This window comes from Heterodontus francisci, chromosome 31 (assembly GCF_036365525.1).
Source record: "Heterodontus francisci isolate sHetFra1 chromosome 31, sHetFra1.hap1, whole genome shotgun sequence".
Classification (NCBI taxonomy): Eukaryota; Metazoa; Chordata; class Chondrichthyes; order Heterodontiformes; family Heterodontidae; genus Heterodontus; species Heterodontus francisci.
Genome location: NC_090401.1, coordinates 8,709,424 through 8,853,602, shown reverse-complemented (window position 1 = coordinate 8,853,602; position 144,179 = coordinate 8,709,424). Strand labels below are relative to the sequence as shown.

The 144,179-nt window shown below is 44.7% G+C and overlaps 1 protein-coding gene across 1 annotated transcript; it reads left to right on the top strand.

The window, feature by feature from the left end:
* The first annotated feature begins 69,812 nt into the window (after positions 1-69,812).
* On the top strand, positions 69,813-119,544 carry mrps15 (mitochondrial ribosomal protein S15). The gene is made up of 8 exons (XM_068011090.1): positions 69,813-70,042; positions 82,788-82,844; positions 83,539-83,614; positions 97,767-97,815; positions 100,111-100,195; positions 111,431-111,489; positions 114,411-114,602; positions 119,324-119,544. The coding sequence occupies exons 1-8, from the start codon at positions 69,826-69,828 to the stop codon at positions 119,435-119,437; spliced, it is 849 nt and encodes a 282-aa protein (XP_067867191.1). The 5' UTR covers positions 69,813-69,825; the 3' UTR covers positions 119,438-119,544.
* Positions 119,545-144,179: the final 24,635 nt, after the last annotated feature.

Here is a 144,179-nt window from a genome sequence, read left to right as displayed (position 1 = left end):
AACATTAGGGGAAGAAAATCCTTCACAAACACTGAATATTAGGGGAAGAGATTCAATCACAAACACTGAATATTAGGGGAAGAATATCATTCACAAACACTGAATATTAGGGGAGAAAATCCTTCACAAACACTGAATATTAGGGGAAGAAAATCCTTCACACACTGAATATTAGGGTAAGAAAATCCTTCATAAACACTGAATATTAGGGGAAGAAAATCCTTCACACACACACTGAACATTAGGGGAAGAAAATCCATCAGACACTGAATATTAGGTGAAGAAAATCCTTCACACGCACTGAATATTTGAGGAAGTTAATCCTTCACAAAAACTGAATATTAGGGGAAGAAAATCCTTCACACATTGAATATTAGGGGAAGAAAATCCTTCACACACACACTGAACATTAGGGAAGAAAATCCTTCACACACACACTGAACATTAGGAGAAGAAAATCCTTCACAAACTGAATATTAGGGGAAGAAAATCCATCACAAACACTGAATATTAGGGGAAGGAAATCCATCACACACTGAATATTAGGGGAAGGAAATCCATCACACACTGAACATCAGGGGAAGGAAATCCATCAGACACTGAATATTAGGGGTAGAAAATCCTTCACACACACTGAATATTTGAGGAAGTTAATCCTTCACAAAAACTGGATATTAGGGGAAGAAAATTCTTCACACACAGTCAATATTGGGGGAAGAAAATCCTTCACAAACACTGAATATTAGGCGAAGAAAATCCTTCACACACACACGGAACATTAGGGGAAGAAAATCCTTCACACACACACTGAACATTAGGGCAAGAAAATCCTTCACACACACACTGAACATTAGGGGAAGAAAATCCTTCACACACACAATATTAGGGGAAGAAAATCCATCACACACACAATATTAGGGGAAGAAAATCCTTCACAAACACTGAATATTAGGGGAAGAAAATCCTTCACACACACACTGAACATTAGGGGAAGAAAATCCATCAGACACTGAATATTAGGTGAAGAAAATCCTTCACACACACTGAATATTTGAGGAAGTTAATCCTTCACAAAAACTGAATATTAGGGGAAGAAAATCCTTCACACATTGAATATTAGGGGAAGAAAATCCTTCACACACACACTGAACATTAGGGGAAGAAAATCCTTCACACACACACTGAACATTAGGAGAAGAAAATCCTTCACAAACTGAATATTAGGCGAAGAAAATCCATCACAAACACTGAATATTAGGGGAAGGAAATCCATCACACACTGAATATTAGGGGAAGGAAATCCATCACACACTGAATATCAGGGGAAGGAAATCCATCAGACACTGAATATTAGGGGTAGAAAATCCTTCACACACACTGAATATTTGAGGAAGTTAATCCTTCACAAAAACTAAATATTAGGGGAAGAAAATTCTTCACACACAGTCAATATTGGGGGAAGAAAATCCTTCACAAACACTGAATATTAGGCGAGGAAAATCCTTCACACACACACTGAACATTAGGGGAAGAAAATCCTTCACACACACACTGAACATTAGGGCAAGAAAATCCTTCACACACACACTGAACATTAGGGGAAGAAAATCCTTCACACACACAATATTAGGGGAAGAAAATCCATCACACACACAATATTAGGGGAAGAAAATCCATCACACACTGAATATTAGGGGAAGAAAATCCTTCAGACACACACTGAACATTAGGGGAAGAAAATCCTTCACAAACACTGAATATTAGGGGAAGGAAAACCATGAGACACAGAATATCAGGGGAAGGAAATCCATCAGACACTGAATATCAGTGGATGAAAATCCTTCACACACTGAATATTAGGGGAAGAAAATCCATCACACACTGAACATTAGCGGAAGAAAACCTTCACAAACACTGAATATTAGGGGAAGAAAATCCATCACACACCGAATATTAGGCGAGGAATATCCATCACAAACATTGAATATCAGGGGAAGGAAATCCATCACACACTGAACATTAGGGGAAGGAAATCCTTCAGACACTGAATATTAGGGGAAGAAAATCCATCTGACGCTGAATATTAGGGGAAGAAAATGCTTCACAACTGAATATCAGGGGAGCAAAATCCTTCACACACTGAATATTAGAGGAAGAAATTCCATCACAAAAACTGAATATTAGGGGAAGAAAATCCTTCTCACACACTGAATATTAGGGAAAGAGATTCCATCACAAACACTGAATATTAGGGGAAGAAAATCCTTCACACACTGAATATTAGGGTAAGAAAATCCTTCATAAACACTGAATATTAGGGGAGAAAATCCTTCACAAACACTGAATATTAGGGGAAGAAAATCCTTCACACACTGAATATTAGGGTAAGAAAATCCTTCATAAACACTGAATATTAGGGGAAGAAAATCCATCACAAACACTGAATATTTGAGGAAGTTAATCCTTCACAAAAACTGAATATCAGGGGAAGAAAATCCTTCACACACACACTGAACATTAGGGCAAGAAAATCCTTCACACACACACTGAACATTAGGGGAAGAAAATCCTTCACACACACAATATTAGGGGAAGAAAATCCATCACACACACAATATTAGGGGAAGAAAATCCATCACACACTGAATATTAGGGGAAGAAAATCCTTCAGACACACACTGAACATTAGGGGAAGAAAATCCTTCACAAACACTGAATATTAGGGGAAGGAAAACCATGAGACACAGAATATCAGGGGAAGGAAATCCATCAGACACTGAATATCAGTGGATGAAAATCCTTCACACACTGAATATTAGGGGAAGAAAATCCATCACACACTGAACATTAGCGGAAGAAAACCTTCACAAACACTGAATATTAGGGGAAGAAAATCCATCACACACCGAATATTAGGCGAGGAATATCCATCACAAACATTGAATATCAGGGGAAGGAAATCCATCACACACTGAACATTAGGGGAAGGAAATCCTTCAGACACTGAATATTAGGGGAAGAAAATCCATCTGACGCTGAATATTAGGGGAAGAAAATGCTTCACAACTGAATATCAGGGGAGCAAAATCCTTCACACACTGAATATTAGAGGAAGAAATTCCATCACAAAAACTGAATATTAGGGGAAGAAAATCCTTCTCACACACTGAATATTAGGGAAAGAGATTCCATCACAAACACTGAATATTAGGGGAAGAAAATCCTTCACACACTGAATATTAGGGTAAGAAAATCCTTCATAAACACTGAATATTAGGGGAGAAAATCCTTCACACACTGAATATTAGGGTAAGAAAATCCTTCATAAACACTGAATATTAGGGGAAGAAAATCCATCACAAACACTGAATATTTGAGGAAGTTAATCCTTCACAAAAACTGAATATCAGGGGAAGAAAATCCTTCACAAACACTGAATATTAGGGGAAGAAAATCCATCACAAACACTGAATATTTGAGGAAGTTAATCCTTCACAAAAACTGAATATTAGGGGACGAAAATACTTCACACACTCAACATTAGGGGAAGAAAATCCTTCAGACACACCGAATTTTAGGGGAAGAAAATCCATCACACACACTGAACATTAGGGGAAGAAAATCCATCACACAATGAATATTAGGGGAAGATAATCCTTCACAAACACTGAATTTCAGGGGTGCAAAATCCTTCACACACTGAATATTAGGGGAAGAAATTACATCACAAACACTGAATATTAGGGGAAGAAAATCCTTCACAAACACTGAATATTAGGGGAAGAAAATCCATCACACACTGAATATTAGGGGAAAAAAGTCCTTCACACACACACTGAACATTAAGGGAAGAAAATCTATAACAAACACTGATTATTAGGGGAAGATAATCCATCACACACTGAATATCAGGGGAAGGAAATCCATCAGACACTGAATATTAGGGGACGAAAATCCATCTCACACTGAATATTAGGGGACGAAAATCCATCTCACACTGAATATTAGGGGAAGAAAATGCTTCACACACTGAAAATTAGGGGAAGAGATTCCATCACAAACACTGAATATTAGGGGAAGAATATCATCCACAAACACTGAATATTAGGGGAGAAAATCCTTCACAAACACTGAATATTAGGGGAAGAAAATCCTTCACACACTGAATATTAGGGTAAGAAAATCCTTCATAAACACTGAATATTAGGGGAGGAAAATCCTTCACAAACACTGAATATTAGGGGAAGAAAATCCTTCACAAACACTGAATATTAGGGGAAGAAAATCCTTCACACACTGAATATTAGGAGAAGAAAATCCAACTGACGCTGAATATCAGGGGAGCAAAATCCTTCACACACTGAATATTAGAGGAAGAAATTCCATCACAAACACTGAATATTAGGGGAAGAAAATCCTTCACACACTGAATATTAGGGGAAGATAATCCTTCACAAACACTGAATATCAGGGGAAGAAAATCCTTCACACACTGAATATTAGATGAAGAAATTCCATCACAAACACTGAATATTAGGGGAAGAAAATCCTTCACACACTGAATATTAGGGGAAGATAATCCTTCACAAACACTGAATATCAGGGGAGCAAAATCCTTCACACACTGAATATTAGGGGAAGAAAATCCATCACACACTGAACATTCGGGGAAGAAAATCCTTCACATACTGAATATTAGGGGAAGAAAATCCATCACACACTGAACATTAGGGAAAGAAAATCCTTCACACACACACACACTGAACATTAGGGGAAGAAAATCCTTCACACACACTGAACATTCGGGGAAGAAAATCCTTCACACACACACTGAACATTAGGGGAAGAAAAACCTTCACACACTGAATATTCGGGTCAGAAAATCCATCACACACTGAACATTAGGGGAAGAAAATCCTTCACACACACTCTGAACATTAGGGGAAGAAAATCCTTCACTAACACTGAATATTTGAGGAAGTTAATCCTTCACAAAAACTGAATATTAGGGGAAGAAAATTCTTCACACACACTCAATATTAGGGGAAGAAAATCCTTCACAAACACTGAATATTAGGGGAAGAAAATCCTTCACACACACACTGAACATTAGGGGAAGAAAATCCTTCACACACACACTGAACATTAGGGGAAGAAAATCCTTCACACACTGAATATTAGGGGAAGAAAATCCTGCAGACACTGAATATTAAGGGAAGAAAATCCATCACGCACTGAATATCAGGGGAAGGAAATCCATCAGACACTGAATATTATGGAAAGAAAATCCATCTCACGCTGAATATTAGGGGAAGAAAATCCTTCACACGCTGAATATGAGGGGAGCAAAATCCTTCACACACTGAATATTAGAGGAAGAAATTCCATCACAAACACTGAATATTAGGGGAAGAAAATCCTTCACAAACACTGAATATTAGGGGAAGAAAACCCTTCACAACTGAATATTAGGGAAAGAAAATCGTTCAAACACTGAATATTAGGGGAAGAAAATCCTTCACACACTGAATATTAGGGAAAGAAAATGCTTCACAAACACTGAATATTAGGGAAAGAAAATCCATCTCACGCTGAATATTAGGGGAAGAAAATCCTTCACACGCTGAATATCAGTGGAGCAAAATCCTTCACACACTGAATATTAGAGGAAGAAATTCCATCACAAACACTGAATATTAGGGGAAGAAAATCCTTCACAAACACTGAATATTAGGGGAAGAAAACCCTTCACAACTGAATATTAGGGAAAGAAAATCGTTCAAACACTGAATATTAGGGGAAGAAAATCCTTCACACACTGAATATTAGGGAAAGAAAATGCTTCACAAACACTGAATATTAGGGAAAGAAAATGCTTCACAAACACTGAATATTAGGGGAAGAAAATCCATCACACACTGAATATTAGGGATAGAAAATCCTTCACACACACACACACTGAACATTAGGGGAAGAAAATCCTTCACACACACACTGAACATTAGGGGAAGAAAATCCTTCACACACACACTGAACATTAGGGGAAGAAAATCCTTCACACACACACTGAACATTAGGGGAAGAACTTCCTTCACACACACTCTCAACATTAGGGGAAGAAAATCCTTCACTAACACTGAATATTTGAGGAAGTTAATCCTTCACAAAAACTGAATATTAGGGGAAGAAAATCCTTCACAAAAACTGAATATTAGGGGAAGAAAATCCTTCACACACACACTGAACATTAGGGGAAGAAAATCCTTCACACACACACTGAACATTAGGGGAAGAAAATCCTTCACACACACACTGAACATTAGGGGAAGAAAATCCTTCACACACTGAATATTAGGGGAAGAAAATCCTTCACACACTGAATATTAGGGGAAGAAAATCCTGCAGACACTGAATATTAAGGGAAGAAAATCCATCACGCACTGAATATCAGGGGAAGGAAATCCATCAGACACTGAATATTAGGGAAAGAAAATCCATCTCACGCTGATTATTAGGGGAAGAAAATCCTTCACACGCTGAATATGAGGGGAGCAAAATCCTTCACACACTGAATATTAGAGGAAGAAATTCCATCACAAACACTGAATATTAGGGGAAGAAAATCCTTCACAAACACTGAATATTAGGGGAAGAAAACCCTTCACAACTGAATATTAGGGAAAGAAAATCGTTCAAACACTGAATATTAGGGGAAGAAAATCCTTCACACACTGAATATTAGGGAAAGAAAATGCTTCACAAACACTGAATATTAGGGAAAGAAAATCCATCTCACGCTGAATATTAGGGGAAGAAAATCCTTCACACGCTGAATATCAGGGGAGCAAAATCCTTCACACACTGAATATTAGAGGAAGAAATTCCATCACAAACACTGAATATTAGGGGAAGAAAATCCTTCACAAACACTGAATATTAGGGGAAGAAAACCCTTCACAACTGAATATTAGGGAAAGAAAATCGTTCAAACACTGAATATTAGGGGAAGAAAATCCTTCACACACTGAATATTAGGGAAAGAAAATGCTTCACAAACACTGAATATTAGGGAAAGAAAATGCTTCACAAACACTGAATATTAGGGAAAGAAAATGCTTCACAAACACTGAATATTAGGGGAAGAAAATCCTCCACACACACACTGAACATTAGGGGAAGAAAATCCTTCACACACACACTGAACATTCGGGGAAGAAAATCCTTCACACACTGAATATTAGGGGAAGAAAATCCATCACACACTGAACATTAGGGAAAGAAAATCCTTCACACACACACACACTGAACATTAGGGGAAGAAAATCCTTCACACACACACTGAACATTAGGGGAAGAAAATCCTTCACACACTGAATATTCGGGGAAGAAAATCCATCACACACTGAACATTAGGGGAAGAAAATCCTTCACACACTGAACATTAGGGGAAGAAAATCCTTCACACACACTCTGAACATTAGGGGAAGAAATTCCTTCACTCACACTGAATATTTGAGGAAGTTAATCCTTCACAAAAACTGAATATTAGGGGAAGAAAATTCTTCACACACACACTGAACATTAGGGGAAGAAAATCCTTCACACACACACTGAACATGAGGGGAAGAAAATCCTTCACACACACACTGAACATTAGAGGAAGAAAATCCTTCACACACTGAATATTAGGGGAAGAAAATCCTTCACACACTGAATATTAGGGGAAGAAAATCCTGCAGACACTGAATATTAAGGGAAGAAAATCCATCACACACTGAATATCAGGGGAAGGAAATCCATCAGACACTGAATATTAGGGAAAGAAAATCCATCTCACGCTGAATATTAGGGGAAGAAAATCCTTCACACGCTGAATATCAGGGGAAGAAAATCCTTCAGACACACACACTGAACATTCGGGGAAGAAAATCCTTCACACACTGAACATTAGGGGAAGAAAATCCTTCACACACACACACTGAACATTAGGGGAAGAAAATCCTTCACACACACACACTGAACATTAGGGGAAGAAAATCCTTCACAAACACTGAATATTAGGGGAAGAGATTCCATCACAAACACTGAATATTAGGGGAAGAAAATCCTTCACAAACACTGAATATTAGGGGAAGAAAATCCTTCACACACTGAATATTAGTTAAGAAAATCCTTCATCAACACTGAATATTAGGGGAAGAAAATCCTTCACAAACACTGAATATTAGGGGAAGAAAATCCTTCACACACACACTGAACATTAGGGGAAGAAAATCCATCAGACACTGAATATTAGGGTAAGAAAATCCTTCACACACTGAATATTAGGGTAAGAAAATCCTTCATCAACACTGAATATTAGGCAAAGAAAATCCTTCACAAACACTGAACATTAGGGGAAGAAAATCCTTCACACACACTGAATATTAGGGGAAGAAAATCCTTCACAAACACTGAACATTAGGGGAAGAAAATCCTTCACACACACTGAATATTTGAGGAAGTTAATCCTTCACAAAAACTGAAAATTAGGGGAAGGAAATCCATCACACACTGAATATTAGGGGAAGAAAATCCTTCACAAACACTGAATATTAGGGGAAGAAAATCCTTCACAAACACTGAACATTAGGGGAAGAAAATCCTTCACAAACACTGAATATTAGGGTAAGAAAATCCTTCATCAACACTGAATATTAGGGGAAGAAAATCCTTCACACACACTGAATATTAGGGGAAGAAAATCCTTCACAAACACTGAATATTAGGGTAAGAAAATCCTTCATCAACACTGAATATTAGGGGAAGAGATTCCATCACAAACACTGAATATTAGGGGAAGAATATCATTCACCAACACTGAATATTAGGGGAGAAAATCCTTCACAAACACTGAATATTAGGGGAAGAAAATCCTTCACAAACACTGAACATTAGGGGAAGAAAATCCTTCACAAACACTGAATATTAGGGTAAGAAAATCCTTCATCAACACTGAATATTAGGGGAAGAAAATCCTTCACACACACTGAATATTAGGGGAAGAAAATCCTTCACAAACACTGAATATTTGAGGAAGTTAATCCTTCACAAAAACTGAAAATTAGGGGAAGGAAATCCATCACACACTGAATATTAGGGGAAGAGATTCCATCACAAACACTGAATATTAGGGGAAGAATATCATTCACCAACACTGAATATTAGGGGAAGAAAATCCTTCACACACTGAATATTAGGGTAAGAAAATCCTTCATAAACACTGAATATTAGGGGAAGAAAATCCTTCACACATTGAATATTAGGGGAAGAAAATCCTTCACACACACACTGAACATTAGGGGAAGAAAATCCTTCACACACACACTGAACATTAGGAGAAGAAAATCCTTCACACACTGAATATTAGGTGAAGAAAATCCATCACAAACACTGAAAATTAGGGGAAGGAAATCCATCACACACTGAATATTAGGGGAAGGAAATCCATCACACACTGAATATTAGGGGAAGGAAATCCATCACACACTTTATATCAGGGGAAGGAAATCCATCAGACACTGAATATTAGGGGTAGAAAATCCTTCACACACACTGAATATTTGAGGAAGTTAATCCTTCACAAAAACTGAATATTAGAGGAAGAAAATTCTTCACAAACACTGAATATTCGGCGAAGAAAATCCTTCACACACACACTGAACATTAGGGCAAGAAAATCCTTCACACACACACTGAACATTAGGGGAAGAAAATCCTTCACACACACAATATTAGGGGAAGAAAATTCATCACACACTGAATATTAGGGGAAGCAAATCCTTCAGACACACACTGAACATTAGGGGAAGAAAATCCTTCACAAACACTGAATATTAGGGGAAGGAAATCCATGAGACACAGAATATCAGTGGATGAAAATCCTTCACACACTGAATATTAGGGGAAGGAAATCCATCACACACTGAACATTAGCGGAAGAAAACCTTCACAAACACTGAATATTAGGGGAAGAAAATCCATCACACACCGAATATTAGGCGAGGAATATCCATCACAAACACTGAATATTAGGGGAAGAAAATCCTTCACACACACACTGAACATTCGGGGAAGCAAATCCTTCACACACACACTGAACATTCGGGGAAGAAAATCCTTCACACACACACTAAACATTCGGGGAAGAAAATCCTTCACACACACACTAAACATTCGGGGAAGAAAATCCTTCACACACACACTGAACATTAGGGGAAGAAAATCCTTCACACACTGAATATTAGGGGAAGAAAATCCATCACACACTGAATATCAGGGGAAGGAAATCCTTCAGACACTGAATATTAGAGGAAGAAAATCCATCTGACGCTGAATATTAGGGGAAGAAAATGCTTCACACACTGAATATCAGGGGAAGGAAATCCTTCAGACACTGAATATTAGAGGAAGAAAATCCATCTGACGCTGAATATTAGGGGAGCAAAATCCTTCACACACTGAATATTAGGGGAAGAAAATCCTTCACAAACACTGAATATTAGGGGAAGAAAATCCTTCTCACACACTGAATATTAGGGGAAGAAAATCCTTCACAAACACTGAATATTAGGGGAAGAAAATCCTTCACAAACACTGAATATTAGGGGAAGAAAATCCTTCACAAACACTGAATATTAGGGGAAGAAAATCCCTCTCACACACTGAATATTAGGGGAAGAAAATCCTTCACAAAAACTGAATATTAGGGGAAGAAAATCCTTCACAAACACTGAATATTAGGGGAAGAAAATCCTTCACAAACACTGAACATTAGGGGAAGAAAATCCTTCTCACACACTGAATATTAGGGGAAGAAAATCCTTCACAAACACTGAATATTAGGTGAAGAAAATCCATCACAAACACTGAATATTAGGGGAAGAAAATCCATCACAAACAGTGAATATTAGGGGAAGAAAATCCTTCAGACACACCGAATTTTAGGGGAAGAAAATCCATCACACACACTGAACATTAGGGGAAGAAAATCCATCACACAATGAATATTAGGGGAAGATAATCCTTCACAAACACTGAATTTCAGGGGTGCAAAATCCTTCACACACTGAATATTCGGGGAAGAAAATCCTTCACAAACACTGAATATTAGGGGAAGAAAATCCTTCACAAAAACTGAATATTAGGGGAAGAAAATCCTTCACAAACACTGAATATCAGGGGAAGGAAATCCATCAGACACTGAATATTAGGGGACGAAAATCCATCTCACACTGAATATTAGGGGACGAAAATCCATCTCACACTGAATATTAGGGGAAGAAAATGCTTCACACACTGAATATTAGGGGAAGAGATTCCATCACAAACACTGAATATTAGGGGAAGAAAATCCTTCACACACTGAATATTAGAGGAAGAAATTCCATCACAAACACTGAATATTAGGGGAAGAAAATCCTTCACACACTGAATATCAGGGGAGCAAAATCCTTCACACACTGAATATTAGAGGAAGAAATTCCATCACAAACACTGAATATTAGGGGAAGAAAGTCCTTCACACACTGAATATTAGGGGAAGAAAGTCCTTCACACACACACTGAACATTAGGGGAAGGAACTCCGTCACACACTGAATATTAGGCGAAGGAAATCCTTCACACGCTGAATATTAGGGTAAGAAAATCCTTCACACGCTGAATATTAGGGGAAGAAAATCCTTCACAAACACTGAATATTCGGGTAAGAAAATCCTTCACACACTGAATATTAGGGGAAGAAAATCCTTCACACACTGAATATTAGGGTAAGAAAATCCTTCACACACTGAATATTAGGGTAAGAAAATCCATCACACACTGAATATTAGGGGAAGAAAATCCACCACACACGGAATATTAGAACAGAACATCCATCACACACTGAATATTAGATCAGAAAATCCTTCACACACTGAATATTCGGGGAAGAAAATCTTTCACACACTGAATATTAGGGGAAGAAAATCCTTCACACGCTGAATATTAGGGGAAGAAAATCCTTCACACACTGAATATTAGGGTAAGAAAATCCATCACACACTGAATATTAGGGGAAGAAAATCCACCACACACGGAATATTAGAACAGAACATCCATCACACACTGAATATTAGATCAGAAAATCCTTCACACACTGAATATTCGGGGAAGAAAATCCATCACACACTGAATATTAGGGGAAGAAAATCCACCACACACGGAATATTAGAACAGAACATCCATCACACACTGAATATTAGATCAGAAAATCCTTCACACACTGAATATTCGGGGAAGAAAATCTTTCACACACTGAATATTAGGGGAAGAAAATCCTTCACACGCTGAATATTAGGGGAAGAAAATCCTTCACACACTGAATATTAGGGTAAGAAAATCCATCACACACTGAATATTAGGGGAAGAAAATCCACCACACACGGAATATTAGAACAGAACATCCATCACACACTGAATATTAGATCAGAAAATCCTTCACACACTGAATATTCGGGGAAGAAAATCCATCACACACTGAATATTAGGGGAAGAAAATCCACCACACACGGAATATTAGAACAGAACATCCATCACACACTGAATATTAGATCAGAAAATCCTTCACACACTGAATATTCGGGGAAGAAAATCTTTCACACACTGAATATTAGGGGAAGAAAATCCTTCACACACTGAATATTAGGCGAAGGAAATCCTTCACACGCTGAATATTCGGGGAAGCAATCCTTCAGACACTGAATATTAGGGAAGGAAAATCCTTCACAAACACTGAATATTAGGGAAGGAAAATCCCTCACAAACACTGAATATTAGGGGGAGGAAAATCCTTCACACACTGAATATTAGGGGAAGAAAATCCTTCAGACACTGAATATTAGGGAAGGAAAATCCTTCACAAACACTGAATATTAGGGAAGGAAAATCCCTCACAAACACTGAATATTAGGGGGAGGAAAATCCTTCACACACTGAATATTAGGGGAAGAAAATCCTTCACAAACACTGAATATTAGGGTAAGAAAATCCTTCACACACTGAATATTAGGCGAAGGAAATCCTTCACACGCTGAATATTAGGGGAAGAAAATCCTTCACAAACACTGAATATTAGGGTAAGAAAATCCTTCACACACTGAATATTAGAGGAAGAAATTCCATCACAAACACTGAATATTAGGGGAAGAAAATCCTTCACAAACACTGAATATTAGGGTAAGAAAATCCTTCACACACTGAATATTAGAAGAAGAAATTCCATCACAAACACTGAATATTAGGGTAAGAAAATCCTTCACACGCTGAATATTAGGGGAAGAAAATCCTTCACAAACACTGAATATTAGGGTAAGAAAATCCTTCACACACTGAATATTAGAGGAAGAAATTCCATCACAAACACTGAATATTAGGGGAAGAAAATCCTTCACACACTGAATATCAGGGGAGCAAAATCCTTCACACACTGAATATTAGAGGAAGAAATTCCATCACAAACACTGAATATTAGGGGAAGAAAATCCTTCACACACTGAATATTAGAGGAAGAAATTCCATCACAAACACTGAATATTAGGGGAAGAAAATCCTTCACACACTGAATATCAGGGGAGCAAAATCCTTCACACACTGAATATTAGAGGAAGAAATTCCATCACAAACACTGAATATTAGGGGAAGAAAGTCCTTCACACACTGAATATTAGGGGAAGAAAGTCCTTCACACACACACTGAACATTAGGGGAAGGAACTCCGTCACACACTGAATATTAGGCGAAGGAAATCCTTCACACGCTGAATATTAGGGTAAGAAAATCCTTCACACGCTGAATATTAGGGGAAGAAAATCCTTCACAAACACTGAATATTCGGGTAAGAAAATCCTTCACACACTGAATATTAGGGGAAGAAAATCCTTCACACACTGAATATTAGGGTAAGAAAATCCTTCACACACTGAATATTAGGGTAAGAAAATCCATCACACACTGAATATTAGGGGAAGAAAATCCACCACACACGGAATATTAGAACAGAACATCCATCACACACTGAATATTAGATCAGAAAATCCTTCACACACTGAATATTCGGGGAAGAAAATCTTTCACACACTGAATATTAGGGGAAGAAAATCCTTCACACGCTGAATATTAGGGGAAGAAAATCCTTCACACACTGAATATTAGGGTAAGAAAATCCATCACACACTGAATATTAGGGGAAGAAAATCCACCACACACGGAATATTAGAACAGAACATCCATCACACACTGAATATTAGATCAGAAAATCCTTCACACACTGAATATTCGGGGAAGAAAATCCATCACACACTGAATATTAGGGGAAGAAAATCCACCACACACGGAATATTAGAACAGAACATCCATCACACACTGAATATTAGATCAGAAAATCCTTCACACACTGAATATTCGGGGAAGAAAATCTTTCACACACTGAATATTAGGGGAAGAAAATCCTTCACACGCTGAATATTAGGGGAAGAAAATCCTTCACACACTGAATATTAGGGTAAGAAAATCCATCACACACTGAATATTAGGGGAAGAAAATCCACCACACACGGAATATTAGAACAGAACATCCATCACACACTGAATATTAGATCAGAAAATCCTTCACACACTGAATATTCGGGGAAGAAAATCCATCACACACTGAATATTAGGGGAAGAAAATCCACCACACACGGAATATTAGAACAGAACATCCATCACACACTGAATATTAGATCAGAAAATCCTTCACACACTGAATATTCGGGGAAGAAAATCTTTCACACACTGAATATTAGGGGAAGAAAATCCTTCACACACTGAATATTAGGCGAAGGAAATCCTTCACACGCTGAATATTCGGGGAAGCAATCCTTCAGACACTGAATATTAGGGAAGGAAAATCCTTCACAAACACTGAATATTAGGGAAGGAAAATCCCTCACAAACACTGAATATTAGGGGGAGGAAAATCCTTCACACACTGAATATTAGGGGAAGAAAATCCTTCAGACACTGAATATTAGGGAAGGAAAATCCTTCACAAACACTGAATATTAGGGAAGGAAAATCCCTCACAAACACTGAATATTAGGGGGAGGAAAATCCTTCACACACTGAATATTAGGGGAAGAAAATCCTTCAGACACTGAATATTAGGGAAGGAAAATCCTTCACAAACACTGAATATTAGGGAAGGAAAATCCCTCACAAACACTGAATATTAGGGGGAGGAAAATCCTTCACACACTGAATATTAGGGGAAGAAAATCCTTCACACACACTGAATATTAGGGGGAGGAAAATCCTTCACAAACACTGAATATTAGGGGAAGAAAATCCTTCACACACACTGAATATTGGGGAAGGAGAACCCTTCACAAACACTGAATATTAGGGGAAGAAAATCCCTCACAAACACTGAATATTAGGGAAGGAGAACCCTTCACAAACACTGAATATTAGGGGAAGAAAATCCCTCACAAACACTGAATATTAGGGGAAGAAAATCCCTCACAATCACTGAATATTAGGGAAGGAAAACCCTTCACAAACACTGAATATTAGGGGAAGAATATCCCTCACAAACACTGAATATTAGGGGAAGAAAATCCCTCACAAACACTGAATATTAGGGAAGGAAAATCCCTCACAAACACTGAATATTAGGGGAAGCAAATCCCTCACAAACACTGAATATTAGGGAAGGAAAATCCCTCACAAACACTGAATATTCGGGCGAGGAAAATCCCTTCTCAGACATTGATTAACAGGCGGAGGAAAATCCTTCTGTTGTGACCACTTGATTTTACTTGGGTCTTTTCCATCTTCAGTCTGCTCCTCACTGCAGGAAGTGTACTTGTATTCCGATTTTAGCCTCTTTGTTTTTATTTTGTTAAATAAACTGACCGCAACAGGTTTTTGTGTAGGTTTTTAAAACCCGAAAAATGAAGTGTTTATTGATCAATATGCCTTATCCCAAAAGTGTTGCAACCGTATTCACTCATGCACTCATGTGCATGACCACACACACACACATAAAACCGATAGAGGAGGAGAAGGTGTAGGTGGGTTTCAGCAGTGGGGGAGGAGATGAACGGTTACGATAAACCTGTTGAATTTTCATGAGACTCACGTTATAGAGGGTTGCAAGCCTGTGATTGTAGGCTTCTCTCCTGATTGAAGGTTCTGTTGTAGATGATGGGTCACTTCTCGCTCTCTCTCTGCTCTATGACGTAGATGTTGGATTTTTTTCCAGCAGGACATGTACTTTCTCGCTTTCTGGACTGCCAGCAGTTACAAGTAGCTTCACATTCTGGGTCAGTCTCCTCTCTCTCTCACTTTCTGACTGTTGTTAAAGGTAAATCTGTCTCTTCATGCCACCTGTCATTCTGGTTTCTTTCCCATGGTGATCGCTCAATAGCCCAGGACCTGGCTACTTCACACCTCCTTTGTTTTTGAAGTAATTCAATTCTGGAATGTTCTATGATAGGTGTGAGATGGGTTCCATTCTCACCTTTTGGCTTTGAAGATTTGTCCATTGTCTTTGTCAGACTATTTGAATATACAATAGGTTACTCCCCTTCCCTTCAGCAGCCATTCTGGACTTTTGTTTACTTTTAAAAAAAAAGGTTCATTTTTTAAAGAGAAAGTCTGTTTTTCATAACTCATCAGAGTTATTCTGTAAATGTTGTATCATCGCACCTCCAATGTGTGTGACACCTTCACACACTCTGACTATCAAATAGAAGAATGTCCTTCACACACATTGAATGGCTGGAATTTCACAGTGAGGCGTTGACCGCACCATCAATGAAAGGTGGGGGAGAGCCTGCCTCTGCTGGGATTGCAATCCATGCTGCTATTTTGTGTGTCTCAGGTCTTTAATTGGCTTCAGTTGGGGTTTCTGCCCTACTGAGTCAGGAAGTCCCGCCTCCAAGAGCTGCCAGCCAATAAGAAGGCCAGCAGTTCATCAGTCCCAGCAGCGCCACTGGGAGTGGTGGCCAGTGCTGGGACTGCATCTAGCAAGAGAAGCCACAATGGATGCGGGCCTGGGAACATGGAAGTGGGGTCGGGCCTCATCGGGGCTAATCGGTCAGGGCCTGTCGAGGGATGTGGGTGTCAGAGAACAGGACAGGGAGGTTGTTTTAATGGGGACCCCTTGTTGCTGGTGGTGGCCTCCATGGGGCAAAGGGTGCCTGATCAGAAGGCTACCCCCTGCCTACAAGGAAGCCACCAGGTATTACTGGGTGGCCTCCTCGTATGCTGAAGTGCCTATCTGCTGCTGGCAAAATACCAGCAATGGTGGCAAGAGGCCCTTAAGTGGCTATTAACAGGCCACTTAAGGGCCTCAATTGACCTAAGGGTAGGTGGGCTATTTGCCACCTCCCCCACTGCTGATAAAGTAGCAGCGGAGTTGGCTAGGCATTGGGCATGCCTCCACCTGCCTCCTAGCCAGCTCCTGGGGGGGACACTTAATTCTGGGCAATATCAGGGGGAGGAATGCCCTTCACACACACCCACACTGAATATCAGGCAGAGGAATATGGCTCACATAGACTAAATATCAGGGGTAGGGGAATGTCCTTCATACGCACTGAGTATCAGACAGAGGAATGTTCTTCACACAATCTAAATATCGGGGCAGTGTAATGTGTAATGATGACCTCACCTTTAAGAATCTGTACCTTTAAGAGACCAGGCCACTGATGTATCTGATGACATCATCATACATATATAAGGAGATACTATCTTGACAGACACACTCAACACATGGCTTGCAGAGAGCACACATACACCAGCAAGGAAAACACCTGGACCTGAGACCATACAGATAAGTGAGGCAATAAATAGTGTTTCTGTTTATTTATTTAGAGATACAGCACTGAAACAGGCCCTTCAGCCCACAGAGTCTGTGTCAACCAGCAACCACCCATTTATACTAATCCTACATTAATCCCATATTCCTACCACATCCCCACCTTCCCTCAATTCACCTACCTCCTACCTATACTAGGGGCAATTTATAATGGCCAATTTACCTATCAACCTGCAAGTCTTTGGCTGTGGGAGGAAACCAGAGCAACCGGCAAGAACCCACACGGTTCACAGGGAGAACTTGCAAACTCCGCACAGGCAGTACCCAGAATTGAACCCGGGTCGCTGGAGCTGTGAGGATGTGGTGCTAACCACTGTGCTGCCCACTGAATCTGACTATAAAGCCTGCAGTTATCATTTAATGACAACCTCAGAACACATCATACTACATTTTTCTGGTGATCGGGAGAAAAAAAGAAAACAAAAAGAAGCACATAAGGTTCCAAGGTTAAGGAATACAAGGAAAAAAGTCAAAAGAAAACCAGAACTGGATCAGAGAGAAAATGTGGACTGGAACAGAGAGAAAACCTGAACTATACAGAGAGAAATGTTTTTTGGAGGTACACAGAAATAAAGAAAACACATGCGATGAGGCCATAAATTAATTATTAAAAGAGGTGCAAAGCTGAACATGCTAGCCATTTTTTTTAAAAAAGGGTTTAAAAGAAGGCAAACCACACAGACAACCCAGGAACATACAGAAGACTTGCATTGATGATTCCAGATTTAAACAAAAGCAATCACCATGTTTGCGTAACAATTGCCCGTCTTCCCAGCCTTTGCAGAGACGGACAGCAACCCAGGGCTATATTGGAGCAAATGGCTAGTAAGATTCAAATGCCTAATGGTGGCACTCGCTATCAAAACACCCCAAAAAAAGAGAACATTACTCCTACACTACCAAAAGTCGATGATATTTTCGATACACTCACAGACACTGGAACCAATGATGATTGTGACGCAGTGAAGAATGTTCTAAGAAGATATTTTCAACCAAGGCAAATCCTCATGATGAAATTTATGTCTTCAGATGAGCAAAACAAGATAAGTGTGAGACCCTTGACCACTACATGATGAGACTCTGAAGTCTGAGCCAGAATTGCAACTTCAAAGACATGGACAAAGAAATCATCTCCCAGATCATTATGACCTGACAATCACCAAAACTAAGAAGGCGAGCTCTTGGGGCCAATCATTAAACTTGCAAAGATTAGATTAGAGATACAGCACTGAAACAGGCCCTTTGGCCCACCGAGTCTGTGCCGAACATCAACCACCCATTTATACTAATCCCATATTCCTACCAAACATCCCCACCTGTCCCTATATTTCCCTACCACCTACCTATACTAGTGACAATTTATAATGGCCAATTTACCTGTCAATCTGCAAGTCTTTTGGCTTGTGGGAGGAAACCGGAGCACCCGGAGAAAAACCCACGCAGACACAGGGAGAACTTGCAAACTCCACACAGGCAGTACCCAGAATCGAACCCGGGTCCCTGGAGCTGTGAGGCTGCAGTGCTAACTGCAGCGCCACTGTGCCGCAATAAGGTTACTCATTATTGGCAGAATGCTGGAAGCCAGCAAAAGACAAGCTGAAGTCTTCGAAGAGAAAGAGGCAAATAACACAGTGGTGCAGTGGTTAGCACTGCAGCCTCACAGCTCCAGTGACCTGGGTTCAATTCTGGGTACTGTCTGTGCGGAGTTTGCAAGTTCTCCCTGTGTCTGCGTGGGTTTTCGCCTGGTGCTCCAGTTTCTTCCCACAGCCAAAGACTTGCAAGTTGATAGGTAAATTGGCTGTTATAAATTGCCCCTAGTGTAGGTAGGGGCAGGTGGGGATGTGGTCGGGATATGGGATTAGTGTAGGATTAATATAAATGGGTGATTGATGGCTGGCACAGACTCAAGGGCCTGTTTCAGTGCTGTATCAATAAATAAATAAACATGAAATGAGAATCCCCTGAAGCCAGATCAGGATTGTCAGCAGAATCTGTGAATGCCACAAGAGGAAGGTCTCACAAGGAAACCCAGGGAAATGTCCAAGACATGTCAAGGAAGACCAAGACAGAGATTACAATCATATCATGTTTGAACATGCAATCATTGTGATGTTGCATTTCCAACGACAGAACTTCACAAGTCATAGTGAAAACAGAAACTGCAATTGAGTAAGCTGTTATCGAAAATCTTCTCCTATGGATCAGATACCCCTCTATTGACCCTAGGAATGATCCAATGTACTCTCAAATCCCCCCCATGGATCCACATATCAGACTGAGTTCCATGTTACAGCAAGAGAAATCTGCTTCGTTTTGAAACCACCAGTGAATTGAATCTGATATGATCAACACTGTCAGAAGACAAAGTGCAAATTGCCACAATTCACACCTACTCAATACTACACAAATTCAAAAGACAGCTTGAGGGATAAAGACAAGAATCAAATACGATAAAGACACATGCAGACTGATGGATGCATGCAAAAATATAGCGAGATAAAAGAAGGAGACAAAGTCCTGGTTTGGCAAGAGAAAATATCAAAAATTACCTCACATTTGACTCAAGACTGCTTATGGCAGATTAGAAAAAAGGAATATGATCATAGCGAAGACAGGAAACTACTTTGTGAAGAGAAAGACTCTTCAAAAGAGTCAATACTAAAACAATTCCAGAGGAAGCAACGAAGGTGACTTCAATGACTTCACGCCTGTGACAACTCAACAAGCAGCTCAACAAGCACAGCCGAGATCGATAGTGCAGGATCCACAGAGAAGATCATTGAGATCTCATCAATTAGCTGTCTGATTTAAAGATTATGTCATGCATCGATGAAGGGAGCCAGGCAGGTAAAACATCTGATATTGACAGTGATGTGCCTGAAATCTCTCCCCTCCAAGTTTTCAAACTTCAGTCCAACCGAGTTGTGTTCAATACAATTTTGCATGATTAAGTAGGTAGAGAGTAATTGTTAATTTTTGAATAAAAGGGGGAGACTTTAAATTTAAAAGAAGGGGATAATGTAATGGTGACCTCACCTTTAAGAAACCATACCTTTAAGAGACCAGGCCACTGATGCAACTGATAACATCATACATGTAAAAGGAGAAACACACTCAACACAAGACTTACACACATACACACCACCCCTCCTCCCATCGAGGAAAAGACCTGCACCTGAGATCTTCATCAAGAAAATCCTCTTCAATTGCTGTGGATTTCAAGCTACGGACGTTTTCTGCCTGCAGGATTTCCCCAGCAGTGGATACTTCGACGTGATGTTCCAGAACGTGGCGGGATGCATCAAGTTCCTGAAGGCTTTCAAGGAGAAAGGGGACCGGGCGCCACTGTCGATCCTCACAGCGGAGCCGCTCTTCACGCTTCCGTCACAACGGGACTGGGTGGTGACGATTCACAACTACAACCCCCATGTTCCAATGGTGGATGTACTCACCTTTCTCGCCAGGTACGTCGAGGTGGCCGGCAGCAGCACTGATGTCAAGGACCCCTTTGGGATTTGGACCAGCAAGCGGCAGGTCAAGGTGACCTTGAAGGTAGATCCCAGTGGAGCCATCATCCACCCTCCCTCCAGCTTCGCTATCGGGGGAAGTCGAGGCTTCTTGGTCTACGCTGGGCAGCCCAGAGATTGCCGCACCTGTGGCAAATCTGGTCATGTGGCAGCAAACTGCAGCACAGTTGTTTGCAAGAACTGCAAGGAGGAAGGCCATCAGACCAAGGACTGTAAGCAGACTAAGTGTTGCAACTTGTGCGGTGCGGCAGGCCATCTCTACAAAACCTGCCCCAAACGCTGCCTCAGTTATGCTCAGGCGGCAAGGTCCAAGGAAAGGCCGGGAGAAGGTTCGACGAAGGCGTCCGGTGTTCGAAAGGAGACGAGCAACCTTCTCCGCAGTGAGGAACTTCAACCTGAGAAGGAGAAGGAAGGGGAGGCAGCTGAAACCAGCGACCCAGCACCTACCCTGCGCCCGGAAACCCCTCCTCCACAGACAGAATCAATGGAGGAGGAGGCAGCAGATGGACAAACAGGTCAGTGGCAAGTGGTCCAGAGGAAAACCACAAAGACAAAACATCCAAAAGCGGGACAGGCCACCACCCAAACCAGTGTCAAGAGGAGGCTATCTTCTGAATCAGACTGCAACAGCTCCTCTTCACTGGACGGGGGAATGCTGGAACAACAGCCCCTTCAAAAGAGGCGGCAGAACTCCAAGGAGATGGAAGATAAAGCATCCCAGCCACCGGGCACTGGAAGCTGTGATGGGCCCGGTGTGCCCCAACCCCAAAGCGCCACACGTAACGACGTGGCCAACGCATCCCAGCTCCGGGACACCGAGAGCAGTGATGTTTTTGAGGAGGAACAGAGGGAAGCAGCAGAGGACAACCCAATCTTTGCTGCCTACAAGACCCCCCCGATGTCACCCCAGCGGAACAAACCCTGCATGAAAAACCAGGAGGGGTTTCTGAGCCCAACTATTGTGAAACTGCTTGCGCACACGATGGGTATGCAGGAACATCCCGAAGGACTGGGACTAGCAAGGACAAACGGTATGGGAAGCAACAACCAACTTTAAAAAAAATGGGTGCAAGGATTGCTTCCATTAATGTGCGTAGCATTAAATCCACTACACGATGTGTTTCAACCCTGGATTACCTCGCCAAGGTCAAAGCCGACCTACTGTTTCTGCAGGAGTGTGGAATACCACACCTCAGCACCTACAGGCAGTAGTCGCGATGGTGGTCCCACGGGCCATCGATCTGGTCGGGGGGTAATGATTGCTGTTCCTCCGGCCTGGGTATTCTGCTGCGGGGAGGTAACTTCACCATCTCCGAAGTTAAGGAGGTGGTGGGTGGTTGCCTCCTCGTAGCAGACGTCATGTACAACAATGCTCCGCTCCAGTTGATCAACGTCTACGCCCCGGTACAACGCAGCGAGCGGCTGACCGTCTTGCAGCAGCTCCCACTGCTGCTGGCGACGTCCAGGCCGGTCATCCTAGGCGGTGACTTCAACTGCATCATCGATGCAGCTGGACGATCCGGCAGTGACGACGGCAAACTGGACGCTACGTCCAGATTCCTAATAGAAACAGTTAAGGATGCCAAACTGCACAACGTCTTCAGCAAACCTGCAGACGGAGCGCAGCGCAGATACACATGGTCAAGATCGGACGGGTCTGCCCGTTCCAGGATTGACTTCCTGTTTGTGTCCCGTGCTGTCACGGTCGGATCCACCGACGTCAAGCCGGTCGGTGTTCTTCTCCGACCACTGCCTCTTACTGGCCGACTGTCACTTGCAGGACGACCAGCGGGTTGGCAGAGGGACATGGAAGCTCAATGCTACACTGCTGACCCCAGAGAACGTTGAGGAACTCAAAAGGGATTACAAAGGCGGCACAGTGGCGCAGTGGTTAGCACCGCAGCCTCACTGCTGCAGCGACCCGGGTTCAATTCTGGGTACTGCCTGTGTGGAGTTTGCAAGTTCTCCCTGTGTCTGCATGGGTTTTCTCCGGGTGCTCCGGTTTCCTCCCACAAGCCAAAAGACTTGCAGGTTGGTAGGTAAATTGGCCATTATAAATTGTCCCTAGTATAGGTAGGTGGTAGGGAAATATAGGGTCGGTGGGGATGTGGTAGGAATATGGGATTGGTGTAGGATTAGTATAAATGGGTGGTTGATGATCGGCACAGACTCGGTGGGCCGAAGGGCCTGTTTCAGTGCTGTATCTCTAAAAAACTAAAAAAAAACTAAAGGTTGGAGGACCGTGAAACCCCTCTTTGAGTCTCCAGTTCACTGGTGGGAAGCGATCAAGGAGAACATCAAGAGGTTCTTCATTCACAAAGGTGTTCAGAGGGCGAGAGAGAGACAGAGGGAAATGTCCCGACTCCAGAAAAGTATGCAAAATCTGCTCTGGTTGCAGTCAATGGGGGTCGAGGTCAAGGAGGACCTCCAAGAGGTGAAGAGCCAGCAGGCCTCGCTCTTTGCCACGGAGGCCTCCAAGATCATCTTCCGGTCCAGAGTCCGCTCCATCGAGCAGGATGAGACGTGCTCGCGTTACTTCTTCCAAAAGGTACACAGAGAGAGCTCTGTTATCAGCAGCCTGAAGGAAGATGATGGCTCGGTAACGTCTTCGCAGTCTGACATACTAAGGATCAGCAAATCCTTTTATGCTGGGCTGTATGACGCGAAGCCCACAGACAGCAGAACCTCCCAGTCCTTCCTGTCATCTATCACAGAGGTCTCAGATGAAAGCAGAAGGGAGAGACTGGACAAGCCACTAACTCTGGACGAGCTGACAAAGGCCGTCGAGTCCTTCGAGACGAGTAAAACTCCCGGAAGCGACGGCTTACCGGTCGAGTTGTACTCGGCCCTGTGGGACTGGGTCGGCCCGGACCTGCTGGAAGTATACGAGAGTATGCTCCTGGCCGGCAGCATGTCAGAATCCATGAGGAAAGGCATCATCACCCTCATTTACAAGCGGAAGGGGGAGAGGGCAGAAATCAGAAATTGGCGGCCCATCTCACTGCTTAATGTTGACTACAAGATTCTGTCCAAAGTCATAGCCAGTCGAGTCAAGTCTGCTCTGGAGTTGGTGATTCACCCTGATCAGACCTGCACTGTACCCAGCAGAAAGATCTCTGATAGTCTCGCGCTACTCAGGGATACGATCGCTTATGTACAGGACAGGAGGGCGGACACCTGCCTCATCAGCCTGGACCAGGAGAAGGCTTTTGACAGGATATCGCACACCTACATGATGGAGGTGCTTTCCAAAATGGGGTTTGGGGAGGGAATCTGCAATTGGATCAAACTGCTCTACACAAGCATCAGTAGCACAGTCTCAATCAATGGGTGGGAATCGGAAAGTTTCCCGATCCAATCTGGAGTCAGACAGGGCTGTCCTCTCTCCCCGGTCTTGTTTGTTTGCTGTATTGAACCCTTTGCTGAGTCTATTAGGAAGGATGCGAGCATAAGAGGGGTGACAATCCCAGGCAGCGGAGGCACTCAGGTGAAAACCTCCCTGTACATGGATGACTTCGCCGTCTTCTGCTCGGATCCGCTGTCCATGCTCAGACTGATGAGCATCTGCGACCAGTTCGAACTGGCCTCGGGAGCCAAAGTTAACCACGGCAAGAGTGAGGCCATGTTCTTTGGGAACTGGGCTGACTGATCCTTTGTCCCCTTCACCGTCAGGTCAGACTACCTGAAGGTGCTGGGGATATGGTTCGGAAGGGCCGGGGCGTGCACCAAAACCTGGGAGGAGCGAGTAGCCAAGGTACAACAAACGTTGAGCATGTGGGGGCAGCGATCTCTCTCCATTCTAGGTAAGAACCTGGTCATCAGGTGCGAGGCGCTCACGTTGTTGCTCTACGTGGCGCAGGTCTGGCCCATACCCCACTCCTGCGCCGTGGCAGTCACCCGAGACATTTTCCGCTTCATCTGGGGATCTAAAATGGACCGGGTCCGGAGGGACACAATGTTCAAGTCTCTGGATAAGGGCGGTAAAAACGTACCCAACGTGGCCCTCATCCTGATGACCACCTTCATGTGTGGCTGCATCAAGCTGTGTGTAGACCTCCAGTACGCAAACTCCAAGTGTCACTATGTGCTGAGGTTCTATCTGTCCCCGGTGTTGTGAAGGATGGGCCTGGTCACATTGCCGCGGAACGCTCCATGCAGTTGGACCGTGCCGTACCACCTATCCTTCGTGGAGCAGTTTCTGCGGGAAAACACCTTTGACCACCAATCCATCAGGCAGTGGTCTGCACGGAATGTCCTCAAGGCCCTACGAGAAAAGGAGACGGGGGATCCTGTCGGATGGTTCCCTGAGCAGACCGCCAAAGCCATTTGGCAGAATGCCTCATCAGAACTTTCAAACAAGCACCAAGATATAGCTTGGCTGGTGGTGAGAAGGGACCTCCCGTCAGATCCTTCCTGCATGCCCGAAGTCTCGTCCCCTCCGCGCAATGCCCCCACGGTGGCTGTGGTGGGGAAGAGACGGTTGCCCACCTCCTCCTGGAATGTGTCTTTGCAAAGCAGGTGTGGAAAGAGATGCAGTGGTTTTTGTCGAGGTTCATCCCAAGCAGCTCTGTAACACAGGAGTCTGTGCTCTATGGACTGTTCCCAGGGACGCACACCGAGACAAACATCAACTGCTGCTGGAGGACTATCAATTCGGTGAAAGACGCCCTTTGGTCTGCCCGAAACTTGCTGGTCTTCCAGCACAAAGAGTTGTCCACCACCGAATGTTGCAGACTGGCACATTCCAAGGTCCAGGACTACGTGCTGAGGGACACACGAAAACTTGGGGCAGCCGCAGCAAAAGCTCAATGGGGAAAGACCACTGTGTAAGGTCCCCCCACCAAGCTGTACTGAGGGGCTGGACCCATGGAAAATCCCTCGAACTGTATCGGGAAAATTTTCATTTGTTGTAAATGTAAAAATGTAATTGGCATGACAAATGTGAAATAGAAGGGTTGTGAAGCAACTCATGATTGTATTGAAGGAAACTGATCTGCCTTGCAATGTTTGTATTTTTTGACTTGATGCTGTTTTAAACTGTTTGGGAATGTATTTTTTACAGATTTTTATGAATAAAGTATATTTAGGAAATAAAAAAAAAATGTAGATACATAAGACAATAAATATGTTCATGTTGAATATGAATATAAAGCCTGTGGTTATCATTTAATGAAGCCTCAAGAACACAGCACAACACTACAGGGAGGAACGTCCTTCACACACACTGAAAATCAGGCAGAGGAATGTGATCCACACACAGCAGGCTGAATTTTACAGACCACCCCCGATGGCGGGGATCATGGCGGAGGGGGGGTTGGCCAGAAAATGCCTCCAGAAGAGGCCCGCCAAGGACCTCAACGTCGCTCGGCGATGAGAACACAATTTAAATATATAAATTGCAGTAAATAAATTAATTAATTACTGTTAGGCTCCCACCATGGGTCCTGGTGCAATCCACTCCGGTGGCCGACACTCCTGCACCTTCGGATCTCGTGCAGGGAACCAAGGTAGAACACTGGTGGGGAGGGGGCAGCAGGTAAGTTTCTCAGTGTGGGGGGAGTGGGGTCGAAGTAGTATCATTGGTGTAGGGGATGGTGGGAAGGGCTATAGTTTAAAGCTTATATGCTTTGAGGGGGAAGGTCAAGTGGACAAGGTAAGTGTTTTGGGGGGGAGGGGGAAGTTATTAATTACATGGTTATTGGTAGGGTGGGAGAGTGGTGAAATAAATGTTTTTAATTTTTTTCTTTCAATCTCTCTTTAAACATTTAAATTGAAATGTAACGTTCGAAGCCTTTTAAAAATGGTGTCAGCAGCTGCGCAAAGGCAGCTGATGCCATTGCCAGGGACGGACAACCGTCCCTTCCACATCATAGGGGTGGGCGGTCAACCCCAGCTATTTAAATGAGCCGGTGCGCTTAATATCGAGGCCATTCCATGACATGTGGCCTGTGCAGACGGGCTGCCATCAACACTGGGACCATGAGTTCCAGCCCAGTGTGTATCGGGCAGAGGAGTGTGATTCACACACAGTGGGCTGAATTTTGACGGCGGTGCCCGCATTTAGCGGCAGCCGCAGAGCCCCCATATTATGTGCAGGGGTCATTAGCATCACAGCGCCGAGCCTCCCGCCCGATCTTATGTGGGGAGAGGTGGCACATTCGGCGCAGTGAGAGAATCTTTGACAGTTGTGCAGCAGGTGCTGGGCCCTATTTTAAGGGCCCCAGCACCGATCTCCTGTTCAATGGTGACTCATGTAGCTCAGTGGCTGGTGTTGTATCTCTCCTCTGCAGCAGTGGTGGAGTCTCTCACCGGTGTCGGGAGCCATGTCTGCAAAGGATAGCCCTTATCTCCAAGAAGCCACCCCTCCATCTGAGCCAGTTCAGTGAACAGCGGTGGCAGCCGGGACTGGCACAAGACCCGGGTGTCATGGCAGCTGCCTGAGAAGCGGTCACACATTCACTGCAAGCATCTGCGGTGTTCACATACCAGCTTCACCTAGATTGAGAGGGCTCCTTTAATGGTGACGCCTGAGGGTGGTAGCCTGGCAGTGGGCCTGATGGCCACATGAGTGCAGTCGATGAACATTACAACCTATGGTTCTCCGGCAATGGTGCCAGAACCAATGGCCCTCTGGGCCTGGCTGTGAGAGTCCGTCCTGAAGTGGACATACTCACTGGCCCTCCGGTGCAGGGCATTGGTGACCTCCCTGATGCAGCGGTGCACTACTGACTGTGTGACCCCACAAAGGTCTCTGGTGGGCCCCTCAAAGGCTGCAGAGGCGTCAGGCTTGAGAACCGCTTCCACTATGAGGAACAAAGGCATGGGATATCCACCGGAGCCCATGGGCTACAGGTCATCCTTGAGCAGGGAACAGAGACGTGTCACCACCCTCTCCATATGCGCAATCTCCTCTGACATTGGTGCTCTGACATCCGATGGCGTGTCATATGGGGCCTGTAGATGCCCGGCAACCGTAATGACGGTTTCCCCTTCGGGGCTGTTACTCACGACCGGGGGCCTGTACTTGGATCGCACCTGCCTGTTGGTATTGCCTCTGGAGCATTTGGATCCTCACGTGCAGAGGATCACACAATGGAGGATGAGCCATACCTATTTCCATGTGATAAATAAAGTGAATGAATTCGAAGGTTCCTAACAGGGCATGGATTGGTGTTAACAGGTACATCAGCTGCTTTCCTGGATCAACTATGTGGCATGCCATGGCATTGCCCATCTTGGCCAACACTCAGAGTGGCACAGCATGACCACATCAAGATCATACCAGCTGAATCGATTGCCGCCGTCATCCATAACACCTTAATGCTCCTGCCCTTTCTGGCACCCTCCTCACACACAGGGTGCCTAATGTGCCATTGCCCCCTCACAAACACAGAGTGTACACTGTTAATGGAGGGATTATACACGGTACCTCCCTTCATGCTAGCACAGCTTTCCCTCCAGTAATCCAGACCCCCTCCCCATCAGAATTCAGAGTTAGACCCCTACATATGCACCCCCTCCCTTCCATAATGCAGAGTGAGAACCCGCCAGCTTTTCAGATAGTGAACGGGACGGCACATGACGGCCACCTGTTCAACGGAAAATCCGGCAGTGTCAGTGGAGAGCCGGCAGGCTGCACAATCAGCATAGGTAAGTGATCATTACTATATGTTGATTATGGTGCCGCTGCCATGTGGCGGTGAGGGCTGCACTGAGGTCCCGCCGCTGCCGGTAAAATGCAGCGGGCCAGTCTCGATGTCGCAGGTCGAGGCGGGCCTCTACCTGCAGCATTTCATTGACCCAGTGCCACAATCTGCAGCGTCGAGGGGCCGGTAAAATTCAGCCCAGTGATTATTGGGCAGAGGAATGTGGTTCACACACAGTGTATGTCGGACACAGGAATGTGGTTCACACACAGTGTATATCGGGCAGGGGAATGTGGTTCACACACAGTGTATATCGGGCAGGGGAATGTGGTTCACACACAGTGTATATCGGGCAGGGGAACGTGGTTCACACACAGTGTATATCGGGCAGGGGAATGTGGTTCACACACAGTGTATATCGGGCAGAGGAATGTGGTTCACACACACTGTATATCGGGCAGAGGAACGTGGTTCACACACAGTGTATATCGGACACAGGAATGTGGTTCACACACAGTGTATATCGGGCAGAGGAATGTGGTTCACACACACTGTATATCGGGCAGAGGAATGTGGTTCACACACAGTGTATATCGGGCAGGGGAATGTGGTTCACACACAGTGTATATCGGGCAGAGGAACGTGGTTCACACACAGTGTATATCGGGCAGAGGAACGTGGTTCACACACAGTGTATATCGGGCAGGGGAACGTGGTTCACACACAGTGTATATCGGACACAGGAATGTGGTTCACACACAGTGTATATCGGGCAGAGGAACGTGGTTCACACACAGTGTATATCGGGCAGAGGAACGTGGTTCACACACAGTGTATATCGGACACAGGAATGTGGTTCACACACAGTGTATATCGGGCAGAGGAATGTGGTTCACACACAGTGTATATCGGGCAGAGGAATGTGGTTCACACACAGTGTATATCGGGCAGAGGAATGTGGTTCACACACAGTGTATATCGGACACAGGAATGTGGTTCACACACAGTGTATATCGGGCAGAGGAACGTGGTTCACACACAGTGTATATCGGGCAGAGGAACGTGGTTCACACACAGTGTATGTCGGACACAGGAATGTGGTTCACACACAGTGTATGTCGGACACAGGAACGTGGTTCACACACAGTGTATATCGGGCAGAGGAATGTGGTTCACACACTGTATATCGGACACAGGAATGTGGTTCACACACAGTGTATATCGGGCAGGGGAACGTGGTTCACACACAGTGTATGTCGGACACAGGAACGTGGTTCACACACAGTGTATATCGGGCAGAGGAATGTGGTTCACACACTGTATATCGGACACAGGAATGTGGTTCACACACAGTGTATATCGGGCAGGGGAACGTGGTTCACACACAGTGTATATCGGGCAGAGGAACGTGGTTCACACACAGTGTATATCGGGCAGAGGAATGTGGTTCACACACTGTATATCGGACACAGGAATGTGGTTCACACACAGTGTATATCGGGCAGGGGAACGTGGTTCACACACAGTGTATATCGGGCAGAGGAACGTGGTTCACACACAGTGTATATCAGGCAGAGGAACGTGGTTCACACACAGTGTATATCGGACACAGGAATGTGGTTCACACACAGTGTATATCGGGCAGAGGAATGTGGTTCACACACAGTGTATATCGGGCAGAGGAACGTGGTTCACACACAGTGTATATCGGGCAGAGGAACGTGGTTCACACACAGTGTATATCGGGCAGAGGAACGTGGTTCACACACAGTGTATATCGGACACAGGAATGTGGTTCACACACAGTGTATATCGGGCAGAGGAACGTGGTTCACACACAGTGTATATCGGGCAGAGGAACGTGGTTCACACACAGTGTATATTGGGCAGAGGAACGTGGTTCACACACAGTGTATATCGGACACAGGAATGTGGTTCACACACAGTGTATATCGGGCAGGGGAACGTGGTTCACACACAGTGTATATCGGGCAGAGGAACGTGGTTCACACACAGTGTATATCGGGCAGAGGAATGTGGTTCACACACAGTGTATGTCGGACACAGGAATGTGGTTCACACACAGTGTATATCGGGCAGGGGAATGTGGTTCACACACAGTGTATATCGGGCAGAGGAATGTGGTTCACACACAGTGTATATCGGACACAGGAATGTGGTTCACACACAGTGTATATCGGGCAGAGGAACGTGGTTCACACACAGTGTATATCGGGCAGAGGAACGTGGTTCACACACAGTGTATATCGGGCAGAGGAATGTGGTTCACACACAGTGTATGTCGGACACAGGAATGTGGTTCACACACAGTGTATATCGGGCAGAGGAATGTGGTTCACACACAGTGTATATCGGGCAGAGGAATGTGGTTCACACACAGTGTATATCGGGCAGAGGAACGTGGTTCACACACAGTGTATATCGGGCAGAGGAATGTGGTTCACACACAGTGTATATCGGGCAGAGGAATGTGGTTCACACACAGTGTATATCGGGCAGAGGAATGTGGTTCACACACAGTGTATATCGGGCAGAGGAACGTCGTTCACAGACAGTGTATATCGGGCAGAGGAACGTCGTTCACACACAGTGTATATCGGGCAGGGGAATGTGGTTCACACACAGTGTATATCGGGCAGAGGAACGTCGTTCACACACAGTGTATATCGGGCAGAGGAACGTGGTTCACACACAGTGTATATCGGGCAGAGGAACGTCGTTCACACACAGTGTATATCGGGCAGGGGAATGTGGTTCACACACAGTGTATATCGGGCAGAGGAACGTCGTTCACACACAGTGGTGTAATTTTTGTCTACCAGGGGTCAGGGGTCGGAACCAAGTCTGGAATTCAAGCACCTTGACATTTGACTTATACCTTGGTTTCAGGTCACAGAAAACAGTAGTGTGACCAAATTCCCATCTGGGTGATTCCTTCTATCTACATTCATGTGGAATGAATTTTGGGGAATTCCAGACTCACTGCAATGCCTGAGATCCCAACTCTATACTGGGCTGTTTTATCATGGAATCCCCGATTCCTGCTCCCCGGGAGCAATGTTCACCACAGGCTAGGGGTTCATGGGCATGTGGATCAACACATATGTCATACCCCGGGCTGTAACTTCTAACACCTCCACTTCAATATGCACCCTGCACTTGGTAACATGATTTTGTATTACAAATTGTGATTTTTAAAAGTTTAAGATAGTATCTGGAAAGCAGATGACCTCAAATCCACGATGCTGAAGGCCAAGACAATTTAAAGACGTTTTTGAACAAAAGAGACTGCAGAACAATGGGTTTTGCCCTCCCTGACATTTGGGTCGTAAAACAAGAAGTCAGTAGTTCTGAAGATGCAAATACGCCAAGCAGCTGCAAATGCCTGGAAACCAGACTTCTGGACTCTGCATATTGGATCAGGTCAATAAGCTATTGATTTTTGAGTCCAGATAAATTTAACAGAGTTTTTTTTAGATAAATAATGGGCAGCTGCCAACTGTTGCTTGCAATTCCTGCACCATGTGGGAACTCCAGGGTGCTTCAGGTGTCTTGGGGAACCACATGTCATAGAGTCATAGAGTTGTACAGCTTAGAAACAGGCCCTTCGGCCCACCGCGTCCATGCCGACCATAATGCCTATCTATACTAATCCCATCTGCCTGCATTAATTCCATATCCCTCTATGCCTTGCTCATTCAAGTCCCTGTCCAGATGCCCCTTAAATGTCGCTACTGTTCCTGCCTCCACCACCTCCTCAGGCAGCTCATTCCAGATACCCACTATTCTTTGTGTGAAAAATTTACCCCTTTGATCCCCTTTAAACCTCCTCCCTCTCACCTTAAATCTATGCCCTCTAGTTTTATTCACCCCTACCATGGGAAACAGACACAGGCTATCTACCCTACCTATGCCTCTCATAATTTTATACACCTCTATCATGTCCCCTTTCAGCCTCCTTCACTCCAGGGAAAACAGACCCAGCCTATCCAATCTCTCTTTATAACTCAAGCCCTCCAAACCGGGCAACATCCTTGTGAATCTTTTCTGCACCCTCTCTAGCTTAATCACATCTTTCCTGTAGTGCGGCGACCAGAACTGCACACAGTACTCCAAGTGCGGCCTAACCAACGTTATGTACAACTGTAACATGACGTCCCAACTCTTGTACTCAATGCCTCAGCCAATGAAGGCAAGCATGCCATATGCCTTCTTCACCACCCTGTCTACCTGTGTTGCCACTTTCAGGGAACTATGTACTTGAACCCCAAGGTCTCTCTGCTCAACAAGGCTCTCCAGGGCCCTGCCATTCACTGTTTATGTCCTGCCCTGGTTTAACTTCCCAAAATGCATCACTTCACACTTGTCTGCGTTAAATTCCATTTGCCAATCCCTTGCCCACTTTCCCAGTTGATCTATATCCTGTTGTAACCTTAGACAACCTTCTTCACTGTCCACTATACCACCAATTTTGGTGTCATCTGCAAACTTACTAATCATGCCCCTTACATTCACATCCAAGTTATTAATATATATGACAAACAACAGAGGACCCAGCACTGATCCCTGCGGCACACCACTGGTCACCGGCCTCCAATCTGAAAAACAACCCTCCACTACCACCCTCTGCCTCCTATCACCAAGCCAATTTTGTATCCAATTGGCAAGCTCACCCTCGATCCCATGTTTTCGAACCTTCTGGACCAGCCTACCAAGCGGGACCTTGTCAAAGGCCTTGCTAAAGTCCATGTAGACAACGTCTAGGAACTGTCTCTCCTTCAACTCGAGCTCAGGATTTCTGAGCTTGAGGGGCAGATGGAGACACTGCAGAACAGAGCTGTCGAGTTTTCTGGATCGTACTTTCCAGGAAGTGGTCACCTCACAGGCAGTTAAGAGTTCAGGATAGTAGGTGGGTGGCCATCAGGAAGAGTAGGAAGAGGCAGGAAGTGCAGGAGTCTTCAGGGTGTGTGCTGCTCTCAAACCACTAATCAGCTTTGGCGACTACGTGGAGTGACAATACCCTGAAAGAGTGCAATCCAGTCTATAGCATCAATGGGCAATGGAATGTACGGGAGAAAGTAGCAAAGTGTAGAAATGCAGTTGTTTTGAGAGATTCCATAGTCGGGGACAAACAGGAATTTCTGTAATTGTCATTGTGAGTCCCACATGGTGTGTTGCCTCCCTGGTGCCAGAGTAAAGAACAACACGGAGAGGGTGCAGAATATTCTGCAGGGGGAAATATTAGATACAAAACGCATAATGAGAGAGGAAGTACTAGAAGGGTCTGACATCCTTGAAAGTGGATAAATCATCAGGGTCGGATGGATTGTACCCCAGGCTTAAAGGAAGCCAGATTAGAAATAGCAGATGCTGTGAGGATTATCTTCAAACCTTCACAAGATACAGGCGAGGTACCAGAATATTGGAGGTCTGCAAACGTTGTACTATTGTTTAAAAAGGGTGCGAGGGATAGGCCAAAAATAATAGGCCGGTCAGTCTGACCTCGATGGTCGGCAAATTATGAGAATCGTTCTGAAAGATAGGAAAAACTGTCACTTAAAAAGGCATGGATTAATCAGGGATAATCAGCATAGATTTGTTCAGGGAAGGTCGTGCCTTACTAACTTGATTGGATTTTTTGAGGAAATAACAAGGAGGATTGATGAGGGTAGTGCAGTGGATGTTGTCTACATGGATTTTAGTAAGGCATTTGACAAGGTCCCACATGGCAGACTGGTCAGAAAAGTAAAAGCCCATGGGATAGAGGGGAGTGTGGCAGTTGGATCCAAAGTTGGCTCAGTGACAGGAAGCAAAGGGTAATGGTCAGTGGATGTTTTTGCAATTGGAAAGCAGTTTCCAATGGCGTTCTACAGGGCTCAGTGTTGGCTCCCTTGCTGTTTGTCGTATATATTAATGATTTGGATTTAAATGTGGGAGGCGTGATTGGGAAATTTGCAGATGACACAAAAATTGGCCATGCAGTTGATAATGAAGAGGACAGCTGTAGACTCCAGAATAATATCAATGATTTGGTTGAGGGGGCAGAAAAGTGGTAAATGGAATTCAATCCAGAGAAGTGCGAGGTAATGCATTTGGGGAGGACAAACAAAACAAGGGAATACACAATAAACGGGAGGATATTGAGACAAGTAGAAGAAGTGACAGACCTTGGAGTGCATGTCCCTGAAGATGGCAGGAGTATAGGAACATAGGAGCAGGAGTGGGCCATTCAGCCTATTGAGCCTGCCCTGCCATTTAATATGATCATGGCTGATCATCCACTTCAATGCCTGTTTCCCAACTATCCCCATATCCCTTTACGTCATTGGCATTTAGAAACCTGTCAATCTCTGCTTTAAACATACTCAATAACTAAGCTTCCACAGCCCTCTGGGGTAGAGAATTCCAAGGATTCACAACCCTCTGAGTAAAGAAATTTCTCCTCATCTCTGTCCTAAGTGGCTTCCCCTTTATTTTGAAATTGAGCCCCTAGTTCTAGACTCACCAACCAGGGGAAACATCTTACCTGCATCTACCCTGTCTATCCCTTCAAGTATTTTGTAGGTTTCAATGAGATCAGATCTCATTCTTCGAAACTCTAGAGAATACAGGCCCAGTTTCCCCAATCTCTTTTCATAGGACAGTCCCGCCATCCCGGGAACAAGTCTGGTGAATCTTTGTCGCACTCCCTCTCTGGTAATAATATCTTTCCTAAGGTAGGGGGACCAAAACTGCACACAGTACTCCAGGTGCAGTCTAACCAGGTTTCTATACAATTGAAGCAAGACGTCACTACTCCTGTACTCAAATCCTTTTGCAATAAAGGCTAACATACTATTTGCCTTCCTAATTGCTTGCTGCAACTGCATGTTAACTTTCAGTGACTTATTGACAAGGACACCCCCAGATCCCTTTGTATATCTATACTTTCTAATCTCTTACCATTTAAGAAATACTCTGCACAGCTATTCCTCCTACCAAAGTGGATAACCTCACATTTTGCACTATCTGCCACGTTCTTGCCCACTCACGAAGTCTCTCCAAATCCCCTTGAAGCCACTTTGCATCTTCCTCACAACACACATTCCCACCTCGTTTTGTGTCATCCGCGAACTTGGAAATATTACATTTGGTCCCCACATCCAAATCATTGACATATATTGTGAACAGCTGGGGCCCAAGCACTGATCCCTGTGGTACCCCACTAGTCACAGCCTGCCAATGCGTGAATGACCTGCTTATTCCTATTCTCTGCTTTCTGCCTGTTAACCAATCCTTAATCCATGCCAGTATATTACCTCCTATCCCATGTGCTTTAATTTTGCTAACAAATCTCCTGTGGGGGACTTTATCAAAAGGCTTCTGAAAATCCAAGTATACCACACCCACCAACTCCCCTTTATCAATTCTGTTCGTAACATCCTCAAAAAACTCCAGCAGGTTTGTCAAACATGATTTCCCATTCCTAAATCCATGTTGACCATGCCCAATCAGATCATTATTATCCAAATGTCCATTTATCACATCCTTTAGAATAGATTCTAGCATTATCCCAATGATTGATGTAAGGCTAACAGGTCTGTAATTCTGTTTTCTCTCTCCCTCCCTTCTTAGATAGCAGGGTGACATTTGCGACCTTACAATCTGCAGGAATCTATAGAATTTTGGAAGATGATCACCAATGCATCCACTATCTCCATAGCTACCTCTTTCAATACTCTTGGATGTAGAATATCATGTCCTGGGGACTTATCAAACTTCAGCCCTATTAATTTCTCCAATACAACCTTCTTACTAATACTAATTTCCTTCAATTCCTCATTTCCCCCTAATCCCTTGGATCTCTAATTCTGGTAGATTTCTTGTATCTTCCCAAGTGAAGACAGACACAAAGTAATCATTGAGCTTCTCTGCCATTTCTCTATTGTCCATTATAAATTCTCCTGACTCTGCCTGTAATGGACCCACATTTGTCTTAGTCAAACGTTTCCTTTTTACATACCTATAGAAGCTTTTACAGTCCGTTTTTATATTTTTTGCTAGTTTACATTCATTTTCTATTCTCCCTTTCTTTATCACTTTCTCCATCCTCCTTTGCTGTATTCTAAAATCCTCCCAATCCTCAGGTTTACTACTATTTCTGGCAACTTTATAGGCCTTTTCTTTTAATCTTATAAATCCTTAACTTCCTTTGTTATCCACGGTTGACTGCCTTTACTTTTGGGGTTTTTGTGCCTTGAAGAAATGTATAATTGCTGTAAACTATGTAATATTTCTTCAAAGAGTATCCATTGCCTATGTATTGTCATACTTTTTAATGTATTTTCCCAATCCACCTCAGCCAATTTGCCCCCCATAACTTCATAATTTCCTTTATTCAAATTCAACACCCTGGCTTCAGATTGAACGACCTCACTTTCAAACATAATGTAAAATGTTATCATATCATGGTCACTCATCCCTAAAAGTTCTTTTAAAACAAGATTATGAATTAGCCCTTTCTCATTACATAATACTAGATCTAAAATAGCCTGTTCTCTAGTCGGTTCCTCAACATACTGCTCTAGAAAACCATCCCTAACACACTCCAGAAACGCATTCTCCACAGCATTAGTGCTCATTAGGTTTACCCAGTCTGTATGCAGATTGAAGTCACCCATGATTACTGTATTATCCATGCCACATGCTTCTCTAATCTCCTGAGTAATACCATGCCACACACTACCACTACTGTTTGGTGGCCTATAAACAACTCCTAGCAATGTTTGCTGCCCCTTGCTGTTTCTTAGCTTCACCCAAACAGATTCCACATTTTGTTCTTGCGATCTGAGATCCTCCCTTACTAATGTACTGATCCTATTCCTTATTATCAGTGCAACACCATCTTCTTTTCCTTTTTGCCTGTCCTTCCTAATGTCAAATATCCTTGAATATTCAGTTCCCAATCTTGGTCAGAAGATTTGGATCTTGGATAATCAGAAGCTTTTTCCCTGGCTGGAAGAGTCAATTACTAGGGGACATAAGTTTAAGGTGAGAGGGGCAAAGTTTAGAGGGGATGTGCGAGGCAAGTTCTTTACACAGAGGGTGGTGAGTGCCTGGAACTTGCTGCTGGGGGAGGTGGTGGAAGCAGGTACGATAGCGATGTTTAAGAGGCATCTTGACAAATACATGAATAGGATGGGAATAGAGGGATACGGTCCCCGGAAGTGCAGAAGGTTTTAGTATAGGCAGGCATCATGATCGGCGCAGGCTTGGAGGGCCGAATGGTCTGTTCCTGTGCTGTACTGTTCTTTGTTCTTTGTCACCCTGTACCCACGTTTCTGTTATGACGATTAGATCATACCTGCTTACCTCTATTTGGGCCTTTAAATCATCTACTTTGTTGCGAATGCTGCATGCATTCAGGTAGAGTGCCCTCAACCTTGTCTTCTTGACATTCTGCATTCTAAGCCCAGTTGATGCTCACCTTTGTTTCACCTGCCTTCTAATTTCACTTGCTACTTTTCTACCTCCTGTTACCAGCTTTACTTCCTTCCAATTTGAGTTACCCCTCAGGTTCCCATCCCCCTGACAAGCTAGTTTAAAGCATGTTCTGATGAAAGGTCACTGACCTGAAATGTTAACTCTGCTTCTCTCTCCACAGATGCTGCCAAACCTGCTGAGTATTTCCAGCATTTCTTGTTTTTGTTTAAGCTCGTTTAAACCCTTCCAACAGCACGAGCAAATCTCCCTGTACAGGTCTCACCTGTCCTTGAACCGGTCCCAATGCCTCAGAAATCTGATGACCTCCCTCCTACACCAATTCTCCAGCCATGTGTTTAATCAATCAGTTCTTCTATTCCTATGCTCACTAGCACGTGGGACTGGGAGTAATCCTGAGATTACTACTTTGGAGGTCCTGCTTTTTAATTTCCTTCTTAACTCCCTAAAATCTGCTTTCAGGATCTCATCCCTCTTCCTACCTATGTCATTGGTACCAATGTGGACCACGAGCTCTGGCTGTTCACTCTCCCCCAGAAGGACGTCCTGCAGCTGTTCCATGACTCCCTTGCCCCTGGCACCAGGGAGGCAACACACCATCCTGGAGTCACATTTACTACCGCAGAAATGCCTGTCTGATCCCCTGACTATCGAATCCCTGGTTAACTGAAAAAGTTAAAAATAGTATCAAACTTAAAGAAAAAGCATATAATTGTGCAAAGATGGGTGGCAGATCAGAAGATTGGACAGAATAAAAAAAGCAGCAAAGAATGACTAAAAGATTAATAAGGAGGTAAAAATTAGAGTCTGAGAGAAAGCTGGCTAGAAATATAAAAACAGTTAGTCAGAGTTTCTAGAGTCATAGAATCATTGAGTTATGCAGAACAGAAACAGGCCCTTCAGCCCATCGTGTCTGTGCCAGCCATCAAGCATCTATCTATTTGTTTTTGGCGGAGACCAGGGAGCTGCTGGGTAAGTAAAACCCTATATATTTGGGCCGTTTAAAATAACTTGCCTTTCATTGCAGCAGCTTATTCGGGAGCAGAGAGTGCGAACGAGTGATCAGCTGGGAAGGTCAGTTTCAAAGTAAACTTAATTTCCTTTTGTTTTCGGCGGAGACCAGGGGGCTGCTGGGTAAGTAAAACCCGATATATTTGGGCCGTTTCTGAACCTGAGACACTACACGGGTAGTGTCTCCCACCCGCCCTCCTCCTCTAACCAAAAAAAAAGGACTCGGTGGTGTGAAGTTAAGGTAAGGCTTTTTCTATTTCTCTTTTTTATTTTATCGCGTGATTGGTAAAAACTTTTCGTTCCTTTTTCATTTAACTAAGTTAAGCTTAAGATTAAAAATGGCAGGAGATCTCAGACCCGTGTCATGCTCCTCTTGCTCAATGTGGGAGCTCAGGGACACGGCTGATGTCCCTGACTCCTTCACGTGCAGGAAGTGTGTCCAGCTGCAGCTCTTGTGAGACCGCATGACGGCTCTGGAGCTGCGGATGGACTCACTTTGGAGCATGCGCGATGCTGAGGAGGTTGTGGATAGCACGTTTAGCGAATTGGTCACACCGCAGATTAGGATTGCTGAGGGAGAAAGGGAATGGGTGACCAAAAGGCAGAGAAAGAGCAGGAAGGCAGCGCAGGAGTCCCCTGCAGTCATCTCCCTCCAAAACAAGTATACCATTTTGGATACTGTTGAGGGAGATGGCTCACCAGGGGAAGGCAGCAGTAGCCAGGTTCATGGCACCGTGGCTGGCTCTGCTGTTCGGAAGGGCGGGAAAAAGAGTGGAAGGGCTATAGTCATCGGGGATTTGATTGTAAGGGGAGTAGATAGGTGGTTCTGTGGTCGAAAACGAGACTCCCGAATGGTATGTTGCCTCCCAGGTGCACGGGTCAGGGATGTCTCAGATCGGCTGCAGAACATTCTGAAGGGGGAGGGTGAACAGCCAGTTGTCATTGTGCACATAGGCACCAATGATATAGGTAAAAAACAGGATGAGGTCCTACAAGCAGAATTTAGGGAGTAAGGAGCCAAGTTAAACTTAGGACCTCAGAGGTAGTAATCTCAGGATTGCTACCAGTGCCACGTGATAGTCAGAGTAGAAATGAAAGAATAGTCAGGATGAATGCGTGGCTTGAGAGATGGTGCAGGAAGGAGGGGTTCAGATTTTTGGGACATTGGGACCGGTTCTGGGGGAGGTGGGACTATTACAAATTGGACGGTCTACACCTGGGCCGGACTGGAACCAATGTCCTTGGGAGTGCTTTTGCTAACGCTGTTGGGGAGGGTTTAAACTAATGTGGCAGGGTGATGGGAACCAAATGAGGTCAGTGGACAGTAAGGAGGTAGTAACGAAAGCCTGTAAGGAACTAGATAATGAAGTCAGCGTAACTAAGGGGAAGAGTAGGCAGGGAGCAGATGATGAACGCAAAGGGAGTGGTGGTCTGAGGTGCATTTGTTTTAATGCAAGAAGTGTAGTAGGTAAGGCAGATGAACTTAGGGCTTGGATTAGTACCTGGGAGTATGATGTTATTGCTATTACTGAGACTTGGTTGAGGGAAGGGCATGATTGGCAACTAAATATCCCAGGATATCGATGCTTCAGGCGGGATAGAGAGGGAGGTAAAAGGGGTGGAGGAGTTGCATTACTGATCAAAGAGGATATCACAGCTGTGCTGAGGAGGGCACTATGGAGGACTCGAGCAGTGAGACAATATGGGCAGAACTCAGAAATAGGAAGCGTGCGGTAACAATGTTGGGGCTGTACTACAGGCCTCCCAACAGCGAGCGTGAGATAGAGGTACAAATATGTAAACAGATTATGGAAAGATGTAGGAGCAACAGGGTGGTGGTGATAGGAGATTTTAATTTTCCCAACATTGACTGGGATTCACTTAGTGTTAGAGGTCCAGATGGAGCAGAATTTGTCAGGAGCATCCAGGAGGGTTTTCTAGAGCAGTATGTAAATAGTCCAACTCGGGAAGGGGCCATACTGGACCTGGTGTTGGGGAATGAGCCCGGCCAGATGGTTGAAGTTTCAGTAGGGGGCTACTTTGGGAATAGTGATCACAATTCCGTAAGCTTTAAAATACTCATGGACAAAGACGAGAGTGGTCCTAAAGGAAGAGTGCTAAATTGGGGGAAGGCCAACTATACCAAAATTCGACAGGAGCTGGGGAATGTAGATTGGGAGCAGCTGTTTGAAGGTAAATCCACATGTGATGTGTGGGAGGCTTTTAAAGAGAGGTTGATTAGCGTGCAGGAGAGACATGTTCCTGTGAAAATGAGGGATAGAAATAGCAACATTAGGGAACCATGGATGACAGGTGAAATTGTGAGACTAGCTAAGAGGAAAAAGGAAGCATACATAAGGTCTAGGTGGCTGAAGAAAGACGAAGCTTTGAAAGAATATCGGGAATGTAGGACCAATCTGATACGACGAATTAAGAGGGCTAAAAGGGGTCATGAAATATCTTTAGCAAACAGGGTTAAGGAAAATCCCAAAGCCTTTAATTCATATGTAAGGAGCACGAGGTTAACTAGAGAAAGGATTGGCCCACTCAAGGACAAAGGAGGAAAGTTATGCGTGGAGTCAGAGAAAATGGGTGAGATTCTAAACGAGTACCTTGCATCGGTATTCACCGAGGAGAGGGACATGAAGGATGTTGAGGTTAGGAACAGATGTTTGATTACTCTAGGTCAAGTCGGCATAAGGAGGGAGGAGGTGTTGGGTATTCTAAAAGGCATTAAGGTAGACAAGTCCCCAGGTCCGGATGGGATCTATCCCAGGTTACTGAGGGAAGCGAGAGAGGAAATAGCTGGGGCCTTAACAGATATCTTTGCAGCATCCTTAAACACGGGTGAGGTCCCGGAGGACTGAAGAATTGCTAATGTTGTCCCATTGTTTAAGAAGGGTAGCAGGGATAATCCAGGTAATTATAGACCGGTGAGCCTGATGTCAGTGGTAGGGAAGCTGCTGGAGAAGTTACTGAGGGATAGGATCCATTCCCATTTGGAAGAAAATGGGCTTATCAGTGATAGGCAACATGGTTTTGTGCAGGGAAGGTCATGTCTTACCAACTTAATAGAATTCTTTGAGGAAGTGACAAAGTTGATTGATGAGGGAAGGGCTGTAGATGTCATATACATGGACTTTAGTAAGGCGTTTGATAAGGTTCCCCATGGTAGGCTGATGGAGAAAGTGAAGGCACATGGGGTCCAAGGTGTACTAGCTAGATGGATAAAGAACTGGCTGGGCAACAGGAGACAGAGAGTAGCAGTAGAAGGGAGGTTCTCAAAATGGAGACGTGTGACCAGTGGTGTTCCACAGGGATCCGTGCTGGGACCACTGTTGTTTGTGATATACATAAATGATTTGGAGGAAAGTATAGGTGGTCTGATTAGCAAGTTTGCAGACGACACTAAGATTGGTGGAGTAGCAGATAGTGAAAGGGACTGTCAGAGAATACAGCAGAATATAGATAGATTGGAGAGTTGGGCAGAGAAATGGCAGATGGAGTTCAATCAGGGCAAATGCGAGGTGATGCATTTTGGAAGATCCAATTCAAGAGTGAATTATACAGTAAATGGAAAAGTCCTGGGGAAAATTGATGTACAGAGAGATTTTAGTGTTCAAGTCCATTGTTCCCTGAAGGTGGCAACGCAGGTCAATAGAGTGCTCAAGAAGGCAAACGGCATGCTTTCCTTCATCGGACGGGGTATTGAGTACAAGAGTTGGCAGGTCATCTTACAGTTGTATAGGACATTGGTTCGGCCACATTTGGAATACTGCGTGCAGTTCTGGTCGCCACATTACCAAAAGGATGTGGATGCTTTGGAGAGGGTGCAGAGGAGGTTCACCAGGATGTTGCCTGGTATGGAGGGCGCTAGCTATGAAGAGAGGTTGAGTAGATTAGGATTATTTTCATTAGAAAGGCGGAGGTTGAGGGGGGAACTGATTGAGGTGTACAAAATCATGAGAGGTATAGACAGGTTGGATAGCAAGAAGCTTTTTCCCAGAGTGGGTGATTAAATTACTAGGGGTCATGAGTTCAAAGTGAAAGGGGAAAAGTTTAGGGGGGATATGCGTGGAAAGTTCTTTACGCAGAGGGTGGTGGGAGCCTGGAACGCGTTGCCAGCGGAGGTGGTAGACGCGGGCACGATAGCGTCTTTTAAGATGTATCTAGGCAGATACATGAATGGGCAGGAAGTAAAGAGATACAGACCCTTAGAAAATAGGCGTCATGTTTAGATAGAGGATCTGGATCGGCGCAGGCTTGGAGGGCCGAAGGGCTTGTTCCTGTGCTGTAATTTTCTTTGTTCTTTGTTCTATTCTAATCCCATTTTCCAGCACTTGGCCCATATCCTTGTATGCAATGGCGTTTCAAGTGCTCATCTAAATACTTCTTAAATGTTGTGAGTGTTCCTATCTCTACCACAAGACTTGACAGGGTAGATGGAGAAAGGATGATCCCGATGGTGGGGGAGTCCAGAACCAGGGGTCATAGTCTAAGGATACGGGTAAACCTTTCAGGACTGAGATGAGGAGAAATTTCTTCACACAGAGAGTGGTGAGCCTGTGGAATTCACTACCACAGAAAGCAGTTGAGGCAAAAACATTGTATGTTTTCAAGAAGGAGTTAGATATAGCTTTTGGGTCTAAAGGGATCTAAGGGTATGGGGCAAAAGAGAGAACAGGTTACTGAGTTGGATGATCAGCCATGATCATAATGAATGGCGGAGCAGGCTTGAAGGGCCTATGTTTCTATGTATATTTACCATGCCTTCAGGCATTGCGTACCAGATTCCAACCACCCTCCGGGTGAAAACATTTTTCCTCAAATCCCCTTTAAACCTCTTGCACCTTGTCTTAAATCTATGCCTCCTGGTTATTGACACCACCACTAAGGGAAAATGTTTCTTCCTATCTACCCTACCTGTGCCCCTCATAATTTTGTTTACCTCAATCAGGTCTCCCATCAGCCTCCTCTGCTCTAAGGAAAACAACCCTAGTCTATCCAGTCTGTCTTCATAGCTGAAATGCTCCAGCCCAGGCAACATCCTGGTGAATCTCCTCTGCACCCTCTCCAGTGCAATCACATCTTTCCTATAGTGTGGCGACCAGAACTGTACACAGTACTCCAGCCATGGCCTAACTAGCGTTTTATACAGCTCCATCATAACCTCCCTGCTCTTATATTCAATGCCTCGTTTAATAAAGGCAAGTATCCCATATGCCTTCCTAACCACCTTGTCTACCTGTGCTGCTGCCTTCGGTGATCTATGGACAAGTACACCAAGGTCCCTCTAACCTTCTGTACTTCCTCGGGTCCTACCATCCATTGTATATTCCCTTGCCTTGTTAGTCCTCCCAAAATGCATTACCTCACACTTCTCAGGATTAAATTCCATTTGCCACTGCTCCATCCATCTTACTAGCCAATCTATATCATCCTATAATCTAAGGCTTTCCTCCTCACTATTTACAACACCACCAATTTTTATGTCATCTGCAAACTTACTGATCATACCTCCTATATTCGCATCTAAATCATTAATGTACACTACAAACAGCAAGGGTCCCAGCACCGATCCCTGTGGTACACCACTGGTCACAGGCTTCCATTCGCAAAAACAACCCTCGACCATCACACTCTGCCTCCTGCCACTAAGCCAGTTTTGGATCCAATTTGCCAGTTGCCCTGGATCCCATGGGCTCTGACCTTCTTAACCAATCTTCCATGTGGGACCTTATCAAAAGCCTTACTGATGTGGATTGTGTTTATCTCGTATGCCTGCTAGCATGGTTGTGTCACATAGTTTTAGTAGCTTTAACTGAATTAAAGTTTTATGGTTAATAAACTTACACCTTTCTTGTTTAAATCTGAGAAAACCTGTCTGGTTGATTTCTTTACCATTACAATTAGAGAGCAGTGAGTTAAGGACTCACCGAAGGGAAGCTAAAAACATGGTGTTTTAAAAGTTTAACCCTGTTATGGCCAAACCAGGAAAAGATTGAGAGAGGAGTCCCAGATCCTGCCTCACCTGGTTCATAACAATACCCTCCATTGTGTTGTGTGGCATTACCACTGTGCTAAATGGAATAGATTTCGAACAGATCTAGCAACACAAAACTGGGCATCCGTGAGGCGTTGTGGGCCATCAGCAGCAACAGAATTGTACTCAACCACAATCTGCAACCGCATGGGCCAGTATATCCCTTACTCTACCATTACCATCATGCCAGGAGACCAACTCTGTTTCAATGAACAGTGTACGAGGGCATGCCAGGAGCAGCACCCCAGGCATACCGCAAAATGAGGTGTCAACCAGATGAAGCTACAACCCAGAACTACTTGCGTGCAAATCTGCGTAAGCAGCATGCGACAGACAGAGCTAAGCAATCCCACAATCAACAGATCAGATCTAAGCTCTGCAGTCCTGCCACATCCAGTCGTGAATGGCGGTGGTCAACTACTGGAGGAGGTGGCTCCACAAATATCCCCATCCTTAATGATGGGGGAGCCCAGCACATCAGTGAAAAAGATAAGGCTAGCATTTGCAACAATCTTCAGCTAGAGGTGTCGAATGGATGATCCATCTCGGCCTCCTCCTGAAGGCCCAGCATTACAAATGCCAGTTTTCAGACGAACCGATTCACTCCACGAGATATTAAGAAATGACTGAAGGCACTGGATACTGCAAAGGCCCTGACAATATTCCAGCAATAGTACTGAAGACCTGTGCTCAAGAACTTGCCGTGCCCCTAGCCAAGCTGTTCCAGGACAGCTACAACTGGCATCTACCCTGCAATGTGGAAAATTGACCAGGTATGTCCTGTACGCAAAAAGGACAAGTCCAACCCGGCTAATTACTATCTCATCAGGCTACTCTCAATCATCAGTAGAGAGATGGAAGGTCTCGTCGACAGAGCTATCAAGCTTCACTTGTTTAGCAATAACCTGCTCACTGACACTCAGTTTGGGTTCCATCAGGGCCCCTCAGCTCCAGACCTCATAATAGCCTTGGTCCAAACATGGACAAAAGAGCTGAACTCAAGAAGTATGGTGAGAGTGACTGCCCTTGACATCAAGGCAGCATTTGACTGAGTGTGGCATCAAGGAGCCCTAGCAAAACTGGAGTAGGTGAGATTGTTTGAATAGCAGTAACCAGCTCTATCCTATTATAACTGGGTTTAACAGGCTATTATAATGGGGAATTTGGCATAAGAACAATCCATTGAAGGTAGCAAGAGGTGACAAGAGGCAGATGAGAAACTGATTGCCTGATTTTTGATTTTCCAGCCAATAGTATTCCTGTCCTTGCTTCTCGGTGTGGAATGGGCAAGAGGGGTAGAACGGGCGAGGTGGGAGCAGGCGAGGTGCAGAAGGGCAAGGGCATGCAAGGGGTGATGGCATGGAAGGGGTGAGGGTCCAGAAGGAGTGAGGGTGTAGAAGGGATGTGATATGTAGAATTACAAAGGGTGCAGAATGAGCAAGGATGTACGAGCAGGGGTGTAGAATGGACAGGGGTGTAGAATGGGCAGGTTGTAGAATGGGTGAGTATGTAGAACAGATGAAGTGTAGAAGGAGTTTCTATCATCAAACACCAATTTCAAGTCCATTGAATTTGGTTTCACCTTCTAACATATGGGATCTGAACTCTCCAACCCTCAACTATTGGTCCAACTAACTATTATACCACTACAGTAGGAGACAGTCCTATTCAGCCTTAAATGTTCAGAGGTTGTTTCATCTGCTCCTTTGCTTAAAACAATTTCTTAATGTCATACAAGCTAGGAATGAAATGCGCCTGAACATTTTGCTATGTGCTGGGAGAGTAAAGCAGGGAACTTCAGCCCTGGATCTCATTTCACAAGACCTGGATCACATTAGACCAGCCCCAGACCCCAATTCACCAGCCCTGGACCGTAGTACACAATCCATAGCCCCCAGTTCATGAGCCCTGGACCCAGTACACTATCCCTGGACCCTAGTTCACTATCCTTGGACCCTAGTTCACTAGCCCTGGACCCCAGTTCACCAGCCCTAGACCCCAGTACATGAGCCAGTATTTGCGCAAGGGTGGAGGTGATATCTAGGGAGTAAAGATCCTTACTTGGTTGCAGTAACTTCCAATATTCTCAATCCCATCCCCAAGCACAGCTCACACTCATAACATACAAACACTTCTGTCAGCCTCATCTCCGAACTCTTGGGGAAGTCCTGCACAGATGCTTTTGCATCATCGGCTTTCCGTGCTCCTAGTCAGCAGGAATTATCCTGTTCTTGTTTATATCTGTGGCGTACAGACATAGAGCACACCCTCGTTACATAAACTCCAGCCTTCCTCAGTTCCTCATGTGCTGAGGTCAGATAGCGGTGAAGCCATTCTCTTCAGCCGGCACCAGGCTGCGTTGTTTCCTAATAAACACTTCTCCTCCTGGGATTTCATCCCACAATATCTCAGGAAACAGACTGAAGCAAAGACTTGGTCTGCTCCAGTCTGTTCACTATGATAACGGCTATGATGGATAAAACCTCCGATTCTCCTTCTGTTTGTCTGCATGGAGCAGGAGGAACAGCAGGTGAGCCCCTCAGCCCGTTAATGAGTTACTTCCTCCCGTCCCAGGTTCTAGGGTTTGTTTATCCAAAATAGTATGTGTTTTTGACATTTTGGAAAACACATGTTTAATGATGTATTGTTCACTCTAGCTAATCTAAACAACTCCCGGTCCCCTAGAACAGTGACACTCACTCCAGGGCACTGATTCCTGCAGGCCCCAGTAGTATACCTTCTCCCTTTACCTCGTGCCTGCTCTCAGGGCCTGCCCAGCTTCACCCCGTCCTATGTCCTCTCAGGGCCTGCCTGACTTCTCCCCATCCCTCGCTGTGTTCTCTCAGGGCCTGCCCAGCTTCTCCCCATCCCTCGCTGTGTTCTCTCAGGGCCTGCCTGACTTCTCCCCATCCCTCGCTGTGTTCTCTCAGGGCCTGCCTGACTGTATATTGTGACTGAGCTCAGGTTTAGGCATTCCCTTCTTTCGTTGCACTTGTCATCGACAAGTGAACAGCCCGCAATAATGATATGTGCATCCTCCATTTTCCTCGTCTCCTGGGGAGTGTCCAATCTAACTTGGCCTCAGGTCGCAGCAGCAAGATTGAAATCAGGAGCTCACTGCGTTAGGGAATTACAGACACTGGTCCCAAAACTGGTTTTATTTCTCTCTTTCTGTTTTCTCTCTCTTTGGCTTCTCAGGAGGATGTAAAAGATTCCATGACACTACTGGATGAGAAGGGGAATTATCCCCGGTGTCCTGGTCAATATCTATCTTTCAGCCAATATCAATAAAATAAGATTATCTGGTCATTTGTCTCATTGTTGTTTGTCACAATTTGCTGTGTGCAAAATGGCTACTGCATTTCCTACATAAAAACGGTGAAGGCACTTCAACAACAACTTGTATTTATGTAGCATGTTTAACACAGAAAAATATTCAGATGCATACAGGCAAAATGGGCATTGAGCAACCTAAGGTGACCAGTAGCCCAGTCAGTTTTAAGGAGCATCTTAAAGGAGGAAATTCCAGATCATGGGGCCTAGGCAGTTGAAGACTTGGTATTACGACCGAGCTGGGAGGAGTGCACTGTCTTTTCTAGTTCCACTTCTCCACAGGTCACAACATACATTTTTTATATGTTTATCCAGTTACCGATGCAGTCAATCATAGATTTTACACTTTATCTAAGAATGACATTCATCAACCAGGTTTCTTTAATAAACAACAAAATTATCAGATTATAAAACAAAACGTAACCAGTAACAAAGCAAAACATTAGCTCACAGATTGACATATGAAAGTTCCCTTTTTAAATCCCCCCCACACACACACTCACTGAAAAAAATACAGAAATTCTCTCTGCAGAGATCTGTTACCAAAAAAAATAAATACTTTGGCCAAATACTTGCCAATTTTGAAGAAAAAAGAGAAGATATGGAAAGATGTCCGTTGTCCCGTTTTTGATCTGGCGTAGACGGCTGTTACTGGGATCTTTCTAGAACAGTTCTTTTCAGTTGATGTTGAGGATCAGTTTGGCTTTCCAGGACAAAGGTGGCATCAGGAGTTTCTGGCAGGCTTTTCAGGAGAAATGCAGCATCAGTTTCTCAATTTCTTAAACTTGTTTGTCAGGAAGCTCTCAAAGAGATGGAAGAGGGTGAACTGGTGGTGGCTGCTCTCTTGGCTGGTTTTCTCCAACTGTCTTCAAAACAGTTCACACCCCAACAGACTGTCCAAAGCGAAACCAAAAACAATATCTCAAGAGTCAAGCCACCTGACCCCTATAAATCTTGACCTGTCACTTCTCTGTAAATATCTTCCCTAGGTCACCAAGGTTTCTGTTGTTTATTGCTCAAAGCACATGACTTCCAACAAGGCTGTTTTTTTACAACATCTCAGTGTCTGTTCAATGAACTATCAACAACAAAGCAAAGTCCAGCTTCTATGAAATCTTCAGCCTTCCAATGAATCCATCTTCACAATTTAAATATAAGTCCCCAAAACATATATTTAAAAAATACAGAAGCACTTTTGTAACACCTCCATCCTTGGAGGAATGAAACACCATTTTTTAAGTGTGTTTCATTACAAAGAGTGAAAAAAACACAAGATGACAAATATTGAAACATATTTTACACACTCATTCTCACTCACTCTTTACCTGTAGATAATACAGTTCTCCTTTGTACCATCTTTGTACTCAGATAACTCAAAGCAATGTTAGATTATAGGCAAAGCACCTGCAATTATATTATTTTTCCTGCAATGTGGATAATCTTGAAGTCATAAGGTTGCAATAGTAAACTCCATCAGAATAGTCTGGCATTCTGTTTTTTAAATTTTTCCACAAAGGCTATGATTAGGTAATGATCAGGATATACCAATATCTCTCTGTATTCATGGCAGACACAGAGTTCAAAATGTTTCAGAGTTAATAATAAGTCCAGGGTTTCTTTTTCCACTGTTGAATATCTTTTTGGTGTTGATTTATCTTTTTGGAAAAGTATCCCACTACTTTTCTTTGCCTGATTCATCGTCTTGTAACAAGACTGCACCGACCCCCCCAAGTCACTGGAATCAATTGCTACCTTGAAGGGCTTCGTGAAATTTGGAGCAGTCGACACTGGTTCATTAATCAAAATGGCTTTCAGCCTCTCAAAAGATGCTTGGCACTCCCCGGACCACACTACCTTGTTTTTGTTTTTTTTGTAACAAATCTGTCAGTGGAACAGTGAGAGTACTGAAATTTGGTACAAACTTGTGGTAGAAACCACACATCCCCAAAAACTCTCATGATTTCTCGCTTAGTCGTAGGGGTAGGGAACTCCACCAATGCTTGTACTTATGCTGTTCTTGGCAATACTTGTCCTTGCCCTACTATATGCCCGAGGTAGGTTACCCTTGCTTTTGCAAATTCACTTTTAGCAAGGTTTACCACTAAATCAGCCGATCGTAACTTTCTAAACAGAGCTTCCAGTTGTTTCACGTGGTCTTTCCAAGTGTCACTGTATACCAGCACATCATCAAGTTAAACCACACAGTTAGGAATAAAAGCAAAATACTGCAGATGCTGGAAGTCTGAAATAAAAACAAAAATGCTGGAAAAACTCAGCAGGTCTGGCAGCATCTGTGGAGAGAGAAGCAGAGTTAACTTTTCAGGTCAGTGACCCTTCTTCAGAACTAGCAGATATAAGAAATGTAAACGATTTTAAGCAAGTAAAGCGGGGATGGGGCAAGGGATAACAAAAGAGAAGGTATTTATAGGACAAGGTCACAGAATAGCTGACCAGAGGTCATGGAGCAAAGGCAAACAATATGTTGATGGTGTGCTGAAAGACAAAGCATTAGTACAGATAGGGTGTTAATGGACGGAAAACTGAACAGCCACAAGCACAAATATGAAAAAAAAGTGGGTAGGCACAGTAGAAACAAACAGAACAAACTAAAATAAACACAAAAAATAAAAGAAAAAAGAACAAAAGATAAAAGTAAAATGGGGAGCCCGTCATGCTCTGAAATTATTGAACTCAGTGTTCAGTCCGGCAGGCTGTAGTGCGCCTAATCGGTAAATGAGATGCTGTTCCTCGATCTTGCGTTGATGTTCACTGGAACACTGCAGCAAGCCTAGGACAGAGATGTGAGCATGAGAGCAGGGGGGAGTGTTGAAATGGCCAGCAACCAGAAGCTCGGGGTCATGCTTTCGGACTGAGCAGAGGTGTTCTGCAAAGCGGTCAACCGATCTCCGTTTGGTCTCCACAATGTAGAAGAGACCACATTGTGAGCAGCGAATACAGTATACTACAATGAAAGAAGGACAAGTAAATCGCTGCTTTACCTGAAAGGAGTGTTTGGGGCCTTGGATAGTGAGGAGAGAGGAGATAAATGGGCAGGTATTACACCTCCTGCGCTTGCAGGGGAAGGTGCCATGGGAAGGGGACGAGGTGGTGGGGGTAATGAAGGAGTGAACTAGGGTGGAGGGAACGATCCCTTCGGAATGCTGACAGGGGAAGGGAGGGGAAGTTGCGTTTGGTAGTGGCATCACGCTGCAGGTGGCGGAAATGGAGGAGGATAATCCTTTGGATATGGAGGCTGATGGGGTGGAAAGTGAGGACAGGGGGACCTCTGTCGCGGTTCTGGGAGTGAGAGAAGAGGTGAAGGTAGAAGTGCGGTAAATGGGCCGGACACGGTTGAGGGCCCTGTCAACTACAGTGGGGGGGATTCCTCGGTTGAGGAAAAAGGAGGACATATCAGAAGCGCAGTCATGGAAGTTAGCATCATCAGAGCAGATGTGTCGGAGACGGAGAAACTGGGAGAATGGAATGGAGTCCTTACAGGAGGCAGGGTGTGAAGAAGGTAGCTGTGGGAGTCGGTATGCTTATAATGAATATTAGTAGACAGCCTATCCCCAGAGATGGAGACAAAGAAGTCGAGGAAGGGAAGGGAAGTGTCAGAGATGGACCATGTAAAGGTGAGAGATGGGTGGAAATTAGAAGCAAAGTTGATAAAGTTTTCCAGTTTGGGGCGGGAGCAGGAAACGGCACCGATACAGTCATCAATGTACCAGAAAAAGAGTTTGGGGAGGGGGCCTGAGCAGGACTGGAACAAGGAATGTTCGACATATGCCACAAAAAGACAGGCATAAGTAGGGCCCACGTGGGTACCCATAGCGACACCTTTTACTTGAAGGAAGTGAGTGGAGTTGAAGGAGAAAGTTGCTCAATGTGAGAACAAATTCAGCCAGGCAGAGGAGGGTGGCAGTGGAAGGGGACTGGTTGGGCCTCTGCTCAAGAAAGATGCGGAGAGCCCTCAGATCGTCCTGGTGGGGGGTGGAGGTGTAGAGCGATTGGACATCCATAGTGAAGAGGAGGCAGTTGGGGCCAGGAAACTGGAAATTGTCAAAATGACGTAGGGCGTCAGAAGAGTCACGGATATAGGTGGGAAGAGACTGGACCAGCGGAGAAAAGATAGAGTCAAGATAGGAAGAAATAAGTTCAGTGGGGCAGGAACAGTCTGAAACAATGGGTCTGCTGGGACAGTCCTGTTTGTGGATTTTGGGAAGGAGGTAGAAGTGGGCTGTCTGGGGTTGCGGGACTATGAGGCTGGAAGTTGTAGAGGGAAGATCTCCAGAGGAGATGAGGTCAGTGACAGTCCTGTGGACAGAAGCTTGATGTTCAGTGGTGGGGTCATGGTCCAGGGGGAAGTAGGAAGAAGTGTCTGAGAGTTGTTGCTGAGTGTCGACAAGGTAGAGGTCAGTACGCCATACAACAACAGCACCACCCTTATCTGCAGGCTTGATGACAATGTCGGGGTTAGACCTGAGAGTACGGAATGCGGCAAGTTCAGAGGGGGACAGGTTAGAGTGAGTGAGGGGGGCAGAGAAATTGAGATGACAAATGTCTCGCCAGCAATTTCAATGAAAAGATCAAGAGCGGGCAAGAGGCCAGAGGGAGGGGTCCAGGTAGAGGAGAATGCTGGAGGCGGGTGAATGGGTCTGCTGGTCGGGGGGAGGACTCCTGGTCAAAGAAGTGAGCCTGGAGGCGGAGGCAACGGAAGAAGAATTCAACGTCATGCCGAGCGCAAAATTCATTGAGGTGGGGGTGTAAGGGGATAAAACTGAGTCCTTTGCTGAGTACAGAACGTTCAGCGTCGGAGAGGGGAAGATCAGAGGGTATAGTGAATCTGCGGCAGGTGGTCAGATCAGAAGGGGTGGGGTCAGAGGGAAGTGAAGTGGAAGAAGGATCTGGAGGGGCATTAGTCCCCATCAGCATTCCTTAACACCTGAAAAAAAGTTTTTTGTTAATGCGTCAGATAAGAAGAAGGATGAAATGAAACTGTGGAGCAGAACAGCTTTGAGATAAGGTGAGGCAGTGCTTCTGGAGAGAGAGGTCCAGTGTGTACAAGTGGCGGCGCATAGCACTGAGTGTGGATCTCAGTTAGGAACACTGGCTACCACTTGGTTCCTTAGTCTCTGAAATGTTGCTGGAGCAATTTTTAGCCCGACTGGCATCTCTCGGCATTGGAAAAGATCGCCTGGTGTGACAAAGGCCAATATTTCTTTAGCTCGGGGTGTTAAAGGAACCTGCCAGTATCTCTTTAACAAATCTATTCTTGTAAGAAATGTGGCACTGACCACTCTGTGAATACAGTCTTCCAAGCGAGGAATTGGGTAGGAGTCTGCATTGACCTTTCTGTAGTCGACGCAGAATCTAGTTGAAACGTCAGGTTTAGGCCCCAACACTACTGGGGAACTCCAGCTGCTTTGAGTGGGTTCAATTAGGTGGTTTTCCAACATCTATTGGTTTGATGCTTTTACCTGTGCTGTTCTTCTGGACTTAAGCGATAAGGATGCTGTGTTATCGGAAAGGATTCCCTACATCCACATCATGTGTGGCTAAGGTTCTACATCCAGGCTTGTCCCTACAGACTCTTGTAAATGCAATGAGTCGCCTTGTTAGGTCTGCTCATTGTTCTGCATCTAAACATGATAGCATAGTGTCAAATCCTCCTAACAATTCAATATTAGTTAACTGGATAGTAGGGGGTTCAATTTGAGAATTGTCTAGGCCACCTTCTGCCTCATCCTCACTATTCCTTTCATCCTTCACTATCCCCATTACCTGACATAACTGTGCTTGTTTATTCTCCTCCCATGATAATTGGGGCAGCACAGTGGTTAGCACGGCAGCCTCACAGCTCCAGCGACCCGGGTTCAATTCTGGGTACTGCCTGTGTGGAGTTTGCAAGTTCTCCCTGTGACAGCATGGGTTTTTACCAGGTGCTCCGGTTTCCTCCCACAGCCAAAGACTTGCAGGTCGATAGGTAAATTGGCCATTGTAAATTACCCCTAGTATAGATAGTTAGTAGGGGAATTGAGGGAAGTGGTAGGGGATGTGGTAGGAATATGGGATTAATGTAGGATTAGTAAAAATGGGTGGTTGATGGTCAGCACAGACTCTGTGGGCCGAAAGGCCTGTTTCAGTGCTGTATCTCTAAAATAAAAAAAACATTAAAATTAAAAAAAATATTGATATGACACAGCCAATTCTTTTTCCAGTGATCTGGCGTGTCAATAATTTACTTGACCCATTCTTTTGATCACTTAATATGGACCGCTGACTTCCAGCCACTAGCCAGAATATCGGTGTGGGACGTAAGTTCATTAACATTTTTTTGCATAAGTTTTAGTAAGCCAATGAAGGCCTCACCACTGCCAGTAAAATGCGGCAGGGCCTTCTCTGCATCGGGGGTCATGGCGGGCCTCTCCCGGAAGGATTTTCCAGACACCCCCGCCATGACCCCCGATGCCAGAGGCCTCATAAAATGCAGCCCATTAGGTGAATCCCTAATGGCAAACAAAAGAAATTCTAGCCCTTTATCCCAATCATGGGGATACTCATGGCAGTATGCCCTGATCATCGGTTTGAGGGTCTTATGGTACCTTTCTAAAGCCCCTTGTGTCTGTGGGTGATATGCTGAGGACTTCAACTGTGTTATACTCAAATTACCCATAACTGCCTGAAAAAGTTTCGACATAAAATTGGAACCTCGATCTGACTGAATCTCAATCAGTAATCCATATCTAGTGAAGAACTGGGTTAATTTCTTTACCAATACCTTAGCAGAAATTGTTCTCAAGGGATGGCCTCTGGGAACTGAGTAGCCATATCCATAATAGTGAGTATATATTGGTATCCCGCTTTTGTTTTCGGTAAAGGTCCGACACAGTCTACCAACACCGTACTAAATGATTCCCCAAAAACTGGCATGGAAATTAGAGGTGCCAGTCTTATGGCAGGTTGCGTTTTTTCCACAATCTGGCACGTATGGCACAGTTTACAAAACTGTACCACTTCCTTGGAAAGACCTGGCCAGTAAAAATGTCAACCTATAGTTGATTGGGTCTTCCAGATTCCCACATGTCCCACCATGGGAATTTCATGGGCTATCCATATTTCCCGGCGATACTTGTGCGGTACCACTATCTGGTGAACAACCGTCTATTCTTTGTCCACAGGTCTGTGAGGAGGACTCTACTTCCTTATCGGAATCCCATTTTTAATATAGTAGCCTTCTGGAACTCCCTTTGCCTCAGCTTCAGTGAGAGCTAATTGTGCCACTTTACTTAACTCTAGATCGGCTTGTTGAGCCTTGATCAGAGAAGACTTAATGAACATTTCCTTTGGATTATCCAAATCCCCAAAATAAGTTTCAGATATTCGACTATCTGACGGTGATGCCAATTTTACCTCTGACAATGGAACTTGTTTAACCATTGCTTGGGTCACTACACATGAAGGAAAAATTCCTGGAACCTTTTCCTGCAACTGTTCTGTCTCTTTGGCTTCACTTGGTCTTTCTGTGACTACTGGAGAAGCTACTACCTTCGCTCTAGCCAAATCATTCCCCAGGAGTAGGTCTACTCCATCTACAGGCAAACTACAGACAACTCCTACAGTTTCCGTTCCAGACATTAGGTCACATTCTAGGTGCATCCGATACAAAGGTACAGATATATACTCCCTACCGATACCATTCATTAAAACCTTGGCATTCAGTGCACTCTCTGGTGGAAAAGTCACACCTTTCCCCAGCAAAAGAGTTTGGGTTGCTCCTGTATCCCTACAAAAGAACAAAGAACAGTACAGCACAGGAACAGGCCATTCGGCCCTCCAAGGCTGCGCCAATATTGATGCCTGTCTAAACTAAAACCTTCTGCACTTCCGGGGACCGTATCCCTCTATTCCCATCCTATTCATGTATTTGTCAAGATGCCTCTTAAACGTCGCTATCATACCTGCTTCCACCACCTCCCCCGGCAGCAAGTTCCAGGCACTCACCACCCTCTGTGTAAAGAACTTGCCTCGCACATCCCCTCTAAACTTTGCCCCTCGCACCTTAAACCTATGTCCCCTAGTAACTGACTCTACCACCCTGGGAAAAAGCTTCTGACTATCCATTCTGTCCATGCCGCTCATAACTTTGTAAACCTCTATGATGTCGCCCCTCCATCACCGTCGTTCCATTGAAAACAATCCAAGTTTATCCAGCCTCTCCTCATAGCTAATGCCCTCCAGACCAGGCAACATCCTGGTAAACCTCTTCTGTACCCTCTCCAAAGCCTCCATGTCCTTCTGGTAGTGTGGCGACCAGAATTGCACGCAATATTCTAATATTCCTACATATAACTATAGGTTTACCTGCCTCACCTGAGGGATAAGGAGTTACTTTTCCTTTTGGCAAGAATTCCCTATAACTCTCAGGTATCTTGCTCACCTTCCCCGCACTCACAGCAGTTTTTGTATTTGGCCTTACAGCTGCAGTCAGAGCTACAGCCTGATCTGTCGTACTCTCAGTCAGGGCCCCTTTCTCTACATTGGCCTTGTGTACCCAATAAGGCCCATGGGTTTACCCCGCAACTTCCAGCATTTTGCACAAAGTTGTCCCACCTTGTGACAATGGTAAAAATTAGACTTGTAGACCTCATTTCCACCCTCAACATCTTCCTTTCTGGCCGGAGGAGGAGATCCCGGGACATTCCCAGCTGTCTGTTCTTGTCCCCGGCTATTTGCCTTTCTTTCACGCTCCCACCTTCTCGGGTTTGTGGGGGTGACAGACAAAGGGTTTGGGCTTATCAACAAGCTCATAATAATCAGTGATTTCTGCTGCCTGTCTGGAAACTTTGTAACTTTCTGGTTCAATACATGGGTTCTTACTAACGGAGGGAGTGAATTTTTAAATTCTTCCAGGAGAATTAAGTTCCCTAAGGTGCTCATACATGGCCTCTACCTTTAGTGCCCACATACAAAGATCAAAATTGCAGGAGTAGGCCATTTGGCCCTTCGAGCCGCTCCCTCATTCATTATGATCATGGCTGATCATCCAACTCAGTAGCCTATTCCGGCTTTCGTCCCATACCCTTTGATCCCTTTAGACCCAAGAGCTATATCTAACTCCTTTTTGAAAACATTCAATGTTTTGGCCTCAACTGCTTTCTGTGGTAGTGAATTCCACAGGCTCACCACTCTCTGGGTGAAGAAATTTCACCTCATCTCTGTCCTGAAAGGTTTACCCCATATCCTTAGACTATGACCCCTGGCTCTGGACTCCCCCACCATCAGGAACATCCTTCCTGCATCTACCCTGTCAAGTCCTGTCAGAATTTTATAGGTTTCTATGAGATCCCCCCTCACTCTTCTGAACTCCAGCAAATATAATCCTAACCGACTCAATCTCTCCTCATACGTCAGTCCCACCATCCCAGGAATCAGTCTGGTAAACCTTCGCTGCACTCCCTCCATAGCAAGAACGTCTTTCCTCAGATAAGGAGACCAAAACTGCACACAATATTCCAGGTGTGGCCTCACCAAGGCCCTGTATAATTGCAGCAAGACATCCCTGCTTCTGTCCTCGAATCCTCTCGCTACGAAGGCCAACATACCATTTGCCTTTTTTACCGCCCGTTGGACCTGCATGCTTACTTCAGCGACTGGTGTGCGAGAACACCCAGGTCTCGTTGCATATTCCCCTCTCAGCTTATAGCCATTCAGATAATAATCTGCCTTCCTGTTTTTGCTACCTCACATTTATCCAAATTATACTGCATCTGCCTTGCATTAGCCCACTCACTCAACTTGTCCAAATCACCCTGAAGCCTCTCTGCATCCTCCTCACAACTCACCCTCCCACCCACTTTTGTGTCAGCTGCAAATTTGGAGATTTTACATTTAGTTCCCTCATCTAAATCATTAATGTATATTGTGAATAGCTGGGGTCCTTGCACTGATCCCTGCGGTACCCCACTAGTCACTGCCTGCCATTCGGAAAAAGACCCATTTATCCCTACTCTTCGTTTCCTGTCCGCCAGCCATTGCAATACACTACCCCCAATCCCATGCGCTTTAATTTTACATGCTAATCTCTTATGTGGGACTTTGTTGAAAGCTTTCTGAAAGTCCAAATAAACCACATCCACTGGCTCCCCCACATCAATTCTACTAGTTACATCCTCGAAGAATTCTGGTAGATTTGTCAAGCATGATTTCCCTTTCGTAAACCCATGCTAACTCTGTCCGATTCTACCACTGTTCTCCAAGTGCTCTGCTGTAAAATCTTTGATAATGGACTCTAGAATTTTCCCCACTACCAACGTCAGGCTGACTGGTCTATAATTCCCTGCTTTCTCTCTACCTCCCTTTTTAAATAGTGGGGGTAACATTAGCTACCCTCCAATCTGTAGGAACTGTTCCAGACTCTACAGAATCTTGGAAGATGACCAGCAATGCATCCACTATTTCTAGGGCCACTTCCTTAAGTACTCCGGGATGCGTAGCATCAGGCCCTGGGCATTTATCGGCCTTCAATCCCATCAGTTTCCCCAACACCATTTCTCTACTAATACTGATTTCTTTCAGTTCCTCTCTCTCACTAAGCCCTGTATTCCCCAACATTTCTGGTATGATATTTGTGTCCTCCTTTGTGAAGACAGAACCAAAGTATGCATTTAGTTGGTTCGTCATTTCTTTATTCCCCATAATAAATTCCCCAGTTTCTGACAGTAAGACATTTGTCCACATACCTATAGAAACTTTTACAGTCAGTTCTTATGTTCCCTGCAAGCTTGCTCTCGTACTCAATTATCCCCTTCTTAATCAATCCCTTGGTCCTCCTTTGCTGAATTCTAAACTGCTCCCAATCCTCAGGTCTTGTTTTTCCAGGCAAACTTATATGCCTCTTCCTTGGATCTAATGCTATCTCTAATATTCCTTGTAAGCCATGGTTTAGCTACCTATCCCGCTTTACTTTTGCGCCAGACAGGGATAAACAATTAGATTAGAGATACAGCACTGACACAGGCCCTTCGGCCCACCGAGTTTGTGCCGAACATCAACCACCCATTTATACTAATCCTACACTAATCCCATATTCCTACCAAACATCCCCACCTGTCCCTATATTTCCCTACCACCTACCTATACTAGTGACAATTTTTTATAATGGCCAATTTACCTATCAACCTGCAAGTCTTTTGGCTTGTGGGAGGAAACCGGAGCACCCGGAGAAAACTCACGCAGACACAGGGAGAACTTGCAAACTCCACACAGGCAGTACCCAGAATCGAACCCGGGTCCCTGGAGCTGTGAGGCTGCGGTGCTAACCACTGCGCCACTGTGCCGCCCATGTGTGGAGTTTGCAAGTTCTCCCTGTGTTTGCGTGGGTTTCCTCCGGGTGCTCCGGTTTCCTCCCACAAGCCAAATGACTTGCAGGTTGATAGGTAAATTGGTCATTATAAATTGCCCCTAGTATAGGTAGGTGATAGGGGAATATAGGAACAGGTGAGGATGTGGTAGGAATATGGGATTAGTGTAGGATTAGAATTGTTGCAGTTCATCCATGCACTCTTTAAATGTTTGCCATTGCCTATCCACCGTTATCCCTTTAAGTAATGTTTCCCAATCCGTCATGGCCAACTCGTGCCTCGTACCTTCGTAGTTTCCTTTACTAAGATTCAGGACCCTTGTCTGAGCATCAACTATGTCATTCTCCATCTTGAGGAAGAATTCTATCATATTATGGTCGCTCGTTTCCAAGGGGTCTCGCACAACTAGATTGTCAATTATTCCTCTCTCATTACACAATACCCAGTCTAGGATGGCCTGTTCTCTAGTTGGTTCCTCAACGTATTGGTCCAGAACACCATCCCGTATACACTCCAAGAATTCCTCCTCTACGGTATTGTGACTAATTTGATTTGCCCAATCTATATGCAGATTAAAACCACCCATAATTACAGATGTTCCTTTATCGCATGCATCTCTAATTTCCTGTTTAATCCCATTCCCAACATCACCACTACAGTTTGGAGGTCTATATACAACCCCCAATAATGTTTTTTGCCCCTTCGTGTTTTTCAGTTCTACCCATACAGATTCCACATCGTCAGAGCTAATATCTTTCCTCACTATTGCGTTAATTTCCTCTTTAACCAGCAATGCAACTCCACCGTCTTTTGCTTTTTGTCTGCCCTTCCTAAATACTCAATATTCCTGGATGCTCATTTCCCATCCCTGGTCACCTTGCAGCCATGTCTCCATAATCCTGACTATATCATACCCGTTTACATCTATTTTCACAATTAATTTATTCACTTTATTGCGAATGCTCCTCGCGTTAAGGCACAAAGCCTGAAGACTTGTCTTTTTAACAGTCCCCGGAGGTTCTGAATTTTCTGCCTGTATGCTTCAGGGACCAACTCATATGCAGCAAGAATAGCCTTTTTTGCCATCTTATAATCTGCAGAAGCCTCCTCAGAAAGCGTGGCAATAAACTTCATGAGCTCTGCCCATCAACCTGCTTTGCATAAGCAGTGTCCAACTTTCCTTCGGCCACTTCATCTATTTGGCTATCTTTTCAAACGAAATGAAAAATGCCTCTATGTCCCTTACCTCAAACTTCGGGAGGGCTTGTCCAAATTTAAACAGTTCTTCAGTGGGTCCTGGGCTGGAGTCAGATCGTTCCTCACCAGAATTTTCCTTGGAGTCAAGAAACCCCTTTATCTTAGCTCCATCTTTTTAAATTCAATTTCCCTTTCTTCTCTTTCACTTTCTCCTTGAAATTCTAATTCAAGTTTTTTCATTGTCAATTCTCTTTCCTGTTCAAGCTTAAGTTTTTCCAATTCTATTTCTTTTTCTTTGTCAAGTTCAAGCTGCTTCATCTGCAACTGGATTTTAGCTAATTGAACTGAACTACCATCTGGTTCGCCTTTTTTCTTCCAATTTCAAATGGTATGCTATTATTGCAATTATGTCTGCTTTCTTAGCTCCTGGTTTTAACTCTAATAGAAACAATTCTGCAAAATCCTTTAGCCTAGCTATGGTTACGTTTCTCACATCACTCAGGGATACATCCTCCTTCCCCAGAAAGGTTGTAGCAACTGACAAAGACATTCTGGTAGTGTAAACTTTACTTGAATGCACAAGAAACCTGTTTTTTTTTTTACTTTTCCTCTTTTCAATTATGATTCCCGTCCTTACATTTGCACTTGGTCGGTGTTCGGTTACCCCAGACGAGCCCCCAATTATAACCGAGGCGGGAGGAGTGCACTGTCTTCTCCAGTTCCACTTCTCCACAGATCACAACATACATTTTTAAAAATGTTTACCCAGTTACTGATGCAGTCAATCATATACTTTACTCTTTATCCAAGAATAAAATACACCAGCTAGGTTTCTTTAATAAACAACACAATTATCAGTTTATAATAAAGCAAAATTTAACCAGTAATAAAGCAAAGCATTAACACACAGATTGAAATATGAAAGTTCCCTTTTTAAATTCTCCACACACATATACTGAAATGAATACAGAAATTCTCTCCTGTTACAAAAAAAATCCCAAAAAAGAATTCTTTGGCCAAATACTTGCTAATTCTTGAAAAAAGAGAGAAGATATGGAAAGATGTCAGTTGTCCCTTTTTTGACCTGGAGTCCCAAATACGCATAGACGGCTGTCGCTGGGATCTTTCTAGAGCAGTTCTTTTCAGGCGACATTGAGGATCAGCTTGGCACTTGATTGTCAGGAAGTTCTCTAAGAGATGGAAGAGGGTGGGCTGATGGTGGCTGTTCTCCTGGCTGGTTTTCTCCCACTGTCTTCAAAACAATTCACACCCCAACACCCCAAAGCGAAGCCAAAAACAATATCTCAAGAGTCAAGCCTCCTGACCCCTTTAAATCTTGACCTGTCACTTCTTGGTAAACATTTTCCCCAGGTCACCAAGGTTTCTGTTGTTTATTGCTTAAAATACATGACTTCCAGCAAGGCTATTTGTAAACAACATCTGTGTGCTTTCAATGAACTGTCAAAAACAAAGCAAAGTCCCGCTTCTATGAAATCTTCAGCCTTCCAATGAATCTGTCTTCACAATTTAAATACAAGTCCTCAAAACATATGCACCACCAAAAATAGAGAAGCACTTTTGTAACAATGGGCAGTAATGGTAGGATGAAGAAAGTGAGGGGGGAGATTGTAGGACTTCATGAGGTTACAGAGCTAGACAAAGGAAAGACCATGGAGAAATTTAAATGTAGGGCTGAAAATTCTATATCTGAAGTTTTGAAGGACTAGGAGCCAATGTAGGTCAGCGAACACAAGGGTAATGGGTGAATGGAATCTGGTGCAAGTTAGGTACAGGCAACACATTTTTGGATGAGCTCAAGTTTACACAGGGTGCAAGTTGGGAGGTTGGGCACTGCAGCACTGAAATAGTCAAGTCTGAAGGTAACAAAATTATGTGTAAAGTTTCTGATCCCCTGTCTGTGCTGATCGTTTCCTGGGTTAATGGCTCAGTCCCTGGTCTGTGTTGATTCCCCAATGGGTTACAGGGCAAAGGCCACGATTCCTAGTCTGTTCTGACTCGCCGATGGTTAACTGGGTAAAGACCCTGATACCTTATCATTACAGATTCCCTGATAGTTTACTGGTTAAAAGCCCTGATCTGTGCTGATACCTTAGCGGGTTACTAGTTAAAAGCCCCGATCCCTGGTCATTGCTGATTCCCCAATGGATAACTGGTCAAATGCCTCAATCCCAGGTCATTGCAGATTCCCCAAGGGCTTACTGGGTAAATGCCCCAACCACCAGTCAGTTCTGATTCTCTGTTAATTAACTGGGTAAAAACTCAGTCTCATTTAGGGGTGGAAATTTATGAGAGCAAGTCACAGTAAACAGATTACAAGATATTGATTGAGAAATGACATCTCACCTCAGTTGATTCTTCTAGACTGATCCTAACATCCCCCTATTGCAGCATCCAAATGTTTATTAAACAATTCCAGGGATTCTACCTCCACTCCTTTCTGTGGGAGTTTATTCAACACGTTGGATCACTCTCCGTGTGAAGGAGAATTTCCTGATATCAGTCCTAGAATTCCCCTTCTCTAGTTTGAACCTGTATCCCTGGTTGGATTCTCACACTTCAATTTAAAGTGAATTCCCAGATTAACCTTTTCTGTACCATTTACAATCTTCTATCCCTGTATAAGGTCAGATGCCCCATCTCGAAGCTGAAAAGTTCAAATCTCTTCAGTGCCTCTACATAACCCAGACTCCTGACACTGGAAGCAGTCTCATGGCTCCTCCTTGCACTGCTCCCAATGCTTGAGTGTCTCTTGTTTTTTGATGATACGAACTGGACCCAGTGCTCCCAGGTGTGATCTGATCTGACCAGAGCCCTGTACAGTTTGAACAACACCTCACCCTCCTGTTCTGGCTGCTGTCAGTCAATATCTTGTTGGTTTTATTGATTGGTGCTCTACGTTAGTTGGACATCTTGACTGTTGAGGCTACTCACACTGCCTGGATCTCTTTTAGCTTTATCCCTAACAAGTTCAACATCATTCATGAAGTACAGGCATTGCCCCTTGTGCAGCACCTTACAATTGTCTGTTAAATTCCATCAGCTATTGTGTGGCCTAGATTCTGTCCTCTACGCTGACGATGCTGCGTTAGTCAATCATACGGAAACTCAGCTACAAAGTCTCAGGACTGTCTCTCCTGTGTCTGTAACTTGTTCTCCTTGACTATAAGTTTCAAGAAAACCGTGGTTATAGGACAAGATGTCGCATCTATGCCCCTGATCACACAAAATAACACCTCACTGGAAGTGGTTAGCAAATTCTGCTACCTGTCCACAGTGACAGGCAATCTGTCTCTTGATGCAGAGCTCGATACATGCATAGTGAAAGCAGCTACCACCTTTGGCCAACTTGAAAAATATGCCTGGAATAACACCAAGCTGACCCTTAAGACCAAGTTGATGGTTTATAAGGCCTGTGTTCTCAGCACCTTGCTGCATGGCTGTGAAACATGGGCGACCCTCCAGCAACCAGGGAAAGCAGCTCAATAATTTCTATCTTCGCTGTCTGTGGTGCATTATGGGTATATCCTGGCAGGACTAAATCACAAATGTGGCAGTCCTCTCAAAGGCAGAGCTCCCAAGTGTGTTGGCACTAATCAAACAGAGGCGGCTTCGCATACCCAAGGACCTTCTGTATGGTGAGGTAGCCGGGGCCAGATGACCAGTGGGGTGCCCAAAGCTCCACTTCAAGGATGCTTGCAAGCGTGACACGAAGGCCCTAAATGTTGACTATCGCATTTGGGAGTCTCTAGCTGGTGAAAGAGGGAAATGGCAACACATCCTGTGGACTGGTGTGCACTACCTTGATGACTGGTTGCTACAGCAGCTTGGCAACAGGCACCAACATCAAAAACAACAACTCACCATGTTACTTGGCAGCTTCACATCCAGCACTTGTGGCAGAACCTGCCTCTCAAGGACTGGCCTGCACAGCCATCAACAAAGGTGCACCAACAGATGACAACTCACCTAAATGAATTGTTTGCTGCGTGTCCATCATCTTTCATAGATGGAAAGGTGCCAACCCATGTGGCCCTCTTCTTCTTCTCCTTTGGCCTCCTTGTCTCGAGAGACAATGGGTAAGCGCCTGGAGGTGGTCAGTGGTTTGTGAAGCAGCGCCTGGAGTGGCTATAAAGCCCAATTCTAGAGTGACAGACTCTTCCACAGGCGCTGCAGATAAAATTGGTTGTCGGGGCTGTTACACAGTTGGCTCTCCCCTTGCGCTTCTGTCTTTTTTCCTGCCAACAGCTAAGTCTCTTCCACTCGCCACTCTTTAGCCCCGCCTTTATGGCTGTCCGCCAGCTCAGGTAATCACTGGCAACTGACTCCCACGATTTGTGGTCAATGTCACAGGACTTCATGTCGCGTTTGCAGACGTCTTTAAAACGGAGATATGGGCAGCCAGTGGGTGACGAGCTCACTGTACAATGTGTCCTTGGGGATCCTGCCATCTTCCATGCGGCTCACATGGCCAAGCCATCTCAAGCGCCGCTGGCTCAGTAGGGTGTATATGCTGGGGATGTTGGCCGCCTCGAGGACTTCTGCGTTGGAGATACGGTCCTGCCATCTAATGTCAAGGATTCTCCGGAGGCAGCAAAGATGGAATGAATTGAGACGTCACTCTTGGCTGACATACATAGAGCAAGGTATTGAGGACACAGGCTTGATACACTTGGACTTTTGTGGTCCGTGTCAGTGCGCCATTTTCCCACACCCTCTTGGCCAGTCTGGACATAGCAGTGGAAGCCTTTCCCATGCACTTGTTGATTTCTGCATCTAGAGACAGGTTACTGGTGATAGTTGAGCCTAGGTAGGTGAACTCTTGAACCACTTCCAGAGTGTGGTCGCCGATATGGTCGTCATGTGGCCCAATTACACACAAATCAGGGAATTCCAATATTATCATTCAAACTATTGGCAGGACAAACTTCACCCTCTCCCTATCTGCAACTGTATAGATGCAAACTGCCCGCCTGTGTGTTGGTTTTGAAAATTTATGTATGAAATGGACAAACTCAGCCAGTTATTAGCATCAAACTATAACCCAGGTCCAAAGTGTCATCTCCTGGCAGAAGCTGCTCATTACACCAATAAACAATATCTGGGACAAGAGACTAACATTTTGGAAGTTTGCAGCCTGTTCATCAGTATCTAAACAGGGATAAGGAAAGCTAATATTTCTATGCAGCCCTCTGTCAGAACGGGAAAGTGAGAGGTAAACAAACAAATTGGTAGGGCTGGATAAAAGAAAGCTGGAAGCTCCAATCACAAAGTGGGAGTTAATAGGTTTAATTAACTGTAAACTGCTTAATAGAAAACTGTTGAATGACATAAAATTAGAACTAGGCCATTTAGGAGCAAAATCAGGAAGCACTTTTTCACACAAAGGGTAGTAGAAATCTTGAACTCTCTCCCCTCACAGCCTGTGAATGCTGAGGGTTAATTGGAGATTTCAAAACTGCAATCAATAAATTTGCTAAGCGTGCCAAGGCTGCAAACTTCGAAAGGGATGTGGAATCAAGGGGAATAAAAAGAATTAGGATACAGATCAGCCATAATCTAATGGAATGGCGGAGCAGGCGTAAGGGACTAAATGGACTCTTGTTCCATGGGCATTATACTTCACAATGCAGTCATTTTCAAGTCTACACATCCACTAAAGTCACCAGTGAGGAGACATTTGCAATCTTTGAGCAACAATTCCACTGCCAAAATAAGTCTTGTGGTGTCCTCCAACACAGACCGGAGAGGGGGAGGGGGATGGGTTAATGTGCATTCACTTTGGGTTATTATGCGGTGTATGGGAGTGGGGATATTATGGCGTATGTGGGGGCTGGGTTATTGTGAGGTATGTGGGAGTTGGGATATTGTCGGGTGTGTGGGAATGGGGTTATTATGGGGTGTATGAAGGAGTGGGGCTATTATGGGGTGTGGGGGGGGCTAGTTATTATGGGATTTGTAAATTGGTTGGGATATTATGGTTGCCAACTGTGATTGGAGACATTCCTGAAGATTTGATCACGTGATATTCTGACATGACATTTGATCAAGAGATTTGTTCATATAACCTCTACAACTCTTATTGCATTTACCTTAGAAAGGCTGGGTTTCATGTAGTTGAGTATTTTTGCTTGAGGCAGCTGTTGTGTGACAAGTTCCAAGAACCAGGAGGCCAACTGTGAACAGGGAAACCTGAGGGTGCGGAAGAGGGGAAACTCGAGTAATTCTCCCATTTCATTATGGGAAGCTCAAGGAACAACACCTCATCTGTCAATTCAGCATTTTACAGCCTTCTGGACTCAACATTGAGTTCAACAATTTTGATCATAACCACCGCCCCCATTTTTTTGGGATGGCAGGTGTTGATGGTGATTCTGCTATCTCCAATTACACCTTCTCTAAACCCATCTTTTGCTTCTTTACTTGTCCCATTACCATCCCCTTCCTCCGTGATCCCTTTTATCATTTAATCTCTCCTGCTTTCCACCCTATCACAGACGTTCCCTTTTGTTACAAAAGCAGATACTGGAAATAGTCAGCAGGTCTGGCAGCATCTGTGGAGAGAGAAACACAGAGAGAAAGGTCGATGACCTTTCATCAGAATGGGAAATGTTAGAAAAGTAATAGGTTTTAAGCAAGTGAAACAGGGGAGGGTGGAAAAAGAACAAAAGGGAAGGTCTCTGATAGGGTGTAAGACCAAAGAGATTAAATGCAAAAGATGGCAGAATGATAACAGTTGCCATCCGAAAGATGTTGCAGGCCTCCATGACGCACCACAGCGGTACCCGCGCTGTTGCCGTCTTTTTGCATCACACACTAGTCGTCTGGGGTCTTGGATGGTGAGAATGGAAGAGGTAAAAGGGCAGGTGTTGCATCACCTGCACTTGCCATGGAAAGGTGCTGTGTGAAGGGGAGGGGATGTTGGGCTGATTGAGGAGTGGACGCTGAAAGTGGAGGGGAAGATGTATTTGGTGGTGGCATTATGCTGGAGGTGGCAGAAATGGCAGAGGATGATCCATTGAATACAGCGGCTAGTGGGGTGGAAGGTGAGGACAAGGGGAACCCTATCATGGCTCTGGGAGAGAGGGGAAGGGGTGGGAACAGAAGCAGGTGTGCGGGGTATCCTCAGTTTAGGAAAAAGGAAGAAATATCAGAAGTGCCAGTATGGAATGTTGCATTATCAGAACAGATGCGACAGAGACAGAGAAACTGGGAGAACGGAATGGAGTCCTTGGGCTTAATAGTCAAAATTTGTTGATAATCTAACCCCAGAAATGGAAACTGAGAAGTCAAGAAAGGGAAAAGTCAGAGATGGACCATGTGAAGGTGAGAAAGGTTGGAAATTGGAAGCAAAGTCGAAGTTTTCCAGTTCAGGGCAAGAGAAGGAAATGGTCATCAATTTACCAGAAAAAGAGGTGAGGGAGGAGGCACACATCCCACAAAAAGGCAGGCATAGCTCAGATGCATGTGGGCGCCTGTAGCAACACCTGTTATTTGGATGGAGTGAAGTTAAAGGAGGAGTTGTTCAATGTGAGAATACGTGTAGCCAGGCGGAGGAGGGTGGTAGTTGATGGAGATGGAGACTGTTTGGGCTTCTGTTCAAGGAAGAAGCAGAGAGCCCTTAGACATCCTGGTGGGGGATTGGGGTGGAGAGAGGTTGGATATCCATGGTGAAGAAGAGATTGTTAGGGCCAGGAAATTGGAAACAAGTGATCGAGGACATGGAAGAGTCACAGATAGTCATGGGAAGAGACTAGACATGGGGAGAAAAGATGAGTTGAAATTGGAAGCAATCAGTTCAGTGGCGCAGGTAGGTCTACGAGGACTGTCCTGTTTGTGGATGTTGGGAAGGAAGTAGAAGCAGGCTAGGGGACTATGAGGTTGGAAGCTGTGGAGGGAAGATCTCTAGAAGACGTATCAGTCACAGTTCTGGAAACAATGACTTGATGTTCAGTAGTTCATGGTCCAAGGGAATGTAGGAGGAAGTGTCGGAGACTTGACCCTCAGCCTCTGCTAGGTAGAGGTTAGTTTGCTGGACAACAACAGCATCCTTGTCAGCAGGTTTGATGACAACATTAGGATTGGACCCTGCCTCCCCCCTCTCCCTGCCTCGCAACCCCTTTTTCTCCCTCGTCCCTCTCTTTCTGCCCATCTGCGCCCCCCCCCCCCCCCCCTCATTCTCCCACCCTAGCCACCATTATGCCTCCTCTAACCCCCCCACCCTACACCATCATCCCCATCCCATTATGGAATGTTTCTGTTGCTCTGGATCTGTCGGCCTCTTCTGGTCGCGTTGTGATGACGTATTAGTCGCGTGCTTGATGATGAGGATGCTGTCGAGGGTGATATGTGCGTTACTGTGGCCCGGGGATCGGGGCCTACTCCCGTGTGGGAGCCTGGTCGCTCGGTGCCTGCACTGCTGGGCGCCGGAAGCAGCAACCCAGGTTTCTGGGCCTCGGCCAGGTGAGCAACAGGCGGCAGCGGGCCGAACTCAGGCCCATCAACCGTTTCACATCTGGGGTCCCGGGGAAAGAGAGGAAGCCGGGCCCTCACCACCGGTGGAGGAGAGAGGGAACCCGGCACCCCGGGGGAGGAGAGAGGGAACCCGGCTCCCCGGGGGAGGAGAGAGGGAACCCGGCACCTCGGGGGAGGAGAGAGGGAACCCGGCACCTCGGGGGAGGAGAGAGGGAACCCGGCTCCCCGCTCCCCGGGGGAGGAGAGAGGGAACCCGGCTCCCCGCTCCCCGGGGGAGGAGAGAGGGAACCCGGCTCCCCGGGGGAGGAGAGAGGGAACCCGGCTCCCCGCTCCCCGGGGGAGGAGAGAGGGAACCCGGCTCCCCGGGGGAGGAGAGAGGGAACCCGGCACCCCGCTCCCCGGGGGAGGAGAGAGGGAACCCGGCACCTCGGGGGAGGAGAGAGGGAACCCGGCTCCCCGCTCCCCGGGGGAGGAGAGAGGGAACCCGGCTCCCCGGGGGAGGAGAGAGGGAACCCGGCTCCCCGCTCCCCGGGGGAGGAGAGAGGGAACCCGGCTCCCCGCTCCCCGGGGGAGGAGAGAGGGAACCCGGCACCTCGGGGGAGGAGAGAGGGAACCCGGCTCCCCGCTCCCCGGGGGAGGAGAGAGGGAACCCGGCTCCCCGCTCCCCGGGGGAGGAGAGAGGGAACCCGGCTCCCCGGGGGAGGAGAGAGGGAACCCGGCTCCCCGCTCCCCGGGGGAGGAGAGAGGGAACCCGGCTCCCCGGGGGAGGAGAGAGGGAACCCGGCTCCCCGGGGGAGGAGAGAGGGAACCCGGCACCCCGCTCCCCGGGGGAGGAGAGAGGGAACCCGGCACCCCGCTCCCCGGGGGAGGAGAGAGGGAACCCGGCACCCCGCTCCCCGGGGGAGGAGAGAGGGAACCCGGCACCCCGCTCCCCGGGGGAGGAGAGAGGGAACCCGGCTCCCCGCTCCCCGGGGGAGGAGAGAGTGTTCGCTGTCTCTCAGGGTGCTTCATGAGGAGATGATGTTGCCACATGGCTGCAGGTTGCTGAGGTGGGCGGGTGGAGGATGACTGAATATTCCTGAATGAGATTGTTGTGTTCCCGCCAAATAATGTCCTGCTGCTCGAATACCTTAACTTGTGGTGGAAGTGGCGAATGAGGTGTAGCACAGATTATGGTGGAAATTGCCTTGCATAAAGATGTCTACTCAATGTGTCATAGAGTAATCGAGAGATACAGCACTGAAACAGGCCCTTCGGCCCACCAACTCTGTGCCAACCAACAACCACCCATTTATACTAATCCTACACTAATTACATATTCCCTACCACATCCCCACAATTCTCCTACCACCTACCTACCAACACTAGGGGCAATTTACAGTGGCCAATTTTACCTAGCATGTCTTTGGCTGTGAGAGGAAACCTGAGCATCCGGCAGAAACCCACACGGTCACAGGGAGAACTTGCAAGCTCCGCACAGGCAGTACCCAGAACTGAACCCGGGTCGCTGGAGCTGTCAGGCTGTGGTGCAAACCACTGTGCCACCCCCCCCCCCCCCCAATCATGTCAATAACACTAAATGAGGAATATCCTGAACGTGTGTATTAATAGCTATAACATAGATGGTACAGCACTGTTGCAGTTGCCATAGCTATGCTGCTGATTGGTTTCTGATGTAGGACACATGAGATTTGGTGTAAATGAAAATGACATTGTCAAAGAAGTGTCATTGATGCTCAGAATATGATTTACCAGAATGGCTTCAGCAACAGGGCATTTTAGCTACAAGATTAGGTTGAAGAAGCTGGCATTAGTCTCCTTGAAGCAAAGGAGGTTGAGGGGAGACTTCATAGAGATGTACAAATTATGATAGGTTTAGATAAGGTCGACAAAGAAAGTTGTTCCATTACCTGGTGGTACAAGGACTAGGTAGCACCGATTAAAGGTTTTGGGATGCAGGGGCATTTGAGGAAGAACTTTTTTTAATGCAGTGAGTGGTAATGACCTGGACCCCACTGCCCACGAGGGTGGTGGAGATGATCAATGATCTCAAAAGTTGAGGGAAATGAACTTGCAGGGCTACATAAGAAACAGGAGCAGGAATAGGCCATTCGGCCCCTCGAGCCTGCTCCACCATTCAATAAGATCATGGCTGATCTGACTGTGGGCTCAACTCCTTTTCTATTGGCCCCTCATAACCCTTGACTCCCTTGTAGATCAAACGTTTGTCTTACTCAGCCTTGAACATGTTCAATGACCCAGCGTCTACTGCTCTCTGAGGTAGAGAATTCCAAAGAATAATGACCCTCTGAGTGAAGAAATACATCCTCATCTCCATCTTAAATGGGAAACCACTTATTTTGAAACTTCCCCCTTGTTCTAGATTCCCCCACAGGGGAAACATTCAGCATCTATCTTGTCAAGCCCCCTCAGAATCGTATAGGTTTCAATAAGATCACCTCTCATTCTTCTAAAATCCAATGAGTATAGGCTCAACCTTTCCTCATCATGCAACCCCTTCATTCCAGTAATCAACCTTCTCTGAACTGTCTTCAATCTCTCTCCTGAAATAAGGAGACCAAAACTCAAGATGTGGTCTCATCAACGCCCAGTACAGATGTAGCAAGACTTCAGTACTTTTGTACTCTTAAACTCCATCCCCCTTGCATTAAGGCCAATATTCTGTTTGCCTTCCTAATTACTTGCTGTACCCGCATGTTCACTTTTTGTGATTCATGTACGAGGAAACCCAGATCCCTCTCTACTGCAGCATTCTGCTGTTTCGCTCCATTTTAATATTGTGCTTTTCTATTCTTCGCACCAAAGTGAACAACCTCACATTTTCACATAGAAGCAGAGTAGGCCATTCAGCCTGTCGAGCCTGCTCCACCATTCACTTAGATCATGGCTGATCATCTACCTCAAAGCCACTTTCCTGCGCTATCGCCATATCCTTTGATGTCATCAGTATCCAGATATCCATCGATATCTGTCTTGAACATGCTCAATAATTGAGCTTCCACAGTCCTCTGGGGTAGAGAATTCAAAGATTCAACACTTCTGAGTCTTAAAAGGCCTACCCCTTGTTCTAGGCTCACCAGCCAGGGGAGGTATCCTATCTACATCTACCCTGTCACACCCCGTTAGAATTTTGTACGTTTCAGTGAGATCACCTCTCATTCTTTGAAACTCCATGAGAATACAGGCCGAGTTTACTCAATCTCACAAGACAGTCCTGCCATCCCAGAGATGAGTCTGGGGAACGTCCATTGCACTCCCTCTATGACAAGTATATCCATCCTTAGACGAGGAGACCAAAGCTGGGCGGTACGGTGGCGCAGTGGTTAGCACCGCAGCCTCACAGCTCCAGCGACCCGGGTTCAGTTCTGGGTACTGCCTGTGCGGAGTTTGCAAGTTCTCCCTGTGTCTGCGTGGGTTTCTGCCGGGTGCTCCGGTTTCCTCCCACAGTCAAAGACTTGCTGGTTGATAGGTAAATTGGCCATTGTAAATTGCCCCTAGTGTAGGTAGGTGGGAGGAGAATGGTGGGGATGTGGTAGAGAATATGGGGTTAATGTAGGATTAGTATAAATTGTTGGTTGGCATAGACTCGGTGGGCCGAAGGGCCTGTTTCAGTGCTATATCTAAATAATCTAAAAACAATGCTCCAGGTACGGTCTCACCAAGGCTCTATACAACTGCAGCAAGACTTCTTTACTCCTGTACTCAAAATCCTTGTGATAAAAGCCAACATATCATTTGCCTTCCTAATTTCTTGCTGCACCTGCATGCTAGCTTTGAGTGACTCATGAACAAGGACATCCACGTCCTTTTGGATATCAACACTTCCCAACCTCTCACCATTTAAGAAGTTCTCTGTCTTTATGTTCTGTTTCTACCAAAGTGGATAACTTCACACTTATTCATATATTCCATCTACCATGTTTTTGTTCATCCACGTAGCCTGTCCAAGTCCACTTGAAGCTTCCTTGCATCCTCCTCACATCTTACATTCCCACCTAGTTTTGTGTCATCAAATTTGGAAATATTACATTTGGTCCCCACATCCAAATCATTGATATAGAATGTGAACAGCTGTGGCCCCAGCACTGATCCTTGCTGTACCCCACTAGTAACAGCCTACCGTCCTGAGAATGACCAGTTCATTCCAATCCATACCAGTATATTACCTCCAATCCCAGTTTTGTTTACTAACCTGTGTGGGACCTTATCAAAAGCCATCAGAAAATCCAAATATATCACATCCACTGGTTCTCCTTTATGCTACAAGTAACATCCTTAAAAAAACTCCCAACAGGTTTGTCAAACATGATTTTCCTTTGATAAATTCATGTTGACTCTGCCCAGTCATATCAGTATTTTCTAAGTGTCCAGTTATCACATCCTTTGTAATAGATTCGAACATTTTCCCTACTACTGACGTCAAATTAACAGGTCTGTAGTTTCCCATTTTCTCTCCCTTCGTTTTAAATAGTGGGGTTACTTTTGCTCCATATTATGCTCCATCCACCAAATTTTTGTGCACTCTCTTTACTTATCTATATCCCTTTGTAGACTCTCTGTCTACCTTCCTGTGCTACAACAGTGACTACACTTCAAAAAGTACTTCATTGGCCGTAAAGAACTTTGAGGCGTCTGGTGTTTGTGAGCAGCACTATATAAATCTAAGTCTGTCTTCATTTCTCCTCACAACTTGTTTTCCCACCTATCTTTGTATTGTTGGCAAAGTTGGCTACAATACACTCGGTCCCTTCATCCAAGTCATTAATCTAATGTAAATAGTTCAGGCCCCAGCACTGATGTCTGTAGCACCTTACTAATTACAGTTTACCAACCTGAAAATGACCCATTTATCTCAACTCTCTTTCCAGTTAAACAATCGTCTCTCCATGCTAATACATTACCCCATCACTATGAGCTCTTAACTTATGCAATAACCTTATCTGGCACCTTATTGAATGCCTTTTGGAAATCCAAATACACTTCATCTATTGGTTCTCCTTTACCAACCCTGCTTGTTAGATCCTCAAAGAACTCTAATAAATTTGTCAAACATGATTTTCCTTTCGCAAAACCATGTTGACTCTGCTTGATTGTATTATGATTTTCTAAATGATGTGCTACTGCTTCCTTAATAATGGATTCCAGCATTTTCCCAATGACAGATGTTAGACTAACTGGCCTGTAGTTTCCTACTTTCTGTCTGAGCTGTCTACAGCAATAGAGAGGGTAATGGAACTGAATGGATTGCTGTACAGAGAGCCAGCATAAACATGATGGGCCAAAGGGCCTCCTTCTGTGCCATAATGGCTCTGTGGCTTTTAACAACCAGCTTCAAAAGAACTTGCCATTATATGACCAACTGCAAAATATATATTATGTTCAATATGCCAGTCAGTAGTTTCCATTTCGAGTGGAGGCAGGACATCTTGCTTTCCAGGAGAGGAGCGGACCTGCGGGAAGAACACGTAGCAGAGAACGGATAAATACAGCCCGAGGATCACGGCCGAGAGCACTTAGCTTCCAGGAGAGGAGTGGACCTGAGGGAAGAACACGGAGCGGGGAGTGGATAAATACAGCCCGAGGATCGTGGCCTGCAGCATTTACCTTTCAGGAGAGGAGTTTGAAAACAAAGTGAACAGTGCCATCACAGGAAAGCTGCAAGGTGATTGGTTGGTGAGTAACTGCTGTGAGGGAATAACTCTAAATAGCTGGGTTAGTGCACTACTGTTAAACAGCTTAATAATAAGGAACAAGTGAGTAGTTGGATTTTTTTTTGAGTAAGGTTTATTTCAGCCAGTGGATTGTATTGATTTTTAGTAGGATTTATCAGTACTATTAAGGTTTTGGTGAGGTTTTTTTTAGCAGTAGCAAAGTTTCAATATTAAATAAAGGAATGGCAGGGTTGCTTCAACCTCGAGAGTGCACCTCCTGTGCTATGTGGGATCTCCAGGATGCTTCCCGTATCCTGGAGAACCATTTGTGCAGGAAGCGTCGTCAATGGAAGCAGCTTGAGCTCCGGGTTTTGGGACTTGAGTGGCAGCTGGCAACACCGCGGTCCTTTCAATAGGATGAGAGCTACATGGATAGCACGTTTATAGATGTGGTCGCTCCACAGCTTAAGAGTATGCAGGAAGAGAGGGAATGACAGTCAAAAAGAATCAGGCAGGTAGTGCAGGAGACCCCCAAGTGCATCTCACTCTCTGGCAGGTATTCATTTCTGAATACGGAGGAAAGTGATGCTTCACCTGGGGAGTGCAGCCAGAGCCAAGTCCATTGCACCATGGGTGGCTCAGCTACACAGGGGGGTACAGGGAGGACTGGAAGAGCCATAGTGATAGGTGATTCAATAGTCAGGGGAACAGACAGGCGTTTCTGTGGCTGCAGACGTGAATTCAGGATGGTGTGTTGCCTTCCTTGTGCCAGGGTCAAGGATGTCACTGAGCGCTGCAGAGCATCCTGAAGTGGGAGGGTGAACAGCCAGCAGTCATGGTCCACTTCGGAACCAACGACATAGTTAGAAAGAGGTATGTGGTCGTGCAGTCAGAATTTAGGGAGCCAGGTAAGAAATTAGCAAGCAGGACCTCAACAGTATTAATCTCCGGATTACTCCCAGTGCCACGTGCAAGTGAGTATAGAAATAGAAGGATAAGACAGATAAATGCATGGCTGGAAAGATAATGCAGGAGGGACAGCTTCAGATTCCTGGGACATTGGGACCGGCTCTGGGGGAGATGCGACCTGTCCGGCTGGACGGGTTGCACCTGAACAGAGCTGGGACTGAGTTCCTTGCGGGACGTTTTGCGAGTGCTGTTGGGGAAGGTTGAAACTAGTTTGGCAGGGGGACCGGGACCTGACGGTAGACTCAGTTGGGACAAGATCAGAAATGAAAATGGAAGGCAGAAAATTAATGGATGTGTCTGGAAGACCGAGGAAACGAGGGTGAGAAAATAACAAAATTTCAATTCAAGGAGTATAGTAAATAAAGCAGATGAGGGCATTGTATGATGATGTAGCTATTACAGAAACATGGCTTAAGGAGGGACAGGAATGGCAGCTCTGGTTACAGGGCTTTCAGACACGCTAGGGAGAGGGATAAGAAAGGAGGGAGAGTGGCAATTTTGGTCAAGGAAATTATTACAACTGTGAGGAGGGATGATATGTTGGAAGTTTCATCAAATGAGGCCATATGGATTGAGCTAAGGAACAAAAAAGGGGCAATTACGCTGCTGGGAGTGTACTATTGATCCCCCAAACAGTCAGAGGGAGATAAAAGAGCAGATATGTAGGGAAATCTCTGAGAAGTGCAAGAACAATAGGGCAGTAATAAAGAACAAATCACAGTATACAGGAACAGGCCATTCGGCCCTCCAAGCCTGCGCCGATCTTGATGCCTGTCTAAACTAAAACCTTCTGCACTTCCGGGGTCCGTGTCCCTCTATTCCCAACCTATTCATGTATTTGTCAAGATGCCTGTTAAACGTCACTATCGTACCTGCTTCCATCACCTCCCCCGGCAGCAAGTTCCAGGCACTCATCACCCTCTGTGTAAAAAACCTGCCTTGCACATCCCCTCTAAACTTTGCCCCTCACACCTTAAACCTATGTCCCCTAGTAACTGACTCTTTCACCCTGGGAAAAAGCTTCTGACTATCCACTCTGTCCATGCCACTCATAACTTTGTAAACCTCTATCAGATTGCCCTCCACCTCCGTCGTTCCAGTGAAAACAATCCGAGTTTATCCAACCTTTCCTCATAGTTAATACCCTCCAGACTAGACAACATCCTGGCAAACCTCTTCTGTACCCTCTCCAAAGCCTCCACATCTGTCTGGTAGTGTGGCGACCAGAATTGTACGCAATATTCCAAGTGTGGCCTAACGAAGGTTCTGTACAGCTGCAGCATGACTAGCCAATTTTTATACTCTATGCCCCGACTGATGAAGGCAAGCATGCCATCTGCCTTTAGTCCGCAAGCAGGACCCTGAGCTTCCGGTTGCTTGCCATTTCAACACTCCCCCCTGCTCTCATGCTCACATCTCTATCCTGGGATTGCTGCAGTGTTCCGGTGAATGTCAATGCAAGCTCGAGGAACAGCATCTCATTTTCCGATTAGGCACACTACAGCCTGCCGGACTGAACATTGAGTTCAATAATTTCAGAGCATGACGGGGCCCCCCATTTTACTTTTATTTTTAGTTATTTTTTCTTTTTTACATTTTTTACAATTTTTTTCTTTTGTTTATTTCATTTCATTGTAGTTTGTTCAGTTTGCTTACCCACTGTTTTTTTTCATATTTGTACTTGCTGTTCAATTTTCAGTCCATTAACACCCTATCTGTACTAATGCTATGTCTTTCAACACACCATTAACATATTGTTTGCCTTTGCTCCATGACCTCTTGGTCAGCTATGTGGCCTTGTCCAATCTACACCTCCTTTGTTATTTTTTTATTTTATTTAGAGATACAGCACTGAAACAGGCCCTTCGGCCCACCGAGTCTGTGCCGACCAACAACCACCCCTTTATACTAACCCTACAGTAATCCCATATTCCCTATCACCGAGGGGCAATTTACAATGGCCAATTTACCTATCACCTGCAAGTCTTATCTCTTGCCCCATCCCCGGCTCTCTTGCTTATAACCTTTGACATTTATAATATTTGCTAGTTCCGAAGAAGGGTCACTGACCTGAAACGTTAACTCTGCTTTTCTTTCCACAGATGCTGCCAGACCTGCTGAGTGGTTCCAGCATTTCTTGTTTTTATGCCATATGCCTTCTTGACTACCTTATCCATCTGCATTGCCACTTTCAGTGATCTGTGGACCTGTACGCCCAGATCTCTCTGCCTGTCAATACTCCTAAGGGTTCTGCCATTTACTGTATACTTCCCACCTGTATTAAACCTTCCAAAATGCATTACCTCTCATTTGTCCGGATTAAACCCCATCTGCCATTTCTCCGCCCAAGTCTCCAACAGATCTATATCCTGCTGTATCCTCTGGCAATCCTCATCACTATCTGCAACTCCACCAACCTTTGTGTCGTCCGCAAACTTACTAATCAGACCAGCTGCATTTTCCTCCAAATCATTTATATATACTACAAAGAGCAAAGGTCCCAGCACTGATCCCTGCGGAACACCACTAGTCACATCCCTCCATTCAGAAAAGCACCCTTCCACTGATACCCTCTGTCTTCTATGACCGAGCCAGTTCTGTATCCATCTTGCCAGCTCACCTCTGATCCCGTGTGACTTCACCTTTTGTACCAGTCTGCTATGAGGGACCTTGTCAAAGACTTTACTGAGGTCCACGTAGACAACATCCACTGCCCTTCCTTCATCAATCAATAATAATAATAATAGTAGGGGATTTTAACTACCGCAATATTAACTGGGATAGTTTTAGTGTGAAAGGAATTGAGGGAGTAGAATTTTTGCGGTGCATTCAGGGGAACGTTTTTGCCCAGTATGTAGCAAGTCCAACAAGAGAGGGTGTAGTTTTAGGAAATGAAGCTGGGCAGGTGGAAAGAGTGGCAGTGGGAGAGCATTTTTGTGGTAGTGATCATAATTCAGTAAGTTTTAACATAATTATGGAAAAGGACAGAGAGAGAACAGGAGTTAGAGTTCTCAATTGGGGCAAGATCAATGTAGCGAAAGTGGACTGGAAACAGCTACTTGTAGGTAAATCAGTGTCAGAACAGTGGGAGGCATTCAAAGGGGAGATTCAAGGGGTTCAAGGTAAACATGTTCCCACAAAGAAAAAGGGTGAGGCGGCCAAATCTAGAGCCCCATGAATGTCAAGGAGCTTACAGGGTAAGATAAGGCAGAAAAGGAAAGCTTGTTTCCAACACTGAGAGCTCAATAATACAGAAAGCCGAGAGGAGTATAGAAAGTGGAAGGGTAAAATCAAAAAGGAAATTAGGAAAGCAAAGAGAGGGCATGAAAGAATATTGGCAAGCAAAATCAAGGTGAACCCAAAGATGTTTTCATCCCACATGGCAGACTGGTTTAAAAAAATAAAATCCTATGGGATCCAGGGAAATGCAGCAAGGTGGATTCAAAATTGGCTCAGTGGCAGGAAACAAATGGTAATTGTTGACAGCTGTTTTAGTGACTGCAGGGCCGTTTCCATTGGCATTCCACAGGGCTCAGTACTGGGTCCCCTGCTTTTTGTGGTATAAAGGATTTGGACATAAATGTAGGAGGCATGATCAAGAAGTTTGCAAACAGAAAGGTTGGCTGTGTGGTAGATAGCGAGGAGTGTAGCTGTAAGCTGCAGGAATATATTAATTATCTGGTCAGATGGGCAGAAAAGTGGCCAATGGAATTCAACTTGGAGAAATGTGAGGTGATGCATTTGGGGAGGTCAAACAAGGCAAAGGAATACACGATTCATGGGAAAATACTGAGAAGTGTAGAGGAAATGAGGGACCTCGGAGTGAATGTTCTCAGATCCCTGAAGGTAGCAGGACAGGGCGATAAGGTGGTTAAGAAGGCATATGGAATCCTTCCCTTTATTAGCCGAGGTATAGAATACAAGAGCAGGGAGGTTCTGCTGGAACTGTATAACTCATTGGTTAGGCCACAACTTGAGTACTGTGTGCAGTTCTGGTCACCTCATTACAGAAAGGATGTAATTGCACTAGAGGGTACAGAGGAGATTTCCAGGACTGGAAAAATGCAGCTGTGAGGAAAGATTGGATAGGCTGGGGTTGTTCTCCTTGGAACAGAGAAGGCTGAGGGGAGATCTGATTGAAATGTACAAAATTGTGAGAGGCCTGGATAGAGTGGAGCTGAAGGGTTGTCATGCTCGGCCCCACCTGCCCAGAATGAGGCACATTAATTTTGTCATGAACAGTGATTTTAGACTGTTGCGGGAGCGAGGAAAGGATTTGTTAAACAGATCGGCCATGGCTGGAAAATACATTTGCATATTAACAGACAGTGCTCGGAAGGACAAAGGACCATTCCTGACACATTCAACTCACAATACACCTTGATCACCAGGTATTATGTGTAAGAGGAGCGTTCCAGAGACTGCTAAGGTGATACAATCAAGGACTGGTTAGTCCAGCTGATCACATGACTAAAAGCAAACTACTCCGGATGCTGGAAATCTGAAACAAAAACAAGAAATGCTGGAATCACTCAGCAGGTCTGGCAGCATCTGTGGAAAGAGAAGCAGAGTTAACGTTTCGGGTCAGTGACCCTTCTTCGGAACTGCCTCTTAAGTTCCGAAGAAGGGTCACTGACCCGAAACGTTAACTCTGCTTCTCTTTCCACAGATGCTGCCAGACCTGCTGAGTGATTCCAGCATTTCTTGTTTTTGTTTGATCACATGACTAACTGGCTGTTCTACGTTCTTTTGAACTAGCCACAGAAAGTTTGAACTCAAAGACTGTTTGCTCTGGGACTGAGAAGATCGCTCCTCTCTGCTCCCATCTCTTTCTCACAAGCCTCTGAATCCACTGAAGACACATGAACCCCAAAACAGAAAGGTCTCCTACAGCAAACAAGGTTTAAGAAGAATACTGAGCCCCAACAAAAAGCAAGATCTACCTACAATCAAGGACTCTTACAGTGAGCTCGACGAACTGTAACAAAAACTCTTCAGATATTGCCCCAAACATTTCCACTTTATTTTTCTTCCCTTTTCTGTCTGTATCAGCATGTGTGTATCTCGTATGCATGCTAGCCTGGGCGCGTCGTATATCCGTAGGCATTACGCGAATTAGAGTTTAAGTTTAATAAATTTCAACCTTTCTTCTTTAAACCTAAGAAAATCTGTGTGTGCTGGATTCTTTGCCTTATAATTGGAAAGCAGTAAACAAGGATTCACCAAGGGGGAGCTAAAAATGCAGTGTGTTTAAAATTAAACTCTGCTACTGTAAGATCAGGTGAAGGCTGAAAGGGAACCCTAGACCTCTTTCTCACCTGTTGTAACACAAGGGTCTATTCACCTTAGCAGAGGTCGGTGACGAGGGGGCATAGATTTAAAGTGATTGTCGGAAAATTAGAGGGGCGATGAGGAAAAACCTTTTCACCCAGAGGGTGATGGGGGTCTGGAACTCTCTGTCTGAAAGAGTAGTTGAGGCAGAGAACCTCAACTCATTCAAAAGGAGTCTGGATACATACCTCAAGTGCTGTAATCTGCGGAGCTTCGGACTAAATGCTGGAAGGTGGGATTCGAGTAGATGGATTGCTTTTTGGCTAGCACAGACATGATGGGCCAAGTGGCCTCCTTCTGTACCTTAAACTTTCTATGATCTATAAAGGAACACCAAGGTACCACTAAACATAAAGCTGCTGTTGCAACACATGCTGGTTTAAGTTCTGTTACCGATTTCCTTTTTTGTTTGCAAGGTTCAACCAACACAGACTAAGCCGTATAGACTGGTTCGGATAAACTGGCCTTGCTGGAAAATGTTATATACAAATGGTGTCTGAATGCACTTTGATTTTGTGACCTCATATCTGTGGTAATTACATGTAGATTTGTACTGTTTTTGTGCAACTGTTAAAGTACAGGCTGCTAAAAATTTGGCCTCGCTGTGCTGTGCAACCTGCATTTTCCATTCTGGCTACTTTGCTGTGCTCTCATCCTGTGCAGTTTAGAAAATATAAGGTTACCCTTGTGTAATGGAGGGAAGAGGCAGGGCCTCACCCCTTTTCCGGCCCTTTTTGATTGTTCATTGTGTCTTCTTATAGGTACCAGTTTGGTGCAGACCGTGCGCAATTATGCCAATCTCCCAAGGAAAGTTCGAGGTATGTACGGAACGTTGAAAGGACAGTGCATGGACCCAGAGGGAATCTGTGCCCTCGCTGTGCAGAACAATAAGTAGCATCCAGCGACAGAAACATGTTGATAACTGAATTAATACAGAAACTGAGTATCATAGGGATAAAACTGAGCCATTCTAGTGCCTAGAAACAGTGAATAGTTTAAAAACCTCAGCTGGACAGGTCCTAGTCCAGTGGTGTTAGAGATTTGTGCTCCACTCGAAGGAGAAAATTGGTCTCTCGTGTCACTACGCAGTAATCACTCCCTCCCCTCGCTCCACAGTGGAAATGCATGTGGGACTTGGGAGGAGAAGGACTGGACTGAGCTTGGCTGTCTCTCCGACATGTTGACATGTGGGTGCACTGTCAGAGTGCAGGCAGTGAGTGGAGCTGTACTCCAAGAGTCAGTGCTGCAGGAAGGAAACTGATGTAGATTGGGGAAAAAAAACTGAATGTACTGGCCAAAAGGGCGATGGAAGCAGATTCAAAAAAAAACTTCCAAAAGGGAATTGGATAAATACCTGAAAAAGAAACTTTGCAGGGCTATGGGGAAAGAGCAGGGTAGCGGAGCTAATTGCATAGCTCTTTCACAGACAGGATGGGCCGAATGATCTTCTGTGCTGTGTGATTCTATGAAGTCCCAATGCCAACACATTTAAAAAAAAATTTCCGATTGCAGAATTTCCCAGCCAGCTGGATGATCTGTCAGCAACCATGCTAAAAAAGGACTACAGAGACTTGGAGTTAATGAACAAGTACGTACCCATAGTTTTCTGACTGCTGTTGCCCAAAGTTCAAATCCTGGAGCTGCATTAATCCCCTACCTGCCATTTTTCCTACTTGCAGTTTGTCCACTGAGCTTCTGCTCTAGAAGGGTGAGGGGGTACAGGTCTGGACTCTGTACTACAATTTTTGGTGACTGAGCCCTCTAGAGGGGAGTCAGTCTCATGTGCAAATCTCTTTCCTCACATGAAGACTTGAATTAAGTCATTGGTGATGAATGCACCTAATTTCAGGTTGGATGTCTTGAATATCCAGTTGGACCTTCCAACATGCTGAAGTCAGAGCTAGGATCTGTGCGATTTGGGTGACAACTGCTGGAGGTCGGGTTTGAGAGCCTACACTGGTATACCCAGGGTTGCTGCCTGCATGGATTGGGAGGCTGAGAGCTAAGCAACCTCTGGAGAAGCTCTGCACCTTCAATTGGTGCTCTTGTATAGAAGATTAAGGGATGATCTGATCAAAGTGTTCAAAATGATGAAGCTAGTTAATAGGTTAGATAAAGAAAAGCTATATCCTCTGGTGGGGAGTTCAGAACAGGATTTTTAGAATCTTAAAATTAGAGCTAGTCTATTCAGGAGTGAAATCAGGAAATGTTTTTTCCTAACACAGGGTAGTAGAAAGCTGGAACTTTCTCCCCCAAACTTTATCGAGGCCGAGGTTTAACTGGAGCTTTCAAGACTGAGTTTGATAGGTTTTTGTTATGTAAGGGTATCAAGGAATATGTATTAAAGGTACGCAAATGGAGTTGAGATAAGATCAGCCATGATCTAATAGAACAGGCTCAAGAGGCTGAATGGCCATTTCCTATTCCTGTGCTGCTGATGAGATTGTTTTTTGCCGACTGAAACCTCAAATCCACACTTTGCCAGTTGTCTCATGACCAACTTGCAATGATCCTCTTTGCAGCAAAGGAAACTGGTCTGTGATCAAAGAGGCTCCCAGATAAAATGTTTGATGATGGAAGTTTGAGGCCCAATGAACGTTGTCTGCCAGACTTGGTACTTCAACCAGAGAAGTCTGCAGTACTTAACAGTTGGTTCCAGAACTGGAGGGGTAACCCAGAACTTTGGGTTAAAATCCCACTATGGAAAGTTGTGAAACAGAATTTAGTAGATCAGAGGATTTGTGGGCTGACATCAATAAAAGTCACCATGAAAACTAATGTTTTGTTTAAAACCTCAACTGGCTCGCTAATGTTTTTCAGACGAAGGAATTTACCATCTCTACTTGATCAGGCTTACGTCTAGTTGCAGTCTATTACGATGTGGTTGGTCTTTAGTGACCTCAGAGCAACTAGGGAGGGGTTGTAATGCTGCCTTGCCAGTGTCTCAAGACATCCCAAGAACAAGCTTTAAAAAAAATCTATTAAGCTGCAATCAGCAGGAGATCCAAAGGAAAGATCCCATCTGACCAACCTCCTTGATCTTAGAAGTGCCATCTAAGTTGACTACGATGATTATTAGATGTGTTGGAACTCCACTTTTATTTATTTAGAGATACAGCACTGAAACAGGCCCTTCGGCCCACCGAGTATGTGCCGACCAAGAAACTCCCATTTATGCTAACCCTACAGTAATCCCATATTCCCTACCACCTACCTACGCTAGGGGCAATTTACAATGGCCAATTTACCTATCACCCGCAAGCCTTTGGCAGTGGGAGGAAACCGGAGCACCCGGCGAAAACCCACGCAGTCACAGGGAGAACTTGCAAACTCCGCACAGGCAGTACCCAGAATTGAACCCGGGCCCCTGGAGCTGTGAGGCTGCGGTGCTAACCACTGCGCCGCCCAAAAGTACTGAAGTGGAGATGCCGGGGGCATCCAGAAGACATATGACAAAGTTTCACTCAACAAGCTCAAAACTCTTGAGGATTCAGGGTTAATCTTGGGAATGGATAAGAAATGGGCTGAAGGACAGGATGACACTTATTAAAGGCATCTGTCTATGTGAGAAGTATGGAGTAGAATGCCCCAGGGCTTAGTTTTGGAACTAATACTCTTTTTAATTTATGTCACTGTTTTGAACTAGGAGCCCAATACAAATTGGTCACAATTGCAGATATACAAAGCTAGGACGGGAAGAGGAAGCGGCTCAGAGATTATTGACTGAGTTTGACACTATATGAGTGGTCAGAACAGTGGCAAATGAATTTTAACCAGGGCAAATGTGAAGCACTGCACACAGGAAGGAAAATGGGTGGTACCTAAAAAGAAAGATTTGCATTTACGGCGTGTCTCCTGACAACGCAGAGTGATCTCTGATGTCATCAATGCGTCCGACCATTTGCCAGCTTGCCAGTATGGGATTGCCCTTGCATGCGTCGACGTCACCGTGTAATGACGTCCGAGTGTTACTTCACCCTTCAATAGCCGTGATTGCTGCCTCCACCCCCTCCACTAATAACCCACTCCCTCCCGCAATCGACACCTTAATCACTGCTTCTCTTCACCCCCCACCCACCTGCATCAAGAGTGCTTCCGCCTGTTCGCCGCTTCATCCCGCCACTCTGGAATCTTTACTGTTCCATCCCACTGCTCCTGACTGCTCGCCACTCCTTCCTGCCACGCCGCTAGCATCCCGCTCGTTGCCCACCGCCCCCTTGCCACTTCTCCAGGCAGGGAGCGAGCAGCGGGAGGGAACAGTGAGCGGACGGGCGCAGGACAGAACGACAGGATGGAGCCGTGAGCGGTCTGAAGTGGCGGGGGGGAGCGGGGTACTATTTTTGGGGACGATCACGGCCATTAAGGGGTAAGGGGTTTGGGTTTAATTAATCTTTTTGTATCAAATTGAGTAGCGCCATTTTTATTACTGCCGGCAGCCTGAGCTATCGCAGACCGGGACGTTTCTGTTGATGAGGCTGAATTTACATATGTGCGAGTACAGCACCACCTATTGGTTGCATTGTCAGCAAACAGCCTTTGCACTTTTCACAACTGTAGCACTTTTCACAAACCTAAGATGTCCCAAAGACCTTTCCAGCCAACAAAATATTTTTTGAAGTGTAGTCATTGTTGCAACATGGCAGCCAATTTGCACACACCAAGCTCACACAAACAGCAATATATTCTATTTTTTAATGATGTTGATTGAGAGATAGATATTGGTCAGGGCACAGGGGAGACGGTACAGAGATGTATGAAAACTGGCATCAGTAAGCTAATATACCTTGATTATTGATCACAGCACCAGGTGAATCTTTAACTCCTTCAGCTTAATTCCTCGTCAAAGAGCTTCACCTTTCCTCATCATAGAAATTACCAGGCACCTAAATGTGGCTTGTCTAAACGATTTAAATTATATTATCATTTACACTACCCGCCCTATTAGATTATGTATAAACTACTGAATGAATGAATTAATCTCTTACCAATTCATTAAAGAGGAAGTTAGACTGTGAAACCAAAAATATAGTAATGAATAGTCAGCATGGGTTTCAAAAGGGAAAGTCCTGCTTGTCTAACTTCATTGAATTCTTTGAAGAGGAAGAAGATGAGGGTAAAGCAGTAGGTGCTAGATTTCTGAAAGGCCTTTGATAAGGGACCACATAATAGACTAATGAATAAGGTCGGAGCATGCAGAATTGAAGGTCAAGTAGCAGAATGGACAGCTGGCTGTTTGTAAGACAGAAAGTAGAGAGTAACAGTAATGGATAAGTATTCAGAGTGGCAGAAGGCAGGAAGTACGGGGGTCCCGTAAGAATCAATGCTGAGACCATTGGTCACAATTTATTTTAATAATTTAGACTTTAGAATCAAAAACACAATTTGTAATTTTGCAGACCCCACCAGATTTTGTGGGGGTGGGGGGGGGGGTGGGGAACAGTCAATACTGAGGAAAATTTCAACAAATTACAAGAAGACAATAAACTTGCAGAATGGGCATATCATTGGCAAATGAATTTCAACATAGATAAGTGTGAGGTATTACATTTTGGTAAGAAAAATAAGGAGTTCACATATTACTTGGAAAATAATCCAAATGGAGTAGAGGAACAAAGCAATCTGCAAGTACAAATAAGGTAATGACACAGGCTGCTAAGGTCATAACAGAAGCAAACCAAGCACTGATAAGTAGAGAAGTTATGCTAAATTTATCAAGCGGGTCAGACCACACCTGGTGTATTGTGTACAATTCCAGTCACCAAATTATAAGAAGGACATAGAGGCTCTGGAGAGATGAAAATAAGATTTACAAGGATGATACTAGAACTGCAAGGTTATACCGAACAGAAAAGAGTGAACATACTGAGTTTATTTTCTCTTGTAAAAAGAAAACTTGAGTGACCAAATAGAGGTCTTTAAGATTGAGAGATTTTGGTAGAGCAGACAGTGTTTCCATCAATGAGATAGCAAAAAAAATCAGAAGGGGAATTCAGAAGAAAGAGCAGAAAAATTAAGGCTGACATCCAGTGCAGTAGTGAGGGAGTGCTGCACTGTCAGAGGTACAGTCTTTCGGATGAGATGTTAAACAGAAAACCTGTCTACCCTCTCGGATGAACGTAAATAATCCCATGGTGCTATTTTGAAGAAGAGCAAGGATGTTATTCCCAGTGTCCTGGCCAAGAGTTATCCCTGAATCAACACCACTAAGAACAGATTGTCTGGTCATTATCGCATTGCTGTTTGTGGGAGATAGTTTGATGCAAATTGACTGCCACGTTTCCTTTCCTGAAGTACAACAGTGACTATACTTCAAAAATACTTCATTAGCTGTAAAGTACTTTGGCACTAATATAAATGCAAGTCTGTCTTCATCCAGAGTGTGCTGAAAATATGGAATGCACTACCACAGGGAGTAGTTGAGGTGCACTGCTAAGCTGCATTTAAGGGGAAGCTAGATAAGCATATGAGGAAGAAAGGAATAGGACATACTAATGGTGGGAGGAGGCTCAAGTGGCGCATAAACGTGAGCATGGACTGGTTGTACTGAATGGCCTGTACTGTACATTCTATGTAGCATTACAAACTACATTTCTTGATCAGAATCTTCTGACACAATTTAAACATTAACGTATGTAAATCATTTAGTGTGAATTTTTAATGACAGAATGAATCATTCAAGTTAAAGGCATTCAGATATGTTGCATTAATTCAGCATTGACTGACTGACTTTGCTGATTGTCAGTTGATAAGTCAATATGTGAGATTATTGTAATTTAGTGAGGTTTATTTCTGGATGGATTGCTAGTATAACTGATAAATTAGCAGCATTAAACAGCCTGTTTGTTGGATGTATTAAAAGTAGAATTTTTTAAGCTAATTACATATGATCATGGACTTTAAACTGATTCCAGGCACATGTCCAACCTCACCCTTTTTAGTTGATCTGTTGGAGCCAGTGTGATGACACCAGTAGATGTGATACCTGCTCCCCGGGGTTAGTATGTGTCTGCCACACCATACGCCACCCTGCCGCGCCCCCACCCCAGCAGTCTGATATCTGTTGTCTCCTGGATCATCCCCCTGAGTAGATGGTCCTTGCCACTCGCTATATTTGGTTCAAATCTCACTTCTCTTTTTCCTTGGGTAATCTTCCCATATCTCCAAGTGACAGTCAACATCTGTCTGCATCATCTTGTGTATCCTATAAGTCTTTAAACTTCTGGAACTATCCCTGCCTGTTCGGATTGCTTTGGGGTGCTCATAAATGCACGCACGCCATCTTTTATGCTCTTGATCCTCAAATAAATCTCAATTGATCATTAACCAATCTGAAGTGTGAGACGTATTGCAAGGTTGCACCCTTTAGGGATCAATCAGGTTGAACAGTCATGTTGGGAGATGATAATGATCTCGAGTTCACTATGAAAGAACAACTAGTCATATCAGATACCAGTAGATTCTTGGCTCTCGCAAAAAAAAAGCTACTTAATTCCCACTCAAAAGTATCTGTTTTCATTTTTATAGTCATAGTCATAGAATCGTAGAGTCGTACAGCATAGAAACAGGCCCTTCGGCCCACCGTGTCCATGCCGACCAGAATGCCTATCTATACTAATCCCACCTGCCTGCATTAATTCCATATCCCACTATGCCTTGCTCATTCACGTACCTGTCCAGATGCCTCTTAAATGTTGCTACTGTTCCTGCCTCCACCACCTCCTCAGGCAGCTCATTCCAGATACCCACTATTCTTTGTGTGCAGAATTTACCCCTTTGATCCCCTTTAAACCTCCTCCCTCTCACCTTAAATCTATGCCCTCTAGTTTTAGTCACCCCTACCATGGGAAACAGACTCTAGCTATCTACCCTATCCATGCCTCTCATAGTTTTATATACCTCTATCATGTCCCCTCTCAGCCTCCTTCGCTCCAGGGAAAACAGACCCAACCTATCCAATCTCTCTTTATAACTCAAGCCCTCCAAACCAGGCGACATCCTTGTGAATCTTTTCTGCACCCTCTCTAGTTTAATCACATCTTTCCTGTAGTGTGGCGACCAGAACTGCATACAGTACTCCAAATGAGGCCTAACCAACATTATGTACAACTGTAACATGACGTCCCAACTCTTGCACTCAATGCCTCGGCCGATGAAGGCAAGCACGCCAAGCGCCGCCTTCACCACCCTCTCTACCTGTGTTGCCACTTTCAGGGAACTATACTTGCACCCCAAGGTCTCTCTGCTCAACAACACTCCCCTGGGCCCTACCATTCACTGTATATGTCCTGCCCTGGTTTAACTTCCCAAAATGCATCACTTCGCACTTGTCTGCATTAAATTGCATTTACCAATCCCTTGCCCACTTTCCCAGTTTATCTATATCCTGTTGTAACCTTAGACAACCTTCTTCACTGTCCACTGTACCACCAATTTTGGTGTCATCTGCAAACTTACTAATCATGCCCCTTACATTCACATCCAAGTCATTAATATATATGACAAACAACAGAGGGCCCAGCACCGATCCCTGCAGCACACCACTGGTCACCGGCCTCCAATCTGAAAAACAACCCTCCACTACCACCCTCTGCCTCCTATCACCAAGCCAATTTTGTATCCAATTTGCTAGCTCACCCTGGATCCCATGTGTTCGAACCTTCTAGACCAGCCTACCATGCGGGGCTTTGTCAAAGGCCTTGCTAATGTCCATGTAGACAACGCCCATTGCCTTGCCCTCATCAATCCTCTTGGTCACCTCCTCGAAAAACTCAATCAAATTCGTGAGACATGATTTCCCATGCACAAAGTCATGCTGACTATCCTTAATCAGACCATGCCTTTTCAAATGCATATAAATCCTGTCTCTCAGAATCCCTTCCAATAACTTTCCCACCACTGATGTAAGGCTCACTGGCCTGTAGTTCCCTGGCTTATCCCTGCTGCCCTTCTTAAATAAAGGCACAACATTAGATATCCTCCAGTCTTCCGGTACCTCACCCGTGGCTAACGATGATACAAAAACCTCTGCCAGGTCCCCAGCAATCTCCTCCCTTGCTTCCCATAGCATCCTAGGATACACCTGGTCAGGCCCTGGGGATTTATCCACCTTAATGCACTTCAAATCTTCCAACACCTCCTTTGTAATATTGATATGCTCCAGGATATTGCTGTTCCCTCCCTTGTTTTGTCGCCCTTTACTGTTCTTTGTATCTTTCCCATTTGCCATTTCAAGGTTTTGCATGTTTGCATGCTTTTTCTTTTACTTTTTAAAAATTTATTCACGGGCTGTGAGCATAGCAGCAAGACCAGCAGTTATTACCTATCCCTCATTGTCCTTGAGAAGGTGCTGAATCACTGTTTTCCTTTGCCAAGTTAGTTGTCCGTGTCTGTTGTTTTTTGACAAGTAGAGCCCTTGCCGCTTAGTGGTATAAGCTGGTTCTGTATCAGATTAAATTCTTTTTTGAACACTTCCCATTGATATGTCATTTTGCCGATTTACAGATTTGCCCAGTTTACTGTGAACACTCTGTCTTGTTGCATTGAAGTCGACCTTTCCTAAATCTAAAATCTTAGCTGTTTCACTTTCTCCCTTTCATACACTCAGTTGATCTCAATCATATGTTCATATACCTGTGGACTGTTAACAAAATCTGTCTTATTACTTCTTACTAAATCTGGTATTGCCTTCCCTCTTGTTGGTTCTAGGAAATATTGTTGCAGAAAATTATCTTGAACATGCTCAAGAAAGTCACCACCTTTCTGATATGTGCTGGTCTGCTTATCCCAAGCTATATAAAAGTTCAAATCTCCCATTAAAACCACTCTTCCTTTGCTACATGTTTGTCTAATCTCAGCATTTATACATTCTACCACTTCACAGCTGCTAACAGGAGTCCTCGACATGATTCCCACTATAGTCCATAATCCTTTTCTATTCCTTAATTCTACCTATAAAGTCTCCACTACCTGCCTACCTCTCATTATACCTCTTACCATTGAAGTGATTTTATCCTTAATCACGAAGGCAGCTACTCCCACTCCACCATTTTTTCTATCTTTCCCATAGACCTTATAACAGAATCAAAGAGCCATTTACGGCACAGAAGGAGGCCATTTGGCCCATTGAAGTCCATGCCGGCTTTCTCTGGAGCTGTCCATTCAGTCCCACATCTCGATCCCCATAACCCTGCAAGTTTATTTCCTTCATGTGGTGATCCTGTTTCCTTTTGAAGTCATTGATTTCCTCTGCTTTCACCACCCTTGTGGGCAGTAAGTTCCAGGTCATTACACCCACTGCATAAAAAAGTTCTTCCTCATATGCACCTGCATCTCTTGCCCAAAACCTTCAATCTGTGTCCCCCAGTCCATGTACTGTTAGTTGTCTAACTTATCTAAGCCTGTCATAATGCCTGAAGGGGTGGTAGAGGCAGGAACCCTCACAACATTTTAAGAAATATTTAGCTGAGCACTTGAAATGCCATGGCATACAAGGCTACAGGCCAAGTGCTGGAAAATGGGATTAGTTAGGTGCTTGATGGCTGACACAGACACAATGGGCCGAAGGGCCTGTTTCTGTGCTGTATAACTCTATGACTCTATAATCTTGTACCCCTAAGCATGTAGGAACAGGTATATTTAGTTTACAGTCCTGACATCGAGCAGCCATGTCTCGGCAATGGCGACCATGTCATGCCCTCCTCCAATGTGAATTTGCAATTCATTCAGTTTGTTCCTTATATTTGATGCATTTGTATAAAGAACTCTCACTTTTCCCAATAAGCCCAACTATACTCATCTTCTTGATGGAAGCTACTCCTTGACTTTAATCAGAGAACCATACAGCACACTGGAGGCCTTTCAGTCCATTATGCATGCAAGAGCTATCAAATTAGACCTTGTTATTTCCCCATAAGAACTAGGAGCAGGAGTAGGCAATTCAGCCCCTCGAGCCTGCTCCGCCATTCAATACAATCATGGCTGATCTCATCTCGGCTTCAACTCCACTTTCCTGCCCGTTCTCCATAACCCTTCAACTGATTACTAATTAAAATTCTGTCTATCTCCTCTTGAAATTTACTCAATGTCCCATCATCCACCGCACTCTGGGGTAGTGAATTCCACAGGCTCACGACCCTTTGAGAGAAGTTATTTCTCCTCATCCCTGTTTTAAATCTGCTACCCCTTATCCTAAAACTATGACCTCTCTTTCTAGATTGCCCCACCGGAGAAAACATCCTCTCTACATCTCATGTTTCAATCCCCTTATTCATCTTGTATACCTCAATTAGATCTCCTCTCGTTCTTCTAAACTCTAGAGAGTAAAGGCCTAAACTGCTCAATCTCTCTTCATAAGACAAACCCCTCAACTCTGGAATCAATCTAGTGAACCTCCTCTGAACTGCCTCCAATGCAACTACATCCCTCCTCAAGTAAGGGGACCAAAACTGTATGCCATATTCCTGGTGCGGTCTCACTAATGCCTTGTACAGTTGCAGCACTTCCCTACTTTTATACTCTATTCCTTTAGCAATAAATGCCAAAATTCCATTTGCCTTCCTTATTACCTGCTGCACCTGCATACTAGTTTTCTGTGACTCATGCATGAGGGTACCCAGATCCCTTTGCACCAAAGCACTCTGAAGTTTCTCTCCATTTAGATAATAATTTGCCTTTCTATTCTTCTGACCAAAATTGATAACCTCACACTTAACTCCATGTGTCAAATTTTGGCCCATTCACCTAACCTATCCATATCCATTTGTAAATTTCGTATTTCTTTATTGGAACCTACTATCCCACTTATTTTAGTGTCATCTGCAAATTTGGCTATAGTACCTTCTATTCCTGCATCCAAGTCATTGATATAGATTGTAAATAGTTGGGCCCCGAGGACCAAACCTGTGGCACCCCACTAGTTACATCTTGCCAACCAGAAAAGGACCCATTTATCCCGACTCTCTGTTTTCTGTTGGTTAGCCAATCCTCTATCCAAGCCAATGAATTGCCCCTAACCCTATGTGATCTTACCTTGTGTACCTTATGGCACCTTATCAAATGCTTTCTGGAAGTCCAGATATACTACATCTACAGGATCCCTATTATCCACTTTACTTGTTACATCTTCAAAGCACTCTAGCAAATTAGTCAAACACGATTTACCCTTCATAAAACCATGCTGACTCTGATGGATTGCCCTAAACTATTTTTCCCTTAATCCAGTTCTCTTTTGAAAGTTACTATTGAACCTGTTTCCATCACCCTTTCAGGCAGCACATTCCAGATCATGTTAACTCCCTGCATAAAAAAGAAAATTCTCCTTATCTCTCCTCGGGTTCTTTTACCAATCACTTTAAACTTGTGTCCTCTGGTTACCGACTCTCCTGCCACTGGAAACAGTTTGTCATTATTTACTCCATCAAAAATCCTCATAGTTTTGAACACCTCTAATAGATCCCCCCGTTAGCCTTCTCTGCTTGAAAGAGAATAATCCCACCCTCTCCTGTCTATAACTAAAGTCCCTCATCCCTGGAACCATTGTCATAAATCCACATGCACTGTGCAAGGCTAAATTGTGATGCCTATGTTTAGATACAATACTCCTAACAAGTGGTTCATAATTAAATTGGTGGTGGACAATTAAACAACTAACTGGAGAAGGTGGCTTCACAAATATCCCCATCCTCAATGATGGGGGAGCCCAGCACATCAGTGCGAAAGATAAGGCTGATACATTGGCAACAATCTTCAGCCAGAAGTGCCAAGTTGATGATCCATCTCGACCTCCTCTTGAAGTCCCCAGCATCACAGATGCCAGACTTCAGACAATTCGATTCACTCCGCATGGTATCAAGAAATGACTGAAGACACTGGATACCGGCAATAGTACTGAAGACCTGTGCTCCAGAACTTACCGTGCCCCTAGCCAAACTGTAGCAGTATAGCTACAGCACTGGCATCTACCCTGCAATGTGGAAAATTGCCCAGGTATGTCCTGTACACAAAAAGCAGGACAAATCCAACCTGGCCAATTACCGCCCCATCAGTCTACTCTCAGTCATCAGTAAAGTAATGGAAGATGTCAACGACAATGCTATCAAGCAGCACTTGCTTAGCAATAACCTTCTCAGTGACTCTCAGTTTGGGTTCTCCTCGGGTCACTCAGCTCCTGACCTTGGTTCAGACATGGACAAAAGAGCTGAACTCAAGAGGTGAGGTGAGAGTGACTGCCCTTGACATCAAGGCAGCATTTGACCAAGTATGGCATCAAGGAGCCCTAGCAAAACTGAAGTCAATGGGAATCGGCGGGGGTGGTGGGGGGGGGGGGAATTTTCTGTTGGTTGGAGTCATACATCGCGCAAAGGAAGATGGTTGTGGTTGTTGGAGGTCAATCATCTGAGCTCCAGGACATCACTGCAGGAGTTCCTCAGGGTAGTGTCCTCGGCCCAACCATCTTCAGCTGCTTCATCAATGACCTTCCTTCAATCATAAGGTCAGAAGTGGGGAGGTTCGCTGATGATTGCACAATGTTCAGCACCATTCACGACTATCAGATACTGAATAGGTCTGTGTAGAAATGCAGCAAGACCTGGACAATATCCAGGCTTGGGCAGATAAGTGGCAAATAACATTTGCGCCACACAGGTGCCAGGCAATAACCATCTTCAAAAAGAGAGAATCTAACCATCTCCCCTTGACATTCAATGGCATTACAATCACTGAATCCCCCACTATCAACATCCTAGGGGTTACCGTTGACCAGAAACTGAACTGGAGTAGCCATATAAATACCGTGGCTACAAGAGCAGGTCCGAGGTCAGGAATCCTGCGGCGAGTAACTCACCACCTAATTCCCCAAAGCCTGTCCACCATCTACAAGGCACAAGTCAGGAGTGTGATGGATACTCTCCACTTGCCTGGATGGGTACAGCTCCAACAACACTCAAGAAGCTCGACACCATCCAGGACAAAGCAGCCCGCTTGATTGGCACCCATCCACAAACATTCACTCCCTCCACCACCGACGCACAGTGGCAGCAGTGTGTACCATCTACAAGATGCACTGCAGCAATACACCAAGGCTCCTTAGACAGCACCTTCCAAACCCGTGACTTCTATCAACTAGAAGGACAAGAGCAGCAGATGCATGGGAACATCACCACCTGCAAGTTCCCATCCAAGTCACACACCATCCTGACTTGGAATTATATCGCCGTTCCTTCACTGTCACTGGGTCAAATCCTGGAACTCCCTCCCTTACAGCACTGTGGGTGTATCTACCCTAATGGTCCCTACATGGACTAAAGTAGTTCAAGAAGGCAGCTCACCACCACCTTCTCAAGGGCAGTTAGGGATGGACAATAAGTGCTGGCCTAGCCATGCCCACATCCCATGAATAAAAAAAAATAAAGGTTCAGCATAATTTCTTTGCTTTTGCATTCTACTTATAAAAGCAAAATGCTGTAGAGACTAGAAATCTGAAATAAAAACAGAAAATTCTGGAAATACTCAGCAGGTCCGGCAGCATTTATGGAAGGAGAAACAGAGTTGATGTTTGGTATTGATGACCTTTCCAAGACAAGGTCATTGACCTGAAATGTTAACTCTGTTTTTGTCTGTCCGCAGATGCTGCCTGACCTGCTGAGTATCACCTGCCTCTATAAAGCCTGAATGCTTTTTTGTTTAACAATCTTATCAACTTGTCCTGCGACCTTCAAGGATTTGTGCGCATACAACCCCAGGTGTCTCAGTTCCTGCAACCCTTTTAACATTGTACCATTTAGTTTACATTGCCCCACCTCATTCTTTTTTCTAAAATGCATTGCTTAACACTCTTAACACTAAATTTCATTTGCCACTTGTCTGCCCATTCCACTATGTCCTCCTGAAGTCTATTCAAATCCTCCTTGCTTTTTGGGGGGGTTTGTGTCCTCTACAAACTTCCAGATCATTAATATATGTCAAAAAGAGCCGTGGTCCTCATACCAATCTTTGGGAAACACTACTGCACACTTCCTTCCAGTCTGAAAAACAACCATTCACTCCCTACTTTCTGTCCCTTAGCCAATTTTGTATCTACACTTCCCCTGTCCCATTAATCCCATGGACTTTTGTCTAATTTTTCCAGCAGTTTGCAATATACCCAGGATTAATAATCATAATTTTATTGAAGATAATGAACTTGACCTGACACTTCTTACATAAGACTAATTTACCACATTTCAGGATCAGGTTTGCTTGCAGGAATGTATTTTTATCGCCGTTTTTAAGTAACTGCTTTTTATGTGGCTTAACACAGCCCTTTTCCTTTCTCTTCAGGAAAGCCCTGCATAAACGGAGTGGGGGAGTGTGAGAATGGGGCACAGAGAGAGGATGTTTACCCATGGGAATGGGTTTTGGGCAGAGAGAGGGTGGTTACCCATGGGAGTATTGGGGTAAAGAGAGAGGGTTTTGGGATAGAGAGAGAGAGAGCTGTTCCTATGGAAAGGGTGTTGAGGTAGAGATAGGGTAGTTTCCCATGGAAACAGTGTTGGGGTAGAGGGAGAGAACACGGTTTTCCATGGAGGGTGTTTAGGGTCTTGGCCTGCCCAGTAAGCTCCCAGAGCTTGTTAATTGAGTTTGATTGAGCTAGAGAGCAGTTGCTGAATAGAGTTGGTGTTTTTCAGGGAGCCAAAAGCAAGGGAGAGCAGAGAAAGGTGTCAGACTGTCCTGTATATCTGGATTGTGATATGATTTTTCGACAGGACCGATGATGTGGTTCGAAGGCTGCTCTCACTGGAAATGGCAACTCATGTAAGTCATTCTCATCATTTTGTTTTATTTAAGAAAAACATGATGCAGAGCCCCGGATTTCCCATGGTGGCAGATCCTGATGCTGTAGTCAGCTCCTGTTTTAGTTCTGCACTTACATTCTCTCCCTTTCCACCCCTTAACCCCTCCCCTCCTCCCCGCTGCCTCAAACAAAGGCAGTGCCTTTTGCGAGGTTACAACAACTCATATTTATGTACTGTCTTTAATGTAATAAAACATTCTGAGGCACTTCACAGGAGTGTTGCAAAGCAAAATTAGACACAGTCATATACAATCTTATGGCAGAGGGCCAAAAGCTTGGCCAAAGAGGTAGGTTATAAAGAGCCTCTTAAAGAAAGAGATAAAGAGGAGCAGAGGTTTAGAGAGGGAATTTCAGAGCTTCGGGCCCACGCAGCTGAAGGCACGGCCACCAATGGTCAATTTTAATTGGGGTTGTTCAAGAGACCAGAATTAAATGAGTGCAGATATATCAGAAGGTTGTGGAGCTGGAGAAGATTGCAGATAGGGCAAGACGAGGCCATTTAGGGATTTAAAAACAATGATGAGAATTTTTTTTTTTATCCAAAAAGAGAAAATGTGCAGGGCTACGGGAAAAGGCGGAGTATTAGGACGAGCTGAGTTGTTCTTGCAGAGAACCGGCAAGGAAATGATGGGACAAATGACCTCCCTCTGTGCTGTAACCATTCTATGATTTTAATTTAAAAGTTGAGGTATTGCTTGATTGGGAGCCAATCTAAGTCAGCGAGCATGGTGATGATAGGTGAGTGAGATTTGGGGCAAGTTTGAACATGGGCATCATAGTTTTGGATGACCTCAAGTTTACAGACAAAATGTGGCAGGCCAGCCAGGAGTGTGCTGGAATTGTCAAGTCTAGAGGTAACAAAGGCATGAATGATAGTTTCAGCAGTACTTTGAGCTGAGGCAGGAGCAAAGTCGGGCGATGTTATGGCGGAATAAATAGGCGTTCTTAGTGATGGCACGGATATGTGGTCAGAAGCTCAACTCAAGGTCAAGTATGACACCAAGGTTGGGAATAGTCTGGTTTAGACTCGAGACAATTGCCAGGGGGAGAGATGGAGTCAGTAGTTAGGGAATGGAGTTTGCAGCAGGGACAGAAGTCAATAGCTTCAGTCTTCCCAATATTTAATTGGAGGAAATTTATGCTCATCCAGTACTGGATGTTGAATAAGCAGTCTGATTTAACAACAATGGGAGAATCAAGAGAGGTGGTTGTGAGGTAGACCTGGGTGGTAGAAAGCTGTGCTTTCAGATGATTTTGCCGAGGGGAAGCATGTAGATGAGAAATAGAAGGGGGCCATGGATCAATCCTTTGGAAATACCACCAGAGGTAAAGGTGTAGGAATGGGAAGAGAAGCCATTGCAAGTGATATTCTGGCTATGGTTAGATAAGAAGGGAACCAGGCAAGTGCAGCCCCACCCAGCTGGATGACATGAAGAGGCGGTGGTGGAGGATGGTGTGGTCAACCATGTCAAAAGCAGCAGACAGAGGAGGGATCACAGTCACAGAATATCATTTGTGACTTTAAGCGCTGTTTTGGTACTGTGGAAGGATTGGAAACTGGTTGATTGATTGATTTGGAGGGATTCAGATCTGGATTTCTGGGAAAGAGGGGCACGAATTTGGGAGACGACAACACATTCACAGACTCTGGAGAGGAAAGAGAGATTGGAAATGGAGCAGTAGTTTGCAAGGATGGTAGGGTCAAGAGATTTTTTGAGGAAATGGGTGATGATGGCAGATTTAAAGGGGAGAGGGACAGAAATAAAAACAGAAAATGCTGCAAGTACTCAGCATGTCTGGCAGCATGTGTGGAGAGAGAAACAGTTAACATTTCAGGTTGATGACCTTTTATCAGAACCTGAAGAGAGAGAACAGATAACTGTTTTGGCTAACATGGGGACCAGGAAGGGAAGGAACATCTAGATCCACGCTGCCAGCTGCCCTGCAATATCTCCCATGAATTGCCATTTTCTACATATGAGTTGGGAACATCAGGAGTGATGGCAGCTGGCAGAGACGAAAACCTAGAGCAAGAGTCAGTCAGAGGATACGAGGTCTGAGTATAGTGACCTGGTGTAATGAGCTTAGAGAAGCAGAATGACCTCCCTCATCTGTAAATAGCCTGTAATAAAAATCCAGGCTTTCAGGAGCCTCGTGAGAAATTGGAAAGGGGAAATTCCTCATGCTGTTAATTTTGGATTGACCATTCTACAGTGTTGATACTGAATTGACTTCAGTGAATGACTCGCTTTCAGAAAGAAAAGCTGAAACTGAAAACTAGCCAGCTGGTGGAGAAGGTGCGAAGGAGTCCCAGTGACGTTGGCTCCACAGAAGTGCAAAGTGAGTTTGCTTTTCCATCACGCAGTCCCCTCCACATTGTGTTTAGTTACAATTATCCAATTCCCTATAATCCTATACATAATGGGATAAGCCATCTGTTTTTGTTTAAATGGGGCTGTTTTGTAGAATAGACACATGCAAAATTGACGAGTGGGCAAAGATCAGCTGGTCCATTGACCTGCTTCTCCTCATGGTGATCGGAGCATTGTGACTAACCACTTCTTCCCTCCATTGCCACCCCCACAGACACCTGGTCTCCTGGGAGAGGCAAAACAGAGGAAAAAAAACCAGGGCCAAGAAGGAAATAAATATTCTGGAAATTCCTGTCCATCATCCTCAGGCAATCAAAAGCTGTCCAGGAGATCACATAGACCAAGTGTTATCTATAAAGACACTTAGGTTCTATATTATCTCTGCTGCAGTCTAGAAATGGTCCAGCTCCCTCTTGAAGGCATACAGAGAGCTGGTAACACACTCCAGAGGCTCAGTAGTATCTGGGGAAAAGAAGAACAGCCCAATGCCCAGTCTCATGGTTTAAATCTATGTCCCATGGTCCTCCCCTGTCTGTTACATTAGAATCAATAGTAGCACTATCCAGCCTTTTTATGTTATAGACCTCTATCAGGCCACCTAGTCTAAATAAATAGATGAAAGTCTTTGAGACTGTCTGCATAGCTGAGGTTGTTTGAGCTCGGAATCATTCTTGATGCTCTCCTCTGGACCTTTTCCAAGATCACTATCACTCACCATGTGGGAGAGCCAAAACTGAGCACAGTACTCTAGATGCAATCTGAGCAGCGACCTGTATATTGTCAAAATGATGTCCTTTGATTTTTAGCACTTCTACCAAGCCTGAGGTGATGGTAACAATTCCCTTACTTGTTGAACTACGCTGACTGTCTGAGAGGTCCCTGTTTGCTGACCCCTGATTTCTGGCTGCTGCACTTATGAAGCAAAGGCTTTAGATGTAATGCATTGTGGCAATTCGCCAAGGCTTCTTCAACAACACTTCCCAAGCTCACTACCTCCAACACATGGAGCAGTAGACGCATAGAAACATCATCTCCAGGTTCTGCTCCAACTCGCATGCCATTCCAACTTGGCCATATTTCACTCTTCCTTCGCCATCGCTTGGTCACAGAATCACAGAATTGTTACAGTGCAGGAGGAGGCCATTCAGCCCATCATGTCCACACCAGCTCTCCAAAAGAGCATTTCGCTCAGTTTCATTCCCCTGCCTTCTCCCTATAACCCTGCACATTCTTCCTTTCATGTAACAATCTAATTTCCTTTTGAATGCTTCAATTGAACCTGCCTCCACCACACTCTCGGGCAGTGCATTCTAGACCTGAATCACACTGTGTGAAAAAGTTTTTCCTCATGTCACTTTTGCTTCTTTTACCAAATACTTTAAATCTGTGCCCTTTGGTTCTCGATTCTTCCATGAGTGGGAACAGTTTATCTCTTTCTACTCTGTACAGACCCCTCATGATTTTGAATACCTCTATCAAATCACCTCTCAGTCTTCTCTTCCCTAAGGAAACAGTCCTATCTTCACCAGTCTATCTTCATAACTAAAGTTCCTCATCCCTGGAACCATTCTCGTGAATGTCTTCTCTACTCTCTCCAGTGCCCTTAGATCTTTCCTAAAGTGCGGCACCCAGAACTGTTTGCAGTACTCCAGCTGAGGCCAAACTAGTGTCTTATACAAGTTCAACATAACTTCCTTGCTCTTGTACTCTATGCCCTTATTAATAAAGCCCAGGATACTGTATGCTTTATTAACTCCTCTCTCAACCTGTCCTGCCACCTTCAATTACATTTGCACGTATACACCTATGTCCCTCTGCTCATTTACCCCCTTTAGAAGGGTACCCTTTATTTTATATTGTCTCTCCATGTTCTTGTCAATGTCCTGGAACTCCCTACCTAACATGCTTTTCCCCAGAGATGCTGCCAGTTCTCAACACCATTCCCCGTTGTAGGATTTTCCTTTTACCTGTCTAAGGTAATCAGAGGAGAGAATCGACAAAGGTTTATTAATAGTCACTTGGTAGTACAGAACTTGAGTATTGCTGAAAAAAAGACATGCTATTGTAGCTTTTTGTCTTACTGACCAAGTATGCTTAGAATTATGCTAACAGCTAATTTAAGATTATCAGTTGAGCTCACACTTAACGTTTGCGAGAAGCTACATATTTTCATATGCAAGGATCTGTCCTCTGCAGACAAAAGGAACATGTCCTGGCATTGTACCTATTTTGAATTAAGCAAAAGTGTGGAACACAATAATTCACTGGTGCATTCTCCATGGCAACGCCTGGACCAATCAGCACCCTTTCATCATGTAGTATAAATTGTTGCTGTCTTTGAAATTTGGTATTCTTGCATCTGTCCTGATGAGTGCAAGATGTAAAGCTTCAAGCATGTCTCTTTTTTCAGCAAAGCTTTATTAATTTCCTAGCTACTGGTTTTGTTAACTTTAAGCTGCAACAAGTTTTACAGATAAACTCATAAAACTTTCAAGTCAGTACTACAATTCAAAACTCAGAATGGCCAGTTCTTCTGTTTTGGGAGACTAAGAAATAATTCTCTGTCAACATCCCTGGCAGTGTTCCTCTGGATGGTCTCATGAACTGACTCTCTCACTTGAGAATGGTTGATCTTGTACCATTCTTGCTGACACCCCAATCTTTCCACTAACTTTCCATTCTCTTTCTCCCATGGTTACACAAACTGATGTTACCAACCATGGGCGGCACAGTGGCGCAGTGGTTAGCACCGCAGCCTCACAGCACCAGCGACCCGGATTCTATTCTGGGCACTGCCTGTGTGGAGTTTGCAAGTTCTCCCTGTGTCTGCGTGGGTTTTCGCCGGGTGCTCCGGTTTCCTCCCACCACCAAAAGACTTGCAGGTTGATAGATAAATTGGCCATTATAAATTGCCCCTAGTATAGGTAGGTGGTAGGGGAATATAGGGACAGGTGGGGATGTGGTAGGAATATGGGATTAGTGTAGGGTTAGTATAAAATGGGTGGTTGATGGTCGGCACAGACTCGGTGGGCCGGAGGGCCTGTTTCAGTGCTGTATCTCTTAAAAAAAAAACCTGGTGTTTATGATGGTTCCGACAGTCTCTGAAAGCCTCCTTATCTGTAGCCTTCCACACTGTCTGCGCATCACTTTTGAATTTGAGCAGACTTCCCAGCACATCATCATCAACAGTCAGTTTAATAGTTTTCATCATCAAGCTCAGCTCCATCAGCAAGTTGTTATGGCCACTTGGTGAAGGGTGTGGGTGGTTCATACTGTTCAACTCTCACCTGACCACAGTAAGTGTGTTTTGTTGTTAGCGTTTAACCCCTTTGTGTTTTATTTGTCAAATAAGCAGACAGTGACCGATTTTCTTTTAGATTTAAAACAGAAGATAAATTATTTATTGAGCTATATGCCTCATCCCAAAATTGTTGCAACGGCATTCACTCAGGCATTCGCTTGTGCACATGTATACGCACACGCGCGCACGCACAAGAAGAGACAGAGAGGAAAAGAGGGAAGTGGTTTTAAGTGAGATAGGGTTTCGGGGTTCATGGTAAACCTGTTGAATTCTTTCGGATGTCTAGTTCTCTTTGGTTACAGGCCTGAGGTGTTTGTAGATTTTTCTTGGTTGAAGGTTCCTTTTGAAGAGAGTGGATCACTTCCGATTCAGTGCTACACAAGTTGAAAATGTAGTGTTTATAGCAGAGTACCTTCTTTGGCTTGCTGGATTTTCTCCCAGCTCTCAACTTGACAGGATTTTGTGATGTTTGTCCTGATTCTTTTTCTCTCTCTCCAAAGAGCTGGTTTTAAGGTCACAATAATTTTACGTCTTCCCTCTTGTGAGACTTGGATCTCCCTCCCTGTGGTGACCCACGGTGGCCCAGAATGTGGCTACTTCACACCCTCTTTGTTTCAGAAGAACCCATTCAATTCAAGAATGTTTCGGGATGGGTGCAGTTGACCTCGTTAGGCATCCTTTATTCTAAACAGACAGTGTGAATACACATGTCGCCATTTTTTGCAGCATTGTTCTTTTTTTTGAAAAGCTAATGCCAATTTTTGTAAATCTTCAGTTTGAATCTGTATTTTTTCGTCATTGCACTTCTCGTAAGCATGGCATGGTAATTTCATCCAGGGTTGTAATCATAGAAACGTAGCAAAATAGAAGCAGGAGAAGGCCATGCAGCCCTTCGAGCCTGCTCCGCCATTCAATCCAATCATGGCTGATCATCCAAACTCAGTAACTTGTTCCCGCTTTCTCCCAGTATCCCTTGATCCCATTAGCCCTAAGAACGATATCTAACTCTTTCTTGAATATGTTTAATGATTTCGTCTCAACTGCTTTCCATGGTAGAGAATTCCGCAGGTTCACCACTCTCTGGGTGAAGAAATTTCTCCTCATCTCAGTCATACATGGCTTACCCCTTATCCTTAGACTGTGAACCCTGGTCCTGGAATCCCCCACCATCGGGAACATCCTTCCTGCATCTAGTCTGTCCAGTCCTGTTAGAATTTTGTAGTTTTCTATGAGATCCCCTCTCATTCTTCTAAACTCTAGCGAATACAAGCCTAATCGACCCAATCTCTTTTCATATGTCAGTCCTGCCATCCCAGGAATCAGTCTGGTGAACCTTCGCTGCACTCCCTCCATAGCAAGAACATACTTCCTCAGATAAGGAGACCAAAACTGCGCACACTTGGACGGCGCAGTGGTTAGCACCGCAGCCTCACAGATCCAGCGACCCAGGTTCAGTTCTGGGTCCTGCTTGTGTGGAGTTTGCAAGTTCTCCCTGTGACCGCGTGGGTTTCCGCCAGGTGCTCTGGTTTCCTCCCACAGCTAAAGACTTGTAGGTTGATGGGTAAATTGGCCATTGTAAATTGCCCCTAGTGTAGGTAGGTGGTAGGAGAATGGTGGGGATGTAGTAGGGAATATGGGATTAATGTAGGATTAGTATAAATGGGTGGTTGTTGGTCGGCACAGACTCGGTGGGCCGAAGGGCCTGTTTCAGTGCTGCATCTCTAAATAAAATAAACAAACAATACTCCAGATGTGGTCTCACCAAGGCCTTGTATAATTGCAGCAAGACATCCTTGCTCCTTTTTTCGAATCCTCTCGCTATGAAGGCCGACATACCATTTGCCTTCTTAACTGCCTGCTGCACCTACATGCTTTCTTTCAGCGACTGGTATACAAGGACACCCAGATCTTGCTGCACTTCCCCCTTTCCCATTCTATCGCCGTTCAGATAAACTGCCTTTCTGTTTTTGCCACCAAAGTGGATAACCTCATATTTATCCACATTATACTGCATTTGCCATGTATTTGCCCACTCACTCAACCTGTCCAAATCACACTGGAGCTTCTTTGCATCCTCCTCACAGCTCACACTCCCACCCAGCTTTGTGTCGTCTGCAAATTTGGATATATTACATTTAATTCCCTGATCTATATCATTAATTTATATTGTGTTTCCTTAAAACAATTTTTGAAAAGACCTAAAACTGTTCAGTTTCTCCTCTAGCAAGTTAGAGAGATTGAGCAACCTGCTTTAACTCATTCTTTGAATCTGTGCTGTACTTCCATAAATAAGATTGTTACAAGAAATTTCATCACGATGATGTTTATGTAAGAGTTGTTTTAAATACTACAAATGATAATAAAAACTTGTTTTAGAGAAATATATTTTAATGTGATGGCATTATTCCCGCTTAGGCTGCTTCACCTTGTCATCTAGCAACCATCCTTCACTTTCCCAATAACCTGAACTCCAATCTTCCTAATTCCCTTAGTTTTCTGCCCCAGGTGCAGTGCGACAAGCAAACAATAATTAGTAAGTTTATAATGAGGCTTGCTTGAAGAATTCCACAAGTTTAAATCGAAATTCTAATCCTGTTCTCTTATGGAGCATCTCATTCAGTTGTTGACCAGCTGTATTGATCCAAAGCAGGTGTGTGTATGTTGATGAGCTCCTCACTATATAGGGTGGTCTTGCTTTCATAGCCCATATGAGGGTAATAATACCTTGTGATGTGGTATGAAACGAAAGGTCATCAGCAGCGAGTAACTCCGATGGCAGTCGGAATAGATCTCAACATTTGCTGCAGTACAGTATTGTCCATCCATGCTGTAGCTGTCTGGCAACCAGAAATGGTTTCAATTTCTCCACTTCACTGGGCATGGCATAGTTGAATCTGGCAAGTTTCCAGAAAGCTGCTCCAGGTATTTATCACCTTTGGACAGTCCACCAATAGTTGAATAACCTCAAACATTACTTCCCTAAACAATCAGTTCACTATATGCTGTGTACATGTCCTTGCACTTTCCATCTAAAGACAGAGGGCTCCAAGCAACAACAGAGTATTCACAAAGCTGACCAGCAGCAGAACAAAACTGCCATAATTACCAGTTTACAATAACCATCAACTCTATAACTCAGCATGGATATGTCTATTGCTGTGATATATTTGGAACAGAGGAAACTGGAATTAGAGGAGAGAGAGAAAAAGAGAAGGAACGTGAAGAGAAAGAAAGCGAGGAGAGAGAGGAAGACTGAAGAAGGAACGAGAGAGAGCGAGAGAGAAAGAATATTACGGAATGAATGTGAAGAAAGAGAGCTGAAGCAGCTTGAGTAACTAGGGGGCAACAGAGTAACCCCAGTGAAAGCATGGCCAATATGGAGGAGCATAATTCAGGGCTGGGTACAGAATTGTTAAAACTAGTTCAACTAATTCCAAGATTCAGTGAGGAGGATGTAGAAGAATTTTTTGTGTCCTTTCAGAAACTGGCAAGGCAGCTAAAATGGCCAGCTGAGACCAGACCTCTTTTACTGCAAAGCAAGCTAACTGGAAAAGCCAATGAGTTTTATTCCCTGTTGCAAGATGAGAGTTCATCAAATTATGAACTGACAACAAGTGCTATCCTCGGGGCATATGTATTAGTACCCGAAGTCTATGCCAAAAGTTTAGAACCCTCGAGAAGCAAGCTAATCAAACTTAGCTGGAGTTTGAAAGAAGTAAGCAGCTGGCTTTTGACCAGTGGCTGAAGGCTCTTAAAGCATAGCTCAGCTATGAGAATCTCAGAGAAGTAATTCTGTTAGAGGAATTTAAAAAGTCTCTCCCACTCTCCATAAAGACACATATAGAGGAGCAGCGGGATCAGGGAGCCCGGCAAGCGGCCGTTCTGGCTGATGAGTTTGCTTTAATTTATAAGTCGGTTTCCCAGGGGAGCACCTTTCCTAATCACCCTCACAAATCCGAAATGGACAAAGGGTGGGAAGGTGATATGAGCCCAAGCAGTCCTGGGAGAGAAAGGAAAGCAGGAGACACAGGGGGACCTCCTCCAGCCAAAAATGAAGGTGCTGTGAGCAAGAGTGAGACCTGGAGACCTGTGTGCTTCTATTGTAATAAAGCAGGACATTTAAGAGCTGACTGCTGGAAACTAAAGGGAAAACTGGTAGGGTTAATCAGGGCACACCCACTCAGCGAAGAAGAGACCCTGATAGAAAGCACAGCAGAACAAGCTGTGGCTTCAGCTGCAGTAAGAGTGCAACCCAGGAAGCTTACTACTGCAAGTGCAGGAAAATTTAACAGGATTCCTGAGGGCTATCAGGGTTTTGTGTCTGAAGGAAAAGTAACCTCCTCGAGTGGGGCAAGCAAGCCCATAGTGATTCTGAGGGACACAGGGGCCACTAGATCCCTTTTACTGGGAAAAGGCCTGACCATTTCCCCCAGAGAGTGCAGTGAACACTAGAATGGTGATGAATGGTATTGGAGGGCAATGTATCCCTGTACCTGTACACTGGGTGCACCTGGAGAGCAACCTAGTTTCGGGACCGGTGACCGTAGGGATTATCCCAGGTTTGCCTGTGGACGGGGTTGACCTGCTCCTAGGTAATGATCCCTTCCCCCTTCCCCCCCAGTAGTGAAAGAAAGACCACAGGAGGTCAGAGAGATAGGGCAGTAGTGGAAGACAGACCCCTGCAGTTTCCCTGAATGTGTAGTGAATCAGGCCATGATCAAACCAGCTCCCCCAGAGGAGACTGCATTGGCACTGCAGGCAGATGGCTATGAGGTCTGCCTGTCTGACACTTCCTTTGGAAAGTTAGGAGACCCAGGGAATGAATTAAATGGATTTTCCCTAGGTGAGGCTCAGCGAGCCAACCCAGTATTGCGAGAGTTAGCACAGGCTGCCCAGTCTGAAATTGAAGCAGAGGGAGTCCCTGATTGCTGCTATTTAAAGAATGAGATACTGATGAAGAAATGGAGTTCTCCTCGCAGACCTGAGAGCAAGGAGTGGACAGTAGTTCATCAGTTAGTGGTGCCGCGCAGGTACTGGAGAGAAATATTAAGAAGGGCCTACGAGACTACAGTAACTGTACATGCCAGTATACGAAAGACCAAAGCCCACATAAGACAAAAGCAAAATACTGCGGATGCTGGAAATCTGAAACAAAAACAAGAAATGCTGGAATCACTCAGCAGGTCTGGCAGCATCTGTGGAAAGAGAAGCAGAGTTAACGTTTCGGGTAAGTGACCCTTCTTCGGAAACGTTATCTCTGCTTCTCTTTCCACAGATGCTGCCAGACCTGCTGAGTGATTCCAGCATTTCTTGTTTTGGCCCACATAAGACAGCAGTTTGACTGGCCAAAACTCCACAAAGATGTGGTGGAGTACTGCAGGAGTTGTCACATGTGCCAGGTTGAGGGGAAACCCCAACTTACAGTGAAACCTGCACCCCTAAGTTCTCTACTGTTATTAGGAGGACTACTGAACTGTAAGGGACCCCTGCCAAGAACAAAGGGGACAGGCAGGCCCACGGCTGGCAAAAGGTTAGACAGGGAGGGTGAAAAAGTGACCAAAAGGGGAGGTTCAAGGAAGTCTGGGAGGAATACTGGATGAAACTCCCCCAACTACTGTCTGGTCAGCCAACCCCGAAAAATGTGAAAAGTTAGACCCCACATCCTCCTATGTAAATGCAGGAGGCGTTGGCGTACTGGTATTGTCACTGGACTAGCAACCCACAGCCCCAGGTATTGCTCTGGGGACATGGGTTCGAATCCCACCACAGCAGAAGGTGGAATTTGAATTCAATTAATAAATCTGGAATTTAAAGCTAGTCTAATGATGTCCATGAAACCATTGTTAGTTGTTGTAAAAACCCATCTAGTTCACGAATGTCCTTTAGGGAAGGAAATCTGCTGTCCTTATGTGACTCCAGATCCACAGCAATGTGGTTGACTCTTACATGCCCTTGAAATGGCCTAGCAAGCCACTCAGTTCAAGGGCAATTAGGGATGTGCAATTAATGCTGGCCTGGCCTGTGACGCCCACATCCCATGAAAAAAAGACACAAGAAGCATCCCACCAGAGTTGCTAACAGCATTTACAGGAACCTGCAGAGACAAAGAAAGACCTCTAGGGGGCAGAGAAACCGTGAAGGTGATGCCTCACCTCGTCGAAGTGTCCCAGGGAGTGCAATAGAGTCTGTACAAATACCTGCAGGCAGGAGTGTCCTCCGGGGCAAAGGGGAGATTAGCAAAGAAACCTCCCCCACAATCAGAACCAAAGAAAACCACCTATTCCCCAAAGTCAAAAGCCTTTGTATGATTCAGCAAAGCACTGAAAGAGAATTCAGGATAGACCCGCCACTACTGACTCTCCTGAGAAAAAAATTCCAACTTGGGGCTAATGAAATCTAACCCCCCCACCCCCCCCCCCCCCCAACTTTTCAGACCTCAACAGGAACAAATACCCTAGACAACCATGGAAATGGGCAAACGGAAGGGAAACTACCCCAAAAAAGAGCCACGTTTATTGGGAAGCCAAAAAAGGGGCGATTTTGATAAGCTTTCGGTTTTGTGAATGAGAGAAATGCATGGTTTTTTTTCTGTATTTTTCTCTCGACCCTTTTAATGAAAAGTGCTTTTCTCATCGCATTTCATTCTGCTGGGTGTGGAGGTGTCATAGAACATAGAACATAGAACTAGGCCCCCACCTGCTAAGAATGAGGCACATCAATTTTGTCATGAACATTGATTTTTAACTGTTGTTGAAGTGAGGAAATTACATGTTGAACAGATCAGCCGTGGCTGGAGAAAAAACATTTTACATATTTACAGACATCGAAGGTGAGGAAGCGCATTCCAGGGCCTGTGAAGGAGGATACAATCCACAAGATCCAGGACTGGTTAGGCCTGCTGGTCACATGACTACCTGGCTGTTCCAGGTTTTTTAACTGGCCGCAGAGTTTGAAGGCAGAGTGCCTGTTTGCTTCTGGACTGAGAAGATCTCTCCTGTCTGCCTGTTCCCATCTCTTTCTCACAAGCTTCTGAATCCACTGAAGACATATGAACCCCAAGAGAGAAAAGGCTCCTACAGCGAACAATGTTTAAGAAGAATACTGGGCCCGAACGAAAAGCAAGATCTACCATTTTTCTTCTTTAAGCCTTATAATTGTAAAGTAGCGAAAAGGGATTCACCAAGGGGGAGCTGGGAACACGGTGTGTTTAAAATTAAACCCTGTTACAGTAAGACCAGGCGAAGGCTGAAAGGGAACCCTAGACCTCTTCCTCACTTGGTCGTAACAGCCATATTCACCGATGGTCAGCCCTAAGAGTCCAGGCTCCTCTACCTGCAGTTGGTCTTTTTAAAACAACCAACAGCTCCCAGCTTGTCGTCTCAAAACAACAGCTGGCAGTTTTTGCTTCTACTCACTGCAGAGAGTTCTTCTAAACTGAAACCTGAGCTTCAGTCACATGTCTCTGATCATAAGACTGTGTTTTTCAAACTGGTTAGGACCAGCCTTGTCTTTTCCAGAACTCTCTTTCATTTCCAGTAAATGACTGTCTCAGGAAAAAAAACACAAGCTTTGAATACAAAGTCATAGGACCTAACAGTCCATTCAACAGGTCAGCTATGTAGAACAGTCTGCACACAAAATCTCCATCACAATTGAGCAGTGTGCCCTTTTTAGGCCACTTTCCCCCAGGTGATGCCTGACTAGTGGCTTTAACCTGGTCTGTGTCTTAACTGTTAAATATCATACCGTGTAATGTCAAGAGAGGCCAGATTCTTTCCATTATGTGCAAGTGCTTGTAAAGAACATGCTGGGAGCTTTCTGATGCCTGAAATAGTTCTGCATGGAGGTACAGACTAGTATGTGTTAAATTATTGGAGTCTAACGATCTCTCTCTCCTCACAGTTGCCATATTAACAGCAAAAATTCGGAATTACCAAGAGCACCTGCAGGTACACAGGAAGGTGAGTACCACAAATTGCAAAAGTGGCTCACGCAATGAGTGGGATTTTAACACTGCACCGGGACACTGTAAAACTGAGACACATCTTTGTGGTCTCTCCCTGTGTTGTAGTTTCCAGGCCCAGCTGCACTCCAGGCTCTGTGCCTCCTCGTGCTGCCAGACAATTGGCTCCACACCCCCTCCCTCTCCCCCCCCACCACCCCCCCCCCTCCCCCAGTGAACACCAGCTGAAGACAGTGTAGGAAGAGAGGTACGGGGAGGGGATTTATTAGGAGCGTAGTGCTGAGCTGCACCCTGTCAGTGCTTTCAGTTCAGAGAACTTTCAGCACTGTTGGTCCTGTGTCTGGTGAGGTGAACAACACTTACTCAGTGGGTAATTGCACTGCTAGTTATCAGACTGAGTCACAACAGGCTCAAACCCACGATACTCTGACTCGCAAGAGAGAGCTCTTACTCAGCCAGGGCTGATGCCAGTGGCCTGTTAAACTGCTATTAGTCCATTCTCAGTTCCTGTTTTTTTTTACTTCGTTACATTTTGCAATTTTGTCACTTTTACTGTCTGATAGAGATTTCAGTTCATGGACAAACCGTTTCTTGTGGGCTTGCTTCATCACCTTGGCTTGTGACAGTAAAGGTGATGACACAATGATTCTGATTGATGTCTCAATTTGCACACATCTTTAAATGAAATCCTCATATTATCTAGCTTCCTCTTAGATTTATCTTTGCTATTTGCCTCATCATCTACATGTGGTTGTGAGTTCCACATTCTATCCACTCTCTCAGTAAAAAAAGTTTCTCCTGAATTTCCTATTGGATTTATTAGTGACTATCTTGTATTTATGGCCCTTAGTTTTGGTGAGCCAAACAAGTGGAAACATCTTCTCTACATCTACCTTATCGAACTCCTTGATAATTTAAAGAATTCTATCCAGTCAACACTCCGCCTTCACTTTTCTAGAGAAAAGAGCCCCAGCCTGTTCAGCCTTTCATGATAGCTATAACCTCAGTTCTCGTATCATCCTTGTGAATGTCTTGACACATTCTCCAATGCTTCTATATCCTTTTTATAATATGGAAACCGAAACTGTTCACAGTACTCCAAGTGTCATCTAACCAAGGTGCAATACAAGTTTAACACAACTTCTTTGCTTTTCAATTCTGTTCTTCCAGGTATGCACTTTAATGCATTGTTTGCAGATATTCTGGCTGATAGTTCCCTTTTTGATCAGGGTCAGGTCTGTTACAGTCAATAGTTTTGCGAATATGAAGCCCGCCTCATTCCGCTCAGCACAGAAGGGGTTTACTGTATGCCTGTTGTAACTCCAAAACATGTTTGTATTGGTTTGTGGAATTACCCACTCCAGAACTTAGGTGCAAAATCTAGACTGACACTCCAGTGCAGCACTAAGGGAGTACTGCACTGGAGTGTTAGTCTAGATTTTGCACCCAAGTCCTGGAGTACTAAGGGAGTACTGCACTGTCAGAGGTGCTGCTTTTTGGGTGAACCATTAAGCCAAAGCCCTGTCTGCCCACTCAGATGAATGTAAAAGATCCCACAGCACTATTTCGAACAAGAGCAGGGGTGTTACCCCCGGTGTCCTGGACAATATTTATCCTTTATTCGACATCACTGGTCATTTTTACATTGCAGTTTGTGGAAGCTTCCTGTATGCAGATTGGCTGTCAACGTTTCCTACAACATTGACTCAGCTTCAAAATAGTACTTCATTAGCTGCAAAACACTTTGAGATGTCTGTTGTGAAAGATGCTGTATAAATGCAAGTCTGTCTGTCTTAGCACAAGCTTGTGTGGCGTGATGGGTTCTTCCCTTGTTCGCTGTCCGATCCTGTGCCTTCAGACCACAGTAGACCCATGGAAGGCAGTGGAGTCATGTAGCAGGATAGTGTCCATCTTCTCAATTGACCCCCTTAGGGTTTGCAGGAAAGTAGAGGCAAAGGGTGATGTGAATGAGGCACACAACTCCATAAAATCCAGTGTAAAGTTCAAGTATTTGAGTCCCCACCACTACTCTAATATCATTCTTGTGCTCACTCCCCATGGCCTTTAATATCCCACCCAATTTAATCCCACTCTCATCACTCCCATACCCTCTAATATCCCATCCAGTCTAATCCCATTCATTCCGTCTCCATACTGTATAATTCTTTTTTCAAATCTCCTCAAAAAATAAAAAAAATTAATGGACTGCTTCAGTGACAGTTTATGACCAAACCTTCACAAAGAAGTAATTTTTTCTACTTTCCCCATTCATTCTTTTTGTAGTTATCTTAAATTATGCCTCTTATTGTCTGACCAATGAGTGGAAAAATCTCTTTGGAGCAGCATAGAGGGAGCATTACTCTGTATCTAACCCATGCCATACATGTTCTGAGAGTGTTTGATGGGACAGAGTAGAGGGAGCTTTACTTTTTACATAAAATTTATACAACAGGAGAAGTGCTGATGGTTTTAAAGGTAGTGCCAACTTGTAGAAACCCAGGGGCTGGAAGAGGCGATTGGGCCTGTGCTAACCTCAAAGGAATTTTCTAGTCCCATTTTCCTCTCTTTCCTTATGTCTTTTTAATATTTTTCTTTGTGCTTATCTAAATTCTGTGGTCAGTTGGATTTTAATGGCCCATGTAATGGTTTCTCTATTCTAAAATCCTTTTAATGAAAAGTCGTATATTAACATCCCATCACACACTGCTTAAAATGAAGGGAGCGCAATATTATTATTTGTGACTGGTTTATATTTCGACTTCCACTCAGCAATTACATAACCTTTGATTTTGCCCCCTCAGCCTCAAACACAAACTTGGTACTAGGGTGCAGCATTGCAGGGTATTTATTGGTTCATGTAGTAATTACACACTCCAGTACATATTTCTAAGATGCTCAGGCATGTTTATTCTTGAACAGGATAAGACCAACAAACGTTACATGCTGATGGCAATCGACAGGCGGAAGAAGCTGTTGAAGTATCTGCGGCGAACACGCTATGAGGTGTTTGAGAACGTGTGCACCCAGCTAGGCATTCAGTACACCTTCCCCCCAGAGTATTACAGGAGGGTGACACAGCGATGGGCAGCCAAGAAAGCTTTGTGCATAAGGGTAAGGAGATCAACCAGCTGGGCTCAATGTGACGGCTCAACAGGGGCTAAATATTAAAATAATGTGGAGAGTTGCAAATTGCTTTGACTCCCTGGACAAGGAAGGGGAAAATTGGTCAGGGAGGCCTCTTCTGATCCTCACTCAATGCATCCGATATGGATATCAGTTGATATCAGGTGATTGCAGGATCAGGCTGTGTTGGGTTGACCGCCATGATGGAATAGCTCATCAGTGACCACTGGCTGGACTAACGGAGGCCGTGGTACTGGAGGATGGCCGTTGTCCATGGGACAATGCACCAGCATCAGTTGACACTGTGGTGAGATAGCAGTAGACATGTAGTGTTGGTGCTTTACACAGATTTCAGATTGAGCCCAGTTTTATAATACAATTATATAATGACCGCTGAGGCCTTTACTGCTGGTGCCACCTCAGTATTGTCTTCCTACTGTAAAACTAGGCCCTAAACTCTGGAATTCCATCCTTAAGTGTCTCTACCCCTCTGTGCTCCTTTAGGATGCTCCTTAAAACCCACCTCCATGACCAACCTTTTGGTCACCTGTCCTAATATCTCTTTAGGTGGCTCAGTGTCAAATTTTGCATGCTAATTGCTACTGTGAATTGCCTTGGAACATTTTACTACATTTAAAGCTGCTCTATAAATGCAAGTTGTTGTTGAACTGCAATGATGTCAAGAAATTGGTTTGAGAAAAGGCTGTGGAGAGGCTAGAAGTTTGATATTCGATCAGGTCACAGAACACTTACAGCTGGGGGCGGAAGGCCAGTTGACCCATCCTAGACATTCCATCCAGACAGAAACTGCACTTACCTCCACTCCCAACCTTTTCAGTGCTTCTCGAAAGTACTATTGATACCGGGTGTAGATGGAATCAGGCTTAGCCATGATGCCTGCACAGTTGACTAGCCTGTCGTGCGACACTGTCTAGACTTGTGCATGAAGAATGGTCACTTGGGTGATGTATGATGGCTGTCTGGTGCCAGTGGAACTGCAGCTCCGCAACAGACGATACCCAGCCTAATCTTGAGTAATTAGCCAGCTGTCCATATGACTAAACGCTGCAGTAAAGGAAGTGGATTTCATAGAAGTCTCATAGGAGTGTTTGCTATAAAAGGTTTGATGAAAAGACAAATGGCAAAATGTTGATGATACGCAGCAGGTTTGAGGTGGGAGGGGAAAGATCCAGTTGTTGTGGTTCACGTAGGTACCAACAATGTAAGTAAGACTAAGAAAGAGGTTCTGCTGAGGGAGTGTGAGCAGCTAGGGACTAAATTACCACAAAGCTGGTAAGCTCTGGATTTCTACCTAAACCTTGAGCAAATTGGCATAGGGTAAATAAGATCTGAGAGTTGAAAGCGGGGCTCAAAGATTGGTGTGGGAGAAATGGGTTTTGCTTCATGGGGTACTGGCACCAGTACTGGAGAAAGAGAAAGCTGCTCCATTAGGGTGGGCTTCACTTCAGCCATGCTCGGACCAAATAAAAAAGAAGCATATTATCTAAATGGTGAGAGATTGCAGAGCTCTGAGATGCAGAGAGATCTGGGTGTCCTTGCGCATGAATCACAAAAGGTTAGTATGCAGGTACAGAAAGTAATTAGGAAAGTTAATAGAATGTAATTGTTTATTGCAAGGGGAATTGACTACAAAAGTAAGGAGGTTATAAGGAGGCTTCAGGGCATTGGTGAGACCACATCTGGAGTACTGTGTACAGTATTGGTCTAATTTAAGGAAGGATGTAAATGCGTTGGAAGCAGTTCAGAAAAGGTTTGCGAGACTAATACCTAGAATGGACGGGTTGTCTTATGAGGAAATGTTGGACAAGCTAGGCTTGTATCTGCTGGAATGTGGAAGAGTAAGAGGCGACTTGATTGAAACATAAGATTCTGAGGAGTCTTGGTAGGGTGGATGTGGAAGGGATGTTACCTCTCGTGGGAGAATCTAGAACTAGGGGTCACTGTTTAAAAATAAGGGGTCACCCATTTAAGACAGAGTTGAGGAGAATTTTTTTCTCTGAGGGTGGTGAGTCTTTGGAACTCTCTTCCTCAAAAGGCAGTGCTAGCAGAGTCTTTGAATATTTTTAAGGCAGAGGTAGATAGATTTTTGATAAGCAGAGGGATGAAAGGTTATTGGGGTTAGGCGGGAATGTAGAGTTGAGGTTACAATCAGATCAGCCAAGATCTTTTTGAATGGCCGAGCAGGCTCGAGGGGCTGAGTGGCCTACTCCTGCTCCTAATTCGTATGTACGTTCATATGTAAAGCCCTGGAAAATCGGATAACTAGGGCTGTAAATAGTGTGTTAAACTAAATTGTGGGGGAGGGTTCAGATGAGGGGAAATTTAGAAAGTTAGAGAAAAGACAAGGCAATAGTGCATGGTAGCGAAATGGGGAATGATAACTAGAGTGTGGCAGGAAGGGACAGAGAGTACAAGTTTAACCACTCCAGCAAATAGGGTCAGAGGAGAGAAAAATGGTAAAAATACAAAATTAAAGTCTCTTTATCTGAATACATGCAGCTTTCATAACAAGATAGGTGAATTGATGGCACAAATAGAAATAAATGGGTTTGATCTGATAGCCATTACAGAGACATGGTTGCAAGGTAACCAAGGCTGGGAACTGAATATTCAGGGTACTTGACTGCAGTTGTACTTTGGAAGGTTGGCAGAAAGGAAAAGGAGGTGGGATAGCTCTGTCAATAAAGGATGAGATCAATATAGTAGTGAGAAATGATCTTGGCTCAGAAAATCAAAATGTAGAATCAGTTTGGATGGAGATGAGAAATGGCAAGGGAAAGAAGTCACTGGTGGGAGTATTCTGTAGGTTCCCTTACAGGAGCTACACTGTAGAACAGAGTATAAATCAAGACATAATAGGGGTTTGTAAGAAAGGTACTGCAATAATTGTGGGTGACTTTACTTTTCATATAGTTTGCACAAATCAAATTGGCAAAGGTAGCCGTGAGGTTGAGTTCATAGAGTGTACTAGGGATAGTTTCTTGGAACAATATGATCTGGACCAGGCTACTTTAGATCTGGCAATGTGTATTGAGACAGAATTAATGAATGATCTCATTGTAAAGGAATCCTCCAGGCAAGAGTGATCATAACATGATAGAATTTAGCATTCAGTTTGAGGGTGAGAAACTTGGGTCTGAAACAAGTGCCTTAAACTTAAATAAAGGCAGTTACAAAGGTTTGAAGACTGAGTTAGCTAAAGTGGACTGGGAAAATAGGTTCAAAGGTAAGATGGTGGATAAGCAGTGGCAGACATTAAAGGAGAAATTTCATAATTCTCAACCAAGATGTATTCCATTGAGGAAAAAAGACCATGAGAAGGATGAACCATCTGTGGCTGACTAAAGTTAAGGATGGTATCAGATTGAAAGAAAAGGCATACAATTTTGCAAAGATTAGTGGTTGGTTAGAAGATTGGGAAAAGTTTTAGAGATCAGCAAATAATGACTAAAAAGAATTGAGAAAATAGATTGAGAATAAACTAGCAAAAAATATAAAAACAGACTGTAAGGGCTTCTACAAGTATATAAAAAGGAAGAGAGTAGCTAAAAGTAAGCATTAGTCTCTTATTGGATGAGACTGGGGAATTAATTCTGGAAAACAAGGAAATGGCAGAGACTTTGAACAAAAATGTTGTATCTGTCTTCATAATAGACACTAAAGGCATCCCAATAATAGTAGAAAATCAGGGGGCTAAAAGAGAGGGAGAAACTTAAAATAATCATCATCACTAGAGAAAAAGTGCTAGGCAAACTAATGGAACTAAAGGCTGATAAGTCCCCTGGATTTGATTTGATAGGCCTGCATCCTAGGGTCTTAAAAGAAGTGGCTGCAGAGAGAGTGGATGCATTGGTTGTAATCTTCCAAAATTTATTAGATTCTGGAGAGGTCCCAGCGGTCTGGAACTTCCTCCAGAAAGGAGGGAGATAGAAAGCAGGAAACTACAGGCCAGTTAGCCTGACATCTCGAGTCAGTTCAGACAAGGTTCACTAGGTTGATTTCTGGGATGAAGGGGTTGTCTTATGAGAAAAGGTTGAGCAGGTTGGACCTATATACATTGCAGTTTAGATGAATGAGAGGTGACCTTATTGAAACATACAAGGTTCTGAGGAGGCTTGACAGGGTGAGGCTGAGAGGATGTTTCTCACTTGCGGGGAAATCTAGAGCTGGAGGCACAGTTTCAGAATAAGGTGCTTCTCATTTTAGACAGATGAGAAGGAATTTCTTCTCTGAGGGTTGTTAATCTTCGGGAATTTTGTACCCCAGAGAGCAGTGGAAGCTTGGTCATTGAATATATTCAAGTCTCAGATAGACAGATTTTTGAACTGTAGGGGAATCAGAGGTTATGGGGAACAGGCAGGAAAGTGAATTGAGGCCATGATCAGATCAGCCACCATATTGAATGGCAGAACAGGACCAAGGGATGGTATGGTCTACTCCTGCTCTTATTTCTAATGTTCTTATTGTTAGCGTTTTGGGTGGAAATCATTCATTAAACTGGACTGGGCAATGAGGAAAACCCCTGTCATGACTGATGCAACCAAAGGGGAGAAAAGAGCAGCTTGTCCCAAACAGAGGGAGCCAGTGAGGTTAAAAGCTGTGTGGATTATATGAGATGGAAAAGGCTGGATGTGCATGCTTACAAACAAACACACACTCAAACTCACTAATCTTTTGCCTTGTTTCAGGTGTTCCAGGAGGTGCAGAAACTGCGTGCTGCTGAACGGCAGAAGAAGGCGGCAGCAGCTGCAGAGAAAGTCCAGTCCGTCAATAAGGAAGGGAATGAAGGTACGCCAGTGTAATCAGAAGGGCATGTGGAGCATTCACTGCTGGGCCGAGTAAACAACAACTGTATTTTAATAGACAATAGAACTCCAGTGTAAGATTAATAAATATTTATCTCTTTAAATCTCTTTTGCACTCTGTTTTAAAACTTCCGTGAAGAAAACCGTGGTCACCATGAGATGTGTAAGGTAAAGCCCGTTGATGTCAATAAACGAATCTGGTACTTCTAACACCCATGTTTCCCAGATCAATGAAATGAGTTAGATGACTTCTACCTCTTCCTGGCTGCCCACCCACTCAAGACCTGCTGCAACCTCTCAACCTCGAGGTTTGACGTCACCTGGATCTTCCTCAGATTTCCCCCGGCAATAGAACATCACAGAACTGCAGAGGTCAAATCAGAGCAGCGATTTGCATCAGTTCAGATGCTGTATTGGAGTCCAGGGAGGGTGAAACAAAAAGAAAAAGTGTTGGAAATACTCAGCAGATCTGGCAGCATCTGTGGAGAGAGAAGCAAAGTTAACGTTTCAGGTCTGTAAGCTTTCATCAGAACTGGCAAAGGTTAGAAGAGAATCAGGTTTTAAGCAAGTGAAGGGGAGGGGGTTGGGGAGAGAACAAAAGGGAAGATGTTTGATAGGGCAGGAGAGATTAAATAACAAAGCTGTCCTGGGACAAAGGCAAAGAGTGTGTTAATGCTTGTGGTGAAAGACAAAGCATTAGTCCAGAAAGAGTGTTAGTAGCAGAATAATGAGCAGCTCTGACTACAGGAAAAGCAGGCACGTGGTTAAAAAATAAAATATAAAAAAAAGGCCAGTCATGCTCTGAAGATATTGAACTCAATGTTCAGTCCACAAGACTGTAGAGTGCCTAATCAAAAGATCAGGTGCTGCTCCTCGAGCTTGCGGTGATGTTCACTGGAACACTGGAGCAGACCAAAGACAGAAATGTTGGCATGAGAGCAGGGGGGGGAAGTGTTGAAATAGCAAGCAACCGGAAGCTCAGGGTCATGCTTTCGGACTGAGCAGAGGTGTTCAGCAAAGCGGTCACCCAATCTGTATTCGCTGTTCCCAATGTAGAGGAGACCACATTGTGAACAGCGAATACAGTATACTACATTGAAAGAAGTGCATGTAAATCGCTACTTCACCTGAAAGGAGTGTTGGGGCCTTGGGATAGTGAGGGGAAAGAAGGTAAAAGGGCAGATATTACACCTTCTGCACTTGCACAGGAAGGTGTCGGGGGTCATGGAGGAGAGGACCAGGGTATCGTGGAGGGAACGATCCCTACGGAATGCTGACAGGGAGGGGGAAATGCGTTTGGTGGTGGCATCATGCTGGAGGCGGAGGATGATCCTCTGGATGTTGAGGCTGGTGGGGTGGAAAGTGAGGACAAGGGGAACCCTGTCGCAGTTCTGGGAGGGAGGGGAAGGAGTGAGAGCAGAAGAGCAGGAAATGGGCCGGACACGGTTGAGGGCCCTGTCAACCACAGTGCGGGAGAATCCTCAGCTGAGGAAAAGGGAAGACACTGCTGTTTGTCATTTTTATAAACGACCTGGATGAGGGTGTAGAAGGGTGGGTTAGTAAATTTGCGGATGACACGAAGGTCGGTGGAGTTGTGGATAGTGTCGAAGGGTGTTGTAGGGTACAGAGAGACATAGATAGGCTGCAGAGCTGGGCTGAGAGATGGCAAATGGAGTTTAATGCGGAGAAGTGTGAGGTGATTCACTTTGGAAGGAGTAACAGCAATGCAGAGTACTGGGCTAATGGGAAGATTCTTGGTAGTGTAGATGAGCAGAGAGATCTTGGTATCCAGGTACATAAATCCCTGAAAGTTGCTACCCAGGTTAATAGGGCTGTTAAGAAGGCATATGGTGTGTTAGCCTTTATTAGTAGGGGGATCGAGTTTCGGAGCCACGAGGTCATGATGCAGCTGTACAAAACTCTGGTGAGGCCGCACCTTGAGTATTGCGTGCAGTTCTGGTCACTGCATTATAGGAAGGATGTGGAAGCTTTGGAAAGGGTGCAGAGGAGATTTACTGGGATGTTGCCTGGTATGGAAGGAAGGTCTTACGAGGAAAGGCTGAGGGACTTGGGGTTGTTTTCGTTAGAGAGAAGGAGGAGGAGAGGTGACTTAATAGAGACATACAAGATAATCAGAGGGTTAGATAGGGTGGATAGTGAGAGTCTTTTTCCTCGGATGAGGATGGCAAACACGAGGGGACATAGCTTTAAGTTGAGGGGTGAAAGATATAGGACCGATGTCAGAGGTAGTTTCTTTACGCAGAGAGTAGTAGGGGCGTGGAACGCCCTGCCTGCAACAGTAGTAGACTCGCCAACTTTAAGGGCATTTAAGTGGTCATTGGATAGACATATGGATGTAAATGGAATAGTGTAGGTCAGATGATCGGCGCAACATCGAGGGCCGAAGGGCCTGTACTGCGCTGTAATATTCTAATTCTAATTCTAATATGAGAGGCGCTGTTGAGGAAGGTTGGATCATCAGAGCAGATGCGTCGGAGACCAAGAAACCGGGAGAATGGAATGGAGTTCTTAAGGAGGCAGGGTGTGAAGAAGTGTACGCGAGGTAGCTGTGGGAGTCGGTGGGCTTATAATGAATATTAGAGGACAGCCTATCCCCAGAGATGGAGACAGAGAAGTTGAAGAAGGGAAGGGAAGTGTTGGAGATGGACCATGTAAAGGTGAGAGAAGGGTGGAAATTGGAAGCAAAGTTGATAAAGTTTTCCAGTTCGGGGCGGGAGCAGGAAACAGCACTGATACAGTCATCAATGTACTGGAAAAAGAGTTGGGGGAGGGGGCCTGAGTAGGACTGGAACAAGGAATGTTCGACATATCCCACAAAACGACAGGCATAACTAGGGCCCACTTGAAGGAAGTGAGTGGAGTTGAAGGAGAAGTTGTTCAATGTGAGAACAAGTTCAGCCAGGCGGAGGAGGGTGGTGGTGGATGGGGACTGGTTAGGCCTCTGTTCAAGGAAGAAGCGGAGAGCCATCAAACCGTCCTGGTGGGGGATGTACGTGTAGTGAGATTGGACTTGCATAGTGAAGAGGAGGCGGTTGGGGCCAGGAAACTGGAAATTGTCAAAATGACGTAGGGTGTCAGAAGAGTCACAGATGTAGGTGGTAAGAGACTGGACTAGCGGAGAAAAGAGAGTCAAGATAGGAAGAAATAAGTTCAGTGGGGCAGGAACAGGCTGAAACGATGGGTCTGCCGGGACAGTCCTGTTTGTGGATTTTAGAAAGGAGGTAGAAGCAGGCTGTCTGGGGTTGCGGGACAATGAGGTTGGAAGCTGTAGAAGGAAGATCTCCAGAGGAGATGAGGTCAGTCGTGGACAGTAGCTTGATGTTCGGTGGTGGGGTCATGGTCCAGGGGGAGGTAGGAAGAAGTGTCTGAGAGTTGGCGCTGAGCCTCTGCAAGATAGAGGTCAGTACGCCAGACAACAACAGCATCACCCTTGTCTGCAGGTTTGCTCACGATGTCGGGGTTAGAGAATGGAGTGCAGCAAGTTCAGAGGGGGACAGGGTAGAGTGAGTGAGGGGAGCAGAGAAATTGAGATGGCCGATGTGTAAGTATATCCTTTCTTAAATGTGGAGACCAAAACTGCACACAATATTCCAGGTGAGGTCTAACCAAAGCCCTGCATGATTTTAGTAAGACTTCTTTATTCCTGTGCTCTAATTCCCTTGTAATAAAGGCCAATATGCTATTTGCCTTCCTAATAGCCTGCTGCACCTGCATGTTAACTTTGTGCGTTCCTTGTACAAATACCCCCAACATCAACACTTACCAGTTTCACACCTTTTAAAAAAATATTCTGCTTTTCTATTTTGACAACCAAAATGAACAACTTTGCATTTCCCGACATTATACTCCATTTGCCATCTTGTTACCCACTCACTTAACCCGTCTATATCTTTTTGCAGCCTTCTCTATGTCCTCCCCACAGCTTACCTTTCCACCGAGCTTTGTATCATCAGAAAACTTTGGTACATTACTCTGTCTCTCCATCCGAGTCATTAATATAGAGTGTAAATAGCTGAGGCCCCAGCACTGATCCTTGCAGCACCCCACTTCACTGCCTGCCAACTTGAAAATGCTCCATTTATGCCCACTCTCTGCTTCCTGTCTGTTAACCAATCCTCCATCCATGCTAACATATTGCCCCAACAGCATGAGCCCTTATCTTGCCTATTAATCTTTTGTGTGGCACCTTATCAAATGCAATTTGAAAATCCAGGTGCACTGCATCTACTGGTTCCCCTTTATCTCGCCGACTAGTTACATCCTCAAAAAAACTCTAATAAATTTGTCAAACAGGAAAGCCTTTGGTAAAACCATGCTGATTTGTTCTGTAAACACCATGTTTTTAGCTCCCCCTTGGTGAATCCTTGTTCACCGCTTTCCAATTATAAGGCAATGAAACCAGCACAAACAGGCTTTCTTAGGTTTAAAGAAGAAAAGTTGGAATTTATTAAATTTAAACTGTAATTCGGTTGATTCCTAAGGTTACATGACGCACCCACGCTAGCATGCATATGCGATACATGCAAATAGAGGCAGAAAAAAAGCAGAAGAAAAATAACGTGGAAACGTTTGAGGCAATATTTGAAGAGTTTTTGTTACGGTTCTTCGAGCTCACTGTAGAGTCCTTGTTTGTAAGTAGATCTTGCTTTTTGTTGGGGCCCAATATTATTAAACCTTGTTTGCTGTAGGAGACATTTCTCTCTTGGGGTTTCTGTATCTTCAGTGGATTCAGAAGCTTGTGAGAAAGAGATGGGAGCAGGCAGACAGGAAAGGCTGTGGCGAGCCAGCCAGGAGAGATCGTCTCTATCCAGGAGCATTCTGCTTTTTTTGCCCAAACTGTTTGTACAAATTCAAAAAACTCAGGTCGCCCAGCAGGTTAGTCATGTGACTAACTGGTTTGACTATGGCCGTTTGTATATTCGGCCATCTTAGAAGTCAACCTGGAATGCGAGCTCCCCCACCTTCAATGTCTGGTGATCAAAAGTCCATTGTGGGTTGAATGTGTCAGGGAATGGCTGCTTTGTCCTTCCAAACACTGTTAATATGCAGATCTCTTTCCAGCCATAGCTAATCTGTTTAACAAGTCCTTTGTTCACGCCAGTAACAGTTTAAAATCAATGTTCATGACAAAATTAATGTGCCTCATTCTTGGCAGGTGGGGGCCTAGCATGACTCTCTGCTTTTCCAAGTGCAATGTTAAGACTTCTTTAATAATAGTTTCCAGCATCTTCCCAACGACTGATGTTAGGCTAACTGGCCTGTAGTTCCCTGTTTTCTCGCTACCTCCTTTCTTGAAAAGCGGCATAACATTTGCCAACTTCCAATCTGACGGGACCATTCCTGAATCTAAGGAATTCTGGAAAATCATATCCAGCACATCCACTATCTCTGCATCTATCTCTTTTAGAACCCTAGGATGTAGGCCATCTGGTCCCAGGAACTTGTCAGATTTTAGTCCCTCGAGTTTCTCCCTTTTTCTTGACTTATATCAATATTCTTAATTTCCTCACTCTTTTTATCCCCTAGGTTACTGTCTATTTCTGGTATGGAACTTGTGTCTTCTACTTTGAAGACAGACACAAAATATTTGTTCAGAGCCTCTGCCATTTCCTCATTCCCCATGATGATTTCTTCTGTCTCTGCCTCTAAGGGACCAACGTCTACATCAGCTACTCTCTTCCTTTTTATGTGCTTATAAAAGCTCTTACAATCTGTTTTTATATTGCTGGCTAGTGTGACGGAAACCACACCTGCCGAAATGAGACATATTAATTTCTTCATATTTTTTGAACTGTTACTGGACTTGAAATGACTTGTTTAAAAATACCACAATGGTGGCTGAAAACATAGCTGCACATCTGCATTCTAAAGGACAGTTGCAGGAAGAAGAAATTGGGAATACTCCCTGATTCAATTAGCCAGATTAATTTTGTCAATAGTGATAATCAAGAGACATTGAGAGTTATTGAGCCTTCTCCTTTGTTATCTCTTGCCCCACCCCCGCTTTACTTGCTTAAAACCTTTCATATTTCTAATATCTGCTAGTTCTGAAAAAGGGTCACTGACCTGTAATGTTAACTCTGCTTCTCTCTCCACAGATGCTGCCAGACCTGCTGAGTATTTCCAGCATTTCTTGTTTTAATTAAAATAATTGAGTTTGTCATGTTCTGGATTTCTGGTCGGTAAGGTGTCCCAGAGTCGAATAGTCAGATGCCATTCGATGTCTCTCCTGGCGAGTTTAATGAACAGTCTGTGATGGGTAGGTGTTCATGGTAATTTGACTACAGCAGGCGTCACATAGGTTTTTCAGCAGGGGTGTAGCAACAGATATGCTTCGGACTCACAGCAGCAGTATAGCAGTAGAAGCTTTCTTCAGGTTTCAGGATTTCCCAAAACACAGGAGGCAACAGGAAGCACACTGGATGCAGGAATTCTTCAGAGACAGGAGGCAATAGGAATCTGACACCTTTCAAATACAGGATTTCTTTGCAAGAGATGCAGGTTTCCTTTAAGAGAGGTCTTTTTTCCTCTAGTTTCCAGGAAGGTCAGGTCTAAGTTTCAAATGCCTGCTCTTTTTTCAACTCGCTGGTTTTTGAAAGTCCAAAGTGAAAGCAAAAGTCTTGCTGAACTGATCACATGACCAGACAGAATCTCCTCTGTCATTCAAAAGTGTTGCTCTTGGGAGGTCAAAACCCGTTACTGTTTCCTTGAAATTTCCTGCTTGCCAGTTCTTTTGTACAGAGGCAACATCCAGAAATTTCAGCTATTTGCAGGTCAAAGTCCACTGACCAAAAATCCTTTTCTCAGTTTTTTAAAAACACACAGAATTCTAAGATTTTGGTACAAAAATAAAACCTCTTGCAACACTACTCTCTCAATATGTCCTGCTGCCTTCAAAGATCTATGTACCTGAACCCCCAGGTCCTTGTGTTCCTTTACACTCGATGGAACTGTGCCATTAGGAATATATTGCCTCTCCCTATCCCTTCTGCCAAAATGCATCTCGTCATACTGTATCAATATTATACATCAATCACTCTGTATTGAGTTCCTTCTACCACTAGTCTGCCCATTCTATGTCCTGGTGCAGTCAATTGGTATCATCCTGTTTGCCACACCTCCAAGTTTGGTATCATTGGCACATTTGCTACTCTTCAATCCTCTGGCACCACCCCCATATCTAGGGAAGATTGGAAGATTATGGCAAGCCCTCCCACTGTCTCCACCCCCACTTCCTTTAGTAACCTGGGATGCAAGCCATCTGGACTAGGCGACGTATTCATTTCCTATACATCCTGTATATCAATTTTCACCCCATCTATTACCTCTATCATCTCTGCTTCTACTGATATTTTGTCAGCATCCTTTTCCTTAGTAAACGCCGATACAAAGTACTCCTTAAGTATTCTAGCTTTACTCTGCACCTCTAAGGAGATATCACCCTCTTTGTCCCTATCAGGCCTGACCCCGTCTCTTACTACCTGTTTACTATTTATATGCCAGTAGAAGATTTTGTGTTCCCTTTTATGTTAACTACCATTCGATTCTCATATTCTCTCTTTGCCAGTCTTATTTTCCTCTTCACTTCCCCTCGCGACTTATTATTGGCCTGGCTCTCGCTTGAAGAATTCCCCTGACATACATCATGCACCCTCTTTTTTTTTATTCTTTCATGGGATGTGGGTGTCGCTGGTTAGGCCAACATTTGTTGCCCATCCCTATTTGCCCTTGAGAAGGTGGTGGTGAGCCACCGTCTTGAACTGCTGCAGTCCATGTGGTGTAGGTACACCCACAGTGCTGTTCGGAAGGGAGTTCCAGGATTTTGGCCCAAAGACAGTGAAGGAACAAGTGACATAGTTTCACGTTAGGATGGTGTGTGGTTTGGAGATGAACTTGTAGGTTGTGGTGTTCTCATTCATCTGCTGCCCTTGTCCTTTTATGTGGTAGAGGTCACGGGTTTTGGAAGGTGCTGTTGAAGGAGACTTGGAGAGTTTCTCAGTGCAACTTGTAGATGGTGCTCACTCCTGCTACTGTGCGCCAGTGGTGGAGGGAGTGAATGTTTAAGGTGGTGGATGGGGTGCTGATCAAGTGGGCTGCTTTGTCCTGGATGGTGTTGAGCTTCTTGAGTGTTGTTGGAGCTGCACCCATCCAGGCAAGTGGAGAGTTTCATCACACTCCAGATTCCTTGTGGACCGGTTTTAGGGAGTCAGGAAGTGATTTACCCATCGCAGAATTCTCACCCTCTAGTAATTAAAGTCCCCCAATATCACCACTCTATAATTCTTTTGTGATTTCTCTGCAGATTTGCTCCTCTATTGCTACTTTCTAGGTTCTACTTTTTAACTTCACCCTAGCTCCTGGAAAATCTGACCGTAGGACCTCAATACCTGTCCTCTGTTGTTGGTACCAACGTGTGCCACAATTTCTGGATCACTCCCCCAGCTGAATATTCTGTACTCTCTCTGCATTGCCCTTTACCCTGGCACCAGGAAGGCAACATACCAAGTGAGCTTCACGATGACAGGTACAGAAAACCTTGTCTGTCCCCCAACTATGGAATCTCCTATAATGGCTACATTTCCACCCTTAGCTGTTTCCCCCCCCCCCCCCCCCCCCCCCACAAGATCTGCGGTCCCTTGCCCATTGCTGCTATGATCTGAGCCGCACTTCAAGGTGTCTTCACTCCCTGCAGTCTCCAGTGCTGAGTCCTGGTTTGAGAGTAACACACACCCCGAAGACTCCTGCATATCCTATTTTTCTGGATGGCCACCCATCTACTATCCTGAACACTCACTGCCAGTGGGTATCCACCTCTTGGAACATATGATCTATGAAACTTTTAGCCTTCCTGATGGTCCACAGTGACTCTAGCTGCTTCTCAAGCTCGGAAACCTCGAGCTTGGGTTCAAGCAGTTGGAGACAGTTTTACGCACATGGTTCCCCAAGACAGATGAAGTGTACTGAAGTTCCCACATGGCACAGGAATTGCAAGCAGCGGCTCTCAGCTGCCATCTGTGTTCAGGTTAAAATTAACTTAAATGCTCAGTGAAAAAATCAACTAAGTTGCCTGGAGTGCAGGAAGCTAGCTTGCACCATCTCATTCACAGCGGCTGTGATCTTGACCAGCATTGAGGTGGGCCATCCATTCAATGAAAACCTCACCAACCATCTGCTTCAGTACTCTGTACACTCAGTCAAAAGACTTTATTTGCAGTGAGAATCTGGAAGAACCCGTTCCTTGTGCTGTGCTTAATGGATCGCAATGAGTAGATGACAAATATTGCACAAGGAAGGAATTTTGTGATAAATTACTGAAGCAAGAAACCACAACTTTTAGCCAAAATTCTGGAAACATGATTGAGGGAGTTTGAAGAGTAGCGAACACATTGAATTGAATCCATACTAGCCTTAAAGACTAAGGAAATTGAAAGTCCAAATAACCCAGAACCTGAATTGGTGTAGGGCCTTGTATAATGTAGGCCATGAATTACAATTTACATCCTCAGCGTATGCCAGGGACAGCTGCACAGGAACTTTCACCCTTGTGTTCAAAAGAAAGTACATACATCAAACGGTGCAGGCCACAACAGAAAGAAATAACTTGCATCTATACAGTGCCGTTCATAATCTCTATATCCCAAAATGCTCTACAGCCAATCAAGTATTTTTTAAATGTACTCACTGGTGAAAGACAACACCCAATTTGTGAACAGCATGATCCCACAAACAGAAATGGGCTAAATGGCCAGATAACCTACTTTAGATATTGGTTGAGTCAGTATTGGCCACAGCACTGGGGACAACTCCTCTGCTCTTCTTCAAAATAGTGGCACATGAGAGGGCAGACAGGGCCTCAGCTTAACATTTCATCTGAAAGACAGCACCTCCAACCTACAGTTCTCCATGTGCTGCACTGGACTGTCAGCCTAGATTATGACCTCAAGTCACTGGACTGAGCCTTAAACCCACAACCTTCTCATACCACTGAACCACGGCAAACACTAGAGTGATCCCACATATAAAGGAGTTGAAGAAGGATTGAAAATACCGTGCTCTACGGAGAGGTAAGAAGGAAAATGTTATTGAGGTGTGTAAAGTGTTAAATAATGTAGATGAAGTGAATGCAACTTTTCACTTCAAAGAAAGTTAAGTCAATAGAGTCGCAGGACAGAATCCACAGGATTATCCTGATCTCCTGTAGTAACTTTGGTGATTTGTTGACAGAATTTTACACCAATTACTCAAAGGATAATTATTTGCATGGGAAAACCACTACTTGCAAGTTCCCCTCCAAGCCACACACCATCCTAACTTGGAACTATATCACTGTTCATATTTATATTTATGTTTATATTTCACAGTTGGAAAAACTTGGATTGTTTTCACTGGAACGACGGAGGTGGAGGGGCGACATGATAGAGGTTTACAAAGTTATGAGCGGCATGAATAGAGTGGATAAGTCAGAAGCTTTTTCCCAGGGTGGAAGAATCAGTTACTAGGGACATAGGTTTAAGGTGCGAGGGGCAAAGTTTAGAGGGGATGTGCGAGGCAAGTTTTTTACACAGAGGGTGGTGAGTGCCAGGAACTTGCTGCCGGGGGAGGTGGTGGAAGCAGATACGATAGCGACGTTTAAGAGACATCTTGACAAATATATGAATAGGAAGGGAATAGAACAAACAAAGAACAAAGAAAAAATTACAGCACAGGAACAGGCCCTTCGGCCCACCAAGCCTGCGCCGATCCAGATCCTCTATCTAAACATGTCGCCTATTTTCTAAGGGTCTGTATCTCTTTTCTTCCTGCCCATTCATGTATCTGTCTAGATACATCTTAAAAGACGCCATCGTGCCCGCATCTACCACCTCCGCTGGCAACGCGTTCCAGGCACCCACCACCCTCTGCGTCAAGAACTTTCCACGCATATCCCCCCTAAACTTTTCCCCTTTCACTTTGAACTCGTGTCCTCTAGTAATTGAATCCCCCACTCTGGGAAAAAGCCTCTTGCTATCCACCCTGTCTATACCTCTCATGATTTTGTACACCTCAATCAGGTCCCCCCTCAACCTCTGTCTTTCTAATGAAAATAATCCTAATCTACTCAACCTCTCTTCATAGCTAGCGCCCTCCATACCAGGCAACATCCTGGTGAACCTCCTCTGCACCCTCTCCAAAGCATCCACATCCTTTTGGTAACGTGGCGACCAGAACTGCACGCAGTATTCCAAATGTGGCCGAACCAAAGTCCTATACAACTGTAACATGACCTGCCAACTCTTGTACTCAATACCCCGTCCGATGAAGGAAAGCATGCCGTATGCCTTCTTGACCACTCTATTTACCTGCGTTGCCACCTTCAGGGAACAGTGGACCTGAACACCCAAATCTCTCTGGACATCAATTTTCCCCAGGACTTTTCCATTAACTGTCTAGTTCACTCTTGAATTGGATCTTCCAAAATGCATCACCTCGCATTTGCCCTGATTGAAATCCATCTGCCATTTCTCTGCCCAACTCTCCAATCTATCTATATTCTGCTGTATTCTCTGACAGTCCCCTTCACTATCTGCTACTCCACCAATCTTAGTGTCATCTGCAAACTTGCTAATCAGTCCACCTATACTTTCCTCCAAATCATTAATGTGGTCCCAGCACGGATCCCTGTGGAACACCACTGGTCACACGTCTCCATTTTGAGAAACTCCCTTCTACTGCTACTCTCTGTCTCCTGTTGCCCAGCCAGTTCTTTATCCATCTAGCTAGTACACCTTGGACCCCATGCGCCTTCACTTTCTCCATCAGCCTGCCATGGGGAACCTTATCAAACGCCTTACTGAAGTCCATGTATATGACATCGACAGCCCTTCCCTCATCAATCAACTTTGTCACTTCCTCAAAGAATTCTATTAAGTTGGTAAGACATGACCTTCCCTGCACAAAACCATGTTGCCTATCACTGATAAGCCCATTTTCTTCCAAATGGGAATAGATCCTATCCCTCAGTATCTTCTCCAGCAGCTTCCCTACCACTGACGTCAGGCTCACCGGTCTATAATTACCTGGATTATCCCTGCTACCCTTAAACAAGGGGACAACATTAGCAATTCTCCAGTCCTCCGGGACCTCACCCGTGTTTAAGGATGCTGCAAAGATATCTGTTAAGGCCCCAGCTATTTCCTCTCTCGCTTCCCTCAGTAACCTGGGATAGATCCCATCCGGACCTGGGGACTTGTCCACCTTAATGCCCTTTAGAATACCCAACACTTCCTCCCTCCTTATGCCGACTTGACCTAGAGTAATCAAACATCTGTTCCTAACCTCAACATCCGTCATGTCCCTCTCCTCGGTGAATACCGATGCAAAGTACTCGTTTAGAATCTCACCCATTTTCTCTGACTCCAAGCATAACATTCCTCCTTTGTCCTTGAGTGGGCCAATCCTTTTTCTAGTTACCCTCTTGCTCCTTATATATGAATAAAAGGCTTTGGGATTTTCTTTAACCCTGTTTGCTAAAGATATTTCATGACCCCTTTTAGCCCTCTTAATTCCTCGTTTCAGATTGGTCCTACATTCCCGATATTCTTTCAAAGCTTCGTCTTTCATCAGCCGCCTAGACCTTATGTATGCTTCCTTTTTCCTCTTAGCTAGTCTCACAATTTCACCTGTCATCCATGGTTCCCTAATGTTGCCATTTCTATCCCTCATTTTCACAGGAACATGTCTCTCCTGCACGCTAATCAACCTCTCTTTAAAAGCCTCCCACATATCACATGTGGATTTACCTTCAAACAGCTGCTCCCAATCTACATTCGCCAGCTCCTGCCGAATTTTGGTATAGTTGGCCTTCCCCCAATTTAGCACTCTTCCTTTAGGACCACTCTCGTCTTTGTCCATGAGTATTTTAAAGCTTACGGAATTGTGATCACTATTCCCAAAGTAGTCCCCTACTGAAACTTCAAACACCTGGCCGGGCTCATTCCCCAACACCAGGTCCAGTATGGCCCCTTCCCGAGTTGGACTATTTACATACTGCTCTAGAAAACCCCCCTGGATGCTCCTTACAAATTCTGCTCCATCTAGACCTCTAACACTATGTGAATCCCAGTCAATGTTGGGAAAATTAAAATCTCCTATCACCACCACCCTGTTGCTCCTACATCTTTCCATAATCTGTTTACATATTTGTACCTCTATCTCACGCTCGCTGTTGGGAGGCCTGTAGTACAGCCCCAACATTGTTACCGCACCCTTCCTATTTCTGAGTTCTGTCCATATTGCCTCACAGCTCGAGTCCTCCATCGTGCCCTCCTTCAGCACAGCTGTGATATCCTCTTTGACCAGTAATGCAACTCCTCCACCCCTTTTACCTCCCTCTCTATCCCGCCTGAAGCATCGATATCCTGGGATATTTAGTTGCCAATCATGCCCTTCCCTCAACCAAGTCTCAGTAATAGCAATAACATCATACTCCCAGGTACTAATCCAAGCCCTAAGTTCATCTGCCTTACTTACTACACTTCTTGCATTAAAACAAATGCACCTCAGACCACCAGTCCCTTTGCGTACATCATCTGCTCCCTGCCTACTCTTTCCCTTAGTCACGCTGACTTCATTATCTAGTTCCTTACAGGCTTTAGTTACTACCTCCTTACTGTCAACTGACCTCCTCAATTGGTTCCCATCCCCCTGCCACATTAGTTTAAACCCTCCCCAACAGCGTTAGCAAAAGCACCCCCAAGGATATTGGTTCCAGTCCGGCCCAGGTGTAGACCGTCCAATTTGTAATAGTCCCACCTCCCCCAGAACCGGTCCCAACGTCCCAAAAATCTGAGCCCCTCCTTCCTGCACCATCTCTCAAGCCACGCATTCATCCTGACTATTCTTTCATTTTTACTCTGACTATCACGTGGCACTGGTAGCAATCCTGAGATTACTACCTCTGAGGTCCTACTTTTTAACTTGGGATATGGAATAGAGGGATATGGGCCCCGGAAGTGCAGCAGGTGTTAGTTTAGGCAGGCATCAAGATCGGCGCAGGCTTGGAGGGGCCGAATGGCCTGTTCCTGTGCTGTACTGTTCTTTGTTCCTTCACTGTCACTGGGTCAAAATCCTGGAACTCCCTTCCTAACAGCACTGTGGGTGTACCTGCCTCACATGGACTGCAGCGGTTCAAGAAGGCAGCTCACCACCACCTTCTCAAGGGCAATTAGGGATGGGCAATAAATGCTGGTCTCGCCACCGACATCCACATCCCATGCATGAATTAAAAAAAAATTGCCAGGCTTTATATATATATATATATATATATATATATTATTAAATCATTTTACAACAACTTATTTGTCTGCAATCCAAACAACCTAAGTGCCTCAGAGAGGAGAAAATGAATTGATGGAATTGCTTGATGAGGTAATGGAAAAACCAGATGGACGAGACAGGTTTTCAGGAGGCTTTTCAAAATGTGGAGGGTGGTAGCAAGGTGGAGGTTTAGGGAAGGAGCTCTCCGAGGACCAACTAAAGACTCTGGTGCCAATGATGGAGCAGATGAAGAGAGGAATTCAGAAGACTGAAAGGCATGTTGGGCCAGAGGAGAATACAGGGGTGGATTGAGGCGAGACCATGGGGAATTTATAAATTAGGACAAAGATTTTGAATTCAATGCTTCAGAGGAAGGGAAGCCAGTGGAAATCAAAGGGGACAAGGGTGATGGGTGAGACATGGTTTGAAATTTGGAGTTTTGGATGAGTTGAAATGTCTGAGGTACTAGTCAAGGCTAGAAAAAAAAGGACTCGAACCTTGAAAGGAGGTGAATGAAAAGAGCCTTTATTTACAAAAAGAGGCTTCTAAACAGGAGAGAAAAGATTAATTCTGGGCACTATTTAAAGTTAAACCATAACTGCAAAGCAAGAGTTTACAGGGACACACCAGCAGAAGACGAATTCAGGACTGGTGCTTGGTATAAAGTGGCCACACTAATAGTTTTTTTAAGAGGAGAAAAATCTAAAAAGTGATTGTCATGAGCTGGCTTACAGTTGAGCAATCTGCCACACATTCTTTATTTCTTTCTTCATGAGCTGAGATCGTAAGCCACCTTCACCACAGGGTGAAATGAGGAACACTGGCGACTGAATGACGGTTGATTGCTAAACTCTGCAGAACATAGGCAGACAGAGCTGGGTAAGGTTTCATGGATGCACTCTGCTATGTCGCACCTCCCCTTATTATCCAGAGGGCAGGTGCAGATGAAAACTATTCAAATGCAGGAAAAATGGCCTCCATTGCCCTAAGTCCTTACCCAAGGTTCATCATTGGCTCTAAACCTCAGAGATGTATTGGTGGAGATATGATCATGTGGTATTCTAACCACAACATCTGTCTGTTTGATGCTTAGCCACAGGACATCTGATCATGACTTCTGTAAATGTTATTGTTGGGAAACCTACTTACTGAGAGTGAAGAAACTTGTGGAAACCTAAAATTTGATTTCCTCCTGATGTGCAGGTGTTAGAAGACTGGTGCAGTCAATCTGGGTCCTGACTTCAGGGCAGGCCAGAAGCCTGCCTCAAGTATATGAAAGGCCCCAAAGCTTGAAGATGGGCCTGGATCAGGAGTGCATTTCTGACTGCTGGTAGGCTGAAGACCTGTCCCAAGTGGAAAGTATAGGCTATTGAATCTGAAAACCCAGTCAATAATTGATATTAATCATAGTCTGTATGACAAATCATTTAACCCCACCACCCCCTCACCCCTTCCAAACTTTCTAACACTGACACACTTGAAAGCCAGACTGGTATCAGTCATTAATGCCCATGGTATAATAAATTGCATCCGTATTACAACATGGAAACATGCTGTCAGCCCAACCAGTCTATGCTGGTGTTTATAATTCATATGAGCAGTATCCTAATCCAATGAACCCAACCTGTTCCCAAATCCTTTTATCTTCCTTTCCTTTAACCACCCATTTAATCTTCTCTTAAATGTTGACACGATCTCTGCTTCAGTCACTAACTCCAATTGTGCATTCTATAGCCACACAACCCTGAGAAAAAGAAGTTCCTCCTGCTCTCTCTCCTAAATCTCGAATGTTAAATCTTATATCTTGTCCCCTTAGCCACGAGAAGTAGTCTGTTTTTATCTAATCTGTCCCATCCCTACACAATTTTAGGCAACTCTATCAAATCATTCTTTATTTTCTTCCATTCTAAAGAAAACAGGCCCGAAGTTGTCTGTATTCAAGAATACAAGTAATGTTGAAAACAGAGTTGTCCAACATACGGCCCGTGGGCCAGAATCCAGCCCACTGAAGGTCTCACTTAACCCTAGCTAAATTGCATTAATCATTTTCCAAGGAAATCCAATCACAACTAGAGCACAGTACAACAAATAGTGTCGAGAAACTAAACTAGAAACTGCCAAGTATGGTTTAAAGTATGTGAGGCAACCTGCCTCTATCACCTTCCCAGGCAGTGCATTCCAGACCGTCACCACTCTCTGGGTAAAAAGGTTCTTCCTCAAATCCCCCTTAAACCTCCTGCCCCTCACCTTAAACTTGTGTCCCCTCGTAACTGACCCTTCAACTAAGGGGAACAGCTGCTCCCTATCCACCATGTCCGTGCCCCTCATAATCTTGTACACCGCGATCAGGTCACCCCTCAGTCTTCTCTGCTCCAGCGAAAACAACCCAAGCCTATCCAACCTCTCTTCATAGCTTAAATGTTCCATCCCAGGCACCATCCTGGTGAATTGCCTCTGCACCCCCTCCAGTGCAATCACATCCTTCCTATAATGTGGCGACCAGAATTGCACACAGTACTCCAGCTGTGACCTTACCAAAGTTCTATACAACTCCGACATGACCTCCCTGCTTTTGTATTCTATGCCTCAATTGATAAAGGCAAGTGCCCCATATGCCTTTTTCACCACCCTATTAACCTGCCCTTCTGCCTTCAGAGATCTATGGACAAACACGCCAAGGTCCCTTTGTTCCTCGGAACCTCCCAGTGTCAGGCCATTCATTGAATCCTTCCGTGTCACATTACTCCTTCCAAAGTGTATCACCTCACTTTTCAGCGTTAAATTCCATCTGCCACTTCTCTGCCCATTTGACCATCCCGTCTATATCTTCCTGTAACCCAAGACACTCAACCTCACTGTTAACCACTCGGCCAATCTTTGTGTCATCCGCGAACTTACTGATCCTACACCCACATAGTCATCTATGTCGTTTATATAAATGACAAACAATAGGGGACCCAGCACAGATCCCTGTGGTACGCCACTGGACACTGGCTTCCAGTCACTAAAACAGCCATCTGTCATCACTCTCTGTCTCCTACAGCTAAGCCAATTTTGAATCCACCTTATCAAGTTACCCTGTATCCCATGTGCATTTGCTTTCTTGATGAGTCTCCCATGTGGGACCTTGTCAAAGGCTTTGCTGAAATCCATGTAAACTACATCAACTGCACTACCCTCATCTACACACCTGGTCACATGCTCACAAAATTCAATCAAATTTGTTCGGCATGACCTCCCTCTGACAAAGCCATGCTGACTATTCCTCATCAAATTTTGCCTCTTCAAGTGGAGATAGATTCTCTCCTTCAGAATTTTCTCCAATAGTTTCCCTACCACTGACGTGAGACTCACTGGTCTGTAGTTCCCTGGCTTATCTCTACAACCTTTCTTAAATAGTGGGACCACATTAGCTGTTCTCCAGTCCTCTGGCACCTCCCCCGTGGCCAGAGAGGAATTAAAAATTTGGGTCAGAACCCCTGCAATCTCCACCCTCGCCTCCTACAGCATCCTGGGACACAAATCATCCAGACCAGGAGATTTGTCCACTTTTAAGCCTTCCAAAACCTCCAATACCTTGTCACTCCCTCTGACAATTTGCTCAAGAACCTCACAGTCTCTCTCTCTCTGAGTTCCATATCTACATCCTCATTCTCTTGGGTGAAGACAGATGTGAAGTATTCGTTCAACACCCTACCAATGTCCTCTGGCTCCACCCACAGATTTCCCCTTTGGTCCCTAATGGGTCCTACTCTTCCCCTGGTTATCCTCTTCCCATAGATATACTTATTGAATATCTTGGGATTTTCCCTACTTTTACCAGCCTGAGCACTGCACTGCTGAACTACAAGAAAGCCCCCAGCGAGGTAACATCCGTAGCACTTAAAGCAGCCAGAAGCGCTGCACAAAGAACAGTCAGGCACTGCGCAAATGACTACTGGCAACACCTATGCAGTCATATTCAGCTGGCCTCAGACACCAGAAACATCAGAGGAATGTATGATGGCATTAAGAGAGCATTTGGGCCAACCATCAAGAAGATCACCCCCCTCAAATCTAAATCAGAGGACACAATCACTGACAAATGCAAGCAAATGGACCGCTGGGTGGAGCACTACCTAGAACTGTACTCCAGGGAGAACGTTGTCGTTGAGACCGCCCTCAATGCAGCCAAGTCTCTGCCAGACATGGATGAGCTGGATGTACAGCCAACAAAATCGGAACTCAGTGATGCCATTGATTCTCTAGCCAGCGGAAAAGCCCTTGGGAAGGACGGCATTGCCCCTGAAATAATCAAGAGTGCTAAGCCTGCTATACGAACTGCTTTGCCTGTGCTGGGACGAGGGAGCAGTACCACAGGACATGCGCGATGCCAATATCATCACCCTCTATAAGAACAAGATTGACCATGGTGACTGCAACAACTACCGTGGAATTTCCCTGCTCAGCACAGTGGGGATAGTCTTCGTTCGAGTCGCTTTAAACAGGCTCCAGAAGCTGGCCGAGCGTGTCTACCCTGAGGCACAGTGTGGCTTTCGAGCAGAGAGATCGACCATTGACATGCTGTTCTCCCTTCGTCAGCTACGGGAGAAATGCCGTGAACAACAGATGCTCCTCTATGTTGCTTTCATTGATCTCACCAAAGCCTTTGACCTCGTCGGCAGAAGTGGTCTCTTTAGACTACTAGAAAAGATCGGATGTCCACCAAAGCTACTAAGTATCATCACCTCATTCCATGACAATATGAAAGGCACAATTCAGGATAGCGGCGCCTCATCAGACCCCTTTCCTATCCTGAGTGGCGTGAAACAGGGCTGTGTTCTCGCACCCACACTTTTTGGGATCTTCTTCTCCCTGCTTCTCTCACATGTGTTCAAGTCTTCAGAAGAAGGAATTTTCCTCCACACAAGATCAGGTGGCAGGTTGTCAACCTTGCCCGCCTAAGAGTGAAGACCAAAGTACGGAACGTCCTCATCAGGGAACTCTTCTTTGCTGACGATGCTGCATTAACATCTCACACTGAAGAGTGTCTGCAGAGTCTCATCGACAGGTTTACGGCTGCCTGCACCGAATTTGCCTCAAGAAAACAAACTTTTTTTTTAGATTTAGATTTAGAGATACAGCACTGAAACAGGCCCTTCGGCCCACCGAGTCTGTGCCGACCATTAACCACCCATTTATACTAATCCTACACTAATCCCATATTCCTACCACATCCTCACCTGCCCCTATATTCCCCTACCACCTACCTATACTAGGGGCAATTTATAATGGCCAATTCACCTATCAACCTGCAAGTCTTTTGGCTGTGGGAGGAAACCGGAGCACCCGGAGGAAACCCACGCAGACACAGGGAGAACTTGCAAATTCCACACAGGTAGTACCTAGAATTGAACCCGGGTCGCTGGAGCTGTGAGGCTGCGGTTTTAACCACTGCGCCACTGTGCCGCCCCTACTTCATGGAACAGGACGTCAGAAATGCTCCATCCATCAATATCGGCGACCATGCTCTGGAAGTGGTTCAAGAGTTCACCTACCTAGGCTCAACTATCACCAGTAACCTGTCACTCAATGCAGAAATCAACAAGCGCATGGGAAAGGCTTCCACTGTTATTTCCAGCTGGCCAAGAGAGTGTGGGAAAATGGTGCACTGACACTGAGCACAGAAGTCCGAGTGTATCAAGCCTGTGTCCTCAGTACCTTGCTCTACGGAAGCGAGGCCTGGACAACGTATGTCAGCCAAGAGCGACGTCTCAATTCATTCCATCTTCGCTGCCTCCGGAGAATACTTGGCATCAGGTGGCAGGACCGTATCTCCAACACAGAAGTCCTCGAGGCGGCCAACATCCCAGCTTATACACCCTACTGAGCCAGCGGCGCTTGAGATAGCTTGGCCATCTGAGCCACATGGAAGATGGCAGGATCCCCAAGGACACATTGTACAGCGAGCTCGCCACTGGTATCAGACCCACCGGCCGTCCATGTCTCCGCTTTAAAGACGTCTGCAAACGCGACATGAAATCCTGTGTCATTGATCACAAGTTGTGGGATTCAGTTGCTAGCGATCGCCAGAGCTGGCGTGCAGCCATAAAGGCGGGGCTAAAGTGTGGCGAGTCAAAGAGACTTAGCAGTTGGCAGGAAAAAAGACAGAAGCGCAAGGGGAGAGCCAACTGTGTAACAGCCCGACAACCAATTTTATCTGCAGCACCTGTGGAAGAGCCTGTCACTCTAGAATTGGCCTTTATAGCCACACCAGGCGCTGCTCCACAAATCACTGACCACCTCCAGACGCTTACCCATTGTCTCCCGAGACAAGGAGGCCAAAGAAGAAGATCTTGGGATTTTCCCTACTTTTACCAGCCAGAGCTTTCTCATATCCCCTCTTTGCTCTCCTAATTGTTTTCTTAAGCTCTATCCTATACTTTCTGTATTCCACTAACGCTTACGTTGATTTGTTCTCCTTGTATTGGCTAAAAGCCTCTCTTTTCCTTCTCATCGTACCCTGAATGTTTCTGGTCATCCATGGTTCTCTGGGCTTGTTGCTCCTACCTATTACCCTGGAGGGAACATGTTGGGCCTGGACCCTCCCCATTTCCTTTTTGAATGCCCCCTCCCACTGGTCTGTAAATTTCCCGACAAGTAACTCTTTCCAGTCTACCTTGGCCCGATCCTGCCTTATTTTACTAAAATCCGCTCTCCCCTAATCCAAAACCTTTTTTTGCAACTTGTCTATTTCTTTCTTCATAACAAGCTTAAATTGTACCATGTTATGGTCGCTAACACCAAAATGCTCCCCCACCAACACATCAACCACCTGTCCGGCTTCATTCCCCAGAATTAGGTCCAGCACTGCACCCTCCCTTGTTGGATCCTCTCCATATTGAGCTAAAAAGTTCTCCTGTAAACATTTTAAGAACTCCACTCCATCTCAGCCCTTAACATGATGACTATCCCAATTAATGTTGGGAAAGTTGAAATCACCTAATATAATTACCCTATTATTATTTTTACACACCTCTGCGAATTGCGCACATATTTGCTCCTCAATTTCCTGCTGACTATCTCTGGGTCTATAATAAACACCTAGCAATGTGGCTGTCCCTTTTTTATTCCTAAACTCTACCCTTAAAGCTTCATTTGATGCCCCCTCCAAGATATCATCTCTCCTTACTGCAGTAACTGACTCCTTAACTAATGTTGCAATGCCTCCTCTTTTACCCCCTCCTCTGTCTCGCCTGAAGATTTTATATCCCGGGATATTGAGCTGCCAATCCTGCCCCTCCCTCAACCATGTCTCCGTGATGGCTACTATATCACAATTCCACGTGTCAATCCTTGCCCTTAACTCATCCGTTTTACCTGTAATACTCCTGGCATTAAGTAGAGGACATCCATCCTGGTCTGACTCCCTTGAAACTTACTTCCGCTGTATTCCGTCTGACTTGTTTGCTTTCCTGTGTTTAGCTGTGTCCCTATTCTGCTAGGAGTCTGCGTCACCTCCCCCTGCCAAATTAGTTTAAACTCCTCCTAACAGCACTAGCAAACCCGCCAGCAAGGATGTTAGTCCCCCTCTGGTTCAGATGTAGACCGTCCCGCTTGTATAGGTCCCATCTTCCCCAGAAACAGTCCCAGTGGTCCAGGAATCTAAAATCCTCCCTCCTGCACCAACTGTTAAGCCGCGCATTCATCTGTGCTATTCTCCTATTTCTATACTCGCTAGTACATGGCACTGGGAGTAATCCAGAGATTACAACCCGAGAGGTCCTGCTTTTTAGTCTACTGCCTAACTCCCTCAATTCTTGATGCAAGGCCTCATCCCTCTTTCTACCTATGTCATTGGTACCAACATGTACCATGACCTCTGCCTTATCACCCTTCCCCTTCAGAAGATACTGGGGATGGAAGGTGAGATGGATATTGGGGATGGACGGTGTGGGTACGGGGAATGGAAGATGAGTTGGTTATTGGGGATGGACGGTGTGGGTATTGGGGATGGAAGGTGAAAAGGATATTGGGGATGGACGGTGTGGGTACTGGGGATGGAAGATGAGTTGGTTATTGGGGATGGACGGTGTGGGTATTGGGGATGGAAAGTGAAAAGGATATTGGGGATGGACGGTGTGGGTACTGGGGATGGAAGGTGAGATGGTTATTGGGGATGGACAGTGTGGGTACTGGGGATGGAAGGTGAGATGGATATTGGGGATGGACGGTGTGGGTACTGGGGATGGAAGGTGAGATGGATATTGGGGATGGATGGTGAGGATACTGGGGATGGCAGGTGAGATGGTTATTGGGGATGGACAGTGTGGGTACTGGGGATGGAAGGTGAGATGGATATTGGGGATGGATGGTGAGGATACTGGGGATGGATGGTGAGATGGTTATTGGGGATGGAAGGTGGCATTTTAGGAATCATGAATTTCACGATTTCATGTATTTAAATTGTAAATATCACAGTGTCGCAAAAAAACACATAAATGATCCATTTAAAACAAAAAAAGACAAGGGAGGTTTCTGGTTTCAAATGGCATTTATTGTATACTCAAATACTATTGACTATAAACAGGTCACATTCTTTATTCATTGAAATCAGTGGATGAACGTGAGCATGGAACAGCCTGTAACTGTCTCTCTCTTCATTCCCTGTCCCTGTGCTTTGAACACCTGTCTGTGTTTAGACACAGCTCTCTCCACGTCCACAGAGTTTGTTGGAATTGTTGGACGGCACCCTGCTAGTCTTGCAAGGTGGGGGATCTTGCATTCCACTGAGTTCCAAAAATGTAGCACTGGAAAAGTACAATCTGCTTCTTTTGCAATCTTTTATATGCAGGAATCTCCAGCCTACAGTTCTTGTCAAAGCCACAGGAATCGCCACAAATGAGTTTAAATCCACTATCAACAGCTGTATTTGTGCTGGTCAAAGATACGCACAGCTTTCAGGAATGCCGCAGTAGGTTGGTGAAACCTCTGAGACACTTTTTCTTCACCACTTGACGTTTCCCCATAACAGTAATATTGTTTGAGCTTCTTTGCTATGCAAGAAAACAACTATTGAGCACAGGCATTTAATTCAGCATCATCATTGTTCATTAGTCTGTGCTTCAGCCCAGAACAGTACACCCATTACTTTATTGTAAACTTTGTGGATTGTGATGTCAAGATTAAAGCCAAGTGATTAAATCCATCAGTTGTGTAGCATTTTTTGCAACAAACTGAACCTCCTCATTAAGCTGAGTATCATTTAGAAGGGCTACAGTGTCTGTTAAAAACCTGTGTTTTCGGTGTCAGTGTGAGCTCTTCTAAGATGAAGTCTGAGTAATATTTCAGGTGAGCTGCATGATACTGTACTGCCCAAAACCAAACTTCCACCATGTAATTACTATCTCTGGAGGAAAGGCAATGTTTTGTTCAGCCATTTCAGCACATTTGCAATGTGTTGCCTGTATCAAAGCTTACCGCTAGGGCAGTGTTTGAAGATCTTTTTAATATAGCTGACCAGTTTTCCAATTTTACCAAACTTGCTTTTCCACAGCTCACTGACAAGAGAAATTATATGTGCATTACATGTAATATGGACAGCATTAGGCATTACAACTTAGAGCACAGATTTGAAAGATTTTATCATGTAAGTTGCATTGTCACTAATGAAAGTTGAAATCTGCACCGTATTTTGAAACGGTTTTGATTATCACTTGGGAAGCTGTGGTGTAATTAACATCTAAGTGGACGCAGTCTATGAGCAATGTTGTTAGCTTTCCTGACTGTACATCTTCGGTCTTACCAGACATAAAATCAAACAAAACATGCAACACGTAGTTGTCTTGCTTATCGGGGGACTCATCACAAATAATTGCATAAGACTCACGGGCGTTAAGTTATTTATTTATTTTTATTTTTTTAATTTTAAGATACAGCACTGCAACAGGCCCTTCGGCCCACCGAGTCTGTGCCGACCATCAACCACCCATTTATACTAACCCTACACTAATCCCATATTCCTACCACATCCCCACCTGTCCCTATATTCCCCTACCACCTACCTATACTCGGGGCAATTTATAATGGCCAATTTACCTATCAACCTGCAAGTCTTTTGGTGGTGGGAGGAAACCAGAGCACCCAGTGAAAACCCACGCAGACACAGGGAGAACTTGCAAACTCCACACAGGCAGTACCCAGAATTGAACCCGGGTCGCTGGAGCTGTGAGACTGTGGTGCTAACCACTGCGCCACTGTGCCGCCCTGATCTGGGACTTCATCTCCTCACAATGTGTAGCAAAACCCTTTGATAGGTAGTTCCATCGTAGTTTATTTGCACTTGGCAAGCAACTACCATTTTGCACATTCCATGAATGTGGAAGCAGCTTTGGGTGATCACGCTTTTCCAATGGTTATGTTGGCACATGCAAAGGCATCCATT

Coding starts and splice junctions, on each gene's coding strand:
- mrps15 (XM_068011090.1), top strand. CDS start 69,826: ATGGAATGTTTCTGTTGCTCTGGATCTGTCGGCCTCTTCTGGTCGCGT. Junction 83,615..97,766: donor GACTTGGAGTTAATGAACAA/GTACGTACCCAT, acceptor ATTTTTCGACAG/GACCGATGATGTGGTTCGAA. Junction 97,816..100,110: donor CACTGGAAATGGCAACTCAT/GTAAGTCATTCT, acceptor ACTCGCTTTCAG/AAAGAAAAGCTGAAACTGAA.